This window comes from Copadichromis virginalis, linkage group LG10 (genome assembly GCF_057382275.1).
Source record: "Copadichromis virginalis isolate Kocher_CV1m ecotype Utaka linkage group LG10, C_Virginalis_male_GT1.1, whole genome shotgun sequence".
In the NCBI taxonomy this organism is placed as follows: Eukaryota; Metazoa; Chordata; class Actinopteri; order Cichliformes; family Cichlidae; genus Copadichromis; species Copadichromis virginalis.
Window position 1 is genome coordinate 21,254,473 of NC_140627.1, and position 126,699 is coordinate 21,381,171.

The 126,699-nt window shown below is 41.3% G+C and overlaps 11 protein-coding genes and 1 non-coding gene across 19 annotated transcripts; 6 read left to right on the forward strand and 6 right to left on the reverse strand.

Moving 5' to 3' along the window:
- Positions 1-281: 281 nt before the first annotated feature.
- Positions 282-353, forward strand: trnae-cuc (transfer RNA glutamic acid (anticodon CUC)). Its single transcript has one exon. It is a non-coding gene; the product is annotated as a tRNA-Glu (tRNA).
- Positions 354-773: 420 nt separating this feature from the next.
- On the forward strand, positions 774-4,002 carry LOC146700429 (CAAX prenyl protease 2-like). Its single transcript, XM_085471410.1, has 8 exons — positions 774-883; positions 956-1,058; positions 2,069-2,152; positions 2,710-2,788; positions 2,878-3,045; positions 3,382-3,453; positions 3,600-3,662; positions 3,762-4,002. Exons 1-8 carry the CDS (start codon positions 774-776, stop codon positions 3,980-3,982), a joined length of 900 nt encoding a protein of 299 aa, XP_085327536.1. The 3' UTR covers positions 3,983-4,002.
- A 7,438-nt stretch (positions 4,003-11,440) lies between these two features.
- On the forward strand, positions 11,441-15,506 carry LOC146700430 (uncharacterized). The gene is made up of 2 exons (XM_085470637.1): positions 11,441-12,455; positions 13,570-15,506. The coding sequence occupies exons 1-2, from the start codon at positions 12,023-12,025 to the stop codon at positions 15,294-15,296; spliced, it is 2,160 nt and encodes a 719-aa protein (XP_085326763.1). The 5' UTR covers positions 11,441-12,022; the 3' UTR covers positions 15,297-15,506.
- Positions 15,507-15,821: 315 nt separating this feature from the next.
- On the forward strand, positions 15,822-26,638 carry dpp3 (dipeptidyl-peptidase 3). Of its 2 annotated transcripts, none has more exons than XM_085470638.1 (19): positions 15,822-15,952; positions 18,942-19,091; positions 19,250-19,394; positions 19,513-19,602; positions 19,826-19,963; positions 20,239-20,313; positions 20,444-20,534; positions 20,627-20,757; positions 21,528-21,658; positions 21,891-21,949; positions 22,575-22,769; positions 22,878-22,990; positions 23,091-23,183; positions 23,338-23,400; positions 23,519-23,643; positions 24,267-24,387; positions 24,630-24,809; positions 25,213-25,375; positions 26,352-26,638. In XM_085470638.1, exons 1-19 carry the CDS (start codon positions 15,837-15,839, stop codon positions 26,492-26,494), a joined length of 2,322 nt encoding a protein of 773 aa, XP_085326764.1. In that variant the 5' UTR covers positions 15,822-15,836; the 3' UTR covers positions 26,495-26,638. The 2 variants fall into 2 exon arrangements, with proteins under 2 accessions (XP_085326764.1, XP_085326766.1); XM_085470640.1 differs by lacking the exon at positions 15,822-15,952 and adding an exon at positions 16,006-16,244.
- A 1,916-nt stretch (positions 26,639-28,554) lies between these two features.
- LOC146700432 (uncharacterized) lies at positions 28,555-32,927 on the reverse strand. Its single transcript, XM_085470648.1, has 6 exons — positions 32,740-32,927; positions 31,993-32,184; positions 31,781-31,895; positions 30,444-30,516; positions 30,157-30,248; positions 28,555-29,780 (listed from the first exon to the last, which is right to left on the reverse strand). The coding sequence occupies exons 2-6, from the start codon at positions 32,182-32,184 to the stop codon at positions 28,618-28,620; spliced, it is 1,635 nt and encodes a 544-aa protein (XP_085326774.1). The 5' UTR covers positions 32,740-32,927; the 3' UTR covers positions 28,555-28,617.
- A 6-nt stretch (positions 32,928-32,933) lies between these two features.
- rbm14a (RNA binding motif protein 14a) lies at positions 32,934-41,674 on the forward strand. 4 transcript variants are annotated; one of them, XM_085470647.1, is made up of 9 exons: positions 32,934-33,299; positions 33,955-34,134; positions 36,126-36,310; positions 36,560-36,742; positions 36,826-36,938; positions 37,133-37,414; positions 37,538-37,767; positions 37,921-38,331; positions 41,611-41,674. In XM_085470647.1, the coding sequence occupies exons 2-9, from the start codon at positions 33,974-33,976 to the stop codon at positions 41,612-41,614; spliced, it is 1,569 nt and encodes a 522-aa protein (XP_085326773.1). In that variant the 5' UTR covers positions 32,934-33,299; positions 33,955-33,973; the 3' UTR covers positions 41,615-41,674. The 4 variants fall into 4 exon arrangements, with proteins under 4 accessions (XP_085326773.1, XP_085326770.1, XP_085326772.1 ...); XM_085470644.1 differs by lacking the exon at positions 41,611-41,674 and having other exon boundaries at positions 37,921-39,386; XM_085470646.1 differs by lacking the exon at positions 41,611-41,674 and having other exon boundaries at positions 36,829-36,938; positions 37,921-39,386.
- LOC146700434 (phosphatidylinositol-binding clathrin assembly protein-like) lies at positions 41,199-72,428 on the reverse strand. 3 transcript variants are annotated; one of them, XM_085470642.1, is made up of 19 exons: positions 71,448-72,428; positions 65,305-65,447; positions 61,854-61,929; positions 61,147-61,249; positions 59,953-60,046; positions 59,744-59,855; positions 59,192-59,298; positions 57,736-57,777; positions 55,888-55,973; positions 55,315-55,378; positions 53,802-53,935; positions 53,466-53,563; positions 53,113-53,226; positions 52,971-53,001; positions 52,689-52,830; positions 51,677-51,700; positions 51,247-51,303; positions 50,948-51,067; positions 41,199-47,845 (listed from the first exon to the last, which is right to left on the reverse strand). In XM_085470642.1, the coding sequence occupies exons 1-19, from the start codon at positions 71,575-71,577 to the stop codon at positions 47,831-47,833; spliced, it is 1,692 nt and encodes a 563-aa protein (XP_085326768.1). In that variant the 5' UTR covers positions 71,578-72,428; the 3' UTR covers positions 41,199-47,830. The 3 variants fall into 3 exon arrangements, with proteins under 3 accessions (XP_085326768.1, XP_085326767.1, XP_085326769.1); XM_085470641.1 differs by having other exon boundaries at positions 55,315-55,417; XM_085470643.1 differs by lacking the exon at positions 57,736-57,777 and having other exon boundaries at positions 55,315-55,417.
- Positions 72,429-74,541: 2,113 nt separating this feature from the next.
- Positions 74,542-81,184, reverse strand: rab38c (RAB38c, member of RAS oncogene family). Its single transcript, XM_085470649.1, has 4 exons — positions 80,780-81,184; positions 79,955-80,085; positions 78,274-78,411; positions 74,542-76,579 (listed from the first exon to the last, which is right to left on the reverse strand). Exons 1-4 carry the CDS (start codon positions 80,970-80,972, stop codon positions 76,418-76,420), a joined length of 624 nt encoding a protein of 207 aa, XP_085326775.1. The 5' UTR covers positions 80,973-81,184; the 3' UTR covers positions 74,542-76,417.
- Positions 81,185-82,370: 1,186 nt separating this feature from the next.
- Positions 82,371-87,370, forward strand: LOC146700436 (ras-related protein Rab-39B-like). The gene is made up of 4 exons (XM_085470650.1): positions 82,371-82,746; positions 83,543-83,775; positions 85,658-85,928; positions 86,295-87,370. The coding sequence occupies exons 2-4, from the start codon at positions 83,561-83,563 to the stop codon at positions 86,448-86,450; spliced, it is 642 nt and encodes a 213-aa protein (XP_085326776.1). The 5' UTR covers positions 82,371-82,746; positions 83,543-83,560; the 3' UTR covers positions 86,451-87,370.
- A 5,119-nt stretch (positions 87,371-92,489) lies between these two features.
- Positions 92,490-106,125, reverse strand: slc7a3a (solute carrier family 7 member 3a). The gene is made up of 12 exons (XM_085470651.1): positions 106,017-106,125; positions 98,795-99,425; positions 98,520-98,681; positions 97,862-98,045; positions 97,662-97,777; positions 97,238-97,460; positions 97,012-97,151; positions 96,600-96,702; positions 96,072-96,295; positions 95,439-95,605; positions 95,206-95,314; positions 92,490-95,103 (listed from the first exon to the last, which is right to left on the reverse strand). The coding sequence occupies exons 2-12, from the start codon at positions 99,159-99,161 to the stop codon at positions 94,952-94,954; spliced, it is 1,947 nt and encodes a 648-aa protein (XP_085326777.1). The 5' UTR covers positions 99,162-99,425; positions 106,017-106,125; the 3' UTR covers positions 92,490-94,951.
- Positions 106,126-111,730: 5,605 nt separating this feature from the next.
- Positions 111,731-117,530, reverse strand: LOC146700438 (sorting nexin-12). Of its 2 annotated transcripts, XM_085470653.1 has the most exons (5): positions 117,133-117,530; positions 115,601-115,696; positions 115,193-115,317; positions 114,786-114,876; positions 111,731-114,266 (listed from the first exon to the last, which is right to left on the reverse strand). In XM_085470653.1, exons 1-5 carry the CDS (start codon positions 117,295-117,297, stop codon positions 114,261-114,263), a joined length of 483 nt encoding a protein of 160 aa, XP_085326779.1. In that variant the 5' UTR covers positions 117,298-117,530; the 3' UTR covers positions 111,731-114,260. The 2 variants fall into 2 exon arrangements, with proteins under 2 accessions (XP_085326779.1, XP_085326778.1); XM_085470652.1 differs by lacking the exon at positions 111,731-114,266 and having other exon boundaries at positions 114,438-114,876; positions 117,133-117,529.
- Positions 117,531-118,298: 768 nt separating this feature from the next.
- LOC146700439 (cytokine receptor common subunit gamma-like) lies at positions 118,299-126,434 on the reverse strand. Its single transcript, XM_085470654.1, has 8 exons — positions 126,362-126,434; positions 125,840-125,930; positions 125,066-125,232; positions 124,731-124,873; positions 124,470-124,635; positions 124,082-124,178; positions 122,208-122,268; positions 118,299-121,756 (listed from the first exon to the last, which is right to left on the reverse strand). Exons 1-8 carry the CDS (start codon positions 126,426-126,428, stop codon positions 121,514-121,516), a joined length of 1,035 nt encoding a protein of 344 aa, XP_085326780.1. The 5' UTR covers positions 126,429-126,434; the 3' UTR covers positions 118,299-121,513.
- Between the last annotated feature and the right edge of the window lie 265 nt (positions 126,435-126,699).

Genomic DNA, 126,699 nt, shown 5'->3' on the forward strand with positions numbered 1-126,699 from the left:
CCAAAGATATTGATGAATTAAAATGTGAATATATACACTTAACTATATATTTTTGGCATTGTATAATCTATTTGACGTGTAGACTGATACTGATAAATCAGCTAACAAAAATCAGTTTAATAAAAGAAATTATAAGTCAGAGCCACTGTTTAGTACTACTGCACGAACACAGCAAAGAGCAAATGTAAACTGATGCAGCCCCAAAAGATCTTAATAGAGGCATGAAAATCGTTTTCTGTATGCGATTGGATGTAAGGTGCAGAATAACGATCTCCAGCATGTCCCTGGTGGTCTAGTGGTTAGGATTCGGCGCTCTCACCGCCGCGGCCCGGGTTCGATTCCCGGTCAGGGAACTAGCTTTTTCGTGTTCTATGATGGCTACATGTTTGTTTTCCAATTACACAACTACTTCTACTGGCACGGAGAGGCTAAGCTTCACCTGTTTTTTGTTTTTTTGTTTTTTTTTATCTCTGACCCTAGTATAAAAATATTGAGTCATAACCAAAACTGAATATTTACTGTTATGTATTATGTTTGTTTGCACGTAGTCTTGTTTACACTCGTACCGTTTACCTGAATGAGCTTGTTTTTTGCGTGCAGTTACTCGACTTCATAGAGCATTAGAGCTAATCAGCTAATCACCAGGACTCACTAATCTGAAATAACTGACAGGATCGAGCCGATCCAAAGCGGGGTGAACCTGCACTCCTTTGTTAGCCGCCGCTTAGCTGGAGAACCAGCTGAAGTTGTGATTGCAAACCCTCACGTTTGTCATGCAGGTAGAGAACACCCACCCGAGGTGTTTCCTGGGTTTGCTGAGCTGCCTATTCTTGGCTGGTCTCTACGTTGGCAGTTTGTACGTCTGGAGAAGCAGCTCACCAAGGTATACAGCTCACCAACAGGCATGAGAGAAGTGCTGTTAGGCCAGACAACTAAACTTAAACTGTGCGTGCAGGGATCATCCCAGTGTGATAAAGCGTCGCTGTGCTAGTGTGCTGCTGGTCTCTGTAGTGTCACCTGCAGTTGTGAAGACATGGATACACTGGGCTGATGTCAAGGTGAGTATACTGTAGATAGTAACATTTCCCCTGGAGGATTTACCTTGTGACCCGACAAGTTTCAGCACTATGAGTTTAACTCAACTCTGTGACAATTTAAACTCCACCTATCGTTCAATTCTGAATCTGTTTGTTTATTTGTCCCGATTGTTACCTTTGTAAAGGATCTTTTCCATCAGTAATCTATACCAATCAAATCAAATCTGTGATTACTGCTCATCTAAAATTAAATGTTATGAACAATATTCCCAAAAGTATTTGCTTTTTTTTCTTCAAACTCAACTTGAACTTGAAATATCCGTAAGGTTTAATGTGATGTTGCTATGATGTAGCTATAACAGCTTCAACTTTTCTGGGAAGGCTTTCCACAGAAGAAGTGTTTATGGGAATTTTTGACCATTCTTCCATCCCAAAGGTGTTCCATCAGTTTGAGGTCAGGACTCTGTGTAAGCCAGTTAAGTTTTTCCCCACCAAGCTTGCTCATCCATGTCATTATGGACTTTGCTTTGTGCACTGGTGCGCAGTCCTGTTGGAGCAGGAAGGAGTCACCCTCGTCCCCAAACTCTTCCTATAAAGTTGGGAGCATGAAAATGTCTTGATATGCTGAAGCATTAAGAGTTCCTTTCACTGGAACTAAGGGGCTCAGCCCAACTGAAAAACAACCCCAGACTATAATCCCCCCTTCACCAAACTTTACACTTGGCGCAATGCAGTCAGACAACCACCAAACCCAGACCCATCGGATTGTCCATCATCCACAGAGCACGTCGCTATTGCTCTGGAGTCCAGTGGCGGAGTGCTTAACACCACTGTATATGACACTTTGCATTATTCTTGGTGATGTGAGGCTTGGATGCAGCTGCTCGGCCATGGAAACCCATTCAATGAAACTCTCTCCACACTGTTCTTGAGCTAATCTGAAGGCCACATGAAGTTCGGTGACTCGTTTCACTTCAGTGACTCGTTTAAACGTCATTCTCACGGTTTCTAAAACACATTTTGCCCTTCAGGCGGACGTGTCTGTGTGGGAGTTGATGGGACTTTGCATGGACGGTTTGGTTGCTGCATCCATATTACCTTTATTACTTACTATGGTAAGTCAGGGGATCCCATATCTGCATTCTGCATTCAAAATATTAATATAAATTTTGTTTAGCATACATTTGTAACATTTTGCTTCATTAGAGATGGAAAAGAATAGTACTGATTTCAAATTGCTTAACTGAGGGCACAAATATCTCTGAAGTTTTATATGTAGTGCACATTAAATACTTACAGATGAAAACCCAGGATTTATTTACATTTACATCATTAACATAAGATTTGTCAGAAATGAAGAAAACCATAGTCAATGAGTTTTTCAGTAGCTTCAAACAGTAATCTGTAGATCCCGTTTCTCTCATACAGCAATATATTTATGCTTAGCTGAGGCATGCTTGACATTTCAGAGATTTATTTCCATTCCTGCTAAGCGTGGCCTCAGCTTAGCTTTGCAACTTCCATTAAATGTCTACGTTCTGCAGTAATATCCCCATGGGCGAGTTTAAACCACACACTGACAAATGTACCCTGTAGTTTCCAGTTTAATCTTTTTTTTTTAATTTACATCCTCTAGATTTTATAAACAACTGGTTTTACTCTCCCACGTCAGGTTTTTTATCTCGGCCCACTGGTTCACTCCGCTATAGACAACCCCAAAGGCTTCACCGGGGAAATGCAGTGTGCACTGGGTACGTTTGTCTCTATAATAACTGAATGTTATGTTGGGTTAACTGGAATCAGAGAGCTGCACATGTGTGCTTTCATGCACTTCTCCCAGATGTTCAGTCATGGAGGCGGTGTGCGGGGGACGCAGTGTGGCTCAGAAACCAGGTGGTGGCACCAGTGACAGAGGAGCTGGTGTTCAGAGGGGCCATGCTTCCTATGTTGGTGCCCTGCACGGGACCCACAGGCGCTATCGTCACCGCTCCACTGTTCTTTGGAGTTGGTATGTGAAAAAGTTTTCAAACAGAAAAAAAAAACATATTTGCATATATTTGAACTATTTCAGATTAAATTTTAACACCAAGTTCGAGAGACTTCTTCTTCTCCCAGCAGTTCCTACATCCATGAACGCTCTCTGTGATCTTCCTCTTTTCCTCCTGCCTGGCAGCTCCATATTCACCCTCTTTTGTCCAATCCAGTCGCCACCCTTCCTCTGCACCAAGGAGGAGAGAATAATAAATGTTGCATTTTGTGCCTCATTTTTTCTTCCAAATCTCTGTTTGCAAGTGTTACATTACATTTGGTTTGACTGCCTTTAATGTCAACTGCCTCATTTTAGCTCATTTCCACCATGTCATAGAGGAGCGACGCCTTGGGAAAGAGAGCATGAGTGTCATCCTTCTGGTGGCAGGTCAGTTAGCTGAAAAGGCAAACCATGTTGTCATGATCAGAGCAAGGTGACTCATTTCTTTTAGCTTGATTTTGATCATCTTTATGTGACATGGACTGATAAAACTAAAACTGAGCACTTTGATCGCATCTTTTTTTCTCTCACAGGGATGCAGTTCTTGTACACAACTGTTTTTGGTGCTTTTACTGCCTTTATATTCATGAGAACTGGTAAGATATGTGATCTATACGATAATTTGGTCACTCATTAGCCTACGATAATCAACCCATTTCATCTGAAATCTTTGTTTTGTTTTGTTTTTTTTTAAGGGCATGTTGTCGGTCCAGTTTTGTGCCATTCATTTTGCAACAGTCAGGGCCTGCCTGACATCCGCTCTGCCCTGCAACACCCTCACAGTTCAGCTCTGCTCTTCTCATATCTGATGGGAGGCCTGCTGTTTCTGGTGCTGCTCTTCCCGCTGACAGACCAGTACTTTTATGGTCCCATTCCCATCTGCAGCCTGGCTCCCCCTCCAGGGTCGGTTTGCTGAATGAAATCGAATTAAGTTAAATGCGCTCCAGCTCTCCTTCTTTTACTCTGGATTTCATTTTGTGATGTAAAAAGTTGCTGTTTTTTTTTCTTTTTAACAAAACTAAAAATCTATGCGTGTATATATGTCTATGCGTGGGTGGGTCAGCATGAGAGCAGAATGATTAGAGCAGTTTAGACATTTCCTGCATGGTTAAAAATATTTCCTACTGTATTGAAACTCAATGCCAGTACAACTTTCCCCGGTTAAAAGGGAGAAAAAGAGGTGTGTGTGTGTGTGTGTGTGTGTGTGTGTGTGTGTGTGTGTGTGTGTGTGTGTGTGTGTGTGTGTGCGCGCATGGCTGAGAAAAACAGATGAACTGTGAAAGGGAAGGCAGTAGAAAAAAACACATGCAGACAGAGCGATGGAGACAGACACAAACACAGACGATGTTGCCAGAAAATACACAAAGGGAACCAAAGTGAGAGGCACAAGTAAAACGTGTGCTATTAGGACAAATAAGGCTATGACAGTCAGGCTGTAGCAGTAAATACAGAAAGAAGTGAGGGAAAATGGTTGGAGTGGGCAGAGAAAAGGAAAGAGGAGAAATGTAAAGGAAAAGTGGAGCGGGAAGAAGCTTAAAGTATTTCCCCAGGGAAACTGAAAATGTGAAGTAGCAGAGATGAGGGAGAGGAGGTCATTCAGGGTCTGTGGAAATGGTTAAAGGTTGCATTGGACAATTAAGATTTATGAGTCAGACAGATGTTTACAAATTAAAACAGTGGGGGTAAAGTCACGCGTGTTTCTGCACATGTACTACATGCATATCTTAGCTGTTCTTCAGTCAGTAAACTCTGGTCTTGACTAAAGTTTTTTTTGAATCCCATTTCAACTGGTAAGGTTTTCTTTAAGCCTTTATTAGATGGAAAAGGAGAAAAGTGGGGGAAATGACACGCAGGAGATGGTCTGTGGCAGATATGAACACAAACAGCCTTTGGCATACGGGCTGCCTGTTTAACCACATGTACAGACGCTCCTGCAGCAAAAAAAGATCAGATTTTTGTAGTGTTCCTCTGCACACCACCACAGTGGATTTTAAATCAAACAATCAACATGTGATTGAAGCACAGACTTTCAGCTTTAACTCAAAGGCTTTAACAAACATATTATACTGCCTGTTTAGGAATTACAGTCATTTTTTATGTACAGTTCCCCATTTTCAGAAGCTCAAAATGAATTGGACAGTTGACTCATAAGCAGGTTCGTGCCACACTGAGGCCTGTTTTCATGATAAATGTAGCACACGTAACACTGGAAGTTGTTTCAAACTGTTTAATTTGTAACTTTTGAAGTGGCCAAATCAAAAGTCTGTTACATTTCTAAAAAGAATGAATGCACTGGTTCTCTCAGCAACACCAACAGACCTGAAAGACCACAGAAGATGAAAGTGGATGATGACAGAATTATTTCCATGGTTAAGGAAAACAACTTTACAATATCTAATAATGTAAGAAGATTCTCTGGGAGGTAGAGGTGAAGTCTCTAAAAGAGCCTGCACAGTTCAGAAAAAAAAATATTAGACAGATGAAACAAAGTATAACTTCTACCAGAACGATGGCAAGAGAAATGTTAGTAGAAGGAGAGAAACAGTGTGTCAGGCATGAGGAGGTAATGTTATGATATGATAATATATGGCTTTCAGTGAAACCAGGTAACTAGTGGAGGGTTTTTTTTGATGAAGTGACTCCTGGTAGAAATAGCAGGATTAATACTGAAGCGTTCAAGGCTGTACACTCTGCTCACATTCATCCAAATGCTGCAAAAACTGATTCGACAGCGCTTCATGGTGAAATAGATACTGGCTCAAAGCAACCCAAGAGTTTTTTAAAGAAAAGAAATGGGATATTTTTCAATGGTAACCCAATTACTTTTCAACCCTCTTAAATGGGGGGACGGTAAATGCAATACATTTGTTAAACCGCTTGAATGAAAGCTTTAAAAAATAAAATAAATAAAAATCTGACTTCAATCACATCTATATTGTTTGATTTAAAATCACCTGTGGTGGTGTATAGAGGCAAAACTCCAAAAAAAAATGCATCTCTATCCAAAAACATACTGACTTAAGTATTAAGGCCACGTTTAACTGAGCATTCAAAATGCTTTTGCATCCAAATTCATTCTCAAATTGGCATTAAATCGTGCACATAAGGCAACAGTATACTGCACCTACAATATTAACAGATTTGAACCCTGACTAACGTTTCAGCTGGGCAAGTAACACTGGTTTCAAAGTGCTGCTGGCTAAGATGGGGACTAGGGATCATCTTCAAAATGAAACACAGAAAAGAGATAGAACAAAAATACACCCTACCTTCACTCTTACACATTTTTCCAAACCAAAATCACTTCATAAGTCAATCTCATCCTGTCGCCGATACCACAGCATTGCAGCTTCACCTTTAGTGTTTGGCGCTGGGCAGTTTTGTAGCTTTATCCGACTGCAGCTGTCTGCACCTGAAAATGACACACGGCTCATGATGTATGATATACAAGCATCTCCTTTTCACGTTGTAGCGTCAGCCGCGGGTGTCACGCTTGGATGGATTGAATATTTCAGATTTAAAAGGATTAAAAAAGCTTTTTTTTCCCCAGATCTTTATTTATTCAGGGATAGACTGCTCATTTGTCAGCATGCTCCTTCCCTGCTTCGCTTTCCTACATTTCAACTCAGTGATCCTTGGCATCTTTCCAGCTCAACAAGGTCTACTAAATTTGTGGGACATTGCTGCACTGACTCAAACTTGGCAGCAGGTTTTTGTAAGAAGCTTCTGAAAGAAAAAGGTGGAACCTGCTTCATTGCTGGGAGTATTAAACAAAGACAGCAGAGGGAAAATGCATATTTTTGCATTGTTTTAGGGAGTGATTTACTTTGTTTAGACTTCTTTTTTTCTTATTTACTGTAGAAAAGCTGTTTTTTGGGAGAAAAAGAGTAGGAAAATGAGCCCGGATCAAATGAGGGACGTGGATGTGTGCAAAATGTGAAGTTTCCAGGATATTAAACGGTGCAGAAATGAGTCAGACACATGACCGTTCTACACATCAGACGCCCGTCTGTCTCTTTGTTTCTCCTTTTGTGTCCTCTCCTTTCTTTTCGCAGTTGATGGTTTTGCCATTACAAACACACACACGCGCGCACACACGAATGCTCCCTCCCTGGAGAAATATTACTGTATCGTGAAATGCAGAGCAGAGAAGTGTCGTCCATGTGTGCATGCGTGTGTCTATGGAAAAGCTGAGCCTGTCATCTGGTAAAGAAATAATCTTTCAGGAATTATCCTCTCCCAGTTTTCTGTCCTCCCATTCTGCCTCTCAGCAGTTTTTAAACCTTGACTCGCTGTTTGTCTGAGGTTTGTTTATACATGTGTGATTCTGTACATTCAGCTGACTCCTATTGCAGTTAATAATACATAAATCATTGCCTCCTTATCCTTTGCTACTCATGTTCCTTTTTATTTCGCTATGCTAAGCTTCTTTTTTTTACCTGCAGAGTTTGGTGGAGAATGTTTTATCTTGTTTTTCATGTAAGCAAGTAATGAAGGAACTTTTTAGCATTTTCAGCTTGTAGTTGAGGCGATGTTTGCACTGTGTGATGATTTAACTATTAATACGTAAAGGTTAAAAATCAAATGAGACACCTTCACTGCTTTGACATAGCTTCAATGCTTATTTACTGACTTGCAGCTGTCAAAACCGTCCATACATTTTTAGCCGATGCATCCAGTAATTGAAGACTATAACCAACGGGAATTGATCTCCTCTCGATTTAACAACTGGAGAGCAACCCAGGTCGGTTCAGACGTTTGTGGTATAGATTTGTTGACAGTGTGGGTGTGGATGGAGGGCATCTGTGTCTGCTGTGAAAGATGAAGCATGTGGACGTTGTAGAAGAAGTGGATAAAAGTATCCTCTTTTTCCTCCACTGAAATTACCAGGAATGCCTACAGTCTATTATTTAACCACAAGGCCACTGCTAATTGTTTCAGTGTGTGTGTGTGTGTGTGTGTGTGTGTGTGTGTGTGTGTGTGTGTGTGTGTGTGTGTGTGTGTGTGTGTGTGTGTGTGTGTGTGTGTGTGTGTCTTAAAACACCAGCGGTTGGGAAAAATGAACAACGTGACGTGTCCTGCTCTACTTGATATGGCACAGATGCTGCAACAGGCCTGAGTGGTGCGATTCTGTACTCCCGTGACCCAAGACCATGAGGAAATAACTAAACAGTTTCACTGGCATCAGACGAGCTCAGGAACAGAGGCATAACTAATTTGTTTAGTCCCAAAAAGCCTCTATTAGCATTTAAAGCCTTGCGTTTTTATATATTTCAATTATGTCACAACATAAGAATTAAACGTTTCTATATACAGCACTCTATGTTCCATTTACTGACAGATTCTTGTGCAAAAGCAACCAGTCCTTAAATGTAAAAATCCATGTGGGTGAAGGCATTTCCAGCAGAGCTCTCTTCTGCCAGGAATGCCTTGCTCTCACACTCACACCTGAAAGTTCCTCAGTATAACTGCAGGGTGATCTGTTTGACACTGAGCAGCTCCGCTAAAGCATCTGGGGCTCTTTCAATGTATCTGCCCAGATTTATCCTACTGACTCACTGATCCATCCAACAGCCTTCTGGGAGAACAGACACAGTTTAGTCCAGCGAGTTCAAAATAACACTTTTTGGGCTCGTCCTTTCATCTGAGAGAATATTTCACATTTAAAAAAAGGGGATCCTAGTGAAGGTGAAGTAACTGTTTAATTGTTTTTAAGTGTTTCAAGCCAAACAACTACTGGATTCCATTCCATGATTTAGTGTCCATATATTTATGGTCCCCAGAAGTCTTGGCTTATCCCTGGAAGGTCAAAGTTCACAGGTTCAACCGCATGAACTGTGCTGACTTTGGCAATCCCTTTGTTTGTCGTGAGCTTCACATCTGTGATTTTTAAGTGAAACAAACTCAGACTGGAATGGAATTTGGTGCAGACACTCATGTTCACAAAAGTAAGATTTCTGTCTTTCTTTCATTGTGCTCGTGTGCAAGCATCAACACTGGCACTGCATTTAGCTTCAGCTGGCATTTGCATTTGTTTATTAGGAATTTGGTGAAAATTTTACCTGCTGAGGGGAGATGTGAGCTTCTTGCAGTCTATTAAAATTCATGTCACGTGTTCTTTTCCGTATGGAAAAAAGAGCCCAAAGTGTGTAATACATATAAGACATATAAGGTTTAGTGGACACAGAAGAACATCAGATCAAGAACATCTACCGGGCTGTTAAAAAATGAATTAGTGGTTAAAATGAAATGGAGAGGTTTTGGAGCTGGAAGGTACAGTTCAGCTGCTTGGAATCCAGAATCTGAGAATGTATCAGAGCCAGTAATGATATGTGGCAAGCGGCTCGGAGTCAAGGAGGTAGAAAGTAAGCTGTGACCTAGGGGGCGGCACATATTAAATCAAGAGCTCTGTATGTTCCATTAGACGTCTTGGACACACTGTGTTTAGATTAATGTGAAGAGGGGGGATTGGGAGTGCAGGGCTATGGAAAGGAGAGGTTTTGTCTGTTCTGTCAATTACAATTCTGGAATCTGTCTCTGGGGCGGGGCTATAAGGCCAGGGGGCGGGGCTAATCAGGCTCCATGATTGAATAAACAGAAGTTTGGGGTGAAAACTGGGGTTCTGGAGAAAAGATTGCTGATCTGGTTGCTCAAATAGCTAAACCTGAGGAGAAGAAGGAGAGGGGGGAAAGCAAAAGAATTCAAAGAAAAATAAAGGAGAGACACGGGGAATGAAAGAATAATAAGGAAAGGGAGAAACAGCTGAGTGTTGGGGTAGTCCAAGAAAAGCAGGAGAAGTGGGGAGACAGGAGCAGGATGAGGGATGTTGAAAAGGAGGAAAGGGAGGTGGGGAACAAGATCGAAAGGCTCTTTAGGTTCTCCAGGATCCTGAGGTTTTATGTTTGTTCTCCCCCAAGTTCCAGTGGTTGTTACATAACTGGAAAAGACTGCTGAATAGTAAGATTGTGTATGGTCTGCCTGCCAACACAATCACAGCACAGCCAGCCGACTCATCTGCTGTACACTGGGAAAACACGAGCTTGGATGTGTGGCTTGGATTAGCCACACAATGTGTAGCTAATAAGTTCAACTTTGAATGCAGTGTGACTTTTCCATCCCATCATCCTTTGTTAAGAGGCTACAGAGGTGAAATCATGCTTTCATGTTTAAATTTGTATCAAAAAGCCTTTTTACGCCAGACCAAGAGGAAAGTTGGAGAGTGAAGCAATGACATAAAGCTGCTTGTAATTGACATGTGGCAGGTCAAGCTTCCCACAAAGAAACACGATGAGCATCCATACAGTGTTTTAGCTTTCAGCAGTTCAACAGTCTTGTGCATGGTGGACTTTCAGCTGATAGCTGTTTGTGCCCATCAGCAGCCTTCCCTTCAGTACCTGAATCTTCAAATTGCAGCTGTCGGCTTCATTTAGTGTTCTTTGGCTTTGCTCTTTACATAAACTCATGGAAAAATAGAAAGATCATATTTTTCTTTGGAAAAATTCCATCTCAGTGTTTGACTTTGCTTCCAGACATGCCACTCATCACGTCCAGATCATGTGACGGGAGGTACCCCCTCAAGTCACTCCTGCTCCCCAGTTACTGAGAGGTCAAGCTGATGCACATCTGGCATTTCCTGTTTCCTCTCCTCCATATGCCCCCGAGTGGCAACCACACACACATACACCCGTACATACACACAAAATCACACACACAAGGACACCTACTCATTCTCTTAAACATCTGTGCACATTCAAAGTTATTTTATAACAGCAATGAACCCAACAAACAGTCCAACAGGTAGACCTCTGTTCCACACTCAAATGTTTCCATTGGACTGTAAAGTCTTCCAGCTGGTATGGACTTGGTAGAAAGACGGGGGAAAGACAGGAGGGAGGGAAATGGAAGAAAATGAGAAAAGAGTAAAAAAGAAAATAGAAGCGAAGAGAGAAATGAAAAAGATGATGACAGACTGAGAGGAAGAAAATCTGGCAGGTGGGGGAAAGAGTCAGAAGAAGAGGGACAAATTCTGCATCTCACAATGCTGGAGACACTTTCCATCCTGTGGATGCAGTGCAGGGCTTAAAGGCTGTGTGAGACTGCATACGTGTGTCCAAAGCCATTGGCAAGATGGGGGACAGAATGGTGCCGTATGGTTTTCATAACACACTCTGAGGGTTTTCAATACCAACCCTGCTCCCCACCTCCCAAGCCCCACTAACCCATCATCCCCTCAACTATTCCCTCATAGTCTCACATACTTTACCAGCCCCCTCTGCTTTTTCCTCTACGTAGCCTCTCCGCCTTTACACCCCAACCCCCCACCCCCATCTTTCTCTTCTCCTAAGGTTCTCTCAGAACTTTGCAGAGGCTTGAAAGCCTGAGCAGGATCAGATGCAGTGCAGGATTTCTGTCCCAGAAATTCACCTAAATTCATACAAGGATCAACTTTATCTATTTTGGACTTAGCTCAAGGATAGATGGACCCATTCAATCATTTTTTTTTAAATTCTGGACTCTACTGGTAACTCACTGGACTGTTTTTTGGACTCTACTGGACTAAATTGGACATTCTGGGGTTAATTCTATCGGACTTTCAGTTCAATCTATTTTGTAGTAAGCTCTTATAAAATCTGAGGCAGCAGGATTGGCAGTTTGAATGGATTTATTTTACACTGCAGTTCCTTAATTTTTGAAGAATCTGCCCATCCCAGATAAAATAAGGCAAAGAAAAATAGCTTCAAATAGCTCCTTTAGACCAAATTATGTATTTATTTCTTTTAAAAAAAGTTAAGTCTGGAGTGGAAAGCGGTAATTTGTAAAACTAACAATAGAAGCTCAGTTTGGCTCAGGTGAGTTTCAATAACAGGGCAGAAAAGAAACCAGCTGCATTACTGGAGTATTTATTTTGACAGTAAGGTTGGCTGTCTCATTTAGATGTTGGTGTAGTTTAAACTTCATGTCTTGGAGGATGCAAACAATCATCAGAAGCAGCAGCAGTTGCAGCAGGATGAGTCTTCTGTGCGTGCTGTGGCTGCTGACGGTCTGTCTGGCTCCTGGAAGCCGAGCTCAGAGGCTGAGGGAAGCAGAGAGGGAGAAGCCAGCAGAGAAAGTTCCGCTTATGGAGAGCGATGGAGTCTGTTACCAAGAAGGATGTTACGCTGTCTTCCTCCAGAAGAAGACGTTCAGGGAGGCTGGGCGCAGCTGCCGGGAGCGCGGAGGGACCTTGGCGACGATTTATAACCAAGAAGCTGCGGCTGTCGTCCACGAGCTGCTGTCAGCCATCGAGACACAGGGATCTGAGTCAAAGCTTTACCTCTGGATTGGGTTGCACAGACCTCCACGTCAGTGTTCATCCACCCGACCGCTCAGAGGATTCGTCTGGGTCACAGGCAAAGTCTCATCTTTTTTGAAATTTGAGCTTTCGCTCTTTATAACATTGACATCCATTCACCATTTTAATAGTGTTTGAATAGACTTTGATGTTGATATGTTTAGGTTTTTTTTTAATTATAACCTACAGGTGTCACGCTATATGTTCCTCTATAATCTCTCTGTCAGACTTTGATACCTCGGCCAGTCTGGCTGGACGGTATTTAGATGAACTACTTTTGTTTCACAGACACAGCTGGTGCAGTAGACAATGTGGAATCCATTTTTTTGACCTCACTGCTACCCCTCAGTCTGATTTAGTCATTATGGAAACCTCACCCACTTAAAAAACAAACGCTTTTTATCATCACTCAAAGTGTCTGCTTTGTTCTTCTGTTGCAAATCAAATCCAAAGAGAAATGCAACCGTTTTTATTATTCTTCAGTCATAATTTAAAGGACAAAGCCATGTTTGCTCTCTTTTCCATATAGTGGTAACTAGATACTAAGACTTCACCCCCGTTAAGGTAACTGCAGATGCAGACTTTTCTGCCTAGTTTGTTGCAAACAGTTTATTTACTGTGGAGGAACTGGCCATGAATGTTGTAAATGTACATATGTGTGCACTCAGATGTTTCCATATGATACAGTTAACCTTGGATTCAGTGTTTACGGTTGTGCTAGGTTGTACCACTGCAGCACATTCCTGAGAGAGTAAACAAACTCCTTAAATATATATTGCAGGCATTTCTGCAGCCTGCTTGTTAACAGAACAGCTTAGAGGCAAACCTCCCCATCATTTTGTTGGGCCCACCCCCCACCTCCACTCTTGTGGGGGGTAGAATACAACATTATTTTGCTGTGGCGTTGTTGTTTTTTTAAGTGCCTGTGAGTCAGACTTTGTTTTGACTTTGGCGACTCCTAGGGGCAAATTTAAAACACACAAACACACACACATATACACATTTGAATGCAATTAATGACTGCACAGAACATTTTCCAAATATGACAATATCTTTATTTATGATAAAGGTCATCCTTTAAATGTGTCAAGTAGCTCTCAAAACTCAAATACACAGTAAACTTGCATATTTTATTTTATTTTTTTAATCTTTGTCTTTGTGTTTTACAACAGGAGACCAGAATGTCCAGTTCACCGACTGGCTCAAAGAATACTCCCCATCAACTTGTGGAGTCTATCGCTGCGTTTCCATGATTGTTCACACATCTGAGAGCGGGCGTGAGAGCGAAGAAAACTTCCAGTGGCTTGACGGCTCCTGCTCGGTTCCACTGAATGGCTATGTTTGCCAGTACAACTACAAAGGCATGTGCCCACCTCTTGAAGATGAGGGTAGAGGTCCACCTGTTTACACCACCCCATTTTACCTTGTCAGCAGTCTGCTGACTCATGTGCCATTTGGGTCTGTGGCCACCGTGCAATGCCCTGCAGACGGCGCAAATCCGGATCCTACTGAGATGACCGCTCTGTGCATCCAGAGAGACGACGAAACAGTGGGCTGGTCCACCGATTCTCCACTTTGTCCACCCATTGAGGAACCACAGAGCCAAGACTGGTGTAGCAAGAACCACGGATGTGAGCAGCACTGCCAGAACACAGACACAGATTACTACTGTTACTGCTCTGAGGGCTTCACAGTAGATAAGGATGGATACAGCTGCAAGCCTGACACGCTGAGCCAAACCAACCCACCTGAGCTATCTGACTCTGCAGGTCCCACCGACTTGCCTCACATCAACCCGGCCTGTGTGGAGATGGGGTGTGAGTATAACTGCATGGAGACCCAACGGGGTCTTCGGTGCACATGCCCCCCAGGCTATCAAATGGCTCCAGATGGCCGCAGGTGTTCCGATGTAGATGAATGTCAGCAAGGACCGTGTCCCCAGCTCTGTGTCAACATCCCAGGTACCTTCCACTGCACCTGCCTTTCAGGGTATCAGCCAGACGACGAGGGCGAGTGTGTGGATGTGGATGAATGCCTCGATGATGGCAGCTGTGAGGGTGTGTGTGAAAACACAGTGGGGTCCTTCAGGTGCGTGTGTGGTGCTGGCTATGAGGTGGGCAGCGAAGGAGAGTGTGTAGATATAGATGAGTGTGCAAGGGGGTCGTCCTGCCAACAGCACTGTCTCAACCTCATCGGAGATTACGAGTGTTTCTGCGACAATGGCTACGACCTGCAGTTAGACAGACACACCTGCCAGCCTTCGCTTGAAGACGAAGAGTATTCTACTCTGACCCCCGACCCGGGTAACTCTGTTCATGTAGCCATCTTTGACCATGATATTCCCTGGTCCTCTTCATTCACTCCTGACCCAAACTTTGAAGTTGACACCAACTTTGATGCTGACTGGGTGACAGAGGCCCCTGAAGGACTTCCCCCCGATGGGTCTCACAGGTCAGGAAATCACCTAAACCAGTGGGACACCCTGTCACCCAGGGGATATCAGACATCCCCGTCCCCAACGCAAAAAGGCAACATAGACAATGAAATTAATAATGGCGTGGATGCTGATGCAGGAAGTAGAGACTCTGGTCCAGGTGTGGCAGAGGACACTGCAAATGGTTCAAATTCAGAGGAAGCTAACATGGAAGGTGCAGAAGAAGCTAGCGTCAAAGCTACGGTAGAAGCAGAGTCTGCTGAAGGTCAACGGAAGCATGACAAGAGCTGGCTGCTCGTGGCCCTCCTGGTGCCCCTGTGTGTGTTCCTGGTAGTAATGCTAGCTCTGGGGATTGTTTACTGCACCAGCTGTGCTGTGGACAAGAGCCTTCGCTTTTCAGACTGCTATCGCTGGATACTCCCCACAACACCTCCTGAGAGGAGGGAAGTGAAAACCCAAGCATGAAACCAAAAATAATCAAACACGCACGGATGTCCTTAAAATGCAAATGTCTGTTAAGATTTGTCTAAAACTGCTATCCACTCATCAAGAAAACTTTTCATTTTTGTCCTCTTGCACAGCTTTTGTAAATAATGTAGTCTGCCATCATTTTTTGTTTTGTTTTGTTTTTGTTTGTTTGTTTTTTTTTAGAATTCAATAAAAACCTTTAAAACTGAAAAAACTTTGTGTGCTTTGTGTTGGTTTAAATGAAGATGAAAGGAAAGAATGTGTGGTTGTGGTTTTATAGCTCTGTGTGCTAAGCAGCTGAAAGACTGCTGATTTTTCCTAAGCCAAATTTTCAATATCAGGGCCAGAAATGAGGAGGAGGAGATGGTGTAGGGCTGTCAGGAAGGGCAGGAGGCGCTGTTGAGTGATAGCCCAACGAGTTTGTAGGATTCTGACCCTTCGATGTTCCGGTTGTGCGACTGAATAACTCATGTTTAGCAGCATTAAGGGAGAATGTATCAGGGACGAACAATGTTCAAAATTTTTCGTGCTTGTAAAATGAGACCGACGAGGATGGGATTCGAACCCACGCGTGCAGAGCACAATGGATTAGCAGTCCATCGCCTTAACCACTCGGCCACCTCGTCATGTGCTCTACCTTTTCGAAGACTTTGGTACATATACACACTTATCTGACTGCTATAGTCTCTGTTTCTTGTTAGCATTTCCTGAACCTTCCTGCTGTGGTTAACGGCGGTGTTCTTCAAACTTAATCTTGTTCAAATTCACAATGTGAAACGCGTTAAAAAGCTCGGCATAGCTGCTCAGTGATTGGCTAAAGTTTCCATCGGCCACGATATACAACCTCTGATTGGCTGAGGGCTGATTCTCTCGTTGAATGAATATAGGAAGTGTGCAGCGTGAGACTGCAATTTGACATTCGCTCAGCGCTATAACGGAATCAAGGTAACGAGTTTTTGAGTTGACTTTTACCTTTATTTATATTTATCTCACTTGTGTATCAGTTAGCAGACAGTCATACCGATTAATGACTTGCACATTTTGTGATTAATTATTTTGTTTACAGAAGTCGCCGAGTCTTTATTAAATGCAGCCGTCTTAGCATGCACTCAGGAAGCTAACGTTATTCAGTTAGCTGTAGCCTCTGTATTCATACTTAATTCAGACACGTACTATCGTTGTGTTGGTTTTAAAAGGGACACAATCAGGATTTATTTTCGTGTGTAGACTCTTCATATCAGTTACTGTAGTTTTTTGGGGGGGAAAGTGAAACGGAAAATAAAACAGGCTCGAGTAATATTAACTGATTTTGAATCTGTGCCACGGTCCTGCAAGTCAAGGTTCACTGGACGATCAGCGCCTGTTGTCACAAAAGCTTCTCTCTTTACTGCTTCTCCGAAATATATTTATATGAAATATAACCACACTTCAATTCATGTAATTCCAGTTTCTTTGTACGCTTGTGCTTACAATGTCAATAAAGCTTATCTTATCTTAATTTACTTGCCACTGCACTATGCTCTATTTTAACCACTACAGCTCCCAATTGAAGTATATTAAAAAAAAATATGTAAACAGGGCAATCTATTAAAGAATTAGTGTTAATTTCTAAGAATCATTAAAAACTTATTTGGGAACTAAAATCATTAGGTGAAGTCCTTTTGTGTTTTATTGCAAACTGAAAATCTGAGTATATTAGGGTACCAAGAGAGCAACTATAGTACTAGATAAGAATTCAGGAGTGGCAGACAAGAATGTGAGGGTGGTGAAGGACATGAGGTAAGTGAGGTGTGGTAGGGGTGACAGATGATTTTAAGGTGGGGGTAGAATTACATCAGAGATCTGAGCCCTTTCTTATTTGCAGCATTGATGGACAGGCTGACAGATGAGATCAGATGGGAGTCTCCAGCTTTGGGGGCTGCAGTGAGAATATAGAGCAGGTGGAAGTATGTTCTGGAGACAAGAGTAATGAAAGTCTTTGAAGCAAGACAAGAATACATGTGTGTGTGAATAAGAAGGAAGCACTTTTAACAGTGAAGATGCATGAAGTAGAGGCAGTAAAGATGTTAAAGGGACGAACTGTGCACAAGAGGGGTCAAGAAGCAAGTGCAGGCAGGGTTGAGCTTGGAGTGGTGGAGATGAGTGCCTGGAATAATTTGTGACAAAAGGATAGCAGCAAAACTGAAAGGGAAGATGTGCAAGAGTGAGACCTGGTATTTTTTTTTTTTTTTTTTTTTTTTTTTTTTTTTTTTAAGCCTGTCCAGTCTGGCAGCTTTTGCAATTACATTTATGATCTAAATATACTGTTGTGACAAACATGTTTGCTTGAGGAGCTCTGTAGACTCTCTATAGCAGGGTTGGGGAACTCCAGGCCTCAAGGGCCTGTGTCGTGCTGTGTTAGATAGGACCCTGGGTCAACACACCTGAGTCAAATGATTAGTTCATTACCAGGCCTCTGGAGAACTTCAAGGCATGTTGAGGAGGTAATTTAGCCATTTAAATCAGCTGTGTTGGATCAAGGCCTGGAGTTCCCCCAACCCGGCTCTATAGGCTGCTTGTTCATTTTTCTTCTTCCTTTATCTATTTATTAATTATTATTATTAATACTATTATTTTTCACAGCAGTTCCAAAATATATCAATGTCAGAGCTAACAGGTAGGGGAAAAGACGGAAAGAAAAAAGAGAGGGGGAGAAAATAAGAGAACTAAAGAGGTGACAGAGCACATGTAGAAAAGCACAGTGGGTTGCTCAAATGTGCACGCGTGTCATGATAATGTACTTGATAATGATGGCAAGAAACTGCAATAACGCAACCAACAAGCCAAAGAGAAGTTTTTGGGGGCCTGAAGACCCAAGGCTACAGATCTCAATGGCAACCATGTGCCCTCTGCATTGAAAGAGAAATGTTCGGTGTATGTGTTGGTGTGTGAGCGTATGATGTGTAAAAAGAGGAGTATGAGTGAAAATCAGATGGATATTAAAATGGAAGGGGACACACAGACATCAGTTTTACATAAAGACACACACCCATCCCCTTTGTCTCCCCCCCTTTCCACACCTATCCACCACCCCACCCTCACCTCTCAGGATGGATAAGTTCAGAAATGAGCTAACAGTCACCAGTTAGGAGACAAAGTTAGAGAGACAAGGCTGAGATGTTTTGGACATGCGCAGAGGAGGGATGGTGGATATAATGGACAAAGGATGTTGAATATGGAGCTGCAAAGGGAGGAGAAAAAGAAGACAACAACAGAAGAAGTAAAAGGATTGGTGTGGTAGAGGAGGATGCTAGATATTAGGTGAGATGACCTGGTGACCCCTAAAGGGACCAACCAAAAGAGGAAGGACAAGAAGCTGGCAAACCCAACTCTTAAAAAGACTCTTAAAATAATTATACATAGAAGTCATTCTAGTATCTGTAGGACTGTTGCAAGTAAATATCAGTGTGTTTGTATCGTACACAAGCTGTTCTACACTGCATGTCCTGCCTGACAGAGACAGGTGTGCAAATACCCACGGTTTAAACAAAAAAAAAAAAAAGAAGAAAGTTGTAGGTTCTAACTTGAAGCACCACTTATCTTGCTGTCCCACATTTCCTCCTAACATGTTCCCCACTTTCCTTTCCTGCTATTTTAATACAGCACGAGTGTAACGTTCAGACTCAAGATGGTGGACTCCCAGTACTACCTCCCAAATGACATTGGAATCTCCGCACTCGACTGCAGCGAGGCCTTTCGTTTGCTTTCACCTCAGGAGAAGATGTACGCCCACTACCTGTCACGCGCATCTTGGTATGTTACTAATGCAAAAATGTGAGAATGTCAACACTCTGAAATTACATGTTTCACCTTCTTGAAACAACAAAAGACTTCAGGTTATTTAAAATTTGCCGTCCTGCTGGTTTTAAAAATAACAAATGTAAATACATCTGTTTGAACGTTTGTCTTAGGTATGGCGGTCTGGTAGTACTGCTGCAGACGTCCCCCGAGTCTGCAAACATCTTTGTCTTGCTGCAGAGAATCTTCAGGAAGCAGACGCCTGCACAGCTGGAACAGGTCGCCACAGCAGCTGGGCTCAGCTCTGAGGAGTATCAGGTACACGGCCTCGCCGTCTCTCTGCCGTTTCATTTCTTTCTAAAACAAGCTTTCATCCACAAACGGCTGCAGCCATATAAAAATGTTTCTTCGATGTTTTCTCGTTTATGATATTCAGGCCTTTCTGGTGTATGCAGCAGGTCTGTATGCAAACATGGGCAACTACAAGTCTTTTGGAGACACAAAGTTCATCCCAAATCTGCCTAAGGTAAAACAGGCCTGCAGTAAGAGTTGTCAATCTAGTTTAGATACTTTTTAACCAGATTATAGGTTGAGGACAACTGTAAAAGCAGCTTCGTAGAGTGTAAACACGAAGCTAACAAAATGTAACTTTAGAAACCTGAAAGATATCAGTGGTGTTCAGAACAAGTGTGCCTGATATAGTGTAATCTGATGTGTTTATCTGTCTGCATCTGTGGCATGTACACTAGGACAAGCTGAAAGCGCTGGTTTGGGCCAGCCAGGCCTTTCAGGAGCAGCCGGCTGAGATGGAGGCTCTGTGGGACAGCTGCTCCTGTCTCCTCTACTCGCTGGAAAACAGACAGAAACAGCTGGGGCTGGGCGACAAGGTGGGATCTTTTAATCATTTAAAGCCAAGTGCAGGCTGGCTGGTTAACAATTTTGATTAAATAGCCAGTGGTTTTCATAGATGGGAGAAATGTGACAAATGGTTTTGGCCTCAGCTGCAAAAGTTTCGTTCTCTTTGGTTTTATTTTGACTTCTTCTTCTTTTTCCCCCCCTTAATTCTGAGATTTTATCTGCTTTTTAGGAAAGCAGTAAATATGCTTGTTCCCTGTGAGAGGATGCATGGCTCATTGACTCAATTTGTTTTTGTTTGCTTCAGGGAATTACCACCTATTTCTCAGGAAACTGCTGCCTGGAGGATGCTGAGCTGGCTCAGAAGTTCCTCGACTCAAAAGTAAGCAAATTCACATCTAAAATAAATATTTTATTGTTTCTTTTATCTCTTTTAATCTCCTTCTTATGATAAATGTGTTTTTAATCTGCCTTTGAGTCTTACTCAGTTTATTCTTGTCGCTTGTTTCTAGAAACTGTCTGCCTACAACACGCGTCTGTTTAAGAAGGAAGACGGAGGGAAAGCCTGCTATGAGGTCCGCTTGGCTTCAGCTGTGCAAAAAGGTCAAACTGCAGTTAAAAAAGCCAAAACAAAATGGCATGCAAAAAGTATTTCAATATATATTAATGAAAATAAATAAATAATTGGTTCACAGACTGCGCAGTGGATGGGGAGTGCGAGTCCTGCTGTGGCAGCTTCAGCTTTGAAGACAAAGAGTTCACTGTGAAGAGGGGAGACTATAGCCGTGTCATGGAAAAAGTCTGCTATTATCTTGAAAAAGCACAGGTGAGACGGCTAAGAATGCAGTGGAGCTTACATGAATACCAGTTTTATCATTTAAATCTAAAACATAAAGTTGGGTTAGTAAAATATCAGTAATTGTCTTTACGAGAAGATTGAGTGAACCAAAAAATGTTTCTGTCAGAGTTCTAGTTACAAAATAAGTTTTGTTTCGTTCATCATCATCATCATTTATTTATATAGCACTTTAAAAACACACCTGGTAAACCAAAGTGTTGTACAATACAAATATAAATATAGTAATAAAATAGCAGAAACCAGACGTAGCAATAAAATTAATAAAAATGTCAGTTACCCACAGAGTTAAAAGCCAGGGAATAAAAATAGGTTTTTAATAAGGACTTAAAAACTGGCACTGATGTAGTTGTCTAATATGGAGAGGAAGATTATTCCAAAGCATCGGCGCTGCAACAGAGAACGCTCGGTCTCCTCTAAGTTTCAGCCGTGACTTTGGGACCGAAAGCAACAACTGCTCAGCTGACCGAAGGGAACGAATGGGGACATGGGGCTTCATTAGTCAGACAAATAAACAGGTACCAGACCATTTAGAGATTTAAAAACCAATAAAAGGACTTTAAAACGGATCCTAAATTCAATTAGAAGCCACTGTAGAGAGGCCAAAATCGGAGTGATGTGGTCAAATTTCCTTCTGCCAGTTAAAGGTTGTACCGCAGCATTTTGCACTAGTTGCAAGTGTGACAAAGTGCCCTGCCCAACCCCTGTTAAAAGAGAATTTGTTTGTGAATGTCTTGCAGGCCTATGCTGCCAATGAGAACCAGAGGAAGATGCTTGAAGAGTACACACGCAGCTTCACCTTAGGCTCCATTGACGCACATAAAGAGGGTTCGCGCTACTGGATTAAAGACAAGGGGCCAATTGTGGAGAGGTGAGTCCACTAATCAGCAGCACAGTACGTTTATGAGATCCCGATGAATTTTAGAGAGGGACTATTTTAGCACCGTTTAAATTCTGCTGCTCAGTGAAATTGATTTATTACATTTCCTGCCTATTTACTTCCCCTTAAAACTCATTCTGACCTTTGCACTGTGAATGAATACCGCTCTTCACTCTACTCCTTATTATCCCTTCATTTCCTCCCCGGTCTTGCTTCCTCTCAGTTATATAGGTTTCATCGAGAGCTACAGAGACCCATTTGGCTCCAGAGGAGAGTTTGAAGGTAAGTGCCAAGCTGATGAAGAAGAGCGATACTGTCATGACTATTGCTGTGCAAGCTGTGATCTTATGGGTCTCTTCGGGTTTTATTTCCTGCTGGTTGGCTGAGCTTACTTAAGTAGATGGACTTAGCATCTCCCCTGGATACATTTCTGTGTTTTGCCCCATTAGTAATTGCAGCCTGTGGTCTTTAAATGAACACGCATTGTAAAGGATGTTGTTTAGTACTACTGTTGAAATGCTGGATCTAATTTGGGCAACATATGTCCAAGTGTCCATGAATCCTTATCAGTGTGAGACTGATAAGGATTTTTTTTTCTCTCCCAACCTACTCTTGGCTCTGTGTGATGTCAGTGAGAGTGGCGATCCCTTATATGGTTATTTCAGGCACATGCCGATCAGCAAAAATTTGTGTTAAAGGGAGGGGGAAGGGAGCTAAAAAAGCTTGTTTGAAACGGTGGAAAATCTGAGTGTGTGCACCAAGGGACGGATGAATAACAATTTAAGCTGTGAGTCATGCAAAACTACTCCAGTAGAGTCGAAAAATAAAAATACAGACCTGGAAATGAGCATTAAAAAATTACGTGGTGGATTTGATTTCCTAAGTTTATTGCGTCATGCTGTTTTAGGTTTTGTGGCCGTTGTGAACAAGGCGATGAGTGAGCGTTTCGCCAAACTGGTGAGTTCAGCAGAAGTCTTGCTTCCTGAGTTGCCTTGGCCGCAGGAGTTTGAGAAGGATACGTTCCTTAAACCGGACTTCACCTCACTGGATGTTCTCACCTTCGCTGGGAGTGGAATACCAGCTGGCATCAACATCCCCAACTGTACGTGCGCAGAAATCTCTGACACTGTCAAACAGCTGAGTCCAGCTTGATTACAGCATTGAGCTTGTTTGTTTGTTTGTTTTTGTTTGTTTGTTTGTTTGTATATAGACGATGACATCAGACAGACAGAGGGCTTTAAAAACGTGTCGCTTGGTAACGTGCTGGCTGTAGCCTATGCAACGCAAAAGGAAAAACTGACCTTCCTGGAGGAGGGTGACAAGGTATTTTACACATTTTTCTGATTCTCTTAAACACCATCTCTGTTTTCCATTCACACACCTGTGTAATAATACATTCTCCTGATCCTTCTGTTTTCTCCAGGATTTGTTTATCAAATGGAAGGGCCCGTCGTTCGAAGTGCAGGTTGGACTTCACGAGCTTCTGGGTCACGGGAGCGGAAAGCTGTTTGTCCAGGTCTGTTTACTTCCTGTGGTGTGTTAAGAGCAGCAGATATAGCCCGTTCCTCTTTGTAAAATGTTTCATTTAATGATTTTTTTTTTTTTTTCTGGACAATTTAAAAAAATCAGTGAATAAATCTAGTTTGTGTGTCCTCAATCTCCATCCATAGGATGACATGGGCAAGTTTAACTTTGACCAAAGTAAGGTGATCAACCCAGAGACCGGTGAACCGGTGAGTTTGTTTTTGTGTGCACCTTTCTGTTTGGTTTTAAAATCTAATGGCCGTTTTCATGCTTTAGTTTTCAGTTGCTGAATAAAAGAGAGACTTAATGTGTGAACATGCGTTTCAGGTGTCCAGCTGGTATCGGGGCAGCGAGACCTGGGACAGTAAGTTCTCCACGATTGCTTCTTCTTATGAAGAATGCCGCGCTGAGTGTGTCGGACTCTATTTGTGCCTCAACAAACAAGTGCTCAGGTATGTCCTGCACACTGTATCTTGTAATAAATATGTATTATATATGTTAAACTAACTTACACATCCCACCTTAACCAAAAAGTTTTCTTATTGGCATCTACAGGTAACAATCACTCCCAGCAGTGAAATTCTTAGGCTCAGCATCTCCTCAATATTTCATGTAGAGAAGCAAATATTGCACATAAAGTAAAAATAAAAAGGAGATCAAATAAACTGTATAAATAAGAAAATAAAAGTCACATTTTGGATTCAAAAGTCTCCCTCAAATTTCCATAAACTGACAGATTTTTGCAGCTGGAAAAATATTTGTGGGATCCAAGAATCTTTTGGGAACAAAAACAAAGGCTTTCAATCTATTTAAATATGTAATGAATATTAAAAAAAACAAACTCCAGAGCCAAGTGAAATAGTGCCCACTTTATTTGGATGTTTGGAAACTTTAAGCAGCTCTTCAGTCCACTTTTACAGTTATTTTTCAGTCTTACTCCAGTTTTTGGACATGGATGGGTTTTTTTGTTAAATATATAAAAGTGGGTTGGAGGTAGTGGTCATTATGTATGTCCAAGAGTGTGGCTGATTCTCTGTGGGGTCGGTGCGTTTACATCCATGTGTTTCTCTGCCAGTATTTTTGGCCATGAGGGTCAGGATGCAGATGATGTGGTGTACATAAACTGGCTCAGCATGGTGAGAGCGGGACTGCTGGGCCTGGAGTTCTACACACCTGAGAGCAAGCGCTGGAGACAGGTAATGTGTCTGCTCACTGAGCAGTTTTCCTCTTACTAGTGGCCTCTTTTCACTTCTTCTTCAAAGTTGCAAAGTATTAGCTGAACAGTTTCTACAATCAAGCATACAGAACGTTGACTATGTGTTTCTTACAGCCTCAGCTCGATACGTCTGTGTCATTTTTATAAATAAGTTGATGGTAAATTTCAGTTTGTTTGTTAGACAGTACGTCAACTATATGTGGCGTTATGTGTTTGTGTCAGGCTCACATGCAGGCTCGATTCGTCATCCTACGCGTGCTGCTGGAGGCTGGAGAGGGCCTGGTGGGCCTGGAGGAAGTAACGGGAGAAGATGGCAAGCCCGATGCACAAATTACACTGGACCGAAGCAAGATCCCCACCGTGGGCAAGAACGCCATCCATAGGTTCCTTTGTAAACTGCAGGTAATCAATACTTCTCCAATCAATGGATGCAAAATAGAATAATTCACTAGAATCGATTTGACAGCTACATGCACCACTAAATTAAGCAGCAACAATTTTGATTAGCAGTTGAGTGTTTTATGTTTAAAAATATATATATTAAAACTTAATTGGGTGCACCATGGCAAATGTGAATTTGTGTATTATTTACTTTTGCAGTAACTTATAGTTAGGATTTTAGTTTGAGGGTTGAACAAAACAATGAAATGAGTCAAGCTTTTGTAACCTGTTTTGCAACTAGATTGATCCAAACTTTCCACCTAAGTTTACTCTAAGCCATCATCTAAGCTTTATTGTCGTCTTTCTGTTGATTTCATTCAGTATGCTGTTAAGCTGAATCCACAGTTTGTAAACTGATTTGTAGGTCTTTAAGTCGACGGCAGACGTGGAAGGAGGCAGGGCTTTCTATGACAAGTACTCCACTGTAAGCGACACTGGCGCTCACAACTTTTTGCGCCTGCGCGAGACGGTGCTGCTGAGGAAGGAGGCTCGCAAGATGTTTGTTCAAGCCAACACAAGAATCAGCGGTATGGAAATGACTCTGTTTTAACAGGGTGCTGTCTGATTTATTTATTTATGTTTGATAACCGGTCTAGCTGTTTTCACTTCTATAAAACTATTCATAAGCATGTGATGATTAGGGTTGGGATCGGGGGAAACGAAACGACAATTTGCATGGTAAGGTGTCAATTTTAAAACACTATTGGAATACTGCAAACAAGAGGGCTCAGAATGTGATTCTTTTGGACATTCTGTTACCAATTGCAACTGATCGCAAGGCAATTGCACAGGTTGGCTGATAGAAGGCAAGTGTTCTGCAAACATTCGCAGTCTGACTTGGACTGATTTATCAGACACAGGTTGAATACATTTGGCAGCTTATCTCCCCTTTCAATTACAGACTGATAGATGGTCTTATGGTGACAGAGTCAATCTCATTTTGCAGCAAAAAACTTGTGATATAAACTTATCTGGTTGGATAAAACATATTGACTTGATTGAGTTCAATGTCTACATTATTTTCAGTTGAAAAAAGGAGAAATCATAATGTATGTGATTTTACAGATCCTAAAATGTTAAATCTGATTAATATAGTGTTGTGAGGTAATGAATGGAAAGGATGATTACGCTTCTCTATATCCAAGTTTTATTTGGAAGCTTCCAAAAATACCTTTTTGGAGTTTGCTTAAAGACTACGTGTCAAATCTGTAATGGCACTGCTTCATCCTCGCATAGAAATATTAACAATTGTACAAATATACCTCTCTGACCTGTCTTATGGTCGGAGGGTAAGATGGCGGCGCCATTGCGTGCAATAGGTCGGCAGCCTTATGAAATGTCCCCTTGTGGGACTAATAAAGGTATATCAAATCAAATGGCATTAAAAATATATTAACTGTTCAACTTGTTGTGACAGACAACAGTTATACAAGCATACAAACAAGTGAATTAGCTCTGTTCTGCCAGAGTTAATCATTCAGTCTGTGTGTGTTTGATTTCCAGGGGATAGTGTTGAGCTGGTGGAATACGAAGGCAGCGCAGCAGGTTTGATTCGTTCCTTTACCGAGCGCTTCCAAGACGATGCAGAGCAGCTGGAGTCCGGCCTGCTGGAGCTGAGCAAACAAGACGCTCCCTGCTGGTGTTGATATGTGGAGGGAGGGAGAATCTGCTTTGCAATTTCCAAAAAGTACCAACAGAAATCAGATTTTTCTTCTTTTTTTTCTTTCTTTGCAACTGTATGCAATAGCAGAATGATTCTTTCTTACATCCAATAAAGCCATAGAACCAGAGCAGCCACAACTTTTCAAGCACCAACTGATTCTTAAGCACTCTGGTTCCGTGTCACGTCTGTTTCTGATGACAATTGTCAGACACGGTGTGAGTGAGATGATTATTAATAGCTCATCACTCTTGCAGATGTCTTTGGCAAACACTTTTCTAATGAAGTAAGAACTAAACCAATGTAACCCTGACACTTAAAAACAGTTAAAGCATTGAAAAGATGCTTTTACAAATCTTTATGGTAACTCAAAGTGATTGAAGTGAATACTTTTTTACAGTCAACTCATGGCTACAGATTTTACAGTCTTCACAGCTGGTCCTTTTTAGTTTTATGCCCATTTCGGTGTTAATGACTTGAGAGGTTTAGGACTGTTAACTAGCTCCAGTGACAACTTAATGTTGACTGTAAGGCAAAGTAATACTTCATGGGTTTTTTTTTTGCCCAGTTTGGTATTAAGGCATATTGGATTAGTGTTATTCCTCTTTCTGGTGAGTTGGACTAGTAAGTATTTTTGATGTTGAATCTGAACAAATAAAAAAAAAAAAAAAATCAATTTGATAAGATCTGGGTGGTATTTTTTCTTTCCTTCCAGAATCATAGCAGGTTTCATTTTCATAAACTCACTTTTACTACACGTTAACAATAAAGAGTCACCCTGAAGAAACTACTGGCATTCTGAAGTAATCCCAGGGATTAGTAATTAAAAGGCAGTTTAAGCTGTTTGCTCGTTAGATGCTTTTGTACCATCGCCCTGTTTGTCGGATGTATCAGGAGTAGGGGTGGGTTTTAATAATCAATTCATTGATTAAAATCAATTCTGGTTTGGATAACGTGATATCATTCATTAAAATCCTGAATCGATTTTTTTATATAAATGTATTTTGCCCAAAATTCCAGAATCTCAGGTGAAACCTCACAAAATTTCAACCACCACCAAACATCTAAAACAGTAAATGAGAGCAGGTACACGGCTTCTGTACAAAGACGTAAACACAAAGCGCGGACCCGCCGACGGATCAGAATCGGTGAGATGTCGCCTTTCTCACCGACGGCACGGACACGGTCGAGGCTGAAAGCCGACAGCTCGCTGCTTCTGATGTTTCGGCGGGTCCGCGCTTTGTGTTTACGCCCTTTTTGCGCTGATTCTAAAGCTGTTAGTTTGATCTCTCTCCAAACAATATTGACCGAACCAGCAGCAAAAGAAGATCCAAACTACGCTTTATATAAACATTGTCATGAATTCCCTCTGACTTTTGCTGTTTTGCTTCCACCACGATAAAAATCACACTTCATGCACAGCTCTCTCTCTCTCTCTTTCTCAGTGTACTTCAAGAACAGTTTCCCGTCTATCCCCGAAATCTGTTTTCTGCATTATTCGCTTGCTTGTTACGCACAAGTCTACCGTTGTTTACAGCGCTGTCGGCCGATGTTTTGTTTTTTGTTTTTTCCCCTTTTACTTCCGAAAAGAAAACCTAATTTCTGCCGTTCAATAGGCTTCTGAACAAATTTAAACTTTTTAAAATTATACAAAATGCAAAACGCCGTGTCTCTAATAAAACCGCTGTAACTTTAGAGGTAATGTTCATATGTTGATTAATGGTTTTTTCGTTTTTGATGTACTGTGGAATATTTTTATAAAATCCCAGGCCAGGAAAATCACCTTCATGTTTTTCTGTGTTTTATCTTCAGCTACTTTGACACAAAGGCCTCTGCTGTGACGCTCACACCTTTTGATAAAGTCTGGAAAGTGTCAGCTTCCCTTTTAATAGATACAAAAATATGTCAATGTACTGATCTGAATTATAATATTTCTGACTGTCTGAGGCAAAATTTCCCAGATTCAAATTGAATTGAATCGAATCGTGGATCGAATCGATTCTAAACATCAGTGACGATACCCAGCCCTAATCAGGAGTTTCTGCCGTTTCTTCAGTACTGCAGCTCTCCCTATCGTTTACAGAAGCAGCATTCGTTTGTAACACCAAGTCAACCTTTTCCATCTTTGTGCTGATCTTTGTATTCTCCATCCTTGTTTTCGATCACTTGTGCTTCCTCCTTCTCTTCAGCTTCACTGTCTGATCTCAACTGATCCGGTGTTGAAGGAGTGGAGTATGTATCGCTGGCCAGCTCTATCAACGGAGAGAAGGGTTGGGAGATGAAGGGAGAGAGAGAGTAGGGGACCTTAGGAGAAAGAGCTGGGGACTGATAAGGCGAATGGGAGGGAGAAAGGCTGGGTGAGTCATTAGGGGAGAGAGAAATGTGCATCTTGGGAGATACAGATGGGGACTGATAAGGGGAAAGAGAGGGAGAAGCACTGGGAGAGTCACGAGGAGAGAGGGATTGAAAAATTTTGGGGAAAAGAGGAGGTGGCTTAGACGACAGTGAGGCACAATTGGGGAAACTGATTATTGGACAGGGTTTCATGTAGTCTGAGTCAGCTGGGAGATGCTCCTTTATTGCTGGTGGCTGGGCAGTAGCCTCCTCTTCTTTCACTCCCTCTTTACTTTGGCGTGCTTCCATCTGCTGCTCCTGCATCCCTGGCTGGATCTGAGGAATTGCTGATGAAGGCTGCGGTTGACCACCGCTGGGATCGTTTTGCGTCACTGGCTGGGTATGGCCGTCTTGAGCAGTTTGGCCTTTTCTCAGCTCGAGTGTTTCCTGTCCGCTCTTCTGGGCTTTACACCTCCCCTTGGTTTTTGGCATTAAAGGTGGCGGAGGTGGTGGAGCAAGCGGGGGCGACAGCATGGTCGATGTCTCTGTTGAAACCCGGACTTTGAGGCTGTGCTTGAACATGCGCCGTCTGGATAAAGTGCTCTGAGACTGCAGGAAAAGAGGGTTGATGAAACAGAGAGCGCCCAGCCCAGAGCCACAGTCCAGCTCTAAGGGACTACGCGTGGTGATCGGGCAAAACTCGTGGAACAAGGTGGAATTTAGAGACGATTTCTGGGCGGCAGCATCTGAGTCAGGTGCAGATTTATGCTGGTTGTCTGAGTCTGGCTGTGGAGCTGAGTCAGACGGAGCTGGAGAGCTTGACTGCAGTGCAGACTTAGGCAGGGCGGAGGTTGCAACATCTCGCTTCTTCTCCTTAGCTTTTCGGGGCTTAGGTGTCTCCCGTGGCCCACGGACATTTAGGTGGGAATTCCAAAACTCTACACAACAAAAAAATGTTTTGGTTATTTTAATAAGTTCATCATAACCAAATTTTACTGTGATTCTAATGCGAACAGTGATTTATTGAGTAAAGTTTACATTTTATAAGCTGCATAAATTCAACATCATTGTGACAGTAATTTACTATTGATTTATTTATTTTTTATTAAATTCACATTTCATACATAAAAGAATTAAGTAAGCAGAGGACAGAAAAGATGCACCTACACACAAACTTCCCCCAGTGGCTGCTTGCTAACCTGCGGCTGAGACATAATTAATGATGTGCTTAAATAAATCCTGGAAGATCAAAGTATTTGAAGTTGAGCATGCTTACAAAATCTTCTATTGGGGGAAAAAAATGAAATGACCAACCTATTCCCATGTGTGAGATAGACTCGAGCTCTTTGTGCGATGATGCCCTCGCTATTGCGTCAGGAAGCTCCAGAGGGAATGGTAGCACATCTCTGAAAAGAAACATGCGCCGCAGAGATTAAAAAGATCTGCATTAGTTCTTGCACATAAACAGATATTGGAATGGATTCACGTGGAAAAAGAGGAAGAAGTGATGACAACGTAATAGGACTTGAGCAAGGTTAAAGAATCAAAATTATACCAAAGAACCACTAAGGAAACTGAGAATGAGGAAGGCAACATTTTACCTGCTAACACAGTAAAAGGAAATTAGTCTTGGAAGGTCTGGAAAGCTGATGGCTGAAGTCTCCAGAGACAGAGCTGCGGATGAAGAAAATTCAAATGTCAGGGATGTTTAGTGCGAGGGAACGCTGGCTGGTATTAATAATACAGCTTATCTGAGGAATTATTGAGTAGAATATTGGGTCTTTGGCCTGGAGTTTTACTTTAAAAGAAGACAATGAAAGGCATCTTTGCTTTTATCTGAATTCTAGTATTTATGTGTAAGTACTGTGTAATAGTACAGAAATGATAGTGTGTAGTTGTAGATTTAAAGCTGTCTGATATTTAATTACAGCATCTTCAGAATGAAAAGATTTTAAAGCTAGGTTAAATAAGACTCATAGAATTGCTGACAACACTGCACTCATCATGGTCTGTGTGCGTGTATTTTTTAATTTTTATTTGTTGCAATAAATAATAAAGTAAAAACAAGCAAATGGTGTATATAATACCTAGCCAAAAGAATATAATTAAAGAAAATGCAGATTTACATTTATATCCAGCACACGAGTACGGTGTTGTTGCTTCTCCTTGTTAAATGAGAAATTAACTGTGATTAACCACTTTTTTGTTTTTTTTTTTGCTCAATGTTACAAGCCACTCCCAGGCATGATTACTGCCCGACCTGCTGGATCAGGAAATAAATTAAATCGAACCTGTCTGACAAAGTGATGTGGGCTGAAAGATCTCAAAAAGCAACAGATCATGCCATGATATAAAGACACTCAAGAAAAGCTGAGAAACAAAGTCACTGACTTCTATCAGCGACTTTGTTTGGTGCTTTGAGACTCCACCAAACCACAGTGAGAGCCATTATCCACATATGGAGTAAACAGTGGTGAACCTTCCCAGGAGTGGCCAGCTGACTAAAATTACTCCAAGAGCACATCGACGACTCATCCAAGAGGTCACAAAAGAACAACATCTACAGACCTGCAGGCGTCACTTGCCTCAGTGTTCATGATTCATCAATAAGAAAGTGACTGGGCAAAAATGTCATACGATGGCAGACCATTCAAACTTGAAAACTCTAATATGGCTGAATCCAAACACTTCCTTCCCATCTTTGATGCCTTAATTAATGAAATTATCTAATCAAAAACTGCATTTTGTATTTACTTTGTCTAATATTAACATTTGCTCGATGATCTAACATAAGTATGGCACATATGCAACAAGAATAAAAGAAATAAGGAAGAAGCTAAATAACTTTTTCACAGCACTCTATTAAACGTTAAGATGCTTTCCTAAAATGTGAGTGGACTCTTCCAAAGACTACCAAGTGTTGAGGTAATGCTCTTACTGCCTTGCTCCTCTCTGATACCAAACTGCTGAACAAACGATGGCACGCTGTCATCCGTCAAACGCACACAGAGCACGTTTCTTTGGGACGTGCGAGACTTTCGCACCAGGAACGTCTGCAAGACAACACAAGTGATTACTGAACGCAACTGGGAGTGCATAAGAAAAGGTAGGAGAGGAAATGTGGATGTGTGTTATGTCTGTGTCTCAGACCCCGGGAGGTTCCCTCTGCAGTATGTGCAGTGCTGTGGCTGGGTTGATTGATAGCTGAAGCCAGACGGGCACTGTAAGCAGGAGACGATCCAGTACACTGATGTTTTTCAGGGAACCCTGACCCCTCAGCTTGCGCTCCGATACTTGGGTGGGCTCTGGGAAATCGTACAGGGGTTCTTCTTGCTGTGCCATCTAAACACATATGCATACAACAACATAGTTAATGTGCTCCAAATCTCCATGCAGTCTCATAATGCTACACGTGGTTATGGCATCCTTCTGGATCCCAGTAATGACAGAAAGACGGGTGAGACTGCTGCACACAAACAGAGACACACACTTGTACCATAAATCTGACTGGATTGGACCGGCAAGTCCAGACTTGGTAAAGCACAGCAGCTCAGACAGAGCTTAAATAAAATAGCAACCTATGGTGAAGATCTTTAAATTACAGACACACCGACAGCAAACAAACGTCACAACAGTCATTAGATGTTAAGTAAAAAAGGAGCAAATGTCAAACTGACACACTTATCCTTCTTAATACGAACGCATCAATGGGCTGAATCTGACCGCAGCCTATACATGTCAACTTGTCTGGACCCGCACGAAGTACATTCCTCTAAAACTTGCACATTTCCTCCGCAAACTGCGCTGCACGCAGGCTTCTAGCGCTACAGTCATGTAATTGTGTGTCACAGCACGCTCATCTTATTTTTAAACAACCAACTCAAACTGTTTTACTACCTCTCTGCTCCGATTCTTCTCCTTCCTTTTTCACCTCCGGATCCACTTTATGATGGCATGCTTCGTGTTCTTCCACCAGCTTTTTTTTTTTTTTACTACGATAGGAAGTTTACTTCTCTTTCACTCTGGCCTTTCATGACGCGTGCTCTCCGATCTGAAGATGCCTTCTTTTGCTCCTCCTCCTAACCCACCTGGAGTCAAGTCAAGTCATCATGACGTCAGACTCACGTGTTCTAGATCCACATAAGACTTGAGTTATGTCTTATTTTTCTATTACTTTTTAGTACAGATAATAGTAACAAGTCGTTTTAGAAGAGCAGTTAAACAGGGGTTAATTGGTTTAAAGTCCTGTAGTTACAGAACCCATAGCCTCCGTTCATCCATTTTGTTAGTGCTACAGTCTACTTTAGCACATTAGCGCGAAGATATGCAAGTAAAATAGTGGCTTGCCAGTAAAGTGACCGTCTTGGTGAAACTGCGCCCTCCATGTGTGCAACCCTGCCTCAGGAAACCGGATACGGATGTGAGGTTTGAATACGACAGCTCCAGGACCGCGTTGGGTAAGGCTTCTGTGTACTTTGCTGGCATAATTCAAAATTTTTGTTCAAATATGAAAACTAGACGGGCTTAGTTATTTTTTTACGATAACTGGTAACAGAGACCTGGCTTTAGCTTTGGTAGACGTTTGCTACCACTCAGATAAAACCCTCTACGTTAGCGTTAGCTGGCGTAGCTAACATTAGCTAATGCTCAACAAGATGGCCAGGAGTGTCTGGAGTTTTAGCGTGCTGCTGGTCGTGTAACGGTGCTTATAGTAAGCTATATAAACAGTTACATGTAGCTATTTTTCGTCTTTTGCCATTCTGCGGCTGACCTAGGCATTTTACACACTTTAATCTGGAGGCATTTTCGCCGCCCAACTTAACGGTTTTATTAGCTTAGCTAATAATACCTCCTGGCGTCGCTGCGGCGACTGCCAAGTGGCAATCCGGCGAATACGCAAATAGCTATAAAAAAAAAAACCCCGCCTGGTAATAACGCCAGATTGTGTGTGTGTGTGGGGGGGGGGGATCAATCAGCTTTGATAGGCCTTTCGAGATTTTTTCAAGACAGCAAATTTCCTGTTGAGATCTACTAATCGTCTAGCTAGCCTGTTACCGTTGCTCAAATCACAAATGACCGTATGTTCCCCGCGTCATGTTTGTTCTCTTGCAGATGCCTGGTTTTTACAGAGATGAGCGGTGAGAACGTGAAGTTGTTTGTAGGGAACCTTCCTATAGATGCTACGCACGAAGAACTGAACAAGCTCTTTGGTCCATATGGAGAGATCAACACCTGCTCGTTGCTGAGACAGTATGCTTTCGTTACCCTGAAGGGAGAGGGGGCAGCAGACAGGTATAATTGTTACACTGGCCATCACTGTTATTAGATATAATTAGTGTTTTGCTTTCCTAAATGTTGTTGTACATCTCGGAAATCATGTCAAAAGGAGTCATGTAGTTTACATGAAAACATACATTCTTTTCTCAAAGTATAAGAGCAGACTGAGTTCATTGTATTTAGTCATTTAAAGTAGTCCAGCTTTGTCGTTTTTAAACATGCGTCAGAAATGCAACATTTGTATTAGTGATGTTCAGTATGTGTAGTAAAGTAAAGCTAACCCCCAAAATAATTATGGCTTATCAGCAGACTCTTAAATAGAGTATTGCACAGACATCTGCCATGCATTGCTCTGTGTCTCTTTACTTAACTTTGTTCTGACCAGTTGCACTAATGTGCACAGTGGCCTTCAAAATCCTATTGTGAGTTAGGAACATCATATGATAGATAGAATCTATCTATTCCAAAACCAGAAACGTTCATTTATTTTATCATCAAGGTTGTTATACTTAAGTAAAACTAAACGTTTAAAAAAACAAAAAAAAAAACATGTCATAAACTAGACTTTAGTTAAATAAATTGAAACAAGTTGAAATGTCTTTAGTTTTAATGTTTGAGAGTTTAGTCAGATTTAGTCTACATGACATGTCATTCTCTTTCAGTTTGATTTTTTGGTATTGTAGTACATATTCTGAACCTCTTAAACGATACAGTTGGTAAGCACTATCTGCATTGTAAATAAATGATGTTTTTGTTATAGTGTTAAAACAACTCACAGAAATGAGTCCACTCTGGGAGCTACATATTTGTTACAGTACAACAATCATATCAATGAGTTATACAATATAAATTAAAGGTTAAAAGTAACAAGTATATACATATTTGACCTTTCCAGTGCTTTGACTGTTTAAAAGTAATGACTAATTATAAAAGTAATGACTAATTATAAATCCCAAGATCCATGCATAGAAGCTTAATTTGACCATTTGCTTAGCTTCACTTTCCTGCTTAATACTAGTCTAATACAGTAGAAGCCTAAAACACATGCAATAGTTTACAGTTTGCAGACACCTTAAAAAAAATGTCTGAGTGGAGACAAACAGTTCAGATACAAGAATTGTCTCTTTCATTATTATTAGAAATTGGAAGACCTAGGTCAAACAATAAAAGTAACAAAGTTTCTAAAGGTATGAAAGAAGCAACAGGCTGCAGTATCTGAAAAACTAAGATACTAAAAAGAAAACAGGAACAGGACCATTCTCTCACCAAACACTGTTGTGCTCTGACTAATTACAGTAGCTGTTTACTTCCTATTAAAGTGCAGTTAGTAAAACAAGGAAAGGCTGCAGCAGTATTTGTTATGCTGGTATTTGATCTCTTCCATAAAGAACTCCATTAATTCTTCATGGCATAGATTCAACAGGGTCTCATCAAAGATTTTTGGTTCATATTGATGTGAAATCATCTGGTCATTGCAGATTTGTCCTGCCTGCACACCTATAATGTGAGTCTGCTCTTCCAGCACATCCCAAAGGTGCTATTTTGGGTCAAGATCTAGTGACTGAAGGACATTTAAGTACAGTGAACTGATGGTCACATTCAGAATAAATATTTACCATATGAATGTTGACTTAATCATGAGACCAGGCAGTTGTTGTCCAGTCTTCTATTGTCCAATTTTGGCGAGCCTGTGCAAATTGTAGCACCAGTTTCCTGGTCTTGGATAGCAGGAAGTTGGTGTTCCATATTCAAAGTGAAATTGCCGTTCTTACTCATTCTGATGTTCAGTTTGAACCTCAGCAGGTAGTTTTCACCAAGACTACATATGTAAATGCCTTGAGTTGTTGCCATGTGACTAGCTGATTGGATATTTGCATTAATGAGCCTTTGAATAGGTGTGCTTAGGGAAGTAGGCAGTGACCGTATATTGCAGTTAAATGTTATTACTGATAGTCTCATCTGTGGTTTTGAATGTGTTTATGATTTAGCTGTTCTTACGTTAACAGGGCGATACGACATCTTGATGGCAAAGAGTACCGAGGCAGACCCCTGGTAGTCGAAGAGTCACGAGCACGCCCACCCAACTCCACTAAAGTGTTTGTGGGGAACCTCAGCGCTACATGTTCAGCAGATGACTTGCATGGGCTGTTCTCAACCTTCGGAAGAGTTTTAGACTGTGATAAAGTCAAAGGTAACGTATAAAGCCTTGTAATCTGTAAAGATTGTGTGTGAGAGAAATTTGCATCAGGATTTAATTAACTTGAGCTGGTTTGAATAAGAACAGATTTGGGGACTTTAAACTCTGAGCAAGTGACTTTTCTGGTTTGCATCGTGGTCCAATCTTTCAAGTTGATGTGACATAAAATATGGGATGCACACATTTCATTGTAAAAATCAGCCTCGGACTAATGTTGACCTTTCTCTTTCCTGTAAACTACAGCAAGGTTATGCTCAAATGTCGGCTATGCATTCGTGCATATGGAGAGGAAGGAGGAAGCCTTGGCGGCTATTGAGGCACTCAATGGGACCATGTTCAAGGGGCGTCAGTTGGCTGTAGAGCTGTCCAAAGCCCAACCTCTGATAAACCAGATTATGACAGCTGGAAATTCAGCTAACCCCACAGGTGCTGTAACAGCAGGTGATGATGAAAGGGCAATTTGTTTTCCAAGAAATGAAATGCAGCTTATGTTGTAATCATGTTTTCAGCAGGTGGCAGAGAGGGTCTTCTTCCACGACCGCCTCCGTCACTAGAGCATCATCAGAGTCAAGCAGCTGTGCTTGCTGCAGCTGCAGCTGCTGCAGCTGGATTACCCATACAAGTAAGTATATTCTCCACCAGGATGTCCACTGCCATTTGAAAGCCTTCTGCTCTTTGTTTTTCAAAGTAATGAATATCACAACTTTTTAGGAAACTTTATTGTCAGTCAAGCCTTTTATGAACTTTAATTTGAACTCCCTATATTGCACCATAGAGTTTAGACGGACTAGATTTAAGAATTTTCTTTTGTTGCAGGTTCAACAAAGTGTCCATAACTCTTTCTACAACACCACATCCTTTGACCCCACCTACGCTGCTCTGAAAGGGATCACCAGTTCTAAAGGTGCAGATGGAGTCATATATGGAGCTCTTGCCAGCCAAGTGTATGGATCTGTAGCTGACCAGGTGTTTCATGAGCTGGCAAATCACAATTCTGCAGCGGCCGCAGTTGAGGAAGAGGTGGAGCCCCAGACTGTACCAGATCCAACAACACTTTTCGAAGCAGCGAGAGCCAAGTTCTTTCAGGAGGGACAGAAGGTCTGTTAACTTTGGAGTAAAAATGTCTTGTGTGCTTGTGTGTCTATTATTGTGTTTCAGAAACGGTCATCTTATCTGTGTTGTTTTTTTGTTGTTTTTTTTTTTGTTTTTTTATGACTCAAGGTTCTGGCAGAGCAGCAGGCAGGGAGAAAGGCAGCACCTTCAGATAATGAGCGGGACCGCAGCCCAATACGAGGAAATCGAGCTCCTCTCCTCCCTGACCCTGTTCCGGGTTCATTTGCTCAGATACGCCCCAAACGACGTGCCCTGCTTCCAACACCACCTGGAGCACCTGAAGACCCCGTCGCTGCCACCACCACCACAACTCCTGAAGGAGCGGATCCTGTTGCGAGGTACACATAACATTTAAAGAGCAGATAGTGATAGAAGAAAATTAAGCTTAAACCAGTTTATGATAATATAACATGGTCATATTATTGAGATTTGTGTGCCTTTTTTTTCCTGCTTATTTCTTACCTTTTCTTCAACTCTAATTTTGACTCAAGGTCATATACAGAATACTACCAACAAATGCATCAGTACCAACAGTATCAACAGTACCAGCAACAGTACCAGTACCTCCAGTATGCCTACACCAATCCTCCACCACCACCTCCGCCTCCACCGGCAACCACACAGGCACCTGCTTCCACCACAACCCCTGCACCACCAGGGACATATACAGCACTCCCGACATATGCCGCATCGGATTCCTATGCAGCACCAGGAACGTACGACACTTCGGGAAGTTATGACGCCTCATCGGGGAGCTACGACGCTTCATCCGGGAGCTACGATGCCTCGTCTGGAAGCTACGACGCCTCAGCGGGCTATGACACATCTGGAGGCTACGGGGCACCGGGAGCATATGATTCATCGGGAGCTTACGGAGCGGGAAGCTACTCCACCTCCACACCGTATGAGCAGACACCCGCACACGGGCAACCCATGCCCCCGCGCCACGATTACCCTTACCACACGCCAGAACCCCCTTATCGATAGTCCCACCCCCCTTCCACACGCTCCTTTACACATGGCAGATGTGTGATTGTGTGTGTGCGCGTGTATGTGTTTGTGTGTGTGTACGTCAGCGAGCATACATAAGGGACAGTTTAAAGGCGAAAAACAAGAGAGTGGGCAAGGTTGTGATTCTCCCCTGTTTCTCCATCTTGACCAACTAGTCTCTCAATGGATGATTACTCAGTTAAGTGGATGATTATGAGCTAGCAAGGTCTCTGGAGTAGTGGAGATGAGGGAGGCAGCTGATACTGGAGTGCTGTTAAACATTAATAGTTCCTGTTAGATGTGATATAGAGGCACAGCTGGTTCCTTGTTGAATGTTAAAGCTTAAATTTTGCCTCAAACAAGGTTGGACTCAGAAGGTGGGTTTTTGTCACTTCAGAAGAGCTTTCTGTTCGGTGTCAGGCGAAGCCATTTTATGTACTCTACATAAAAGATTGTTGCTGCATGAAATGTGCAGTCTGGCAACTCATCGTATATTGCAGACAAAAATACAAAGTACAGATAAGTAAATTATAAACCGGTTTTATCCATGGAAACATATCCTGTCCAACTGGGACTGTATGGCTTTGTTATTGTTTTTATAAAACACTAATTTCTCTACAGGCCCATGATGTTCATTCATGACGGCCAACTTTGGGTTGGCTGCAATTTAATGTGCTGTTGAGCTGTATTGCTTTATACTAATTGTTTCTATAATTTTGTCCCCTTTTGTATATCTGTCAGGGTGTTGAAGAAACATCTCTTTGTATAATGTTGTTCAGTTAGACAGCACCTCAAACTGCAGTCTGCTATGAAGAACACAAAGTTGACTCAGCACATCTCCAACAATAACAAAGTACAAACAGTTGTGCTTGCATATTTGTTGTGGCTTTTGTAGAGTATGTAACGAGGCTTAGTCTGAAGTCATTTGTAGCGATGCTTTCGTAACAATAAACCTGTTTTGATCAGACGCACAACCTCTACATGTAATATGGTGTTTGAAGATGGAAAGCAGAGATGAGGTAAAAGGAAGTTTGAGTGGTTAATCAAATTGATTGTTTCATTTACTGAGGAAATTTGATCCCGTACAGATTGAAATTGTGTTGTTAAATTGACCAGATGGCATCTCAAATAATGTATCAGGCTGGTTTCACTTAAGCCCCTTTCAGACATGGGATAGAAAACATCAGTCTTGTAGATTGACAGCACTTGGATTATACATGAATTCTTCTCACGGCTTCGTTCAGGCACACAAACAGCTTTCAATATATCCAAAAGACCTATCTCACTGGTGTCATTGGGCATTGTAAGCATCACTCTGTAGATGTAGTTTCACTTGAGAACATTTGTTCTCTCCTTCATCGTCAGTACCAGCAGGGTTTCTCTGATTTTGAGTGTGTGGGCTGCTGACTGAGCAGCTTCTCCCACACAAGCTCAGAGACATCATCCTGTCTTCTGGACTGAATAAAGCAAACACATACACTTGATTATTGTTTTTGACGCACATGTGACAGCATGCATCCAGACATGCACCATATTAAAAGAAATATGTAAGTCTTACTAGGTAGACCTAGTGAGATTGCTGTGTCTGAAAGGGGTTTTAGCTGACGGTGTAGTCTTAAAAAAATAAAAGAATGGGGGCTGTTCACATGAAAACATTTCCTGAGCTTACTCATTTGCAGGGTGAGAGGAGTGACTTTGAGGTAAATTTCTAGACCATCCTCCTAACATACAAGAGTTGGACTGGTTTTTGATGGATATAAGCAGTGTGTGAATAACCTGCTTGATGTTTCATAGTTTTGCTATTTTGGGCAGTATCGATTAAAGCAGAGTAGACCCACAAGAGTGCATGATTTCAGTTGAGGTAGATGATTATAATTTACCTTACTTTTCTTCCCCTCTTGGCTTTCTGTAAATCTTGAGGTCTGTGCAAACAAAAATATGTTCCAACCTCAGGAACTGAATATGTCCTGTCAGTTTTTGCTTTAAAGGTCGGTTTTGCCTTTAAATGTCAGAACAGTCTTCACGTAATTTAGTAGTTATTCACACTTAGTTCTTGTTTTGTGTTCAATGCATCCACATCTTTCTCTGATTATAAGCAACATTCAGTTGTTCAATAGTTTTGGGGGTTTTTTTTGTTGGTTTTGTATATATGTGAATTTATAAGAGCCAGGAGGAATGTCAGCAAGCGATGCATGGCCAATGGAGCTAATAGAATTTGAGCAATTAAAATTCAACTTTTAATTTTTCTTTCCTCTTTATTTTTTTATTTTTTTATTTTTATTTTTTGACATCTTCCATTAGTTTCCTTTTTTTTTTTTTTTTGGAAGTCTCATCAGCTTCTGTCATACCTTTGGTCTCATGGATAGTTGTGATTTAGACGGAAAGAAAATCTACAATTTGGTACAAATGTAAATATTTAAAAAGATGCCAACCAACATTTGGTAGGAATATTGACTGTTAATAAAAACATAGTGATTGTATTTCTTTCTAAACAGTTGGAGACCTGGTGTAGTTGGACAGTTCAGTTGTACCAGACTCGTAAAAAGAGGCAGCCGTTTGTATGGCAGGGAGGGATTACAGTTGTGCTGTAGCATGTAGTGAGTGATGGTGAGTTGTAGTGGCATTGGCGAGTGAAGTAAAAAGAGAAAGCAACTGTGTGTGTGTGTGTGTGTATCGAAGGGTTTTAAGCTGAGCAGACTTCAGGTGATGTTCTCAGTGCTGATGGTGATGCGAAAGTCGTTTTGGATTTTGTAGAGGCCACTGATTTTTCCCGGGCAGAAGTGAGAAGGCACGAAGACCTTTCCTTTTCTCTTCTGATCTCACCAGAAGCACACACAGGCTTTCTCAGCATCCAAATCACACCTAGACAACTTTCACCTTATAACTGGGTTAGTTCATATAATTTATAACAGACAACACGTGCGATGCAGTGCAAATAATACTAATGCACACCTGATTCTTCTTGCATTTCATGACTCTCAATAGTTGCTCCGATGTGATTGTACCACACATTAGCTACTCGCATTACTTCTCATTCAGCACGTGAACTGATAGTGCTGCGATTATTTTTCAGTGACACATAGCCTCTCTACATTTCCACATTATTCCACCTTCTCCATGTGAACTGTTAGTTGCTTGCCTTGTTGTTGCTGCTGCTCCAGCCACCTTCTTCCTCTTGCTGATTATTGCAGCTAGAGTGGGAGGGAGCCAAACTGAGCCCTTGCCCTGGACGTACGGCACACGCAGCTGTAGCGTGGAATGGGGGAAAAAAGCAGCGTTAGGCCTGAAACTGCTGTGGACGATGGGGGGTCTCCCCACTAAGGTAAACACTCAGACCACACACTCAGACCCCTCCCCGAAACACGCCTACACACTCACCAGCACACACACGCCGTACAGATGCTCCTGTGTCCATACTTCTTACATCTCACTTGCCTTCAGGGATTCAGATTTGTCCGGATTTTGGAATTTTTTTTATTTTTTGAAACAACTCACCCATCTTTTTTCTCTTCTTATTAATGTTTGTTTGGGGTTTTGGGGGTTTTTTTCTTTTCTTTTCTTTTTTTTTTTCTTCTTTTTTTTAAATGGGAGATTTTTATTTATTTTTTATTTTTATTTTCCTGTTCAAATCCTTACATTTCCCCTCCCTCCTCCCCTCAAGTTTTCTCTGCTCATACATTCCTGCTCCTAATGTGACCACTCTCACACAAGTTTTTAAGGACATCTGTGCCCCCTTTAGTCTAAATCTGAACACACTCTGCAGCAGGCATGTTGTTGTAAGTACGTCCTGTTTCAGCCTATCACCGAAGAGCACCACAGCCAGAGTCGGGGACATTTAGATCGATGGGTTGTCTTAGTTTTTCTAAAAGCGCCCCTGCGGCCTCTTCGGGGGTTAAGTGCCTTGCGTAAGAGCACAGTGGTAGGGCCTCCACTTCAGAGTTGAATAACCTGGCTCAGGATCGGTTGCTGGTTCAACGCTCGACTCCCCCCATCTGAAAACGATTTTTGATGCCACATTCAACTTGTATGAATGACGATGAACACGGATGCGACCATGTTGTTTTAAATTACATTTTGTCCTATGTTCTTTCAAATGTTTAATTATCAATAAAATGAATTTCAACTGAATGAAACAATCTCTGTGTGAATATTTGAAGATGCAGAAAGCTTGGTGGGTTTTGCCATTTAAACTTTCAGGGCTCAGCATCAGATGACATTTTATTCAGTTTTTTTCCAAAAACATCAATCTATGCTTTTTCAAATAAAAACCAATACTCTGATAACAATCCAAACCTGATAATTGAGTCGTTTTTAATATACAAAAGAAGTAGTTGAAGGTATCGGACTTCCACCTGCAAACAAGACCTTTTCATGGATACTCACTGAGTTTCATGCCCTCAACAGCAATTAAGTTTACAAATGGACACTACAGTACTGCATGGGTGTAGTGAAAGCAGTATACACTAATATACTGAGGTAACATGAGGAGTAGGCCTGTGTACGTAAATGGGCAAAGGTGGAACAGTGAAGGTGAAACTGCAGAGACATCATGCACCATTCATTGGAATAATGGTATGGATATGCAGCAGTTTCTACTCTGGTAATAAATGCCTCCATCAGCCAGATTAGTTTATGAAGTAGCTTCACTAATGAATACAAACACTTGTTTCCTGTTGAGTGTGCAGTCAGTAAATAATTTAATTGGGGACTTTTCCATTCTGGGCATTGTTAAACATACTCTTTAGAGGTGACCTATAGTGTTTATTTTTCATTTCTGTATATTCATTCTTTTCTAGGGTAGCTTAGCACAATTCACAGTTCAGTTCAAGCCTCTGTCCATCCTGGGTCTAAAACAAACCTTTTTAGCTCATTTCCTTTTAAAGCTGTCTTATTCTGATTGGCTGTCCTTTCCAAACAGATGGTTTGAACAGCAATTTGGCTGTTCCTGCGGTGACCAGATTAACCCTATAATGCCTATTTGATACATGGGTTTTTGTGACTTCTGAATCCGTGTGTTTTGTTTTTTTTTTTCCTGAAAAAGCTGAATGAAATGGCGCAATAAATTGGACAGAAATTATGGACATAGTAGAAATTATACCAACTCAAATGCAAATTGATTTTTAAAAAATTGTCAGAAGGTTCAATAAACATTCCAGTTTCAGAAAAAAAAAAAAAGAATTTTCTTGCAATTATTGCATGGATATTGTCTGTGTGACTATTCCAATCTAAGAGAGGTGGGGGGACTTGGCCACTCACTTCATTTTTATGAAACCCATGTTTAATATAAGCATCCACTTTTGAAACATTGTGTTAACCTTCTACATCCATTGTGCACCATTAGTATAGGTAAATGTGTACACTGAAAGTGGAGGTTCTTTTTATTGTATTGTATGGAAAGGTAAGATGTGACGGCAAATAATTTTCTCCTAAAGCTTTGCCTTTCAAATCTTATTTCATTGGGCTTTAGAAAGTCCCACCACAGATAAAATACTACAATTAGTTTGGCTCAAAGGCTTCATGCTGTGTCCCTTAATCTACCATAGCGAGGTAGAGGGAATGTGAGGAAGAATATAATATTAATGAACTATTCTTAGAAGGGGAAAAAAAGAGACATGACCAAGAGATGTGGGTAATGCTACAGATTCTTAATTTACCCATCTGCACTAACACAGTTGGGCTGAAAATGATGCCATTGATCTCAAATCCCAACCCCCACATCTGTACATTTCTGGTCCTAGTTTTCCAAAATTGTTCAAAACACACTTGAAGCATCTCATGGACTTAAGACTGGCTTAAGAGGAAACCGGTCTGTGCTTTAGGGTATGACTAAGAACTGATAAGTCTAGTTTATGACAACAGACAGGACGAGACTGGGCAAACACATAAAGAACACCACACGATGTGGACCAGACCAAACACGTATTACAGTACTTGGACTTTCAATCACGACCTCTCATGATGCTGCTGGCATAGTATGAAAAAGGAGCAAGCATTCAAACACACTTATTGAAAATAGCAACGCTTTAATAAAGAGCGATTTTACAAGACTGCAATGTCTAGCTAGCTAGGTGATAATCGACATTGACATCCATGATGTTTTACAGAGATGCAGATATGGTAACTGTGTTTGAAGTTTGATGGGTTACTTGCAAGTTGCATTTCTGCATGCGAGGCAGCCTTCAAACAGTTACGGACCCCTACATTGTAAAACAGTTGATTTATGAATGTCAATGAGTGTTCATGTCAAGAGGTAAGTAAAAAATCTCATGGAGAAATTTCCTTAACGTTTTCCAAACACACCGGTAAGTGAGAGTTCACACAATGGTCATGCTTTTACCGGGCACACAAGCCAATAAAAAGACGACACTTAATCATGCAAAAAAAAGACAGTTTCTTTGTCTCTAAAAGTAAAAGAACGAAAAAATTCCTTTGAGTTCTGATATCATCCATCCGTAGTGACTTTGAATAAGAAGAAGCTGCGCTTTGATGATGACTTTGGTGCAAAAAATGTTCCTGTTTTGAAGAGGACAGACCCTGTCCTGTCCACTTCCTTGATGAAGACACTCTTGGTATAGACCAGTTGTGATAGTTTACCCCCATAAACCCCAGCCCTCCCGACCCCACCCTTACTCCTCCAGATGGACACAAACATCACAAACATCAACCCTAACCCACCCCGCCCATCGCTGGATGATGACACCTTCAAAGTACAACCATTCAAACACAGATACAGCAATAAATTGTCCCACGTACAGTACGTCATCCAATGGGGCTTCGATCACTTTACAGAGAGAGAGAGCACGTCTAAAAACACATGAACAGCATTACCTATATACAGAGGACACAGTAACAGTCAGAGGTTGGCCCAGGATGGATCGAGCTCTGTTGGTGGGAGTGAAGTGCACAATGAAAAGCTCATTCATCTGACGGAGAACGACAAATAACTGCAACAAGGAGTAATGGCGCGACATTTTCCCGAAGGAAATACCCAAATCTCAGCTGACCTCTTACATTTATGTTCATTCAAAAGTGAAACCTCAAAGAGAACATCTGCCTGCCCGGTGATTCCTAGCACAAATCTCTCTCTGCTGGTAGTAAAGTTGTAGCTGCGGTGAGACTGGTTTTTACATAGCCAGCAGTTACAGTTGCGATTCTTTTTCTTTCTTTTTTTGTTAGAAATCACCAGCATGTGCACTTCCAGCTCTTTGGAGAAGTTTGCTTCAGACTCACTTTGACTGATTCCACATCTGATGACTCGGGGGTTTCTTTCCCCCCCCCGTTTTTTGCGTTTTGCAGCAGATGAGTGAACCTAGAGCCACCTTAAAATGATGTGATGTTGTACAGACACGGTCACAAAAACACTCATTGCTAAGTTAGTACAAGCTACCAGCTCGATAGAGATGTGTAACCTCTAACCGAGGAACATGACCCTGTTTATCTCTATGGGAAGGCATGTGCACACAAACACACATACAGTACATGTACATAGAACGGACACAACCAATAAAAAAAACGACTTCATACCCAATTGATTATTGCCCCTTTCGACTGTACATCCCAGCAATGATTTTAGGTTTTTGTGCAGCAGAGCATTGTCCCCTCTTTGAAGGTTTGTGCTATATATATTTTTATATATATCATCTGACTGTGAGTCTAACTCGACCTTGGATCTCCTAGAAAATCCACATTAACATTTAATGTCTCATTAGAGCCTCCCTGTCTCTGGCTGTCCGAATTAATCTGCGCGCCGTCGCTGCGGGCTTTGCTCGGGCCGCGATCGACAGACATTACGCTCAGCTGCTTTCCACTGCTGTCGTTCACTTGATGCTCCAGACTGACCTTTAGCTGTCCTGTCCATAAACGTTCCACTCTACATTAATAACTCGCTTCTCAGTGGCTCTCTTTAAATCCTCCCAGTGGAGGTGAGACTTCTACCCTCATCCATTTTTTTTTAAATTTTATTATCTTTTGGGGTGGGTAGGGTGGGGGTGATAAGGACTTGACAGGAGATTAATTTTGGACAGGACAAATGCTCAGGACAGGGAGGATATCATACAGCTGGGAGTTCGACCATTACTGATTGCTAGATTGAAATTCACCTAATGTCAACTCACCTCCTGTGTGGCTCTCAGTGCATTTTTCACAACTTTTAGAGCAGTTCAGTTGTTATCAGAACAGCTTAGAAAACGAGAAAAAAAAATCAACAGTATTTTGTACAGAAATCTCATGTGGACATACAGGAACTCTGACACTACAGCAGAAAAAGGCTTCTAACCGGGCTACAAATGGGTGTATAATGAGATTGCATGATATTGCACGCCTGTAGAAGAGGGCAAAACCCCCCAAAAAACGAAACGAAACACAGTGTGTACATCACGTCCCCAAGTAGCGGAGGTTTGTTTACATCCAAATGTGATGCCTGGGTCTGGCTCAGTGCTTTCATCAGTTAATTCCAGTGCAGTAACATGTTGGTACCTGGCAACACATTAATGACATCAGGTACCAAAAGAGAAACACACGCTGTAGCACACCCTACACAGCTCCACGTCCATCCACAATCACACAAGCGTGCCAATTGTTTTACGCCCGATTCTCTCTGTGAAATTGGCAATTAAGAACAAATGGAGCTCATAAAAAGACTCAAATGGATACGTGGATGCAGCACGCTGAAATGTAGAAAAAGGAACGCACGCACGCACGCGCAGACACACGAACACACACGCACGCATTCAAATCAATAACTTCTGACATCAGGTGACGGATGGATGACACGTTACCGGGAACCAATCGGAACAAGATGCTAAAAATCACCTACACAGAAATACACCCTTGGCAAAGGTCACATAGAGTAAAGTGCCAGCAAACGATCCAATCAGAGAAAGAGACGCGTGTCCTCCAAGTTTGATTCAGCTGAGGGATGGAGAGAGATGCGGGTAAGCCTTTATACAGGAAATTATCAGTATGATGGGGTGAGGGGCGGGGGGGAAATGGCAAAAGAGCTTCTGCACTTCCAACGAGCTGTCAGTCCTCATAGTGTCATCACAGGTCGTAATTGCCATTTGAACTGGCAAATCAAGCAGAGGTTGAATGGGACTAATGCAGAGCCTCTGGTGCCCCAGCACTATAGATTCAAAGACAGAGAGATCAGTAGCCACATGGAGAGAGGAGAGGAGATTAGAGGGTCAGGTGACATGGAAACTGACATCAGCGTTTCATCTTCTATCCATCCTCTGGTCCTCCTCTCTCCTTCGTCCTCTCCCCTCCCCTTTTTCTTCCTCTCTGCCCTCTTCTTTCTTTCCCCTGCGCTGGATTTTGGTTCTGGATTTGCGTTCGCTGCCGACTCTTTCTCTCTGTCTCTTTCCTCTCGCCTTCTCTCTCCCAGCTTTGCTGCCATGGTTACAACATCATCCCCTACATGAAGTGCATCTGCAGAGGACGGGGTGGTGGGGGGGGTGAGAGACATGCAAGAGTAATTTAGTTCAACAAAACAGCTCATCAAGTGTTCAGGCATCTATTGACAAGCGTATTAGCTGCCGCAGTGCCAAGAAAACAGCACCTCGGAGCGGTGATTGTTCAGTAAACAATTATATTACTCTGTTATGTTTTGAATAATTGGTCAAAATATACTTGATTGTTTGTGCTCCTGTGAGTCTTGTAACCTTTGTAGCTGATGATTGCTCGCAGTGAACTTATTTTTTTCTTCTTCACACTTCCTGGTCAATTTTTAAATTACCTGACAACATGACTCATCATTGAGATTCTTGATGGAGCCACTACTTGAACATTGCTAATCACCCCTAGAGAAACAGCTATGAACGAGTGGCCTCTGTTATTCCCGAGGACTTGAAGAGGCACAGATTCAGTGTTTGTACCAAAGCAATATTCTGCCCGTGTTGTTTCTGTGCTGGTACACATCGGTTTAAGATGTGCAATGCAGCCCGTTAATGTGCTCAAATCATTTAAATAGCTCCTATTACTTCCCAGTTTTCTCCTTTATCTGTTTCTGCTTCAATAATCTGCTTTTCTCAGAAGCTACGCACTGAAGACCATAAATGTTAGAGCTGTCCAATATTTGCAGATGATTTAGTTTCGGCAGTTTCTCCATCCACACACCCTCCTTATTACCTACTAAACATTTTGTTTTTTTATTGGTCATGTTTGTAATAGCATTGCTGCTGCTGCTTTAACAAGGCAGTTTTTTCCCCTACTGTATTGTGACTGCTTTCAAAATTGCTCTGCGTGGTGTCAGATTATCTGTAATTGGTCAAGTGTAAGGAGAAAGAAAAATACAAAAAAAGCACCCAGACAAGCTGCATGTTTGATTTATGGTTTACAAAGGAATGCACAGCTTGACAACTGCACTTATTTTCTGACATGTGATTTGCATGTGAACAGAAGTTGGATAGCTTACCTTAGCATTAAGAGCAGAAACAAAAGTAAAAAAGAATACAAACAAAGAAAAAGAAAAACAGCACACCAATAACCCTAAAGAAAATCACTTTTCTCTCTTATTTGATGCCAAGTTGTGGGATTGTGGGGGCATCACTTTATGCCAAGCTAACCAGCGGCCCCAGCCTGCTCGTTTAACTACATCGATGTAGCCACAAAACAGCTGGGATGCTGTGTATATATAGGATATACTTCATTGGTGACTGACTTCACTGTTGAGGAATTTCCCATTTCTTTGCATTGAGAAACTCTTGGGTGGCTCTTGCAGTATGCTATGGATCGTTTGCACTGGGAAGTCAGATCTGCAATCTGAGAGAGTATAGAGAAAGTATAGCTTTGTGCACTTTAGAATTCATACTACTACTTCTATCTGCAGTTACATCATCACTAAACACTAGTGACCTGATTCCATTGGTAGCCAGGCGATCGTGGCTCAAGTGTTGGGAGTTCGCCTTGTAATCGGAAGGTTGCCGGTTCGAGCCCCGGCTTGGATAGTCTCGGTCGTTGTGTCCTTGGGCAAGACACTTCACCCGTTGCCTACTGGTGGTGGTCAGAGGGCCCGGTGGCGCCAGTGTCCGGCAGCCTCGCCTCTGTCAGTGCGCCCCAGGGTGGCTGTGGCTACAATGTAGCTTGCCAGCACCAGTGTGTGAATGGGTGGATGACTGGATATGTAAAGCCCTTAGGGACTAGTAAAGCGCTATATAAATACAGGCCATTTACCATCTCGGTTTCACCTGTCGAAATATTTGTTTCATAACTGTGCAGGCTCTTTTTCTGACACAGTCTAATGCGGCCTTCCTGTTTTTGAGTGTAACCAGTGGTTTGCACCTTTTTGCAAAAACTCTATATTTCCATTCATGAAGCCATCGCTTGATTATAGACCTTGACAGTGATGCACCTATGTCCAACACCTAAGTGTTGTTAACACATTTAGATTCTGAAGTTTTTCTTAACCATGGATATGATTATAATCATTATAATTCTGTCTATAATTCTGTTTACTAATCTTCAATGTTCTTTCGGGTGTTTTGTTGTTGCCAAGCTGGTGAATTCATGGTTTTTAAGAATGTACCAGGTTTTTGCTGGTTGCTTTGCTGGTTGCTGATTGCTGATTGCTTTATTTTTATTTTTTGGGTGGGGGGCGGGGGGGTTGACCCTAATGATGATGTCCCTCACTTGCACTGACATCTCCTTGGGCCTCATATTTAAAGTGCAGTGAAAAATCAACACTTTGAATCATCTTCAGATATCGTGTCTTCAAAGCTTGTCCAAGAACAGAGAAGTAGGCATAACCGGTCATGAAACAGTAAACTGTCCAATTAATGCGAAGCCTCTGAAAATGTGAGAATATCTATAAAACTTGCTGCAATTCCTAAAAAAGTTTGTCAAATTTTTCTGTTAAACCCCTTGAATTAAAGCTGAAAGTCTACACTTCAATCACATCATGATTGTTTGATTTAAAATCCACTGTGGTGGTGTACAGAGGCAAAACTACTAAACTTGTGTCTTTGTACCCGTTCTCACTCCCAAAGCGTAACATTTTACGCTAGGTGACAAATCGTCACCATATTACGTTTTCGGCTACCCACCACGTTCCTAAATGACGACCTCGGAAAAAGAGGAAATAAGAGAACCGAATGGACTGAACCTACACATGTTCGCTCTTTTTCTTCAAATCGCTTAGAAACACGCTATTTAACATCATCATCTGGTTAAGGTCAGGAATAAGGTTATGGTCAGGGCTAGGGATAAGGTTAGGTTTAGGGCTGGAATACAGGGCTGGAACGTCTACTACCGCGGGAGCGTCATTGCACTGGATTCCAGCCATAACCCGCCGCGTACCATAAGAACGCCGAAGGTCTCCTTTCGCGTTCCTCAGGAACGCTGCGGGACGTGACAAAACGTCGACATGTTACGCCTCGGGAGTGAGAACGCTCTGGTCTTTGTGCAACACAACTGCGTACAACCATTGCACTACTTGAGATGATCCCATTAGTGCCCATATGCTATGCTCTTGTCCCCACGCTCTCTGGCATGTTCATTAACATTTCTGCTTGTTTTTGTGAGGGCTGATGTTACCTGTGTTCCTGGGATGGGTCCAAAAGGATTGGTGGGTCTCAGTACAGGCTGGTTATACATGACATGCTGTGGGGGCATCATGGGAACGCCCCCCATCTGATGATTCATCTGAGGAGGGAGCTTCTCAGAGCACAGGTGAGAGCAGGCAGGGAAGGAGAAGAGTATGAGGGAGCGAAACAGGTGGGGAGTAAACAGAGCAACGTGAACCGAGACAAAACAATAAAAATAAACAGTATTTATTGGATAAATTAAAAATCTCTAACTGTAAGACCACGATAAGACTGGAAGTTGTTCTTTACCATTCCATACACAGGCACTTGGGGTGTCGTCATAGGAAAAGCCACTGGTGCTGGAGCCTGTACAGAAAAACAGGGAGGGGCGTAATGCACAATACTTTTTAATAGTGACCAAAAGAAATAAATTAAAATTAACGCTAATTCTGTTAGGGCAATTAATTTCTAATCTGTCAAAGATGTACCTCAAAGAAAGTCATTTTTTGTTTTTTTATGCCAAATAAATATTCCCATTCATTCGGCTTTTACAAGATCTTGTTAAACAAAATCAGCTTTAACGTTTAACAACACTGAATCGAGATGACACCACAAGGGATAAAAGGGCAGTTCTAAGACAGTACAATAAGGAAAATGATTAAGAAAGCAAAGCAGTGCAGTTCTGGAGGATGTCGTGGACAAAACGAGGAGTGAAGGAAAGGGGGCTGAAGAAACTTACATAGCCAGTATAGATCATCCCATTCTGTCGAGTTAAAGGAAAGAGAGAAAAGAAAAACAGTTAAAGACCTCTAAAATAGTTCCGCATTACCACAATCACAGCCATGCCCGTTCTCTTTCTCCAAACAGGCAGAGAAGATAAAGCGGAATTTTTTGCACTTTCCTCATGTTAAAATCATCTACTTTCCATTCAAGGCGTGCCACCATCTTTCCAAACCATTTGCCGAGAAAATGAGCAGTTTGAGTTGAGAGGTCAATCAGTCCAAAATTAAAAGGATGAAACCAGACTGAATTGAAGAGACGTGTAGATAATTGGCATGGAGCACAAAAGGCACAGACACATTTGGGAGCTCCTTCAAAAGTACTGATGCATTGAAAGAGCTGGATACAGCCTCACTGCCAATCTTCTCAGTGGTCACTTGGTCTCTTTCACATGACCACAATTATTAGACATCTATAAAGACTTTTGGGAGAAAAATCCAACTGTGCGCAATGTCAGTTTTTATCATTATCTTAAAAAAGCTGAGGCTTTGGGGTTCCAGTTTTAAAAGCTCAGAAGCGCCTAGAAAAATCTGTTTTGTTTTTATTACCTTATCACATTGTAAAGTCTACCGGCCAGTAGGGAAACACTAATGAGCGATAAAGCAACTGACTAAACAGCATGGAAGCCAGAAACCTTTTCAGTTTCTTGGCCATCGCGCTGGAGCAAACCCATCCATTTAGAAATTCACCTAGGATCCCTCATCCACTTATAGCTAGCTTTGGTTTACAGAAATTTATATGTGAAATTATATTTTAATCCCAAATTAACCAACCATACTAAGTGGAGACTGGAGAAACTGTTAATAAAGCAGAAACCTTCACACCCATACTGTCTTGAGAAGACATCTAATCAAGCAGCAGAAGTGGGGGAAAAAAGTGTCAGAGGAAGTGTAAGTGCAACCAAAGGACCTTGATGACGCAACCACAAACTCTCGCAGGCAATTAAAAAGTAATTGTAGCATTTATTTTACCATTTGAGGAACGGGCATGGGTGCAGGTGCCATGGGATGGGTGGTGTGAGTCCAGTTGGTGCTGGTGCACATGGTCTTCGATTGCCAGCCACTACCACCCGTCGGCTTCTTCTCTACCAGCTGACTCCACTGGAGCTCTGGCCTGATGCACAAAAACACACACGATCTAACACGTGCATTTGCAGGTGCACAGAGGATGCAAAAATCATTGAACAGCGTGAGAGATCCGACAGCAGTCGTCTGCCTGCGGCTCGGCTTTTGATGTAAGGCAAACCCACTCACTTTTTAGCTGGCGTCCCCCCAAACTGCAGGTCTGGGAGAAGAAATAAAACAAAAATAAACATAGCATCAGTTGAAAGGGAGACACAGCAAGACTGGTTAACAGGGAAAATGTGAAGAGAAAATTTGCACATTTTGTACTCACTCCCAACAAGGTTGGCTAAGGATGAGTCCAAATCATTGGGCAGCATCTTCCCAGAGTGCAACGGGGCTCCAGGACTGTGAATTTGAGTGGGTGGGGATGGCTTTAGCAAGTCACCTGATGTCCACAGGTAACCATGGTAACGTGAAAAGAGAAGAAATGAGTCAAAAAGCATGAAGAAGCTAGCTGTCATTGTCAAAGCATAACATGCTTTAAGCGTGTGCTTGTTTGTATGTGTGTGTGTGTGTGTGTGTGTGTGTGTGAGGTAGTGAGTGGGAATTTACTCTCATGCTTCATTGTACGTTAACATGATTATGTGTACATGTGCGTGCGTGCGTGTGCGTGCGTGGTCCTACCTCCCCAGGCGTTGTTGTTGTTGGGCACAGTGTGTGTGGTCTGGATGGGGGTGAAGTTAGGCTGCAGGGTGAACAGCTCACTAGTCAGGTTTGGCACACTGCAGGAAGGAAAATGGAGTGGAAAGCACAGTTTTTTTCCTCACTTTATTCTAAAAATGTAAAGGCTAAAGGCTTTCATCTAAAGACGTAGGGTAACTGGACAAAATATCAGGATAAGATCAAGGAAATAGACTTGTGACATTTAACTAATACAAAAAACACTCTTTTTAGCAGTATAGATAGGAGGCACTTTTTTTCTTTGTAGAAACTATATATAAGCGCAGACAATACACTCACTGGTTGTTGACGGGTACAATAGGTGAGTTAGAGAAGAGATCTGTGGCCCCTCCACTGCTGTTGGCACTGCCCACTGATTGGGTGCTGGGTGACACGTTAGGTGTCTGAATGTCGATCACTTTGTGACCGTCCTCCTAGACAGAATACATCAACACAATGTAGATGATTATGGTTAGTATAATACACACAAGGTTCACTTTGCTAGTACTATGTCAGACTCTTTTTTTGTTTTTGCCTTCAGAGCTTCCTTAATCCTTATTAGCAGCGATTCAACAAGGTGCTGGCGATTTTCCTCAAAGGATTTTGTCTATGTTGACATGGTAGCAGATTTGTCAGCTGCACATCTAGTATTACTTGTTCCACCACATACCAAAGGTGCTCTATTGGATTGAGATCTGGTTACTACGGAGGCCATTTGAGTGCAGTGAACTCATTGTCATGTTCAAGAAGCCAGTTAGAGTTGCTGGTGGGAACAGCCATCAAAAGATGGGTACACTGCAGTCATAAATACTCAGGCAGGCTGTGGTGTTTAAACAATACCCAGTGGTATCAAGGGGTATGCCAAGAAAACATCCCCCACATCCTTACACCACCACCAACCTGAACCATCCATATAGGCAGGATGGATCCATGGTTTTATGAGACCAGATCAGATCATATCTTCTTTTGTCCAAAAGCGATTAAGGTTGTCCTCAAAGCTGGATGTGTTATGCTCTTCTGCATACCATGGTTGTAAGGAGTGTTTTTTTTTTTAAATTACTGTTGTCTTCCTATCAGCTTGAAGCAGTCTGGTCATTCTCTTCTGACATCAACGAAGCATTTTCTCCCAGAGAACTGCATCTTGCTGGATATTTTCTCTGTAACCCTAGAGATGGTTGTGTGGGAAAGTGCCCGTCTGGCACTAACAACCATGCTACATGCAAAGTCTCCTCACCTTTCTTCCCCATTCTGATGCTTGGTTTGAACTTCAGCAGGTTATCTTGACCATGTCTACATTCTTTAACTCATCTAAATGAGTTGCTGCCATATTATTGCCCAGTTTAATAGTTTCATTAATGAGAATTTTATTAGATATAAATAACAAAGCATCCAGTGAGTGTGTATTTCAAGGGTTAATCTTCCTTTAAATTGTTACTATCAAATGAAAGGCCAGGATGGTTTGTTTGAGAATAAACTCCACTGCAGGAGTGCAGTATGTAGACTGAGAGTTCATTTCTATTCTGTGTGCATCTCTGTACACTACAGAGAAACAGCGTATTTCACTGTACTGCAGAATTAATGCACTTGTCTATTCAACTTTAACAACAGTGTGGAGGGCAGAAAGTCTTAAGACACCGAGGTCTACATGGTTCACACACGTGAACGGATTTCAGAGTGTTTCACTAGCATAGAAGACAAAAGAACCTAAAAGCACAGGCAATCATATTGTGGTTGAATCCCTGCAATAGTTCTGGCACGTGGTATGTATGAACTGTGCAAACCTGTCCACATACTGTGGACAGGTTTGACTCACCTTGTGTTGCTGCAGTCGGTTGTCCTCCGTCTTGTCTTCCATGCGGCTGAGAGAGATCCCCGTGCTGGAGAGAGATGACACTGCACTGGACAAGGTGCTGGATCTTAAGGTAAGACACACACCCGCAAACACACACAGGGTTTACAGGTCTCTTTAAATTTCTTTTTCTTTTTGGGGGGGATATTCTTTACTTTACTCTTTGATACTTTTTAACAACACCATGTAAAGCTAAAAAAAAAAACCATTTAGTTATCTGGGCACCATCAGCATGACCCACGGTTGAAATGTTTCAAAGTAGTGATCAGAAACGAACTTTGAGTAAAATTTGATTGTAAGTATCATTTAAGCAACAGCATATGATGCATGTAGGTAAAATGCAAGTTTTATGTTTGCTATAAGAGAAACTGTAAAAATCTGGCAGTAGTAAAATTCATGGTGGCAGATCAGCAGTACACCATGGTTGCTGTAGTGCTAATGCTGGTAGCAGTAAGGGAAAGAACAGCTGTAGCAGAAATAATAGTTTTAAAAGTAGCATTAAGTGAGTGATGCAGCAGGCCAGGTATCTGATCATACCTGCTAGCGGTGGAGAGGTCCTTGAGCTTCCTGCCTTCCAGAGAAGCTAGATGCTGCTCCAGAGCCTCCAGGAGAGAACTGGGAGCCTGAGGGGGGTGGGGTTCAGCAGATTACAACCATGGGCAAGTAGGCAAATTGGGGCACTTAGCTCGCTTTTCCCTCCTCTCCTCACTTCTCATTTCATCTCTCTCTCACACACACAAAGCAGCAGCAAAATTTAGACATCACCCTCAAATTCACTATCTACTCTATGACAGCTCTTTGTTCTGTTTTTTTGTTTTTTTCATTTGGTTTCATCAGGTTTGGTTGGCCAGCATGCACATGTTAGCTTTGGATCATGCAAGCGAGTCCACAGCAGGACTGACAGGTCGGGACAGAGCAGAGCATCATCGCTGCGGGGCTCCAGAGTCGAAACACAACAAACACGTCTGTGAACCATCTAACGAGCCCATGCAGAGGCCAGCAGTGCACAAATGCTCTCGTAAACACACACACTTACACACGCATACACAGAAAGAAAATCACTATCCAAAATTTAAGAGTTAACTTGTGGATTCCACAGTGAGATTCATGTGTTAGTGGTTTGATTGGCTGAGGAAGTAATCACTGGAGCTAAGCACCAAAACTGTGTCCCGCTGGAAGCCAAGGAAGTTAACTCAGTCAAATGTAAACATCTGGTGAAAAAACCAGGTATACACATCGAACAGCTGGCCTGCACTCATTACTGGAAAACAAAAAGGATGGATGGGTTCATTTGGACCACATGTGATACCACAGTTTTCACCCAGAGCTTTACATTTCAGCACCAGAGAACACAAGGCAAACACAACAGGCAAAGAAAAGATTTCTCATATACTTATTTTAAGGGGGAAAGAGAGTAAAATGCGAATTCTGGGCATCCTTCTTCAGAGAAATCTAGAATATGCTAAAAGTTTAAAATTAAAACAGACACATATCTAGAGCTTAGTAAAGGCATGGTTCACTATGTTGTTGAATAAGGGCATATAAGGTCTTCATAAGCACTACAAACACGACATAAATGTAGAAAAGAAAAAGAAAAAACAACTTTTTTCCATTTAAGTTTTTTTTGTCACATTGTTAAAATCCAATGAAAAGCATAAGCTGTATTCAAGGACCATAGCATAGTATGCAGTACTTATGATGGCATTATGTACACCTATCCAAGTCATATTTGCAGAAACCTATTTAACAAAAACCATTCGCTGCTCTCCCCACAGCTAATAATACAAAGGGACATAATCTGTTCAGAAAGTGATGTGAACACTGCTTAGATGGACAAAAGCCTATTTCATAAAGTTGTGCTGACTTTTTTTTGTATGATAAGCCTTTGAGTCAACAGACAAGCTTTGATATTTACACTGGGAAAATGCCTGAAAGACTGCCAGAAAAAATTCTGACATATTATATGCCCCAGTCTAAAATTAATCTGAAAAAAGAGAGAGAGAGAGACTGAAAACTTTTGTGGCTGTGCTGCATAAAAACTGATTTAAAAAAATCTTACCTTAGAGTAAAATTTGTTCTGCAAGGATTCAGATAAGAAAACAGGACTAAAAATTGTCAGGGGGGGGGGGGGGAAATGCTGCTTTCAGGCTAGTTGCATGTGTCCTCTCTATTCTCGATTCAGACAGAAAAGGAGACAAAGTGAAGGAGTTAAGGAGAGTGAAGAAGAGAGGAGGAGAACGGGGCAGCTGCAGTGTGGGCAGGTCTGTAGGGTGAGTAGGGAACGGGAGCGTTTAGAATGAAGCATTATGGGACTGACTTTGACGGATTTAATACACTGGTTGACTGACTGGTTGATTGACTGATTGAGATGAGATGTAGACTGACCTGTGTGAGATCGGGGCTGTCGCCCTGATCTATCCCAACTCGCTGTGTCACAAAAAAAGGAAGGAGGGATAGGGGGAGGGAGGAGGGAGGCAAAATAAAAATAAAACCAAATGTAACAATAAATCAGGGAATAACCAAAAAAAGAAAGAAAGAAAGAAACCCAATAGACCACATAGTAATAAAAAATAAAGGGAAGAGGCGTGTTGAAGGAAGAAGAGGAAGAGGAGGAGGAGGGAGAAAGAAGAATCAAACCCAAGCATTCATTACTTCATGCAGTGGCTGTAAAGGAAAACAAAGAAAAGACAACAGAGGAGGAAGGCGCATGCACACGCATACAAACACCTATATATATGTATATATATATACACGCACACGCACACAGTACATGTACACACACACACTTATAAATACACACACGATGAGATCTGGTTGGAAATGAAAGCTGAGCACAACGACTGTTTAGACAGGCAGGGCACAGAGGGCAGACAACAGGTCATGTGACTGCAAGATAAGAAACATCCAAAAGGAAGACACTCAACTAATGTTGACTTTGAACAGAAAGAAGAAGGGGAGGGGGAGCACAGATGACACACAAACAGACAAACACATTTTGTTAGACAGGTAAAATGAATGGGTCCTTAAAGTCAACGTTAGTCTTTCTTTCTTTTTCCTTTTTTTTCTCTCTTTCTTTGGGATCAAGTGGCTGCATCCCAAACCTTCTTCCAAATGGGAACGAAACCAAGCAGCGAGGCAGCTTTTGAAGATGTACACGATTACTCTGCGCAGTCTACAGATCATAAAACTGTTTATATTTATTGTGAAGCCCAGCAAGAGCTGTTAACGGAGTAACAGCCATTTAAAAATAAAAGAAACTTCTATTTATTAACAAAACAAAAAAAAGAAATAGGGTGGAAATTAAGCTATTAGAACAAGAGAAAGAGATAGTGATAGAAAAAGAGCTTGCTTGGGCATGCAGTGCAGGCATGTGAACAGGCAGCACACGAGGGGTCTCTCAACTGGAAGCTCTACATGAGTGTCTCTCTGATAGCCTATAAGAGTCTGGCGTTAATGACTGCCTTGAAGTAAACCCCTCCCTAGGCCAGGGCAAGAGAGGGACAGAAACAGGAGAAGATCTAGTGCAAAAAAGAGACTTGGAAGATTAAAGAGAAGAAGCTCCCGGAGGCTGATCTGCGGTCAGTTTAGGTCTGAGAAGACTGACCGTAAATCAGTTCCTGGGGTAACAGAAGTCTGGAGCAAATCTCAACAGGTTCAAGTGCGCTTTTCTGCAGATTAAATTTCTCCTGAGTGACAGGACGAAATGAGAAAGGAGCATTTAATATATTTATATAAAATCAGAGAGGAAGGAAGGCCGTTGAGATTCGCTCCAAATAGATATTCCCATCGTCTTTACAGGTGTTTAACTCCATCGAAGAGCGGCAGGACAAACGGACGTTACCTCCGCCACTTTGAGAAACTCGGACAGTTTGGTCATCCTGTTGAGGAAGGTCTTGTAGATCTCCAAAGCTTCTTTGCACTGGTTCTTCTTCATGTCAAAGTATTTCTCTGCGTGCCAGAAGACGAGAAACAGCTCAAAAACAGAATTTACTTTGACCTGCAGCAGTGTATACTGTAAAAAACAACTTTTAAAAATCTATCTGGTACTGATTTTCCCTGTTAGGCCTGTCCAATTCTTGTCCATGCAGGATGAAATTAATTTTCATTAAGACTCCCACTTACAATAAAATCATAGAGTCTGATGGTCTCTTATCAGACCCTCACACCTCACTGCCTTAATAATTAATGGAAGAAAAGAAGTTGACCATTACACAGTGGCCCTTAATTTAACTCTGGAAGACAGTGGGAGGAAAAATTGATTTTCTCTAAAGAAGGATTAAGTGGAGTTGGATGGAGTCACAGTCTTGTGATCTTGACATCAGAGGAAAATTACCACATAAATATAGAACGAACTAAAGATAGATGAACTCAGGATCTGCCGTGTCGTGCGTACCCAACATGTTGATGACGCCTTCGTTATAAGCGGCAAACAACCGTATGGAGTCTTTAAACAGCAACATGAAGGCTGTGTTGATCACTCCGTTCGTCAGCTCGTTGGAGTTTGGCTGGACGATAGGAGGAACGAACGAGAGATGAGATATTGAAGTGACAGCTACAATTGCTTACATTAAAGGGTTTGGAGCGATTAAGGCAGATGTTTACCTGGAAATCCAGCAGTGCATCCAGCTGGTTCTGAATGATGGGCAAAGTCTTAATCAGCTTCTCTGTGTTCATGGTGCGCATCACACCATCAGCCCTAAGAATCACACAGGAGAACACACGCAGAACTCATCAAGCCTGTAGAGGAAGTGATGTACTGAAAATCAAGAGTATGTAACTTCCTCCTCTGTGGTCTTCCTCTTTTTGTCTTACCTGGCCAGCTTCATTTTCAGCATCAAACATATCCACTAGCCCTCCTTTGCACGTGTCAAACAGTCTCTGCCTCGCTTCTCTAACTTTATCTCCGAACTGGTCGTCCTGAGCTGTCTCGCTGATGTATTCATTTCTGATCTGGTCCATTTTGGTCACTCTCAGTGAAAATCTGAGCATCTTCATCTCTGCCTCTGGTCTTTTTGTTAGTGGCATCTCTAAACCATACTTTACAACTGTTCCCTCCTCTTCTTCCTCTTCTCTCTGGAGCATACCTCCACTTCTCCAGGCTCTCTTCCAACTCCTCCCTACTCTCACTACAGGTCACACTATCATCTGCAAACACTATAATCCACTGAAGGTCCTGCCTGACCTCATCTAACCCTGATGTAATCCCACTCTGACCTCCCCACTGAAAAATGTAAAAATGTCCTCACGCATGTCCTAAACCAACCTCACAATCATCCTTTGTTGGTTCAATACTTGTAATTGTTTTCCTTTGTTTGGTCTGTTATGACCACTAGCTTATAATTACAATGTTTTAAGATTGCAGTTATGATATACTGACTCTAATACAGCATTTTAGCATCAAAGGCTGTTCAATTTCTTGCTCAACATTGTTCTAGAATATCACTAACAGCGACTCTAAGCTTTTATTACTCAAAGGCTCAGTTCATCTACTCTCTGTGCCCTTTTAGCTCTGTCTCTTTAAGGTCCTACTGTCTTCTGATTGGCTGCCCATATGCAAACAAAACTGTTGTGTTGCTCATCTCAAACATAGGCACAAAACCACTTGACACAAAAATAGAAACCATTTTGAACACACTGTTTTTACAAGACATGCATTTGCCACTTGGGGCTGCAATGAGTACTTGTTAACATAAATGTACATTTAAGGAAAAATAGAAAATATATTTACTGTTTCTACTATACAGGTAAAGCAGAGGATAAACAACAGGCAAAGTGTTACAAGCAAGAGTATCCTACCCTCTCTTCATTTTTGTGAAGTCCACCGCTGCTAGTCTGTAAGACATGGCTTTTTCATTCAGGTAGCGGCTGTAGCGTCTGATGAAGGTTGACATGTTATACCCTGTAGGGCAGAGAGAGGGTGCTGCAGTTAGAGATTGATCAGCTTGACCAATTTTCACATTAGATTAAGAAGCTACACTTATTTTAATTAAAAATATAGTCGCTTCTTTGCGACCAACCCGCATTTCCAGTGCTCATGCATTACCTTACTTTATTTATTTATCTTGTTTTCCTTTTGTATATATAATTAAAAAGTCACCAAGCATGTTTTTTTAATTTTCAGAATCAGAATCAGAATCAGAATCAGAAAGGGTTTTATTGCCAAATGTTGAGCAGGTTTACAACATTAGGAAATTGCTGCGGTGCTTCAGTGCAAACATACTGTCATAAAAATATAAAAATAAGAATAAGAATTAAAAGTGCTAAGTGGATAGATATATACATGATATATACATGAGTGCAGGTGGTGATCAGTGCCAAACATGGAATGATGCACCCTTTGTAACAAACAAAGGGTACAGTCATCTGTAGGTTTTTCAGATTTGGTCCGTCTGAGCAGCAGCTTATTGATAGCGCTACAGAGGCAGCGAGAGTCCGACATAAAGTCATTTTGTTAGATGTACAGCACTGCTGAGTCTACAAAGAGCCAAATGGCATTAAATCACCTTGTAGTGCAGCCTTATCTAGAAAGTTGTTGAGGTTGAAGAGTGTATTCCTGGAGGCAAGGTACTGCATCAATCTCTGAAGGAAAAAGAACAGAAGAATGAGTTAGTGATTTCTCTCTTTCTGTGGCCTGACAGTTTCAAGTCAAGGCCAAACTGCCACATGGGCAGCCTGTATGTACACAAATGTTGCAGCTTTATCTGCATTTTTCAGAGGGTAATTGTGCTGGCTTGGGTGACGCAGGTAACGTTTGACAAAAAAAGTTCTTCTTTTTGCAAAGTTACATTTAAAAGTAATAAAATGTACCTTCCAGTTGAACTCTGTTTATTGTTTCGGTGCCTTTTTAATGCAGTAGTGTGACAAATAATATTACTGTGCACTGTAATATTATCTGTGCTTTCTGTGTGTTTTCAGTGAATTAAAATCTAGTGTTATTGTATTTATATGTTATCAATAATTAGAATATCTGTGGCATCTTACTGTAAAGATCATAGCATATGTATATATTTGTGTATCTACCCTACCTATAATTATATATGAATGAAACCTTGCACAAACATCGTCACACGTGCAGCGATTTTTAGCATCTATATGTTTTTTTAAAAGATTTATTATAAATCACGATTCTTTTGATTTTCATATTCACCACCTCCCTGCAAATGTGACGTTATATTCTCCATTTGTGTTTGTTTCACATGTCTCAATCCACATACGTTGCTCGTACGTAATTTAAAGGTCACCAAAGTTTGTATCTGTGACAGACTTTTGTTCATGTCACCACGGAAACTCGGAAGAAGAATTTGAAAAAGCACCACAGGCCTGGCATTTTGTGTATGCACAAAATGCCAGGCCTAAGGCCTCAGTCATGCAGGTCTAGGAAAACCGTATTCCCTGAGCAGTTGGCAAGTGGTTTGCAAAGAGGGTAAATGCTAAAAGGACTGGTCCTTATAGAGGGCTTTTCTACTGTACTGGAACACTCCAAGCACTTTATACAATATGCTTTATTCATCCATTAATAAAAGGACTTTTTTTCTGCACCTAAGTGCTTTCTAGCTAACACTGGAGCTGCCAGAGATTGAACCACCAACCTTTCAATTATCTTGTTCTACCTTCTGAGCTACAGCCACCTCGTGGTGCTGCACCAAAAACCTTCTTGTGATTGCTTTGTTTGCTAGCAGGCTTCAACATTTGCCCATATATTTTGCACATATTTTACTGCTATGCTTTAAGGCTTCTCCACCACTCAGTGAGTAATTGTCGAGTGTTTATAGATATAGTGTAAATTGCTGTCAATGCCCAACGCTTGTTGCCCAAAGCGTTCATAACCCCTGTATACCTCTTTGCTCCAAATTTCAACTAACAATCTCCAGCAACTGCTCACCAAATGGTCAGGGATAACACATTTCTCATTAGTAACCAGTGGTTGCTATCAGCAGTGCACTCTCTAACCTGCACATGGCCAAATTCTAAGCTAGTCAGCATTAGCTGCTAACTTAGCAATTGGCGCTTGTTCAAAGTTGCATCTGATCTAAAAAAAAAACACAACATCTGCAACACAAAAGCAGATTTAAGGCTGCAAAAATTACACCACCATTTAATCATCAGTTATTATTCATCTCTGGCTCTCTTCCACAGTGTGTCTTTGTCCTGTCTTCCTCCCCTCACCCCTAACCGGTCGCAGTAGATGGCCGCCTCTCGCTGAGCCTGGTTCTGTCAAGGTTTCTTCCTGTTAAAAGGAAGTTTTTTCTTCCCGCTGTCGCATCATATTATTGTTGGGTTTTTTTTCCTGTTGTCTTTGCATTATTGTAGGGTCTTGACCTTACAATAAAAAATCACCTTGAAGCCACAGTTGTTGTGATTTGGTGCTAGAAATTGAAAACGGCAAACATTAAAGCCAGTGGGTGACATCACTGTGTCTACAACAAAGTCTAATATACAGTCTACGGGTTTGACTAGCATCTTATAGTAGCCAGTGTTACCAAACTTGGGTATATTAGCTATCGCTGTGTAACTCACTTTCTTACTTGTTTCACTGACCGTTTGCCCCGTCTTTATTTGAAAGCTCTTGCCCTACTTTTTTTTTTGCCTTTTACTAATTTCACAGCCAAGAAGGAAACAGTGAAATAATCTTCCTGAAACTGTATGAAACAGACACACTGACATCCTTGAAAACTGTATCAGCATTCATAAACATGTCCAGGCTTGATGTAGTTTGTCTAGGTTGAGTTACCCAGGGGGAAAAGAAGCAGATTAACTTTCCTGTAACAACTGAAAGCAGGCAGACAATTAAGAGCTCAATGGAGAAAAAAGGCAGCCTCTGGAAAAAGCTACATGTATTTGTTTGGTTTATTTGAGTCGTGGTTGCCAGGGTGGATCAGGTCAGTCAGCTCGCTGTGGTGTTTTAACATTAAGAGCTGATTCATACGACTTTTCCTTGATCTAGCGTTCACAATCTGCCCTCACTACCAATACAAAACAACCCCTTCTTTCCTTAACTGATATCCCATTTGCAGAAAAACCCATTCCAGCATCCACTTTTTAAAAGGATCAGATCACGTTAAGCAAGCTTTGATGCCAATTCAGAGGCCTGTAAACACGCAGTCTTTCTGGCCAGGGTGAAAACCAGTGAGGAAAAAGCCAGGCTAAAAACGCCCAATTTAAACAACCCTGACAAATTTTTAAAACATCATGTCACTGCTCATGTCACTGAAAGCTTTGTTGCTCACATGCTCTGAAAGGGTCATCGTCCCCGGAGTAATCATTGCCACGGCACTTCTATCTAGTCTCAGAAGCTCATCATTTAACATGTTTGATGTTTTTTGGTCGCTGCTCTCGCAGGGTGCGCAGTGGAGCGCTGCGATTTGTCATACTGGCCATTGAAATGTCAGCCGAGTATTTCATCTGTCCTTGCTGGACACATGGAAGACACGGTTTCAAAGAATCTCACTGAGGGTGCGTTGGAGAGAAATCTCTACAAAGTATTTAGGATCGATCAAAACACCAGCAAGCTCAGAGTCTCTCTCGTGCTCATTCACAGAGTATTAGACTGTACAGGAAATGGTTTGATCGTCATCTTTTGCTGCCTAGTGACAATTTGTGTAGTTAATTGATAACACACACAGGAGTCACTGGTAATGAGAGGTTATTTGGTGCCTTTTTCTATTGGAAGAGCAATACTGATAAATAGATGAATAAGCTTTTCTACATTTTTATTTAGAGCTTCGGCAGAGTCATTTTGGCCTTTCAAGTCACGTCCCACCACTCAGGAAATGTTGACCTCAAAAAAACAGTGAGACGGATCATTTTAGAAGCACCATAGTGCGTTTTAGATCTCTTTAAAACAAGCGTTTTTTGTCAGGATGACAAATAATTTTCCTGTTGTCACAAGATCAGAGGGGACAGACATCCTCCGAATTTCCCCGGGCATCCATACGTCGATGCGGGTTGACTCACCTCATTGCCGTACATCATGAGGTGGTGTGTGGTGATGAGCGCTTTAAAAACCACAATCCAGCTGTTGCTAGTTGTGCGCTCCAGCAGTGTGTCTGCCAGGTGGGGGATGCTGACGTTCAGCTCATTGGTGCAGTGGATCAGGTCTGGAGGAGACAAAAAAAAGATGACCCATGAAACAATCTGGAGAAAAGTGTGAAAGCAAGGTGAAGGAACACACAAATAAACTCCAACCCCGCCTGTTCACTTACTGTAAGTCATTGTGAATAAAAGCAACAGTTGCTGATGGAGTGAACAATCACACAGACTGAAGTCATATTGACCGGTGCATTTATCTCGCCTCAATGAACAAATGATGGATTAATGATATCGATGAATGATATAGTCTCTATAGATGGATGTATCTCCAAATGCACATCTGAGACTGTAATTCAGCAACGCTGCCAGCCTCCTCTACAAAAATATCAATAAAATATCAACTCAGAAGATGGAAAGGTACATTGCAAGGTCGATTCCATTCCCGCGTAATGAACTTAAGCGACACATATTTTATTTAGGAAAAAAAAACTGTCAGATGAATGGAGTGATGATGAATATTGACTGTGAGTTTTCTTCCCGAGCATCTTTGTTAGCGATGATGGACTAAAACAGATGACCCCCACCCTCCCAACAGTTAACATCCGAGAGTCGCATCTAGAATGTAAATTGGCCGTTTAAAGCAAATGTGGAACACGTTTTAAAAAAGGGGGAAAAACAGCTCGGTGCTGTATGTCAGACTCAAAGGTCTGGCAAACGACAGGTCGAGTGTGTGCTCGCATGTGCGTGTTCACATCTGAGAACTGGCAGGGAAACAGAGGAGTGGGGTTTTTGTTTGTGCTCAGTCTTGTAGATACAACAAAAATAATTAAATAGAGATAAGAAGTGTTGCTGGGATGGGTTGCAGGAATGTTGCCCTACATTCTTTAAGGAACTGGGCTCAGAAGCAAAATGCAAAGTATGTTTGGCATCTGTTGAAGCACAAAGACTTGCAGGCTTCTAGTAAAATGGTGATTCTGAAATGTTCAATTACTGTAAACGAAAGGTTGTTAAAATCTTCAGGGACAGATTTTCTTATCTTGACTTGGGGCATTTCTACAGTAAAAAAACCTTTTTTTATAAACACACTATACAGAGTGCATTCATAATATATAGCTCATGCTATTTGCTCAGTGACATTTATCAGCAAGCTGGAGATTTTTTTCCTGGATAAACAATCTGCATCAAATTCTCAGTGATGCTGTTAAAAGTGAGATTGTGCAGGCTGCTTAAAGGCCAGCTGGTAACAGGGTCTCAGCTAATCCTGGTAAAACACACACTGGGACCAAAAGTGATAAACAGACAGAAGAAATGAATCTAAAATGTTACCAGATGAGATGAGAAGTGTGAAATCAGGACGATCCGCGGTTTCACTTGAATTTGGTAACAAGACACCAGCAACAAAAGTGTGTCGCACAATTATAATGAAAGGAACTAAATTAAAGAGTCCCTTGTGCAATCAGAGAAAACCAGTGTAGTCACAGGCAGACGGGGGAGCATCTGTGTGCTGAGATACTGAGAAAGCTGTTTGGTTTCTGAGATCTGCTTCTTTTTTTCTTTCTTTTTTTTTTGCAGGATCAGAGGTTATCAGTGTTTTGTTTTGAAAGCTTGATGAGGTTTTCTGCAGCCACTGAAACGCTGGATACCAAAGAGTCCCGGTTCGCACCCTGATTAACCATTGACTGCATGTCGAAACACACCCTAAGCAACAGCGACCAGCGGCAGCTGATGTTTCGATCCAACTCAGCTTGATCTTATTTTATTTTAGTTTCGACTGCGAAAGCCTCAGCAGGAACAGCACAGCCAATAATAAGTGTAAAAGTATTGATTATAGGTTGTCACCTCATCCAGCTTGGCCTACAATGAATTACGAACGCAGCCAAGACTGTCAGACTCTCAACTCTGCTGCATTAATGTCATGACATTTGGTCTCCTGCTTTAGGGCCAAATATAAGCCAAAGGTCTGTCCACTCCCTACATCTGAAAGCAGAAAATGTAACATGCACAGGAAGCAATAAAATTGGCACAAGAAACAATTCCCAAACTAACGCATATTGAATAGATATATGTATATATACGCAACAATAAAATCCTCAATTCCTCCTTTAAAATCCTTAATGTGTGCCTCTTGCATTCCATGTCTAAATTAGGACCATTTCTCTGAAACCCTGTATGTTTGCTTTTATGTTCATGGGCTTTTAAACTGCAAGGACTAGAGCTTCTAGTAGTTTTATGTGACACTTGAATAAAAACGATGTAAGATGAGGCAACAGAGTGGAAAAATAACCACATATTTGCCTCATATTTAGAGGTAGCTGAGCTCAAAAGCAGAGCTTGAAGGATGATCCTAGGAAATTCAGAAATAAATAAATATAAAAAAACCCAAACATCTATATCAAGCTGTAACTAAACAGCAGACAAGGTCAAAAGGTGTTCAGTTTTACACTGCCTGTGAGTAACCACTAACTAATTCACTGGAGGTTTAGAGATATTTAACTTTTAGTAGGGTAATTACTACATTTCCATGTCCCAATCTATTTGTTCCTTTGGGTGACAATTCATCAGCTGGGATTTAACCATCGATGTGTGGCTGTGCAAATAGCCAGAGGGATGTGATGATGATGACAATGATGATGATGAAGTATTGATTGCACGATTGCCAGCTGGGATTATCGATAAGCCGAAATCCACACAGGAAAAAAAAATGCAGATAAAGAACACAAAAAGAAGTGAGATTTATGCTGCAAGCGTGCAAAGGTTTGCACGATTACACGACAACACGGCGCTAAATTTAAGACACCTGTAATACTGGTTAGGATCAAATGTAAGAGCAGAGTTTTAAAGTATGCATGACTGAAGGGATTTGAGCTCATAAAGAGAGATTTACTTTAAAATGCAATAAAAACTTTTTTTTCCCTCCCATGTGTTTTAAAGCCTTGCGTGGCGGGGAGGGGGGGGATTCATGTATATTACTCTTCTGTTTGACCGCCTGTGCGGCTGAGCCCCGTCATCCGTTGTATTTTTGCTCATCTGTCGTCACTTCTTCCTCTTTCTCGCTGCTGCCTTTCACTGAATCCAGCCGAGAGGCCAAAAGCGAAGAACATCGGAGCAAAAAAGGCAGATAATTATTCTCGACACAATTAGCTTCTTTTTGAATAAATCTACAACGTGACGCTACAGCATTTCAGCAGTGACGCACAAGCAAAGAAATCATACAGTGAATACCACTGCTGACTGTGCTCTGGGGGCAGAAGGTAATTTTTAGCCTGATTACTCTTCTACTATGTCATTACCCTGTGTTTGTGTGTGTGTCATGCTCATTATTTGCTGTGGGTCATCAAAGATGAACATTTGCCACTGAAGTCACCTACCACAGCGGCAAGGTCATGACCCCGTAAGAGGGGGGGAAAAAAAGGAGGCCTGGGTTTGGTCACTCTGAATAGATTTATTGTGCGTAGCATTTATTCTATGCTGTGCCTGCTGTGGTGGCTCAATAACAACTAGAGTGTATTTTAACTCTGCTTATCAAACTAACCTCAGATTATTTTAACAGATTCTTTCTTTCCAATCTGAACAGTTTCTTCCCGGCAGCTCTGTATTCTTTTAGCCACACCGAGTTTGCTCCACTCGCTCGTGTCCTCCATGCAGAGAGCTTTTATAATAAGCTTTGCATTATCTGAAAATACAAACCAAATGTCCGCCGTTTTCTCATAACCTGAGTTTACCACGCAGGTTCGGTTAGAAAAGAGTCTCAGATGCATTGATGGTTGAACAAAGAGACCTGTGATTGCACGCAGTCCTGTACAGCTGACTCATCAGAAGCTCCTTGAGAGCAGTTGTGTTCACTGCCTTTTCTTTGCATTCTTTATTCACTTCCCCACCAAGGTCCTCTCAGTCAAATTAAGGCTCAGGCCCACTGACCGCCTGATGACAAACACACTTCCTTCCTGGATCGCCTCCTTAACCTTAAAAGTGTGCCCTAATGCGGATGAGAGAGAGTGCTGGATGTTGGCTTAGAGAGGCTCTCTAGCTGGAAATAGAAAGTATTTTATTGCGGCATCTATTAGAACAGCTGCATCTGAATGGCTTCAGTACAAAATTGCTTATTTAACTAAAAAATGTGATTCACACATCCATGAGAGTGAATCAAATCTACAAAGGAGTCGTATCAATGTGGAAAAGGAGAATAAACCACCTTCACCAGAATAAACTGACCGACTCTGAGAGAAACTTCTCTGCCCTTGTGAGTCGTGACAAAAACTGTTTTATAATCCACTTGACAGATGGACATTTGTCATGTAAATGCTCCGGTTCTATTTTAAGATTTTCTGCTCTCACCCTTGAGTTAAGTGACATTTACTAGTTTCTGAGATACACCCACTCGTGGCAGGCGCTGAAGGTGGATGACCTTCTGTCGTTTAATATCTGCAGGAGTCCAATGTTCTCATAAAACTGGGGCGTCTGTGGCGAGCACAATAACAAACGAGCACCGGTGCCAGTCTGTTGATGCACTTGCGGCGATACTGAACGTGGAGCCTACAGTAGGTTTGATTCTCTTCTACTTATTTTTCCAAGGATGTGTGAAACTGTGTATAGCGTAAAACATCAGCCTCTAAAAAACTTAATAATTAACACTGAGCGCCTGCCACCATCGAGGTAAGATTAATATGAAATCAAAGCAGCAGGAATTACTCTAGAGCAGGGGTGGGCAACTCCAGGCCTCGAGGGCCAGTGTCCCTGCAGGTTTTAGATGTGTCCTTGAACCAACACAGCTGATTTAAATGGCTAAATTAGCTCCTCAACATGTCTTGAAGTTCTCCAGAGGCCTGGTAACGAACTAATCGTGTGATTCAGGTGTGCTGACCCAAGGTGAGATCTAAAACCTGCAGGACACCGGCCCTCGAGGCCTGGAATTGCCCACCCCTGCTCTAGAGTCACAAAAGGGCTCCTTCATCGTAAATGCTCAGAGAAACCTGCTTCTGAGCCCCCACTGGGTGTTTCCTGCTTCTTCTTCTTCTTTTTTTTTTTTTTTTTTAGTGAGGCAGCCCTCTTTAGATATATTACACTGAAATGCCTGGTGGCATATCTTGTAAGGGAGCCCAAAATCCACAATGATACCCTCTGCTGTGGACATGACTGACCAATCCACTGCCAAACTTGCCAGGCGACCGACTGACTGGGTGGGTGGGTGTGTAGCTGGATGACTGGCTGTTTGGCCACTTGCCTCATGGTCTCTCTCTGACTGATTTATCCACATTTCCTCCAGATTCGCTGTCTTGCTGTCTGTCTGCCTGCATGTGAGTGTGACTGGCAGTGCCATTGATCACCCATGCTCTCTATTGATCATGTCAAGTAATTATAGTGAGGCAGAAAAGCCACCTAACCTAACAGCCACCTAATAATCACTGATGCAATCCACATGTGAGAAATCCTCTTTATCACTGTGTGCATCATTGCTACTGATTGCATAGACAATTAGCTGGGGAGTGGAAAAAGTGCACTGCTCTTCCTAAAACCTTGACAGGGTCCTCAGCACCTTTAGGACTGACCAGCAGCGCATTTATCAGCGAGAATGCATGGCAGAAAAATGTTGCACAATAACGCACATTCTGTACTGAAGAGTCTCCAGCAGTGCTGCTGCTGCTCCTGATAGTGGCATTAATAATGGATAGGCCTACACTGGTTGCAATATGATTAGCTTATACCAGAGTGGCCTATTTCCCCTGAATGACATGCACAGATAATGCCTGGCTTGCCCCCCTCTCGCCTTATATTAAAAAAAAGAGAGACGAAGAAGATCTCCGCTTGCTCTGATGGTCAGTGGTGGAGCCTGTGTGCGCTCGGCTGCTGCGTAAATCACGTTTTAATCTAATGGAATGTAACGGTGCCTAATTAAAGAAGCTGTGAACATAAGCGGGCCGGATGAGAGAGAGAGAGGTGGTGGGAGGGGGGAGCGTAATGCTGTTTATACAAGCTACCCTTTGTGAGGAAAAAGATGCTGGTCGCTTGATGCATGCATGCAGGCAGGCTGCCTATCTATACAGTAAGCAGTGATGGTATGCTTAACCTACAGTCAAGGTGTTTCTTCTTGGGTCCGCTGACTTCGTGCGTCGTGGCCTTGCAGACGGCTTTGCTGATGGCAGACCCGGTCATGCTGTGCTGTGCGGCGGCGATCCGGTCGGTCAAAGACTGTCCCGACATGTTACGGAGGAGGAGGAGGCGGCGGTGGTGGAGGAGGAGGATGAGGAGGCAGGCGGAGGAGTGATGGTCGAGTCCGGGTGGGGGGAACCGGGGAGGACGATCAAAATGTCTTTAGCGGCAGGGAAGAGGAGGAGGAGGAGGAGGGTAGTGCCCTCTGTGAGAATCGGCCAGAGGAGGGAGAAGAGGAGGAGCAGGTGGTGGTGGTGGAGGACAGCAGCGTACACGGACCAGGATCCGGTGGGAGAATTCATGCGGCGGCCAAATAAAGCGTTAAACGGTCACACATCCAGAGAAGCATCCAAAAATCCAGCGCAGGGCAACAGGGTGGCCCAGCTGCAGAAATAATCAACCTGCTTGTAAAAAAGAAGAAAATCGGTGTAGCCTGTCAGAGCGGCCTGCATCCAAAGCTGGTCAGTGTATTAATATAATCTACAGTATCCCTGAAATAGACGCTGCTGAGGGTGAAATGCCGGCGCAGAGTCCGTGCCAGAGCGCTGAATCACAAAAAAGCAATGTCAGTGATAGAAAGACGGCCGGCGATGATTATGAAATCTATGCGGCATCACCATGACTGAAGACTAATTTTTCAAAGACACGGGCTGTAGCATTGTCCTTTCCCTCCCCTTTTCCTTCTTCTTCACCCGGTATCGCCTCTGAACGTGTGCACAGATCCGACTGCAAGCGCCTCTCTGATTCGCACACAGCACCCCGCGCTGGCTGCATGAAACCTCAGCCGCTGTGATTTTTATCCCCAGTCTTTTTAATCTTCTTTACAAAAGGGTGTATTTCTCTGCTGAGGTTTCCGATAGGCCAATTCTGATTTATTTATTTATTTTGTCAGTCAAACTTGTGTGTAAAATGGCAGCACATGAATCAGGTGACTGAGAAACGAGGGCGATTGGATCACTTCTCGAGTCCGGGGAGGGCATCTTAAAGCAGAAGGCTTTTCAAGGAGAGAAAAGCATCAGCTGGTTTATCACCTTAGTGCATACGGACAGCACAAGAGTGTGATGTGCAAACTCGCGCTGATTATCTGCTGTCCAATGAAATGTAGACACATAGTGAGGAAAAACCACTAATAATAACAACACACAAAAAGATGTTTTATTCCTGTAACACCTCCTATGAAAAGGTGCCTCTGACCCCGTGTGTTTTAGTTTGTGCTTTTAAATCCCAGGAAAACCAGATGGTGACGTTTATTGTAAATAATTCCCCACTAATATTCCACCTCCAGTTTTTAACTTAATACTATGAGGGGGCTTTAAGTAATCGTTTTTGCTTTAATATCTTTTCACCGTTACAGTGAAATGTAGTTCCTGGAATGAAACAGTGTTCTCATAATGGTAAAATAACTCACAGGAGGGTATTACTTAAATAGCTTAAAACATATTTCCTTGTGTTATCCAGAAAGCTTTAGAAGATATGCTCTAGACCACAAAATATTCACACTGCTAAAATTTAAACCCTGCAGGAACCTCTGTCCCTGTTTTGTCAATTTATTTTAATTTCTGTGGATTCAAAAATCATTGGTTCAAACTACTGTACATAAGTAAAAGTTGTTTTTATGTGTCACCATCTCCACTTTGCCAGGATCTGGAAGAAGACACAAACTGTCACCCTCAACCAGGAACTAGCAAGCTTACTGTGAGCTGGAAACTTGTGGAACAGCAGTGCCGCAGTCCACAGTGAAGTGTGTTTTACATCACTGGACTGAGAAGGCACCAAGCAAGGCAAGTGCCTGCTCCAAAATTACACCTTCAAGCTCTATTTGAATTTTCAGCTGCTCACATGGACAAATTAAACGTCCTCTGGAAAAAAGTTTGATGGTCAGAGGAGACCAAGGTTGAGCTATTTGGTCACAATGACAAAGAGGTATGTTTGGAGGAGTAAAGGAGGTGAGGATTTCAAACCTAAGAACAATGCACCAGCTGTCAAGCTGGTGGTGGTAGCATAATTCTCTGGGGCTGCTTAGCTGCCAGTGGTACAGGTACACTGCGCAAAGTGGATGGTTTAATGGAGAAGGGGAGCTACCTCCGAATTTTCCAACATGATCACAATGATCAGCTTCAAATTGAGGACAATGATCCCTTCTTGAATGACTTTCCCAAAGCCCCGACCTCACACCAATAGAAAATCTATGGACCAGTCCTGTGCCAGGAAAACAAGCAATTTAAACGAGGTCTGCAAATTCTGTCAAGAAGAGTGGTCAAATATCTCGCCAGAGTTATGCCAGAAGCTCGTTGACGGCTACCAAAAGTGTCTGGTAGAGGATGCTTGCATAATCATTGTACCATGGACAGAACAGGTCAAAGAAATCATTAAAAGTCCCAAATTACCATGACATTCATGCCCATGATTGCTGAATGTAAACGTTTGACTACAGCCGTACAACAAATACACAATCTTAAAGTTAATCTGCTGCTCAGTTATTTACCTTGGTATAAAAAATGCCTAAAATACTGAAACATATTGATCAACATTTCCTTAAAATGCAAAGTAACAACCTCAAATTTTCCCTGCCAACAAACTAGAACCTAAAGATTATTCATTTCAGAATGACATCAAGAGAACAACTGTAAATCCTCAGAAGCATGCAGCTGTAGGAAGAGAAACGTTGCTTTAAAGTAAAGCTAAATGCATTGTATGAATAGCTACAGAATAATTGGATAATTCTTTCAGTATTATTGTTCATTTGAAGGAGTGTTGATTTAAGTGACATGTAGTTGAGGCAAAAATCCTGAATGATCATCATTTAAAACATATGCAGAAGTACATGTCTATATACACACAGTCTGGTCCACAGAGGGTGCAGACAAATGCCTCTATTCTTAAGGGCTTAAGTGCTATTGCACATCAAAGGCAGTGAAGAAAAATATAAAACAGATGCCTAATTTGAAAACATGGACCTTCAAATAACACACAAGACAAGCTCAACAAAAGCGTCTGTGCAGATGTGGAGGAGCACATACCACATTTTTTTATTGGACTGACAAGAAGTTGATTTTAAAGCTGAAGAAAATGTCCCATTTGAACAACAGAGCCAAGAGTTTATGGTGAAAGTTAAGAGTGAAATACTTCAAAAATGAGATTCTTCACTGAAACCACATTTAAAATACAGACAACACATGTAAATTAGCAGCTGACTGAATATCCGTCAGTATATCAGGAAGAGGCAGAGCACTGGAGGACCCGCAGATGTCTTAATTGTTTTATTCTTACAGCTGTTTCTAATTAATGAATTCAGAAACAGTCTTTAGTATCTTATCAGCTAATTGAATGGTCTTTTTAGTGGCCATATCTGCTAAACTGTCTCCCCTCCAGGGTCCCCGATACTTCTCTGTTTGTTCCTGACTGCAAAGGATTCTTGTTTAGTTTCCTCAGCACTGTGCCAGAACAGATTTTCCACTTCATCAGCTCACGATGCAGTGTAGAAGGAAAATATATTCAACGAGATTGGTGCAAAGCAAAAAAAATCCCACTTAGTGTTATTGTTGGCTAAATTCTTTGTTATGATTGTTATTATTATTATTATTCCTCTAGGCCACCAGTGGGCAATTAATTTTCCCACAGGGGCCACATGATAAACTGCACCCACACCAATAAGATGAGCTGAATTCTGCTCAGTATTAATTTCATATCTCAACAAGCTGATCGGTGTGGCCCTCCATAGCAGTTCCAGCTTCTCATGTGATTCCTGTGGGAAAATTAATTGCCCACCTCTGCTCTGGGCTTATCTCCTCAAATATCTGGGCCTTATCATAGAGGCACTGTTGATGCACCACATCCATTGGCTTGGCAGTGGATATTAGACCAAATGCCCCCATAGGCAATATAAAACATTGAGCTAATTTTGGGGTTGGAAAAATTAAGTCAGTAGGAAAGTATCTTAAACCTGCCTTCTATCTGAAGCCACTAGGTGGCGATAGCTGTTGCAAAGAGATTTCATTCCCATACAGCAGTTATTTCTGAAGCCAAGAGTGTGGCGCTCACATGTGGCCCACCCAATATTAAATGTTCACTCAAATCCATATACAAAAGAGAGTGATGTAGGTTCTTGAAAATCCTATTAAAAAAACATAGCCAACACAGTGTGCTTGCTATAAACTGCTAATGCTACCGAGTCATACGCAAAGAGACTGTATATGACTTCTCGTCCCAGCTGAGTTGAGGTCAGTATTAGTGCTTCAAGCAGCAGAGTTGAACAGTATGAAGCCCCTCCCTGAGTCAGGCTGTTTTCCCAATTCCCAGTCTATATGTTATCCAAAGCTGAGCAGCTGCTTTTATGTATCTCAAGCTCACAATGCAGTATTCATGACGTTGACATTTTTAGTGAGCGGTTAAACACAGATAGAAACGTAGGCCGAGGAAAAGTGCAAATAACGCAAGGAAGATTCATGTTTTCGTGTCTGTGTTCACACTGCAGGCAAAAAAAAAAATCAAAGTTTGGAATTATTTTTCATGTTACATCAGCGTCAGAACGAAAGTGCCACAGAGAGCCGTCAGTTCAAATATCAGTGTCACACTGTCGATTCAAAGCAAGTTAAAGAAGCAAGAAAGTGCCAATAATAAAAACTGCATGTACCAACTTTTTTTTTCTTTTTTTTAGTGTTTTGATTTCTAAGATTGTTAAAGTTTGTGTGGAGGGACAAAAAAAATGGATAAAGAAATAAAGTAATAAAAATCACATTTTGATACCCACAGAACTTCAAAGACTTTAAACACTTTTAAGATGTTTTTAAAATCAAATCTATCACTCTGAGACAGAATTTTTCTTAAAGCGGTCCCTGAGTCAAACATTTCTCGTGGCCTTCCCGTCTTGCTCGCCTGTTGATGTCAGACATTACCATTTTGAACACGAGGAGCAGCCAAGATGCTGCTTTGATGTCGTGGCGCATCCGGACAGGATGAGCGAACCAGGTTCTCGCTCTGTCACTAGACTCTCCTCGTTTCTCAGAATGTGCTCTACCAAGCAGCGGGCTGCCTCCTCAATGTTTGTGTTTTCCTGAGTGAGAAAAAAAATAGAAAAAGTAAGACAGCTGTGATGAAATCTTTACAGCCACACCGGTGCAGCGGACACACACAGATTTTAATATCTCAAGAGAAGCTGAATTGATTGCCATGGACGCACATTCATATTAAACTCAGAATGAGTCCTATAGAAGCTGTAATTTTCCTTACTTTTCATATAGTGACAACACATTCAATTCAGTTTTATTTATATAGCACTAAATCACAACAACAGTTGCTTGCAGGTGTTTTGTATTGTAAGGTCAAGACCCTACAATAATTCAGCACTGCCTCCTCCAATCAGAGACATTATCAGAGGAACAGGTGATCTCTAAAAATTATAGAGAATATAGCAATAAAATGCAACATTGCTGCAAATAAGGCTATCTTTATGTTGTGAATTTACCAGCATCAAAAGCGCACAAAGGGGTAAAATATCTCACTCTATTATATTTATATTACCGCTCTGTGCTGCCGTTCACTTCTAATGTGACGGCAGCACATTAAAGCTCTGAAACACCAGCGGTTATTCAGAGTGATGCAGTCAATTAATTGCATTGGTTTAACAGGTATTCTCAGAAATAAATAGCCAACAAATATAAATGTTTACTATTTTGGGTTCTAGTAGCTGCCATCGCAGCAGTTTAAATCAGACATAGCGGCACATCTACGCCCGAGCGTAAACATTCATTTTCTGCATCACCGACTGAATGCCAGCAAAATCCTGTGAGAATGCGACTCGACTTTACAGCTGGGCCTCATTTAGTGGTGTAAGGTACAACTTATAAACCTTTTTCCTTCAGCCCAGAATCTGTACAACGCCTAAAGCGCACTGGAATCAGTGAAAATGTGACGCTTTCAGCTGATTTTAAACTGAAACGCTGCACATAAATTGCTCCTGGCCAGGTTAAGCATTCTCCATAGGTTACTATAGTGATTTAGCCAAGAAAAAAAATTACTATTACCGCATTAATTTAGAGCAGAGCTAGACTCTTTGGGACTAGGAATGCATGCTTGGCAGGGGACTGATGTCATATTATTTGATTTCTAAGTGTGAGCAGCATGTTTCATTGTAGGATGAAGGCAATCAGGACAGCGTTGTGTTGATTTGTGGACCCAAACGCCCCCCACAGCATAACTTTGTATCAGAGCCCCTCACTGAGGGCTTTAACGGTCCAGGCTTTTCCTTTCATTTGTCACACATCTACAGCTCTCTTTCAAACTGCCCACATGTCAGTCACCCTTTATGTACATGAACCTTTGTGTACAGTAACTACATCGCAGCCTTTACCTCACACTCTTGTGTGTAACTCATTGGAAAGGCATTAAATGAGAAGAAAAAGAAGAGTCTAGTTCACACCAGAGTGCTGGAATTCCTCTGTTTGCCTCCCAAGAGGACGGCAAATAAACTTGTCTGACTTTGAATGAAACATTTTTTGAATCGTTTGTTTTTACAGGAAGCTTCTGTTGAAATAACACTGCTCCAGTTTCCCCCCAAATATGCAAATATAACCCGATTTTGGGCCTTGCTTGTATGGCACAGAGTTATCATTTGGGTAGTCAAAGAAAGACCTCTAAGCTTTAACAATTTGCACAGAAATCTTTGGTGTACTCAACGATCTGTCTAAGAAAATCTACAGCTTGTTGCAGAGATTGCATCAAAAGCCACGTGGGTCTCCTCTCTCACACCTTTGCAGAAGTCTCAAACCATCCGACGAAGCCGTTCTCCCTACAAAAGACGTCGAGTTTGGGCTGCTGGGAAACCAGCTGGTCTGACTTGTTGGCCAAGAGTACAGCTGGAACTGGCCTCCCATGGTTCAGTGTCACCTTTGGACAGAAGAAAGTTGAGCTGGATCACATTATTTTTTAAATAAATTGTTAAATGGCCCTGTCTTACCTTAAAGCACACAAACAGAAAAATATCAGTGTGCCCTGTAGTCTCTCTGTAAAGACATTTTATCACAAAAGCAAACCAATAACAAAGTATTACTGACAACTATACGAGCTGAAGAGACTAGAGTGCTAATTTTCGCTTGTTCTCATCATGGAGTGGTTTTTGTCTGCTTTAAAGTGTCAGGAAGCTTTTTCAGAGGTGCGTGTTCACCCTCTGAAATCCTCTCACATCTTTTATGATGTCTCTGTCCAAAAATGCTCCCCTTTACGCGCTTTTCATGCAACAGTCTGCAAAAAATAAGTTGTACATTTTATTTCCCTTTCAAGTTCTGCTTCTTCATTTTCTGCCATTTCATGCACATCAAAGTGCAAGGTTTTTCAAAAGCCCGTGGCATTAATCTACATTTGAACAATGACTGATAATTTTCCACATATACAAAAGGAGATCATAAATGTGCATGACTACTCCCATAAAAAAAAGCAAAAACCTGATTTAAATTTGCCCAAAATCGTCTTTCAGATCATCTGCTGAGTCGCCTCTGCTCTGCTTTGTTCGCTCCTCTGTTGTATAAAAATGAGGACCCTTCAACCTGAATATCAACCAAGAGCACGATTGTGATCTGTTGGGCTTTTTTTTCCAACTTTCACTGCACTAATGCAACTATAGCTCCCAATGCAAGATCCCAAAAACAACACTAGAAGTGATGCAGGGGTAAAAAGGAGAAAACATGTGGGTAAATGTAGCAACCTGAGGTTTTTGCCTTTTATGGGAAATGCTGCTGGATCCCTGTGAGAAGGAGAAAAAACACTGAAATACTGCAAAGAAAATAACAGAGGTTTTGAGTCAGTGGGGTGCTGTGATAGACTGGCAAGCTGTGCAGGGTGCACTCTGCCCTTCATCCAGTGACAGCTGGGATAGGCTCCAGCCCCTCCGTGACCCCGAACTGCATAAACATTTAAGAAAACAGATGAATGGAGGGGCCAAAAACTCTTTCTCTCTCTTTAGTTGCGATCAGTCACCAACCATCCATCCATCCATTTGCTTCCGCTTATCCTTTTCAGGGTCATGGGGGTGCTAGAGCCTATCCCAGCTGTCATAGGGCGAGAGGCGAGGTACACCCTGGACAGGTCGCCAGTCTGTCGCAGGGCTAACACACAGAGACAAACAACCATTCGCATTCACTCGCACATTCACACCTATGGGCAATTTAGATTTTTCAATTAACCTATCCACACAAAGTGCATGTCTTTGGACTGTGGGCAGAAGCCGGAGTACCCAGAGAGAACCCACGCAAATACAGGGAGAACATGCAAACTCCACACAAAAAGACCCCGACCCGATGGTGGAATTGAACTCAGGCAACAGCACTAACCACCATGCGATCAGTCACGTGTGGGTAAAAAAAAAAAGACAGAGAGAATGACGGTGAAGCCAGAAAAGCCCAGCTTTATGCTTCTGCAGGTTCAGCCATCTGACCTTGGAGTCTAGGTCATCCTTCCACTTCAGCACGGCGTCGAACGTGGAGGCCCTCGTCACGTCAAACACCACCAGTGCTCCCACCGCCTCCCGGTAATAGACACGAGTCATGTTCCCATACCGCTCCTGTCCTGGGATGAGACACCATCAATCAGACACACGCACATACAAAGACTGCTTTCAAGTCCATCAAATTAAATCAAGTCACGTCATGGTTTATGAGTGCCAGTTATGGAGCTCTGTGTGTGTGTTTAGTCTCCAGCAACTGCCATCATGTGCCTGATATTATGAGCATGGGATCTACATTCCTCAACCAGGCACCAAACGGCAGGGAGTGACCCAGGCATGCAACACACACACACACACACACACACACACACACACACACACACACACACACACACACACACACACACACTTACTGGGTGGAAAATCTGCTTTTCTTTTCTTTGTTTTTCTTCTGCCTTTCACTTCTTAAATAAAAAAAGTGCTATCCTCTTATTTATGACACTACAAAAAGACTTGAGTTAGATTAAGATGAAGATATTTATGTTCTAACTCTCCTCTAAATATCCTCTCAAGTGAATTTGCAAAGCGCCTTTCCTTCCAGAAGCAGCTTTCACGGCTGCTGATGGTGAAACAAATGGTTCTTGTTCCCAAAAACCCCAACACACACACACACACACACACACACACACACACACACACACACACACACACACACACACACACACACACACACACACACTCACTCACTCACAAACACCGTTGTATCACCTGATATATATAAGCCTTAAACCAGTGGGTCGTTAAAGTTTGACAGACCTGCAATATCCCACAGCTGTAGCCGGATCACAGTGTTACTGTCCCACTGCAACACCTTCAGGGCGAAGTCCACCCCAATGGTGGCTCGGTAGTGCTGGGAGAAGATCTGATGCACATACCGCTTGATTATGGACGTCTTCCCTACTCCTAAGTCTCCGATGACCAGGACTTTGAAAAGAAGCTCCTGCTGCATGGCTGCAGGCTCGGTGATATTATGAAAACTTTCCGAAGGATGCTGAGACACATCAAAACCACAGAGCAGCTACAGTAAAGGCATTTCCTTCCGTCCTGCTGCGAACCGAAATATTATCACGTGATCTTCTATCGTCGAGAAGCGGTCGCACTCGTCTGCAATCACCGGAGTCCAACAGTCTAAATAAAATAAGGACAGCGTGAGTTCGCTTACTTCAGAGCAAACTGCAAACTTCAGCAGAAAACTCATGGTGCGTTCACACACTCCTCGTAAACATAAGCTTCATTTTAAATTCCATCTGATGTCTTTAAAATATTCGAATAAAGCGACTCTGCAAATAACAAATTAATATCTGTCATTTAAATGTCAGAAAGTTGTGTAAAATGGATCGATGACGTCTTTGGATGTTTTCAATTAGAAAAAAATGATCGATTTAAGCTGAAGTTCGCAAATATTAGATTGTTTTACTATTTAAAAAGCAGCAATAAATGTTTTCATGACTAAATCATTTCTGTAGCCCTACATCGTGATTGCACGGAGTGTCCATCATGGCTAAAGTCAGACAGCACCGTTATTGTAATGGACCCGAAAACCAAATGCAAATCAAAGAATCCAAACTTGATTTCAGGCTAATGTGTTGGACTTTACTTCTGAACTGAATGGAGTTTTCAATATCAATGAATAAGATCAAATAAAACGTGCAAATGCGCTTTAGTCTTTACCTAAGAACGATCAGTGCTCCATGCTGAGAAAGAGCACTGCAGGTGCCATTTTTGTTTTGTGAGTGTTGATATGAGAAGTACAGAAGGAGTTGGAATGTGGTACTTCATGATGAAGTCAGGGATAACAGAGGTATGTGAGGGTGGTGCAGGTCATGTATGAGGAGAGTGGTGGTGGACTGGTGGGAAAGTCAGATGGGTTCAGGGTGGGGGTGGACTATGATGTTTTGCAGACAACATTGTAATCTGTAGTGAGAGTAGGAAGAGGGTGGAAGCGAGGCTGGAGAGGTGGAGGTGTGCTCTGGAGAGAAGAGGAGGCAAAGTTAAAGAGGCAATTTTTGGATAGTGGTTATACTGCATATACTTATTTTTAGTGTACTGAAATGCAGTTTAACAAAAGAAAATACATTTTCTTTATAGAAGTACATAGTAGGTTAAAATGAAAATACTCCAGCAAATATTGTACTTATAGTACAAGAGCAAATAGAATAAGTTTAGTTGTTTTCCACTGGCTGATCATTCGCTGTCACCCTGGAGGTCTAGGGGGAAAAAATTATAAATATATTTTTGTAAGTACTAAGTACTGATATGAAATAATCGCATGTGTGTTCGTTTCTTATTTACCGTTTTTTTCTTCCGTTTAGCACGTGAATGCATCGCCCCGGGAATCTGCTGCTGCGCTGCTGTGCGCGCCATTACGGTAATGGTACTGATGAGGGCGAGGAAGAGACGTGAGTGCGATGCTGCTGCTGTGTTCTGCTGCCATTTCATCAGCGGATCATCGCGGAAATATCAACAGCCCCGCTGTAATGAGCCAGCAGATCGGATCACCTGTCGGGCCAAACACCGCTCACCCCGTTTTCACCCTTTAAACCGGCTCACAAAGCGATGCTGCACCGGAGGCCCTGCTAATGCTCTGTATGTTACCGCCTGGGGTTTTCTGTAAGCAACAACAGAACCAGTGCTAGATTAGGGGTCATTTTTTTCTTCTTTTTTGGAAACATAATCATCAATATGGGGTTTCTTTTTTTCAAGTACTGAGCTCTGAAATTGAGGTAGGTCACACTTTATTAGTTGTTTAATTTAATTGTTGTCCAGAAAAATAATTAACTAAGTAGAGAATGCTCATTGAGCTAAGAGGGTTGGGCCTTGTGATCAAAACAAAAAAAATTAAATAAAGAACCATATAGTTTGTTGCATCATTAGTAGCACAGGACGCCTTCTTCCTATCTATGGTGATTTTTAAGCAACTATATTAAACCTGAATTCTGGCTTTATTCAAGGCCTCATTGTGTGTTATTGCTCTATAACAACCACTCTGCTATCCACATGGGGGCTGACTACGCCACTGTTTATTGAGTTGGAGAGGAGTGGCCTCCCCCTCCCTCTTTCAAATTAGATCACCCATCTGTAAATCACATGGCCACTGCTGAGACGCTATGAGCCTATTATTCCCATGTTTAGAGGAAAGCCATAATCCCAAAAAATATCCTTCTAGTCAGCACAATCTCTGGATTAAATGTAATGTTTGATCTGTTTAAACTCATTTAAGCAGATCTTCTTTTTCTGAAAAAGACGGAGGGGCTTGTGGAAGCTTTAAAGTCTGATGTTTAATCTACAGCTGTTTCCATCCCCTTTGAAGGATCCAAATTTGAAGACATGAACAGCAGGATTTTAATTGATGTTTTCGATTTTATATTTACAAAAATCCTTCCATTAGATGATGTAAAATATTTGGTTTTGTGAGGAGAGGATTCTCATTTCATCTTTTTAAGAGTCTCGTTTTAGTCTCAGTATTGGGCTTACTGTGGGTGACCCTGACTAAGTGAGTGGGGTTTTTTTGTCTTGCAGAACTTATTTCAATGAGAAATGGAGACTATATGGCTTTACCAGTTTCGTCTGATAGTCATCGGAGACTCCACAGTCGGCAAGTCATGCCTGATCCGGAGGTTCACTGAGGGCCGCTTCGCACAGGTGTCAGACCCGACCGTTGGGGTGGACTTCTTCTCCCGTCTTGTGGAGATCGAGCCGGGGAAAAGAATCAAACTTCAGATCTGGGACACGGCAGGACAGGAGAGGTTCAGGTAAAGACAGACTCCTGATTTCTTTCTCATGTGTCCACAAAAACTAGATTTTGGACTATAAACAAGACTCTCCTCATACTTCAAAAGCACACACTACACATGCTTCCGTCAGATGGGCATTAAAGCTCAGTTAGGCCACGTTAAGATGACATGTTTTGACATTTTCCTTCATTAACATTACTGCATGAGTTCTCTGTCCATCTGCTGTTAACACTAAACTAAAAGTTTGTTAGGTGAAAACTATCTCAACCAGATGGGTAATTAAGCTGTTTAACCTCATTTGAAAATTAAAGTTTATATTTGTGATCATTTTAATATCTTAATAAGAGTCAGAGAGAGGATAGGGAAGCCACAAACTTTGCTCTTTTGGTTGGATTGGATCACAGTGGGGGGGTGGGGGGAGACTTTCAGCTGCTCCTTTATTTCCCAAAGGGGTCGCCGCAGCAGATGGATCCGCATGTTTTATTTGGCACAAATCTTATGCCGGTTGCCCCTCCTGATGCAACACTTCCATTAATCCAGCTCAGGACTGGCACAGGCAGTACACCAGCTTGTGTTTCCCTGAGGCTGGTTTGGGTCTTTTGCTGGTCTCAAAATAAAAATAATCTACTTTTGGCAGCTCCCTTATTCAAAAAGTGGTCGCCACAGCGGGTAGCTCTGCATGTTTGGAAAGAAAAATAATAATTAAAAAACAAACAAACAAACAAACAAACAAACAAAAACCAAACAAACCAAAAACCCAGAATATCTCCAGTCTAATCCTTTACTGGGTTCAGAATTCACATTTTTAATGATTTGGCAATCATGGGGAAAAAAACAATTCATGAAGTCATGACTATGTTTTTTTTTAAAGGGGTCACTTTTAAATATGTAAATTAAATGATATAAAATATTAAAACTTGCAGCCAAATGAAAACAGTCCACAAAATACAAATAAAATATTAAAAAGTAGATTTTTTTCAACCTGATGCTAATCACATGTTGAAGAAGCTGGAAAGAGTTGTATATAACAGTATGGCCTACCTTCCCAGCTGCCAGCTTTTTGATTCATGCTGATATTGTGTAAACATGGAAATCAGAGTGTATTTTTAAAAGAAAACATTAAAAAAAAAATGGGGGAAATAATTAGTTGATCCCCTGCTGAATTTGTGAGTTTTTTCACTTACAAAGAAATGAACAGTCTCTAATTTTTATTGTAGTTTTTAATGTCGAGACACAGAATATCAATACAAAATCCAGATAAAACACATTCAATGAATGTTATATAATTGGTTTGCATGTCGCTGAACTGTGTCATGATGGACTGACCTTTTGCAGCCTCACAAAAATTTGCTTTAGAAGTCACGTTTACAGGCCCGTGCTAAGTTTGCCGGTGAACAAATGATTGAGAGAAGGCTTAGGAGAAAGTGATGTGATCAGGTGGTCTTTGGCATCAACGTTACCCTTCGTGTTTGGATGAAGAGAGATGTTGAGTATGATTCAAAGAATACCATCCCCACTAGCAAGCACAGAGGTGGAAACATTTTTCTGCTAAGGGTACAGGACAACGTCACTGATTTAAAGACCAGAATCTTGGATGAGAACCTCCTTCTCTCAGCCAAAACACCAAAGATGGGTCATGGATGGGTCTTCCGCCATGACAGTGACCAAATGTGTCAGAAATAAGGACGGACAGAGGTTCACCTGTATTCATCTGCAAAAGAAAGAAAAGAACAAAAAATCGGTACAAATTGTATAACGGTAGTTTTTTTTTTTTTTTTTAGCAAAAACTACTCAAACAGATGCAACTTGTTCATTTGTAGGGGACCCTTTTTTTCCACTGTGGGTGTGGTCTTCTGCCAGTTATTCACGTCTGCATTCCTGCACACCTCTTTCTGTGCAGGTCAATCACCAGAGCCTACTACCGCAACTCAGTGGGTGGCCTCTTGCTCTTTGACATCACAAACCGCCGCTCCTTTCAAAACGTCCACAACTGGCTGGAGGAGGCGCAGAGCCACGTCCAGCCGCACAGCATCATCTTCCTGCTGGTCGGCCACAAGTGTGACCTGGAAGCCCAGCGTCAGGTGACTCAGCAGGAGGCGGAGAAGCTGGCGGGGGCCTACGGGATGCGCTATGTGGAGACCTCTGCACGGGAGGCCATCAATGTGGAGAAGGTGTAGTTTTTGTTTGTTTTTATTCCATATGTAGTTCATCTTTTTTTATAATTGAAAAAGTGGGATATTATAAGAAAGGTTCTGCTTTGCAACAATAATATGGGTGGTATAAATAACTACAGGAGCACGAAGAAGACTGTCTCTCTCTGCCGTCTGCATGCAGGGTGTCTAAAACAAAAAGAGGTACTTTTATTAAAAGTAAGCAGTGACTCCTCATGAAAATGTTGGTTCTCTTAGACTTAAAGATGCATAATCCTAATATGCTATAAGCAGCATATATTGACATTTTTGCAGTTATTTTAAGAATTAATGATCAGAATAAAACATAATCTCTGTTGCTGAGCCTGCTCGTGATTCCTCCTCCAGGCGTTTGTGGATCTGACGAAGGACATCTTTGAGCTGGTGCGCAACGGGGACATCAAGATCCAGGACGGCTGGGAGGGCGTCAAGAGCGGATTTGTTCCCAACACCGTCCACTCCTCTGAGGAGGTCACCAAGAGCAGCCGGCAGTGCTACTGCTGATTCGGCTGCAGCACGTTAGGGTGAGAGGTGGTAATACTTCAGTGGACTCCATATGTACAAGATCTTTTTTGCCATGGCTGCTCTCAGGCCAGTTTTAGGGGACTTTAATGTTTCCCCTGCTCAGTTACATACTTATTCATATAGACGTTATTTTAACATTCAATTGCCTGTTTAAGGCTCAAACTTGGGGCACTTTGTTGATGTTCCCAACAGGTGTAGAAGCACAAGAAGCATCCTGCCACTTCATCTTTCTGTGTGCATGCGTGTAACTCTAGTCATCCTGCTGTCTTTGCAGCTGCTACTGACACTTAAGCTTTACTCCACCTTTGGCCTTTCCTGATGTGTACAGTTATACTCCAGTGGCCAGTTCCGTTTCTCTAGCTGCACATGTATAAAAGACTATCAGTGTAGTGTATTTATACTCTTGTGTGACTTTAATTTGATGAATCAGCGATGCCACGACTGAGCCACGCCTCTTCCTTTTTTCTGGAAATGCCTCTGAATATACCGCAGCCCGTTGTGGACTATATTCGGCTGGAGAGAGGAGGCAGAAAGAGGCAGCAGCCTCGCCGACTGATTGTACGCCTGCACTACAAATCTGAGTGGCTTAACGCATAAAGAAGGTGGAGGTCGGTGAACTCCAAGCGAACCAAAGTTTCAGATGTCTCGTTTGTTCACCTGAACGCGGAGGAACGAGTTTGCACTGTGAAAATGATTAATGGTACATTTGTTCTTTGCTGGAAGAAAAACGTTACTGTAGCTGCTTATTTTAGCCTTGACGACTTGATCGATATGGCAAGTTCTCAGTTCACGTTTACTGCTCCGTGTTGGGTTACTGGTGAGAACAGGTGAGAAACTGTCCAAAAGCCTTTTGTATAGATCCCCATAGTGTTCAATTTGAAATAAATATAAAGTCACAGTAAAAAGAAAGTGAAGCTTCCTTTCATTTCTAAGGTTTTGTGTGTCAGGATGTTACTAAAAAATCAACTGGTCCCTTAAAGCCCCTAAAATGAGGCTAAAACTAACAAAAAAATCAACCTCAGGTAATCCAAAAACATTTATTTATCAGCAAACATTAAACAAAAATGCAGACGCAGTGTGTGGAAAAGCAAAGTACACATTTACTGCTTCCACAGGAATTAACAAGGTAAGTAGCAGCAAGGAGTTCTCATTAAAATGCCCTGATTAATTGGTCATCAGCTGGTATAAGCACCACTATTAAAGCACATGTTTTGATAGTTTGCAGATCTGGAGCATTCAGGTACAAGGTAATACAATGCCAAGGACAAAAAGCATCAGCAATGAACTTATAAAATCACTTGTTGCTGCCCTGGAAAGAGTTATAAGATCACTCCAATTCAATTTCATTGATATAGCACCAAATCACAACAACAGTTGCCTCAAGGTGCTTTATTTTATAAGGTAAGGACAATAATACAGAGAAAACAGAGAAAAGTCCAACAATCAGATGGCCTCCTTGTGAGCATTACAAACAATTTGAAGTCTGTCATCCCACCTGAATGTTTTCACAAGTGCAAAACATTTAGGTGAATGGAGACCACAGCAAATCTACCCCAGGGTCAGACTGTACAATGCTCAGAGAAAAAATCAATGTTAAAATTCATGAAAGTAAGCTTAGAAAAAGACTGAACAAGTATAGTTTGTTTGGAAGGGTTTCCAGCAGAAAGCTTCGTCTCACTATAAACAACATGGCAGCACAGCTTCAGTTTGCAAAGCTGCACCCGAACAAACCACAAGACTTCTGGGACAATGTCCTTTACAGGCGAGACCAAAGTGGTGATGTTTGGCCATAATACACAGCTCCACATTTTGAGCAAACCAACCACAGCATGTGAGCACAAACAACTCTTAGCAGCTGTGAAGCACGGTGGTGGAGGGGTGATGATCTGTGCTTCTTTCTTTTTTTGAAGCTGCAGGACCAGGCGCCTTGCAGTCTTTGAGACGACTATGCACTCCTCTGTTACCCAAATGTTCAAGAGACAAACGTGAGGCCATCTGTCAGACAGCTAAAGCTTAACAGAAATTGGTTCCTGTGACAGAAAAATGACACCAAACACTTTGAGTGATGGGACCTTAAAATCCAATTTATCTAAGTTTATCCCACATTAGATTTTATTTCACGGCGTCTCTGTAGCTTTCACAGCATCCCTCTTAAACAAACGCCCAGAGGTTTGTGCTGTGAATAAACACAGGAAACAGACTAGCCCACAGCCTGTGCGGCTCACCTCACTGTGTGACTCGCGTGTATTAGAATACAGTGGAAAAAAACAAGCAACCATCTGGATGGAAAAAAACCAGACCATTGAGCCGTGTCTGTTTCATCATGCATGCAGCGTGTACATCCGTGAGTAATGAAAAGGGATATTATTGGGAAAAAATCAGTGTAATGAGATAATGAACATACATTTGAAATGGATAAAGTAACATTTATAGTTATTTTATTTTTAGATTCCTTCAATATTATTGTTTGACACATACATTTAACACTATTTCTTCCTATGAACTGCTTCTTAATTCATTCAGTACTTACTCAGTACGAGTCTTTGGAGTCTGTTTAAAATTCATTTATACACTCAGTCCATTTAATTGAAAATTTCCAAAGACAGAAAGGGCTTTTTCCTTTTAATCTTTGATATATTGTAGGTAACTGTTTCACTGTAGGAGCAGAATGGATGAGAGATGTGAAAAATAAAACAAAACTGCATGTGAAACACAGCACAAAGGAAAAAAACTGACAGATTTAACTTTTTTGGTGGCATTAACCATCGAACAGGCTTTCATATACATTCAGCTGTGTGTTATTCCTTTGAGCTCTGACGTCTGAAGTGTAAGGTGGCGGGAAACACATTTATATCACATTACACTAAACGTGTGAATAATTTATTTGTAACCAAATCCTGACAAGGTTGGTCGTTTGATGTTGTTGTGGCATTATATACACCTCGATCGTCATTGGAAATAAATGCCTGGAAGTGAAAAGGTTTTTCTTTGGAGATCCGCTGTTGTGCAGGTTTTCAAGCTTACACACAGCTTTGCCACAGTGGTTCATAGCTGTACTGTTTCCAGATTGGCACATTGCAGTGTGCGACCACTAGAGCGCAGCCTTAGTGTGTCGAGAAGAGAGGAGGGAGCAGCTCTTATGCATTTTTATAGTGTAGAGATTTTAAAAAAAGACTCTTCCTTCGCCAAAATGTGTTCCTTTTTCTTTCTTTTTCAGCCTGTTACCGAAGGTGAGACAAACAAAGAAGTTAAAATCCACATTTTTGTTGTGATTTTCAAATTCAGTCGTATGGAAAATGTAAGTGCAACCCTACATCTATCACAACTTCAAAGCAATAAAACGAAACATTCCTCCCGGGGAGTAAAAGATGGAAAATGTCGCATTTAAATCTCTTAAAGTAAGGACGACTCACTGGAAACTTTATTAAGTACACCTGTTCTTGTTGCTTGATAACAATCGCCCAATCATGTGGCAGCAACTTGCACGTAGACATGCTCAAGGCAACCCGCTGAAGTTGAAACTGAACACCAGAATGGGGAAGAAAGACAGGCTGGTGTTTCAGAATCTCCTAGTTTGCTGGGATTTTCCATTTCTAGGGTTTACAGAGAATGATCCAAAGAAAAGGAAATGTCCAGTAAGTGGTAGCTCTCTGGGAGAGCATGCCTTTTTAAGTAGCAAAGGTCAGAGGAGAACGGCCAGAGAGCTATTAAAGCTGGTAGGATGGCAACAGTATCACAAATAACCGCTCATGTCAACCATGGACCCTTTTCTGGAGAAATGTGATCAACAGATCAGAAATGATCGGTGCTGAACAGTTGATTGCTTTTTTAAACAGAAAGGAATCAGAGAGCTGAATGATCTGCTGATTAGTTGTCTTTTAGTGTTATTAGATTTGAGTGCTGCGTTTGACACTGTGGATCGCTGTATTTCTCTGAAGCATCTCAAATTTCTGGTTCAATATTAAGGTGGATTTATTCTTATTCACAGGAAAGGTCTTTTACTGTAGTCACTTGGACGTGATGTCACCATCAATGGAAGTTAAGTGTGGGGTACCTCAGGGGTCTGTCCTCAGGCATCTTTCTTTGTACATGTTACCCTTGGTTTCAAATTCAAAATTCAAATTCAAATTTTTATTTGTCACGTACACAGTCATACACAGTACGATATGCAGTGAAATGCTTGGACAACTGCTCATGACCTAAAGAAAACAAAAAAGGAAAAGGCTATGAATAAGATAGGAAATAAATATGAAAAATTAAAAAGGGTAAATTTTACTAGGAAGGAATAAAATATAAATTAAGGTTAAAAATGAAATAACTGTACAACACAAATTAGAATGAAGGGTAAATTTAACTGGGAAAGAATAAGATAAAATATATAAATTAAAGTTGAAAATAAAATAACTGTACAACAAAATACACAATATAGAACTATATAAGAATGTATGAAGAAATATAAATAAATATATACACAATAACAGCAGCGTGATTTAAGTAATGAAGTGAAAACAATGTCCAGAAAGTCCAGTGTGTGTGTAAGAACTGTATGTGTGGGTCAGGACTGTGTGGTGGTGTGATTGAGAGACCGTATCGCCTGCGGGAAGAAGCTTGGTATATGTCATCCGCGGGCATAGCACAGCATTTTCACTCATACATTTCTTTTAACCACAGTAAAAATCTTAAAGTCAGTGCACTGAATGACTGTATCCAAGACATTAAATTCAGCATGGCACAGAGCTTCCTGCACCTAAATATGGATAAAACAGAATTAATGGTTATTAATTCCCATTTTAGCTTCTCTTCATTGGTTATCTGTTAATGTTAATTTTAGAATTTAATTAAATATTTTATAGTTGACTCTTAAAGTGTATTTCGAGTCATAAGCTCAGCTGAGGCTCTGCTGGCCATCCCACAGTCTTAACTGAGAACCAAGGGTGACCATTCTTAGGTACATGGACTGCTTCTTTACTCTGAGCACTCAAAGCTTATCCAGTTTTTACTACAAGCCTCGTTCACCCATTTCTATACCCAAGCACGTCGTACACACACACTCACACAGATGGATTAGAGTTCATACTTTGAAATGCAGATGGGAGTAGCGGGGTATCACATATACAGAGCCCACTTCCTGACCTACAGCCAACCCAATCTCACTATTGAGGTGATGAGCTCACTGTCATACATCATTCTTACAAATCCTTCTTAAAGACATATTTTTATGAGCCTTTTCTGTCTCATTTCACTGTTGTCCTTTATAAGCATCTTTTCCTGGTGTTCATTTTTAGATGTATCTAACTAGTTTGAATTTATTCTACATTTTATTTATTCCTCGCTTTTCTTGTCAGAATTATCATACCTAATATTTCAGTTTTCTCTGATGTTTGCAAGGCAACAATACTGCGTAAGTATTTATTGGCGTCTGATGGCTACAAAGCACCACGTAGTAAAGCTCAGACCATCTCAAATTGGTTTTGGTAATGCAAATTGTCTTTGAAGTGCGGTGAGAACAAGGAAGCTCCTCACAGAAACACCCCAGAGAGGTGGTGGATTTGAATCCAGGACCTTCTTTCTGTGAGACAACAGTGCTCACCACCTGCTGAATCCATGTCATGAATACTTATGACAGTGCTGAAGGTAAAAGGGGATCTAACCTGATACTAGTGAGGTGTATCTATTAAAGTGTCCAGTTAATGTCTTATTGTCAATTCTTTTGGTTGCAGTGATTATCTAATGATGCAACGAGGTAATTCTTACCGAACCGTCTAAACTTTTTGAGCCGAAAGTGAGAATTTAACAGAGTAAGAATTTAATTGGCTAAAGTTACCAAGCTGGTCAAACTGCCTAAAAAGGGTTGGCACCTGGCATAACTCATAAAGACTGCATTGTTGACATAGTTACGCGAGTCACCGATGACTCATGGAAAAAAACAAAAATGTGCTTCAGTTGCCTCCAACACAGCCAACTCACACGGACATCTTTCTACGAAAACCAAGAAGTGCACAAGACAGAGACGTTAAATCAGGTGTGATCATCAATCACTTTTATTTTTTTAAAAAAGAAAACAAACAAACACTGAAAATACAGCTACATTTATACATGGCAGCGATATGTACAGGATATAAAAGAAATATTTTGCTGCTGTTAATGATCCAGCAGTGAGAGAGGGGATGATTGTTTTTCCTTTTGTGAAAGGCACAGGAGCTGGCTGTAAAGAACAGAGTGACACGAGGCACGGCCGCGTCACAAAATACTCCCGGTAATGAATTTCCGGCAAGCAGCATTAAAATGTAGAGCGGGGTTTACACTGAAAGTACTGACTCTCTTAGCAGCCGCAGCGCCTTCCACAGGCTGACAGATGGGTTTTTATTTTTCCAGGCACCAGTTTATACTTCAATAACATCTAAAAATCCAAATCTACTCCCCTCTCCACTAATTTTCAAGTTCTGTCATGTCTTATGGGAAAGCGTCTGCTGGGACCATCTTATCTGAAGAAAGTAGGGATTTTTTTCCCCTCCATGTGGCTTCCAGCAGCACAAGCATCAAATGTTCGTAAAATGCCTTCAAGTGTCATTCCAAACCCTCACCGTATCAAATTATAATTGGTCATATTTTAGAGAAACAATTCATATAATTTACAGCATTATACAAATAAAGATACAGTTTTAAACAAATACTGTACACTCTACAGTAAAGCACTTTACTAGGACCCCCCCCCCCCAAAAAAAACAACAACAAACAAATACTTTTGACAATAAGTTACTGACTATTGACATGGGAAAAGATAGGTTTGAAAAATAATTTATAGACCAGCTTTAAGGGGTCACTCCTTGCTTCTGGAAATCTAGATCATTTGGTCGGCAAGTACAATTAAAATCATGTGACGATTGACGACATTTTTTCAACAAAGACAAACAAAAAAACCCAACCAAACAAAATAAAACAAAGCCCCCAGGGAACGGCACTCTAAACTGTACATGTAATGATTAAAATACGTTAACATCTAAAAAGCAGACTGACTGATTAAAGTTTATATGAAAAGGGAAAAAAAAAGAGAAAGCAAACAATACTAGAAACATTTAAATATTAACATTTTATACCAAGGAAGAAAAAAAATGCAGTAAAATTAAAGTTTAAAATAATAAATGTGATGAGTACTCAACAGACAAAGCTGCCAAGAACAAGTTTCAATTGAAACTAAACAAGAACCTTTGTGAAAAAAAGGAAACAAGAATACTTATTTTTCACAAGGAAGTAGAAAGCAAAAGAAAGGTGACAAAATAAAAAAAATAAAAAAATGTGTTATAGTAGTGATTGGATATGGGTCCTTTATCAGAAAACAACCCCAGCTCCCAGACACCAAAATACTCGCAGTATCCGTCCATCACAGGATCGGACGACGAAGGTAAGAGGCACACAGGTGCAGTTCTGTCAGGAAGTCTACGCGGATCATTTAAAATTCATAGAGAGCTTTCCATGGCATTGGAAAAAGCTCTTGGGTGGGAAAATAGACATTTGTAACCAAACAGATAGATGATGGGGTATCCTCCTCTAAATACCAGAAAACAGAAGGAAAGACAAAACAAAAATCTCACAACTCCTGCTTTCCTTTGTTATCTTGACTTTACTTTCTTTGTTTACAACCTGTATTTACCAGGTTCAAATCAAAGGCCTCAAAATGTGCAAAAATGCAGTCTACATGCAACCGCCCCCCCCAAAATTTCTAAAATAACATAAAACGGGCGCATTTAACCGATTCCACAATGATTTCGTGTACACATGCTGTAAGGTGGGTCTCTGGGAGTTGGGGTTGGAGCAAACAAGGGCGGTAGTGTCTTTACAAACTCCTTAAAGCTGCACAGTGAGTAAGATGGCATCCGTCGCGTGCTGCTGACCTAAATGCACCGATGCAAACAAGCAGGGAAGGTGAACTCTACAGAAAGATGGTTAACGGACAGATGCGTCTGCACCTTCTGCTTATTTTTTCTTTCTAAAAAGGGAAAAAAAAAGGAAAAGAAAACGTGAAGTGTAGCTGACAGTTGTAAACTGACTGGCTTAAGTCATAGTGATTTACACTGTGGTTCTTTGTGGCCGGATGGGAGGGTTGGAGTAACGGAAAAGGAAGCAAACATGAGAAGTGTAACATTCTTCCAGTTTACAGCTTCTGATAACTGAAAACATGAACTCATAGATGTTTGTTGGGTCCATTCGAAGCATTTTCTCATAGGCAGCGAAATGTCTCCAGAGGGCTATGGCTAAGGAGAAATGGGTTAGAACGGGCACGTAGTGAGAAGTCTAACCATCAAGTTAAATCAGCCTCTAAAAATCAGAGGTAAGATGTGTGTCGCATTTTCTTGCCTCTCCTCCTTCAAACCCAGGGCAGCGTTCCAAGCCGCCTACACTGCAACATTTGGCGGTAACCACATGGCCAAACATGAGTGTGGAAGTTCTGCAACGCTCCCCCAGGTCTGTGCCAGTCTGCATCAAGGGCTGCTGCCTGCTTCCACGTCACTGTTGGGGGCACCCTTGTAAATTGGGGCATTGTTCTCCACGGGGAGCTCGTATTTGCGTGGGAGTGGCTTGTTGCCGCTTTCGTTGCTGTTTGTAATGCCATAGAAGAAGTAAATGGCAAAACCTGAAGGGGGAAGAAGAAGAAGAGGCGGATGGAAGTTATAAAACGGGCACATTAATGTGAGGCAACAGAAGGAAGGACAGGATGTGTAGCGCTCGAACGTACCCAAAGCCATCCAGACGGTGAAGCGGCACCATGTACCCAAGTCCAGCTGCATCATGAGGTAGATGTTGACGAAAACACTGAACAGGGGCAACCAGGGAAGAAGAGGAACCTTAAAGAGACAGAGGCCAAACTTAAGACACTTTCTCAGATAACATCGTAACAACATGTGCCCAAGGTGTCCAGTCAGTCTCAGAAACAACAACGTCCTGTGCTTCAAAAAAATGGAAAGTTACCTTGAAGGTGAGCGCCTCTTTGCTCTCCGGCTGCCTCCAGATGATGATCACGCAGACGGCACAGAGCACAACTAAAATAACGCACGGCACCACCACACCCGAATATCCAGCGAGCAGCTCCGGCAAACAGTTGGCCAGGATGACGCACAGGACAGTCATCAAAATCGCTGCAGGGAGAGCAGAAGATGAAGTTACTTACACCGGTTACTTCACCTAGTTTATTCTGATCTAAATCAGATGAGTTTGTAAGCTTGTAGCTTTCCCATGCGATTTAGTTTGTTTTCACACAGAGGAATTCTCAGCAAACTCCAAGCGAACCAAAATGCATCACTACAAACCACGTGAGTGTTCAGACAGCTCATTGCGTCCGTGCTCCGGACTATGAGACAACATGGAGAACTTTATGTTCATTTCACAGCTAGCTGCTAGACCGCACAGACTTTTAGATATCTGTAGCACCTTCCCGCATTGAGAATACAAAGCATATGTGGCTATGGGGCGTTCTGTTAGGTAGTAGGTTTGGATCACATTAATGGACTGAACACAGCAGGTGTGAAACCACCCTAAAACTCCAAAGGAAAGCATATATTTCATCACACTTTATTGTTTTAGCCTTCTCGCTCACACACTTACAGATGACAGCAGTTGTAGCGTAGACAATGTTCCCAGACAGGACTGTGGGGATCTTTCCACTTGGGCAGAAGAGCAGCTTGAAGCTGAATGTCTCTTTTAGTGGCCTCTGATCCATCTCCATGTCATATTCATCGCCACTCTCCCCTCCACTCACAGGCATCTTCTCCGATTCCTCCATAAGCTTCTCCAGCTGGCTGGGTGAATTTAGGGTACCTGGCTGATACCTAGAAGCATGAATGAGAGACTTAACATAGACGTCACACACAACTGCTTCTGTTACTTTAAATATATTGCTTCCTGTTTATTGCTACTATGAAAATGAGCCCACAGCCAAGTGAGAGCCAGTAAAGCTTCCTTGCCTTCACCCTTGTTCTTTGGATCGACACGGATTATGATATAACTGTGCTTTTAAACTTATGGGTGCTTGCCAATGGCATTAGTGCATCAGCTGCTACAGAGTATTTAACACATGATTACCACTTCACAAGCCTCTGTGTGAATTTGATGGTGGAGAATAAAGGTGCTTACCTGAGAATGAGGACGCAGATGGCCACTAAAGAGTACGCCAAAAGGGTTCCAATGGACATGAGGTCCACCAGAGCTGCCAGGTCGAACAGAAAGGCCATCAGAGCTGGAAGGAGAAGTAAGACCAGATCTTAGACAGCTGCAAGCACCAAAAATATCAGTATTTGCAAAACTAGTATTGATCTTGACATGTCAGCCTGTGAGATAGGCTGCTAGACAGAGCTGAGGCAGCAGGAAGCTCTGTGAACTTGGAAAACTAGCAACAGATACTACTGGTAACAGGAGATTGATACCAGCAGTATCTGTACATTGATACAGCAAACAAAGAAACAAAACAAACAAATCTGCGTGTCCAAAACATGAAGAGAAATATGCCCAAACATAAATGTCTCTGAAAGTTGTATCTTTATCTTACCTGCAATAATACCAGAAACAATGGTAGCCAGGACAGGGGTCTTTGTGCGAGCGCTCATCTTAGACAGAAATCGGAACAGCAGCCCATCCTCTGCCATGGCGTAAATAACACGGGGCATAGGGAACATGGAGCCCAAGAGGCTGGGGGAGGATTGGAAGTTTGCATTAACATTTTACAGTCATGTGAACATAAACATGTTAGATGTTTTGGGTTATGCCTTCCTCACCTGGTGGACAGAGCACAGAGAGAACCGACAGCCACGATGTATCGAGCAGGACCCCAGCCGACATAGCTGAAGGCCTCGGGCAGAGGACTCTGAGTGTTCAGCTGGTAGTACGGCATCATCATGGTGAGAGCGGCAGACACGCCGAAGTAGGCGAAAAAGCAGATGAGCAGCGAGGCCACGATGCCAATAGGTATGGAGCGCATGGGGTTCTTTGCCTCTTCGCCTGAGGGAACACAAAGCAAGAGAAAGATGAGCGGGATCCCACTGGCGCGCCTAAATAACCCTTGAACGTCTTGACAAAAGCTGATTATGTTAGCGTGTACTATCCAAGGGCGGGGTTTTCCCCACACACCAGAGTTCCTGGCCTTACAAAGGAAAAGTTTTATGTAACGCAACACTCTTCATAACCATCAAAACTACTTACTTGTTGTGGCAATGCAGTCAAAGCCCACAAAGGCATAGAAGCACGTGGCTGCACCGGACAAAACTCCGCTAAGTCCAAATGGGGCAAACCCACCAGTGCCGTATTGCTCCTTCAACCTGGGAGGCAGATGAGGAGAAACATGAAGTTAAACAATAAAAGAGGATTGGATCAGAGAAGTAAATCAGCCATCAAACACTCACTTCAGCTCCCTGCTGCCATTGGTGCTGTTTATGAATTCCCTGTAGTCGTTCTCTGTGAGGTGCCAGTTATTAGTGTCCCCTTTAACGAACCCGGAGATAATAACGAACCCCAAAACCACCAGATTGATCCCAGTGAAGATTTTGTTCACGAGAGCCGACTCACTCACACCAAAGGCCAGAAGTCCTGAGGGCAGGAAGTAGACGGAGACAAGAGAGAGAAGCTTCAACAACACATCCTGCTACGTGGGTGGACATTTTCATACTTCACTTCCAACAAACCATCAGTCAGCGACACCAATTCATTCTAACACTGCTACTGGCAGGCCACACTAGCTGTGATGTTAGTGTGAAAACTGTTGTCTGTTGTGCAATGATTTGGATGCAATGATCGCAATCGGCTACTTCCTAATTTTAAATGAGAAAAGTACTCGATATTGGAGGTTTCAGTGGGTCATCTTTGGAAGAACAAACACACTTGTATGCATTAAAATGCTACTAACAGTAAGGGTCTGATGCTCAAACAGCTTCATGAGTTTAAAGCAGTTAAAATGAAGGCGGATAGCCCGTTATTGGACTGCTCAAGTTTTTTTATATCCCAAAAATGTCCTTATTATTGAGCAAGTTATCCCCTCATAGCACTAAGAATAAGCAGACTCACCAGTGAGCAGCAGCACCAGGATGAGGGCGAACAGGTCCGGGTACTCTGCCAGCACCTTGCCTGGCACCGTCATTGCCATGGAGGCTTTAAAGAAGCCCGAGATCTTTTGTTCCACCAGGTTGTCAAAGGTTGAACTCCAAGCCCGGGCCACACTGGCTGTACCTAAAAGAAGGAAAAAAAAATACCAGAGATTATTTAAGAATATGGTGACAAGATATGACTCCTAATGTGTGGATTTCTACGGCACATCTCAGTCTAGTGAAACTGAGGCTCACCTATGACATAAGACAAGATGAGATTCCATCCTGTTATGAAGGCCCAGATTTCTCCGACTGTCACGTAGCTGTACAGGTATGCGGAGCCCGTCTTAGGGACACGGGCGCCAAATTCGGCGTAGCACAGGCCGGCCAGCATGGAGGACAGAGCGGCGATGAGGAAGCAGAGCACGATGGCGGGTCCCGCCTTCTCTCGCGCGACCTCACCGGCGAGGACGTAGACACCAGCACCCAGCGTGGAGCCCACTCCCAAGGCAATGAGGTCCAGGGTGGACAAGCAGCGGGCGAACTGGGTCTCTACACTTGACAAGTCTAGTTTCCTGCGACGCAGCAGGATTTTGCCAAAGGTGGACAGATGGCTGGCCATGTTTGCTGTGACTGTGTGTGGGCGCAGAAGCAGGCTATGCGTTTGAAATCCTTCTAGTGTGAGTGCGTGTGTGTGTGATTGACACAGCTTAAACAGAACACGTGTGACCGGCAGGTACGGGAGAAGTTTGGACAGATGGATGGGTAAGTTACTCGTCAAGTATTGCTCCCTTTGTGTTCGTATCAGCCAGGCCACAGTCGCTTCAACACAGAGATCAGGAAGTAGCAAAGGCTGTGGTCACAGAATTTAGCAGCAGCAGATTACCTGTGAGGAAACACAAGAAAACAAGAGCTCAAAACAGGGCGCTATTCAGTACGAGCCAGAGCTTACGCTTCTTACAGCTTCTTGTGCTTGGCATGGTGCAGAGGGATTATGAAAACCTCGCTTTTTCCAAGTAGCAAAGTTGTTTTGTTTTTTTTCCAGGAAAGTGTTCAAACTGGCGGAGAATATATCAAATCTTGCAACACAATCGCGCCCAGCTGGGCTACAAAAATAAATTGTATCATATGCAATGTCTCGGCAGGTTTTTAGGTGTGTTTCAAGTGAACCGAGGTAGCCCCGGAGATGTTGCAAACTGCACTGGAATACTACCACCTTTTAAAGCACAGTTACACATCACGAGACACAGTGGGACGCAAAGGAACCATGAAGACAAAAGAAATCCGAGCGTTATACTGTTAGGCTTTAATCAAATCTCAAGTTTGCCTGGACAAATAAACCTTCCATGGTGCACACCCCAAAAAATAATAAATTCTTTTGATACAACACCTAACCTTATTCCTCACCACTCCCTTACTGCGAGAAAATACCAGGAGTCAACTAGCAGCTAGAGCTAGACGGGGAAACGCCTGGGAAAGTGTGTGCAGTGGTGATGGGGGTTGGTCAAACGGAGGACTACAACTACATAGGTTCCAACACAACCTCGTGACAGTGCCGTTTCACTAATCAGAATGTAATACACTGTTTTCACTGTTACATGCATTATCAGTGATCTGATTGAGAAAAATAACACAATGAACCACCCCGAAGGACAGCAGCAACACATTTTGTGCCAGTTGTGGGTTGGTTTGCCAAGATCTCACAGGGTGAAAGATAACCATTACACTAGTTTCTTTGACACACAAAAGCAGCTTCATAACACGCCAAGGACACTTTATGCAACATGTAACCTAAACAGACACTGTTTTTCTGTTTGTCTGAGGGGGACTGGACACGTTTTTATTGGCAGAAGCAGGAATGACGTCAATAACTGAGTGAATGTAACTAAAAATCTGGGGTTACTGACACGTGTACATGTCAAAAAAGTGAGTGATGGTTGAGGCCTGCAGTTCAACAACCTTTTGGTCGGTACATACACTGTGTGTACAAGCAACACCCTGAACACTCCCACAAAATGTTGCTTGACCACCTTCAGTCTTATTTAGATTATTCAGAGTTCTCATACTGCCGTTTGAGTCTGAAGTCTTGCTTTGTAAAAGTAGTTGTATTAGTAGTAGCAGCAGTAGTAGTAGTAATTTGATTATCTAAATAAGATGTCTTTTACTCCAAATGGAAAGCAGAAGAGAGAGAAATCCATGTGCTTAAAAACTGGTTAGACTGGTTTTGGCTTTACGCAGCACTAACAAAATGCTAAATGTCAGTCTTGCAGCTCTTGCTGAGATTAAAAACAAAATAAAACTGATCGCCAGCAGCCAGGACTCACTGTCGTGCTGCTAACTCATGCAAGCTTTTCAGAAGTAAAGTGTCACTTTGTGGGGTTAAAGCTGTCAGATGTCCACAGAAAAGCTACACGGAGACCAGAGATTTGCAAATCGAGAAGGGTGTGCGACAGAACGACAGAGTGTGACTTGCAGGAAGTAGCAATCACACATTTGTCTTGTCTAAAATGGCTCAATGCATCATGTCGTCGTGTTGTTTTTACACCCTTTTTTTTCCCCTTGGACCTGGTTTCTGCAGCGTCACTGAGATTACAGAGAAATATTAAACTTTACATGTTAGATGTACTCACTCTCTGTTATTTACAGTAAACAGTCTTGTACGCACATGCAGGTCCACGAGGCAAAAACATGCTCAGAGCAATAAGAACGCTGTAAACTTTTATCTTATCAACAAAATACTATACTTGTATGGTTAATCATTAACATTTCAACAAAATAATATACTGGACCAAGGTGAAGGATATTGCATCATGAGGCATATCTACTTATCCAAAAGAACAGAAAATACAAAAACATTGAGCTTCTTGGTGATTAAAAGCTCACACAACTCATTAGGGCAGGGTTTGACAAATTTAAGTCCAACACTGGGCCCACAGGCCGCACCTTTAAACTATAAGATTTGACAAACAATAATCAAGAATAAATAATAAAGAACAATCAATGAAACATTCTTTCTTGGTGTGCAACTGATCTGCAGGTTCTCCAAGAGAAGGGCTGAAGTCAGGATTTTGAGGGCGGAGCAGCGTTAAAAGCTACGCGTCTGAGGCTATTACTGCAACGACACCCGATTCTTTCCCATGTCAGGCCTTTCAGTTACTTCACAGATCAGTCTGTAAAGAGGAGGAGGAGATGTGAAATCCTAACCCATCGGCAAAGATCGGACTGAATCAGCGGCACAGCGAGGACGGCCACATCAAAAACGCCCTTTAATGCCTATTAAGTGTGTAAAAAACTGAAGACGGAGGGCCACACAGTACCATTTTGAGCAGTGCTGTTTAAGTGTTTTTGTCCTCCACCGTCTGTCCAATGAGCTTCAGGGATAAAATACATTTATAAAAATAGGAAAAAGGTCCCCTGCTCACATCATGAATGTATTAAAATCTCTACTGCTTAGGGTGAAGTTCTCAGAGTGAAATTGAATCCATGCTTAGAACGTGACCACTAGAAACTAAAAGAAAAGAAAAAAAGAAAACAAAACCCAGACATCAATGGGAAGCTTCTGAAAAACTGCAGATGCTCAAAAGAAAAAAATCAAAAATATGACTCGAGAAAAAAAGAGAATCGAGAACTACGGCATGTACAGTGGACTTTTGAGGCTTGTGCTTCTTTATCTTTCTGCCTTGAGAACTTATTTCAGGTGTACAATTTCATAAAAATGAAAGCAATGTACATTCAGCTGTGGCGGCATTATGATCCAATTTTAGTCTTTTTCCTTTTCCCCAGCTCCCACGATGTTTCAGCACAATGACAATATTCTATTAATACTGCAAAAACAACAGAAACGGACTATCAAAGCATTTCTAGGCTTACTATTTCAAAAGAGAATATCCTGTCTGGTACAGTTAAGTGTTGGGAGAAAAAACTCAAAACACTGTCAAACAATGAAATAAAAACAACACAGAGAGCACCTGATGACTGCCATAATAAACACTCTCCCCTCTGAAGACTGATGGGAAACTGGTACATGGTGGAAATGCTCCCGCTCCCCACTTGGTGTGACATTCCAGCAACATTTTCCACTCGCACACCAGGAACTGAGATCTAAGGTGCTCGGTGTCCTGTCAATAAACATTTATTACCAAACTACTGTGCCCGACCGGCCTTAGATCTCCTCGGGGGTTCACCCAACGCTACACGGGACCCTTCGGTGGGGACAACGGCAACCGTGCAAAAGGGAATGATTTTTTTTCTTTTTAGGACACACATACACATGCGCTCTTACTGTTTGAGCATAATTAAGGGTGGTCTTATTAAAGCAAGCCACCATAGCCCCGGATGCCACCTCTGTCACGTCAGCTTGTTGCTAATCTTTCCCTTGTGGTTTTCACGAGGGTGCCCGTTTGTGCAAGTGGGGCAGGTTGTGTGGAGGTGTGGCTCACAAATGTACCCTCTGCATGTTCCACTAGCCCACACACGCCTGTATGAAAGACTAACGTTATAACCAGCAGGGGTTTTTTTCCTCCCTTCCCCCCCCCCCATGCTCCTGCTATTAAAGTGAAAACACAAGCATTTCCCTGGAAAGCCAAAGATGATGCGTGAATCTTGTTGCCAAGATCACTTCTGTGTTTGTTATCGCTTTTTTAAAACTAAGCTTGAGCACGGTTGTTGTTTTTTGAGGACCAAACTAAAAGGCTCTTTATGCTGGGGGACTATGACCAGCAGCAGCTCTGGCCAACAACGGTCCGGTTACAACAGGCTTCAGGGATAATAGTCCTGTTACTTGACTTAGCATTGGCGCAAGTGCTTCCAAGGACTAAGAGGATTATTTGAAGTAGTAACAAACCTGCTAACCTCATTACAACCTGTTGCTGCTCCTTATTCTATCCTCATGAGCAACACATGGCTTTGTTTTGACTGCCACTGTTGACAAATAACCACTGCTGCTGATAGTGATACCGAGTCAAGCTGTGTCTTCACTCTATGCTGCTCACTAGTTTGTGAAATCCACTGCTGGATTTATATAGCAAAATATTGCCAAAATAATCCACATCACTCCTTAAATATCAACTTCAGTTAATCTGTGGAGTGCAGCAGTTGAACAAACACCAAGTTCAGCTCCCTGCAAAGTGGGGCCGGATCTATTTGGAGTGTACACTGCATCGCGGCTTGCTCTACATCCTCTCAAACACGACACAGTGTTTTTATTTCCCGGCTGTTTGAAGACAGGAACAGTACATTTAGACTCAGGGACAATAAGGATGATATGAGGTGCACAGCGGGTTAACAAAAAGGCCGAGTGAAGAAAGAAACCATGGAGACTGAACTGAACAACCCCACAGATCACCTGGCGGGGAGACCACCCCTCTTGCCAAAAACCGGACTCGCTGTGAAATGGAATGTGACAAACCGAGAGCCTGCCCGCTTTCCCACGACCACTGCCAACACCATTAACATCATCAGATATGACAAGAGCAGGACAAAACTACCAATTTGTCACACACTCACGCCGAAATGTGCCGCATTGTAGCACGACAGACGTGCAATCTTTCTTGAGTTTGGCAGCATTTGCACCCCCCTTCCCCTGTTATTGAATGTTTTTATTTAACCATAATCAAAATGTTCCCAGAACATGTCACACGAAGACCCTTTGATGTGGACTAGCACACACCCTTCCTGCAATGACACACACGTGCACACAAAATTTGTGCTTCACTTCAATTTATGAGCATTTCATTCAAACAACCAATAATGAGCGAAATCATTCACTCTGACTATTACAGCTTCACACTGCTGCAGTTTATCGAGTACACCCTGCTGTAAATCACAGCTCTGATGGGTTTTGTTGACTCTGAGAGATATTAGTAATATTTAGTTTGATGCAAATGGCGTGAACAAAACAAACAGAAGGAAGCGTCCCACAGAAACTGGACGGATACCTCTGAAAAAACAACATTGAATTGAATAGTAACACAAATCTTACAGCTCAATTTCTTTATTGTCCCACAAGGGGAAATTAGTTTAGCAGCAGGATAAAAAAAATAATGTGTTGTTATGAGTTGCTATGTGTTGTTATTATATTATTATACTAAAAAATGGCGACTTTATTGTGTTTTTTCAAAACCGAATTTCCGCGATCTCCGTGGTCTCCTGATTTTTTTTTTGCCCCTAAAGTAACGTGGCATTCTGGTACAAGGTTATACAACCTGACCCCTTGAAACCACAATAACGCAGTCAAGCAGGTGTGAATACTCTCGACACACACTCTTATCCGTGTCTACACCCTTGTCTCCAATACAATTAATGCAGTTGATCATTAGTTACTCCAGCTAAAGCTTGGCTTTCAACTGGCTGATGCAACACAAATGGCACACCTTCCCGAGATGACATTGCCACTCGCGCACGAGGTTACCAGAAAATAAATAAATAAAATCACGAGTTTAAAATTGTTTTACCCACGAGCAGTGCCGACGTTGTTCAGCTGTCCATATGGATAAAATACCCCATCTGTCAAGCGACCGAAACACCACTGACCTATCTACGTGGCTGGGAAGCTCTCGTGTGGTGCCAGTGTTGCTTTCAACAATATAGGAAGTGCAGCAATTGGCTTTAATACATTTCATACCTGACGCAAGAAAGCGGGAAATGGCGGTGGTTTTAACGTTGGTGATCTTTTTAAGTGCGGCGTTAGGGCTCAGGCTTGGATTTAACAATCTTCTGGATAACGTTTGCACATAAAAGTAAATGTTGCATTGGTATTCAGTGATTAGGCTTTACAAAAAAAATCTTACAAATCGAGTTCTTGCAGTGGCTCTGGTTGGGTGCGCTCAGTTTAAATATGCACGTGAACTAGCCAAGTTGTTATTATTATTTTTAAAGATTAGTGTTCTTTGAGAATAATGCATGCGATTCTCAAAAATTCGGCGCTACGGGGGTCTTTAAAAGCACCATTTACGGTCATTCCACGTCTCTGTAGCACGCTAGTAGCAGGGCGTGCTAGCCCACCACGACCAAAACAATGAATGAAAACCACGATTAATAACACGGATAAGCGTCCGAGTGTGCTGAAAAGAAGATGGAAACCAATTAAACACATTTTCCACAATGGTCGCCTTACATTAAGTTTCTTGTTTCTGCTCGGTTTTCCGGGTAACGTTTCGGGCAGACAGCTGACTCCCCGCTCAAATGACAAATTAAAGCGGAAAGTACAGTGAATAACCGAGACACGTTTTTCACGCTCGGTTAGAGAAAAAACACATTGAAATATTTGACTTTAAAACATAATAAAGCTGCTCAAGAACAGTGTCGTCCTGGTCTTGTTCAACATTGCGCCAATTACATCCGACAACACACGAGGAGGATTGCATCAGTTTACTATATCGTAAGTACAAGCTCGATTTTAGATAGAAAAATGTCACTACAGTACATCTTAGATTAAAAACGGGTTTCTGTTGTGTTAAACAAAAGCCGACGTCGTTACCTTTAATGTCTTCTGGTGGTTTTAAAGTGAGTGGAGAGAGGAAGAAAGACGACAGATAGGAGCGCTGGTGTCGGAGCAGATGACGAAACAACCCGCTCGCTAGTGCGGTTTTTACCAGTCGCGAGAGGATGTGTACAGTGACGTCATCACAAGGTGGAGCTTTCCACTCATGAATGGAAGTTAGATGTCTGTACTTTCTGAAAACACAGTAGTGAAGTAATCTTTACATATTAATGTATATTGTATACTTTTATATACTTTATGTCGCCTACAAGTGCTTTACAGACCAAATATCGGGATAAACAGAGAGACTGTATATGAGCGCATGCTGTAGTAGCGATGCCCATATTTGGACGCCCCTCGTGGAAAGCTATGTATAGGCTGTGACTCCGACCGTGCACTATATCCGCTGCTGCTTTGTTTCACAGATTAAAAGAAAAAGGGGGGAAATATAAACAATTTCTTTCATGTGTATGTGCACTTGGTGACCTGCACATTCTTGAAGGTCAATGGTGTCAAATAAAGTAATTTTAGCTCGAGCTGCTCTTATGATACACACTTATTTAGGTTTAATTATGCAATAATAATAATAAAAAATGTCATCTCACATGTGGCCTGATGAAATTCAGATAATGTTCGCTGCCTCTTTGCAGTGTGTGTGTTCAGATAATCAAATTATGTTTCTCTGATAGTCTGTTCGCTGCCTCTTTGCAGCGTGTGTGTGTGTGTGTGCACTGCAGTTTACAGTGTGTAGCTGCATGGATGAGTGCTGGTCTGTGTGGCATCATCTGTGACGTCTGATGCAACGTGAAGACCGAGTGGCATCAGAATTAAAGAAATGCCTCGCAGAGTGAACAAAATTTCTCAGTGGTAGCTTTGAAAAAGCATAGAAGATAGCTCAGTATTGCATCAGGCGGACTTTACAGTATAATGCTGATCTTAGGAATGGCACATAAGCAAAATATTTCCACTGCTGTGACACGTGTTTACATCCTAACCCTCTTCTTGGACATGAATGTCATGGTAACTTGGGGCTTTTAAGTATTTTTTTTTTAAATTTGTTTTGTTTTCTTGTTAATTGTTCTTTTTTCACAGTGGAATGATTGTACAATATACAAATTTTAAAAATAGGAACTTTGTCTTTTAACTTGACGATGGCAAAGCCTGTTCTCATTGGTGAGGAAAGACTTTGTCAGTGGATTCTAAACAACTCAAGGATCATCAGTTCAAACAAATCTAAGTGTGAGATATTTGGATGTGTCACCACTTTGTTAAGATCTGGAAGAAAACCCAAACAGTCACCCTCAGATGAGAGGAAATCGATTAGGATGTTCAGAAACAACCCAAGAACCACCAAGGCTCAAGCCTGCCATTATCTGGAAACTGTTGGAACAGAAGCATCACTGTTCACAGTGAAGTGAATTTTGTAACACCAGGGGCTGAGAGGGTGCCGACCAATAAGAAGACTCATTCCAAAATTAGAATTTTCAACTTCAAGTGAAATTTCTGTCTGACCGCATGAACAAGCCAAATGTCCTCTGGAGAAAAGTTTTATGGTCAAATGAGACAAAGATTGAGCTGTTCACAATGAAAAGAAGTATGTTTGGAGGAGTAAAGGTAAGGCTTTCAAACCTAAGAACACTGTACAAACTGTGAAGAACGTTGGTGGTAGCATCATGTGCCTGTGTTGCTGCCAGAGGTACTGGTACACTGCGCAAAGTGGATGGAATAATGAAGAAGGAGGACAACCTCCAAATTCTTTCCTTAATGTCATATCAACAGCTAGATGCTTGAAACTTAGACACAACTGGATGTTCCAACAGGACAGTTTTTTTTGAATGGATAAAACAGGCTAATATTAAGCTTCTGTAATGGCCTTCCCAAAAGCCTCAGCCTCCACCCTGTGGCTTAAAAGCCGAGTCAGTGCCAAAAAAACAGCCGATTTAAATGAACTTAAAATTAACCAATGTTGCAAAGAAAACCTGTCAAACATCGAGCCGGAATTATGTCAGAAGCTTGTTGATGGCTCCCAAAAACATCTGGTCGAGGTGCAACTTGCTAAGGGACATTTAAACAAACATTAGAAGAGGTGTATGTACATATCTGAGCCTGTATGTATACATTTGATCTGAAGTGAATCAGAGAAAATCCAAAATAAATTCAAACTTGTGTCCTCAATTATTGTTTTGTAAAGTCATTCATAGATCCACTGTACAATCGTTCCACTCTGGAAAAAGAACAATTCAAAAAAATAAATGGAGCCCCAAATTACCATGACATTCATACTTCATACAAGTGTACGTAAACTTTTGACTACAGCTGTATATAATGGGAAAGATATTCCAGGAATGGGTCTTTATTTAAATATTTCCTGATCTCTGACTTGGACATATAATGTTAATGTCAAATGTTCAGGAATCTAGTCAGTGCAGCATTTTGGCATTGCTCCTCTACAACTTTGATATAAAGGACTAGCAATAAAAAAGGGCCCACCTGTAAGGTTTTAAACTTTTGGTTATGTTATGATTTTCTGTTGACATTTATAGCACCACCGCCACAAACCAAATGAACTGAAAAGGTGTCTTTGGGGCTCCTGTTGCTGTAAATGTTTGTTTTTGTTATACTGGACACAACAGGAAAGAGTCTATGTACAGAGCTACCTCTTGCAGTTTCTTCCTGTGCACCCATTGCTCTCGCTGTCCGATGGCACTATAGTAGCCACTCGTCTCACCTATTGTCCTTACCCAGCCATTGTGCTTTGAGTTGCTCTTTCAATTTACTTCCACTTTATCAGGCTAACCCAACTGGGTGTCTCAGCAAATACAACAAGCGTCATGGCTACAAACTGGGCTCCACAGTTAAAACGACTAACCAAACACCACCTAATCTCTGCTTTGGCCCTGCGTGCCCATCCTGTCTGCACACTATCATTACTCAGGACAAGGCCAACACTTCAAAGCTCACGTCTTCTATAGGTCACTGTGCTCACAGATGAGGAAGGTCATGGCCGCTGCATGCATGTCATTGTTCAGGCACATTCTTTAGTTCACTAAAAGATTCTAATTTTGGAACAATTTTAACATCTATTGTGAATCTTTTGGTGAGTGAGTGCTGTAATGTTACAATTAGTGTAACAGGTATAGAACAGCACGCGTGTCACACTTAAAGAGGGATTTTGTATAATTTACAAATAGCAGACCCTCTAAAAACTAATTTAAGAACGCAAAACTCTGCACTGTTAATCAAACACTGGCAGTGTTCTTTTACCAGCCTTGTGTAGCACACAGGCTGTGCTCTCTATGAACCTACTGGACTTATTTTTATTCATGTGGAAACAGTTGTGTCTAATTACAGTCATGCCTACTTTGGATCACCTGCAGCTCACAAGATTCTGGGACAACGTTAATCCACCTGTGGCGAGAATTTCCCTACGCCGTTTAATCCCGGCATTTCCTGAAGACCAACCTCAGCAAGAAAACGATTAGAGGACTTAAAAAACCGTCTTAGGTAAAACCTAAAACGACTTGTATGCATACATGCACACACACTTACATGCTGTTTTTTCTCTGCTTAAATTTTGTTTGTTTGTATCAACATTGTGGCAGCTTTGTGTGGTCATGTGTGTCACAGATAAAAACAAGCTTTTAGGTCACTGTTGCTTATGCTAATGAGAATTACAAACACCCTGACAAACCTTTGCTGAAAGTAGTCTGGCAGTTTGAGTTCCAGTTTTCTCCAAACCTGCAGTGTAAACTGACTACAACTAAACGTTATACACTCCTTGGCCACTTCATTAGGTACAAACTTAACTGCTGATACAAGGCAGGATGGATCCATGCTTTCGTGTTGTTTAAGGCCATTTTTTTGTTTACGCCAAATGGTTATCCTACCATCAGAATGCAGCAGAAATCAAGACTTAGGCAATCTTCTCTTGTCTAATTTTGGTGAAAACTGTAGGCTCAGTTTCCTGTTCTTAGCTGACAGAAGTAACACCCAGCGTGGCTGTAGTCCATCTGTTTACTTTTTGATATCTTGTGCATTCAGACATGCTCATCTGTATATCTTGGTTGTAAAGAGTTGTCATTTTCCCATTTGCATTACTTTTGCATTCCTATCAGCTCGAAGCAGTCTGCCCATTCTCCTCTGACATCAAGAAGATACTTTCATCCAGAGAATTACCACTTGCAAAAGTCTTTTGAGCCACCCTTAATTTCTTTATATTTTACTAGGAAAACAGGAGTTCTATCAAGCTTAAAAGTCAATACTTGGTGTGACCACTTTATTCTTCAACACAGCCTGAACTCTCTTAGCCAAGCTTCGTTCTAACTTCTTTATGCGGCCTTCTGGACAAGTTTGGTAGTCTTCGGGCTTCTTAAAGGCATTTAAAGTTCTTCCTTGGATGTTTCTCCCTTTTGTAGCATTCTCTGTCAAGATGATCCCACAATACTTCGATAAGGAGGATATCTGGGCTCTGAACCTGCTTTTTTGTGGTTTTCTATCTATGCTTTTACAACATTAGCAGTGTGTCTGGGATCACTGACATGGGGAAAAACAAAGTGGATGCAAACCTGAAACTTTCCAGATGGTATTGCATGGTGGATCAAAATCACCTTGAACCATAGCTTTTACCGTGTTTTACAGATGGCTGCAGTCACTGTTGTACCTTTTCCTGACAATATGTACAGAGGACGTCATATTGATCATCTCCTTTAAAACCAGAAATCTTTTGTATAATATGGCATAACAAATTACCTGCCTTTTCTCCCCATTTCCTTTTCTTAAGAATGGCCTCTTGACGGCCACCCTTTCACTAAGACATGACGAGGCCGCAGCGAACAGTAGATCGAGCAACTGAAGCGTCAGATGTATCTCTCAGGTCCTATGTCAGGTCTTTGCTGGATTTCTTATGGAAATTACTTTCACAAATTCATTTCTGCTTGTAGTTTTTTTTTTAAACTGCCACCGTTTTTTCTCCTCATTTTTTAAGGACACACTGCATGCCATAATATATGCCAAGTTTTCAGCTAATAGCTGTTTGTGAATCACCTTGATGCAAAAGTGCAATTTCATGATTGTCAGTTTGTTTTCATACTTAACAAAAAATTGGGAACAAATGTTTTTTTTGTGCCAGGTTGCTGGTAACAAATTGGCTTTCATGTGTAAACAACACTAGCTCATTGGGTTAGGTGCCTTTTTATGCTTGAATTAATCATAGCTCAGTGTTAAGTAGTTCAAAAACAAAAAGAAACTCCATCCATCCATTCGCTTCCGCTTATCCTTTTCAGGGTCGCGGGGGGCGCTGGAGCCTATCCCAGCTGTCATAGGGCGAGAGGCAGGGTACACCCTGGACAGGTCGCCAGTTTGTCGCAGGGCTAACACACAGGGACAGACAACCATTCACACTTACATTCACTCGCACATTCACACCTAGTGGCAATTTGGATTATCCAATTAACCTATCCCCACAAAAAGAAACTATTCCCCGTAAATGCAACCAATATCCTGGTCTTTCAGAAATCCTGAACAACTAATCCTCAAGTCCACTTTTAAAAAAAATGACAAGAACAAATCTAAAGATATAAAGAATAACTTAAGACCTGCCAGCCTACAATCATTTAATCTCCTCTGACTTACTCTTGCTCACTGACCTGACTTTTTTTTCCCCTGACTTTTGCTCCCATTTCTCTGCTGTAAAAGTCAAAAGAGACAGCACACAGCAGGCAGCAGGAAATTTAATTAGTGGACAGAATTAACAATGAAGTTCCTGCAATGATGGCAACGTATTAATACACTTCACGATAATGCTGAGAGAAAGAAGAATACAGGTGAAAAGAAAAGAAAAAAAATCAAGCCTCATTTTATAGCTCAATAAACCAGATGCTGTTACTGCCTTTAAACAATGAATGTCTGTTCATATAACAAATCTCTTATCACAGTGCTTAGACATGGTTATTTGCCCAACTCAACAAGTATTTGTGAAACAATCCTGTGTAAGAGCATGTCCAGAAATATCAAACTCAGGGGAGAAAACAGCGACTGGAGTGACTGGAGTCGCCATCATTTTTATGATGCTACATGTTGCTTGACTTTGGGAGGTCATCATCAAAATCACATCTCAGCTAGCAAAAGAAAACAAGAGCAAGAAATTACTTTCTTTTTAAAGTAATCGAATGGAAAAAAAAAAAAGAAGACATTCCAAAAACAATCATTGTAAACAAAAACAAACAAACAAAAAATGGCTAAAAAGATATATGGTTTTCCTCACTGATTATTAGATCAAAAATAGTGTACATACAGTAAGTGGAATGACTGAATGAAGATACAACATCAAACAATTTATACATTGGATCTCTTAAGTTTCATTCCAGGAACAGAAAGCTGTGTTTTCTCTACATCGTTGACACTTATGAGGTCTGACATCAGCTTTATGACGTGATGTAGAAATAAATGTACACGGGGCAGGTGCAGCAGACTGTACCGTCTTTGCAGTGAGAGAGAAAGGGAGAGATTAAAAAAAAAAAAAAACATGAGAAATGATACACCAACGTGCAATCGACAGTGTTCTTTGACTGACACTCTTTTAAATAGAGCCTAACGATGCACGCTGACTAATGTGATTATCTGCAGAAAGCATCACATGATGACCAGATGAGGCTGGGTCCATACAGTATGACAGCTCCTGTTCTTTTGCATCATTTTTCACCAACTAAGCTTTTCTCAGATCATCATTACTTTCATTCATCATTACATTTTAAACGTTTATTTACACAGGTAGTCCCGTTGAGACTCAACGTCTCACTTACAAGACAGACCCGTTTAATCTGTACCATGCAGTTTTTAGAGTTGCTTGAGCTTTACAGCCAAACAGTAAAAACAAAAAACAAAACACTGAAGAGAAGTGCAACACTGGGGTGTCTGTCATTTAATAGTAGTATAGATATATAAGGCAATAATAAGGAATTACCCTGGACGTGCAAACTTCTACTCTTTACTTGCATCGGGAGATCAGGAGAACCATTTCTACTCTAAAACCTTTCTGGACTGAAAGATAAGTGACTCTTATTCAATCAGTCAGGCAGGTAAAGAAGTTGTGATTGCAAATCTAATACAAGCTTAACATGGTACATTACAGAGGAGTTCATGCAGTTTCCATAAGCGAAGTGCTTTCCTGAGCTTCTGTGCAGCACATGCCACCAACAAGCATCATGCAACGTAGTTTTTTTTTTTTTTTTTTTTGGGGGGGGGCGCAAAATATGCCATGATGCTGTCCGTTTTAAGACTTATGTGACCAATAAGCAGCTTTTTTTTTTGCTGCCATATGTATGGACAATAACTTCAACTGATTTAGTTCATTAGTCATAAACTTTGTCTAATGAACTGCACATGTAAACATTTGATTGGTACACAAAATGCAGGACATATTGTGTCAAGGTTTACATGATGGTACAATTGGCCGATTTGTTTTTCAGACGTAGATATTTCTGTACAAATGTACAGTATCCAAGTCTGAAAAGAAAAACAAAAAACATCTTAACAAAAAAAGGAAAAGAAAAAAAAAAATAGATCAGAATCAACAGGTATAGCAACATAACTGTGATCAGAGTCTTGTAAGAGTTTGATCAGCGAGGCTAACACAAATGTACTGCAAAGAAAGCGTGCAAGTGTGCCATGCAGCCAGGGATTAGTGTGATTGATAATGACAGTGTATCTGAATTAGTTTGACAAGAAATGTCTTAAAAGAGCTGAGGTTGTAGGTGATGTACAGTATTTAATCCCTATTAAACAATAGTTCACATAACTCATATACTAGTGGTGGTTTGTCTTTCCACTGGCCTGATATTTGTGGAATGAGAAACATCTGCAAGCCAGTTTAGAAGAAACACTTTAACTTCAGCACTCTTATTAAACCCCATTTACATTAGTGGTTACTGTTAGAAAAGAAACGCTTGAAAACTGGCTTGCAGAGTACCGTCACCTTTGCAACACACCACAATCACATTATCCTTTTTTTTTTGGGGGGGGGGGGAATAACATGTTTTTATAATGCACCAGAGACCACGTCTGGCTGTACTTACAAAGTGAAATGACAGATTGCAGTCAGATCTCTGTTAACATGTGGTATTAAGTTTTGTTTTACTGAAGTATTTGTGAACTATCGCCTTTGGTCTTGTTAGTGCCCATGCAACCACCTTTAATTCCAGAAAGCTCTTAGAGACAGAATAAAATAAAGCAAACTTACTTCATTCATACCTAAAAAATAAAACAAAAACAAAGAACAAAACAGGATCAGAATTCTCATTTACAGTCTGCATGCATCCTTATGGTACACATTAGCTCCAGCACACATATTTAGACGTTATTCTACTTTATTCACATTATATTACAATCATGAATATATGACACTCATCTGTGGAAAGTTTCCATTCCTGCAAATTACTATTTAGTGCCAAATATTAATGATATTATGAATGCTACTGACAGGTGCTTTTCTTAATATACAGTTATAAAATAAACGCACACGGAAGAGAGGAGTCAAAGTTGTCTGAAACATCGTCAACATGTTCTATGTGTTGCCAAAGTTCATGCTCTAACTCCAAGATAAAGACGATATGACTTTGCAATAATATCCACAGAGTGAAAGAAAGAGACAGACAAAGAGAGAGATTAAGAGAAGTTAGGAGGGAAGAGAAGGCAAGAGGCAGTCCGTTCTACAGCCCCAACAGTTTAACCCCCAACTGCCCGTATCCCTCAATAACCCTAGTGTCGTACTTTTCCAGGAATGTAGTTACGGTCAATGGTTTCCTCTTGAAGAAACATGTGAAGACAGCGCTCGTTCTGGGCCAAGGGGTGACCTGCAATTCTATACAGAAACACAGAAACAAACATTGTAAACTCACTCTCTGCTCATTTTAAAATGCTTTTCAGGAACGCTGTGGAAAAGCAGCCATGGATTTGTTGCTTGGTTCTCCTTTCCCAGGCACAGATTAGATTAAGCCTTGTGTTGGGCTACACAATTTTGACAACAAACAGCTCACTAAAGTGGATAGAAAAACTTAAAGAAACGACAGCAATGGCTTTGATACAAGTTCAGCGATAGAAAAAACACAATGAAGTCTTGCTCGCGTCTCCCTCCACCCAAGACTCCCGCCTATAATGTAATTTTGTGACTAACTGACCTGTTGATAAACTGCTCCAGGCCCGATCTTCGCTCCTCAATGAATGACTCGTCAAAAAGACCCTCATCACTGCGAAAGGGCAACTGTCTCTTCAGGGCCTTGCCCGGCAGAGGTGGTACAACAATCTGAAGGAGGCAGGGGTCGACACAAAGAACAGAAAAAAAAAAAAGAAAAAAGAAGGAGAAAAAAGTCCACACTCAACATGAAACAAAGTCAACACCGTAGACATTTCCACCGCCAAATTTGGGCCCTCATAACAATTTCATGTAGAATAGCCGTGCAAGCGCATGTAAACATTTTAATCACCATATTTTTGTTTCAGAAAATAATAATCAGATTACTTATTTTATATGGTCAAGTCACACAATGCAATCTCTGCACTTACATTGTTAATTATTATTCACTCACCTTACTGTCTCTTTCCAGCTCATTCTTTAACCACTCAAAGTCGCTGTATCTTCTCCTCACACAGGAGTCCTTTAATTTGAAAATGGGAAGGTTCGTCTACAAAGAGAAGGCAAAAAACAAAACATGTTGGTTAATTTGAAATTCAATCATCTGCATGAGATGGCAACTGATATGTAAGGAAAGGACCTGCACTACAATTCCAACTATTATCAGTTTTCTTCCCCTATTTCACTAAAAGCTTTAACTCATCTTTTATCTGGCTACAAATCAGATCTGCTAATAACTGGCAAAGGTTTGTTCTGTACAGAAAAAAAATTTATCTATACTTTGTTTATTTGAAAAGCAATTAAAGCCACTTGTAAAAGCACAGATTATGACTGCAGCGACCCTCTGCTTTCCACTATTGATCCCAGTGAGGGTTAATTGGACTGATATGGCTTTTTGGTAATTATTAGTTAACCACAGGCCCCTGACCCAATCTTCCCTACCATGGTCTATTACAATTTTCAAGCACTGAGAACAGTAAGTTGTTCATATTGTGCAAGGCAGACTCTCCACAGTGCCACAAAATGATGATTTGCAGGAAAGGCAGGCACGTTAACATTCAATTACACAATTATAGTGCGTCTGTGTTGTGTCACTGAATCAGCTTCCTGAAACGTCCTTAGAATTAGCTGCGTTAGTGATTTCCCACGTCTCACATTCTTTTAAGCTTAGCCGTCTTTCTAGTGAACAAGTTAGTTAAAACTTGTGACTGTTACATTAAATTTGACTTACACAATTTCACAACAGTCAAATAAAAGCCACTTTACAGAGAACCGTAAACTTCCTTGCAACACTATAGAAAAAACCCAACATTTAACTCGACCTCTTCATATTTCAATAATCACAAAACACTTTTATGCGTTTTGCTCTACGGTTTTTAGAAAAACACCAACACTGTTAGCCTTTTTCATTCAGCTTTTCTCTGAATATCAATATGAAACTGTCGAAGAATATGTACGAATAACGTTTGGTTACTCCTTCATATATCCAGATACTATCCACTGATGTATTTAGCTCTAGAAATCCAGACAGACAAACAATGTAACATTAAATCAGTCTTAATTTACTTTACAGCGCATTATCACATATAGCTAGCAGTTAGCTTCCCGGAGTCTGCTGGAAATTCCTGGTTTTGTTTTAATGTTTTATTTAGTTTCCTTTTACTTAACGCAGACTAGCTCACAAACAATACTGTAAGCTGAGGAAAAACTACGGTACTGACTTTGAACTAGTGACACTGCTTACATTCCCGTAATTGCACCTTAGCATACCTTCAAGAAACTTCTACATGTTAGCTAGGCCGCTGACAGTCCCAGCTGCTCGATTTTTACTCGCGCCCCACCTCGAGCTACTCTACGACGAATAGCGACAACGTAACGGCACGGTGACCGTGGCTAACTGGCTAGCATCGGTACTGTAATTAAGAGTTAGCTTAGCGCCAAAAGCTAATGCTGCAAGGTGTTTGAGGTTTACGCCTCGATACCTACCCTCATGCGAACTTCGTAAGTTGTGTAACGGCCCCGTCCGACTCCAACGATTTGTGGATCATAAACGTCTATCTCCAGGAAATTGCTGGGGGGACCGTAAGCATCAGTCAGGTCCTGGGGCTTGGAATTCAACCGGCGAGTGTCGGCCACCACAGGATCTGACATTTTGTCGGGTTGTGATTTTCAGACGACCAACGGAGAATTAGCGTCAAACCAACTAAATACACAGTGAAGTCTTAAATGTCATCTGAAGACATCAACTGCTTTCGATAGCTGACCGCTTCAGCTGGGGAAGTAGCCGACTTGTGTAGCTCTCTTTGCGGGGGCCAGCCGCCTTGCGCCCTACCCTACCCTTCTTGAATCAGAAAAATGCGTTGACTCAGTTCCGTACTGTGCGGGACACTCCGCACTCCCTCTAATGGACACACAGATATTGCTGATTGTACTGGGTTTCTTTTATACCCATCGCTACAGTAGAGCAATTCACAGGACTAAAGTTTTGATGAAAAAACACAAAACAAAACACAGTATTTGTATTTATTTATTTATGTAAAAAAGAAAAAAGAAAAAACAGAAGTAGAGACGTACAAGGACCAGAGAGAGGTAATGTGCAAGCTAGCAAAAAATATATATGACACAAAAATAAAGGTAACAAAAACATTAAGGCAAAGAAAAAGTACAACAAAATTGTTTTAAATAGATATCATTGAAGTTATATTTGTATACAGGTAGAGGAAATTATTGTTTTCTCAATGTTTTGAGAAAGAACATAGCAGTTACACATGTTTATAAAAATGATAAAACGATTTTTTTAAATCAACAAAATGATAATTTGGTTGTTAACTAATGACAAAGTGTGATATTAGAAGAGTATGAATGATGGCAAAACACATCTATTTGTTTGTCTGTTACAAAACATTTTCGGCATAAGTTTTACAATAACACTGTTATTGTAAAATTAAATTGTATCATTGTATCATTAAATGATATAGAATAGAATAGAATAGAATAGCCTTTATTGTCACTGTACAGAGTACAACGAAATTGGAGTGCCACTCCCTTATATACTGTAACAGTAACAGTAAGATGTTTGGTTAAAATGCTAAGGCTCCACACTTACACGGGTATTTTTCAAAACGGAGATTTTCCGTTTGTGTTTTTTAAAAAAAAAAAATCCTGACCACACCTAAACGCAAAATTGAAGGAAAACGCTGCTACGAACATGCCAAAGCAACAGGTGGCGACATATTCCTAACCTTGTAGAAATGTTGGCCAATCATAAGTAATGGCCTGTATTTGTATAGCGCTTTACTAGTCCCTAAGGACCCCAAAGCACCAGTGTGTGAATCCACTCATTCACACACTGGTGATGGCAACTGCATTGTAGCCACAGCCACCCTGGGGTGCACTGACAGAGGCGAGGCTGCCGGACACTGGCGCCACCGGGCCCTCTGACCACCACCAGTAGGCGGTAGGTGAAGTGTCTTGCCCAAGGACACAACGACCGAGACTATCCAAGCCGGGACTCTAACCGGCAACTTTCCGATTACAAGGTGAACTCCCAACTCTTGAGCCAGATCGCCTATAAAGTCTAGAAGCCTGGACGGGAAAGAGTAAACAAAGATGGCGCATAGAAGCAGAACTGAGTCCTATGTGTGGAGGGACAGTAACTGTGTGTGTATATGTAAGCATTTAAACACTGCAGAGAGTACAAGTAACAGTATTTTGTGTAAGTCTGCCATTGTAGAAATTCATTTCACCGAAACAATAACGTGGCGCACAGTGTGACGTCAAAAAAGGCGCACACCTTTGACGCTGCGTTTTCTCCGTTTTCCTCGTCCACAGTAAATGCAAAAACGGACTTTTCGAAAATATCCACCCTGGCAGGCGTTTTTAAAAATCTCAGTTTTCAGTGACCGAAACGCCGTTTACGTGTGGATGAAAGGTGCAAACGCATAGAAAAATCTGCATTTTCAAAAATACTCGGTACGTGTGGACGTAGCCTAAGATATCATGTTTTCAAATTGTCCAAATCTGCAGGCAATATTTGCTCTTCCCTACTTATTCTACAGTTTTAACAGTTTACATATGACAAAAAAAGATTATTGAGCAAAGTATACATATGTAAGTTTATATTTCTACACTTTTTTCAGTAAGCTCAAAATGTGAATATTTATCAAAAATATAATAATATTTCCAAGGTCAGTTTTCAGAGTAGAATAAAAAAGCTATTGTAAGCTGCCCTGAAGCACAAAGACCTTTACTTATTTTTATTGTGGGTTTTCCTCCTGGTCATAGCTGCACTGCTTAACAATGTTCCCTCTAATTTTTCACATGTCTGAGCGAACGCACAAACTCCCTGAGCGATCCCTTGGACCACTGTGAGCGACATCAGACGTGTGCACTGTGGTCACGCCGGCATCAAATCCATCCAAGTTTCATGGTTTATTAAAATAATCAAATTACAGCGTTTACATTTATGTTAGACTACTTTTAATTAACTGCTTTAGCCCATTTACAATGGAAATGTAAAAAAATCTTGTTCATGACCTGTGTAGTATGTTAACACTTGGAAGTAAAAATAACTTGAACTCCAATTTCGAAAACACAACTTTCTTTCTTTTTTTAATTTTTTTTTAATTTTTATAAAGCTCTTACTTGTATTATGAGTCTGTGGTCTGGGAGAGAGTCCTGTAACTCTGTCTCCAAAATACAATATATAAAGACCAATGCTGGGCAATTAATTATATAGTTACTTCTTCAAAAAAGTAACTCAGTTTGGCAAACAACGACGTTTTTGCAGCTATTTTTTAAATGCAGCCAAGGCGTTTTTAAATAAACATTTCAAACTATTTACAGAACAATCAGCTGTTCTGCATCAAATCTGATGCCACAAAAATTATTTGTGTCACTCCAAAAAATTATTTCTGTCCACTATGAGATAAAGGAGAACAACAGCCTGATACCTGCAGGCCTGATAACAGGAGATGTATCACTGCTGTAACACCTGTAACATTCAGCAGTCGCCTCATTGTTCTGACACACACAACAAAACTACTGACTACACTACACACTAACGACACAAGATTTGCGCTAAACGTTGCAAATCTCTCACATCTCAAAACACCGCCATCACTCCTAAAACTTCCCCCTTTCTTAACAACTAGATGCCACGTTGCCATATCATTTTTGATTGGTTGACATGGTACTTTTTTGGACGAATAGGAAAGGCAGAGGGGAGTGGGGTTTGTTTTTGCTCACAGGTGGAGAGTGCTTTCGAGCCTTTTTTCTTATAAAACGCCGATTTAACCGTTTCTTCCTGCAGTAAATATAAACAATGACAGTATTCAGGAAGAAAACCAAACATTTCATATATTTTTTATCACAACCCTGGTTTTATGTGGCCTATCAACACAATTTAAAAACTGCTATAAAGTCCCCAATTTTTCCGTCAATTGTTCCGTCTGTCCTGCTCACATCTCCAATGGTTGTACACCTTGTCATTAACGTGGCTTCTCTCCACATCAGCCACGCCCCTTTGCTAGCTAAAACACCGGTGTCGGCACATAAGGACGCTGTCATAGCCTGTCAACCACGTTGATTGGCTGCGCATATACGCATTATTGGCTGGACTATGGGATAAGGTGGCATCGTTCCCATATCGTTCCCAGTCACTTACTGACTAACACTGCGAAACAGAATTGTTAAAGTATTAATTTTAATTTCAATTCAGGTTAGATTTCTTTTGTGCCCAACGCAGAATTTCTGTGCGCAGAGACCGTGCCAGCAGTGCGCAATTGCGCATGTGCGCAGCTTAGAGGGAACATTGCTGCTCAAGTTAAACTCCTTGCTTTTTTCTGAGTAAAGTTGGGCTTGTATGTATTAATATGTAATTACTTTCAGCCCAGCTTACAGGATACAATACTGCGTCTCTCCAAATTAACACTTTAACAATCGTTCTTGCTTTAAAAAGAAAACAAAAATTTAAAAAAAGATAAAAAAAAACCCATTTGAGGGATTGGATATGAGAACAGTTCCTGGTGCTCATTTCGGAAGTCAACAAAGGATTATACGTACGTCAAAGCCTCAATTAGTCAAATATTTAGAGTCTAAACAATGTTTTCAAGAGTAACCATAAATTACACAAGGATTTTAGAAACATATTAAAGTCTTTATGAACTTTATTAACTTCTAAAATTTTAATCGGATGCTTTGGTTTTACCTGTATAATAGGCATTGTTCAAATTAAATTCCTGAACCAATTATTGGGGTTATTCTGATAGTAACTATTGGGCTACCATTTATTTGGTCAAATTAAGGTATCTCTTGCAATCAGGCAGGAGGTTTGTTGATTCATGTTTGTGAAATCCAAACATGGCTCCTAAACAGAAGCCTTTTGCACCTCCTCAGATGAAACTGGGTTAGAGGGAAAGGGGGCGGACAGGTCTTCTGGATCGTGTTCGATGGAGCAGTCGGTTTGGTCGGTGGTGACAGAGCAGGTGGAGCCGTCGGAGCTCACCACATCAGACTGGGAGACATAGTTGTACTCACGCACAGGGCAGGCACGCTCGTTGTAGTCCGGTTTAAAATTGTCTTTCAGGCCTTTGGAGAACTGAAACCAATCCTTAAAAAAGAGAGAAAAAAAACCTCACTTGTAACGAATAATTGCTTCCCCAGATTTTGATGACCAAAATCACTCAAACACAAGAGTATTTCTATTTTTAGCCATTAAGTGGCACTATTGTCAGGCTTTTCGTCCAACTCTTGATCCAGAGATATTAAAATCTGTTAAACTGATTGCCTGAACATCTACAGACATTCAAGGTATCCAGAAGATGTAAACCAAGCTGTTCTTTAGTCCAATCAATGACATAAATCAACAGCTACTGAACTAATTGTCATGAATCTTGATGCAAGTGTTAACATTAAAGCTACTAAAATCCATGTAGAAGCTCATTTGCCATTTAATTCTTCCAGTAACTTCAATAGCTTTCCAAATTCATATTAACAACTATATAAAACCCTTGTAAGACTGGGAATTTCAGGGAGTGGACAGAACTCTGGATGCCACTGACCTCGATGTTATGCAGGAATGGAGATGGCTTGGGAACCACAGGGACGAGGATGATTCTGAGCCTGTATGGGAGGTAAGGAAATCTTTAGCATTCACATTATCATCAAACAGCAACAACTGCATTAGACTTTGTTGGTTTCAGAACTCCAACTGAGCGTGGCTGGCAGACAGCTTTTGACATTAAGGTCAGGATCATCCGATATAAAGGTGCAAAATGCTCCAGATCCAGTCCCCCCCATAGATGGATGATAACTGTGATCTTTAGAAATAAAATATTTATATCCCATAACACATACATAGCTTTTGATTAATTAACAATGCAATCTGTCTCTCCAACCATTGTTAAAAATAATTAATGGTAGTCATGTGGAAGCTAATAATCCCCCATATTCACAAGTAATCGCCACAGCAGGGAGCTCTATGTGTTTGGCACATTTTTACACTGTGTCCTTACTGATGTAATGATATTCTGATGTTCTGACAGGCCTAAACAACAGAGTGGCCTCAGATCTAGTCAAATTGCTGATCTAAAATATTCTTTGAGTCTGCCGCTGTCCGTGTCACATATACTTCGGGAACTTTATGAATGAATGAAGTCAATTTGGAAAAGTTTCCAAAATGCACAGCGTGTAACACATTGCGTTATCTGTAAAGTCTGTTCTTTGATTGCTTTGCTGGTTAATTTGTTTCAGTGTTTCTGGAAGGAAACTTTGTAGGCTTAGCTTATTTCACAGGTGTGTTTAACGTCAAGCATTTTCCTTTTCGTATTATTTGAAGGTTATTTAAGGTCAGACTTTTATAGATCAAATAACTAATGTGTAATTTTGAAGAAAGTAAGAGTTTCAAAGCTAGACCTTGGTTATCAGCATCCATATTATAAAATTTAGCCACAGTAAAGTTCCCTGTGTTTGCATTTATTGTTATAGGTATATATTGTTGTTAATTTGTTTAGAGAAGCAGTCATAGAGTTATAAAATACATCCAAATGATCTATGAGCTGATCCTAATACATCGTGGGATAACCAGGGGCGTGATGAAGGTGATTCAGGGTAGCAATTTATGATGAATGTATAGTGAATAATGTGTAATGGTTTGATGAACTGAGAAAAATCTGGGTTACCATCAGCAATGGTAACAGTAATTAAAAAAGGAATGTTTGTAACTTTGCATGATTGCAGATAATTTAGAAGGGATCTTTGGTCAAAACACATCTTCCTGTACCAGAATTTAATCTTGTAGGCGTCTCTGTGTACTGTGGTCTTCTGCCTTCAGAAATGTTGTGTGTTTCCTGGGTTGTGTGAGATCTGTCAGATGTTGTGCAATGGAAACTTTCCACAAGACAACAAGCCTTTGATACCATCTAAAAACGATCTTTAATCTTTTCTTTGGGTCACTCGTTTGCACTCGTTTTGGACAAGTGATCTGCATTTGTGTTTGGTTGATGGTTTTTTTGCAGCCTAGATTTTATACACTAGTGCACAGTGGATATATTAATTGTTAATTATTTGTTTACATTTGCTGTACTGATACAGTAAGTCCGGGGTGTCAAACCTAAGGCTTGAGTGCCCGAATCGGCCAGGCAAAGGCTCCAATATGGCCCACTGGATGATTTTGAAAAATGTGAAGAAGGGCATACATTTTTGACTTTTAACTGTGTTTTCACAAGTTCAAAACAGATAAAAGATAAATATTTAAATGACAGAAAAGTAAGTATAAAAGTGCGTAGGTATATATAAAAGTATACAAGTTAACAACAACTTTATGTGCTATTGTACACTGCAATTATAGTCTGTGGCTGTCACAAAATCACATGGTACACCACCTGGATCTGTGATCTGATCATAGAGCAATCATTTGAGTTATGGAAAAACTCACCTTTCATGGTGCATTAATAGCATGGCCAGCAGGACGAAACTGATTACACCCACCAGATATATCACGGGCGTCCACGGAGACATCAAATCTTTAGAGTCTTTGAAGAAGAAAAAAGAAGGAAGTTATTTGTATGAATGCTTAATTCTAATGTTTTGTGCAGTGTGGAAGCAACATTAGAGCCACTTAAGTTTTAATAATTGTTTGAATCCCAGTTTGAAAGTTGTTGAATAAGAAACAAAATCTACCTATGATTTCTTTGCAGTGTTCAAACATTTTAACTGATCATTATTATTAGTGTTTTGTTGCAGAGCTAATTGTCCCCCCAAGATGACTCACTGGCAGACATCGTTTCACCATGCCACTAAGAATATCTATGAAGTAGTTTTACATGTGCTGTTGTTGGATCCCCAGACCACAGGCTCACTCCAGTCACTCCAGAATATGGACTCTCCACAGGAATCATCTATTCTGTTCCGCACTTGCAGCTCATATCGGGAACTGCTTGAGGGCAAGTTGATGCAGTATTTCTGTATCCCGGCGCTAACTTTAGAGAACTGGAAAATCAGACGGAGTTGAGAAAACATTAGACTGGGAGAGAACAAAGAGAGATGAAAAAATAAAGGAATTAAAAAGGATGAAAGAAACCTACATCCCAGTTATTGTTGTTTGTCCTGAAGCGGACCTCACCCTCCACACAGTGTAAGGGAGCAGGAGAAGTGTGGTTCCAGTAAAACCACAGATTAAAGTCCGACCCATTCAGGACAGTCAGGTTGGTTGGTGGGTTTAACTTGACTGGAGAAGTATACAAATAGGCAATAACATGAGGAGGCATGCCAATTTACTTTTATGACAGAACACTAACAGCAATTTTCCTTTAAGTTACTGTGTAAAGTGTAAAAAACGTCCCATTAATTCTAATAATGATCCCTTCATTAATTGATTTATTGTTTTAAACTCAAAGTTAATACCAGGTTATATGCATACCTTGTTTTTTAAGCTCGTGACCCTTCTCAAAATTTTCGCTCCCATTTGTCAGTCGAGTTCGAAATGTTTTGAATCTATCTCCCGAATCTACCTGCTGGTTACATCCAATGTTCACGTTGTTCTCTGTCAAATAGTGGTTGCATATTTTCCATTGGTCATTGCCCAACCTGTAGATGAATCAAAAACATAACTATTCCAACAAAGAAAAGCATGCAGACGTATCATATTTAGATACAATCAATATGATCTTAAATATGATGTAATCTCAAGTTGAATACTTTATTAGTTCTAGTTCTAATTGCTCAACAGTCCAAACTATTTGCCATATTTCTCATTTCATGATGTTCTAAATGTTTTCAGTTGTTGAAAGGTCTGGACTGCAGGCAGGCCGCTTCAACACCCGGACTCTTCTTTCATGCTTAATAAATATTCCAGGTCTGTTACCCAAGTAGTTGATATTTTTCTTAATAATTTCTTAATATTTTCTTAAAATGAAACTTTTTTCTCAGTTTTTTCTATGGTCTATTGTGAATAAAATATAGTGCTTATGAGACCACTCTATTCTGTTTTTCTTTTCATGTCACATAGCATCCCAACATTTTTGGAATTGGGGCTGTAGTTCAGAAAAGGTAGAAAATGTCTTTTACTGTTAATGCTGAGAGTAAAATAGATTTTCATCACATCTTTCACTCAAGTACAACATTTAATTATAGTCTGATTAATTTTAGAAGACATTACAAAGATGTGTTGGTGCTATTATCAACAACTACGCACTTGCTGTAGAAGGTGTAGTTGACCTCAGGAGTCCCGGTCTTATTCCATTTGCAGGAAACATAATCTAGATTCACCACCAAGCAATCCACATCTGTTAAAAAACATGATAGATTTGAGATCAATGAAAGATAAAACCTAAAACGATGAATGATGGTTAGGCATATATATGAAACCTACACAAAGGGCAACAGACTGATAGTAGTACAGTCATACACTCAAAGACAAGGAAGTAAGAGCCCCGTGCTCTGGAGGGGAAATTCTCACAAAACGTGCTTAATAAAGGAAGGCTCTGCATTAACCTGAATTTAATATAGATAGTGTTCATTCATATCTCAAGGTACAAATAACTTCTCAAATATACATTGAATGATAGTGTTTGGGATATAAGTTAATGTAATATAACAAAAGTAGAGCGATCGACTTTCAAAGATGTCGACACAGGTTTACGACGCTTCCTACCGATGTTGCGAATGTCTTGTATTTTTTTAAAAAACGTATTCGATCATCTTCATATGCTCTTACCTTGTGATTTTTTGGCAAATACGTGTCCAGTCAGATAAAGAAGTAGAAGTAATCTTGTCGACATCATGGCGAATAGAAACAGGATGTAAGCCCGCATCGACACTGAAATATCACCGTGTCTTGTGGGGGTTTTTTTTCTTCTCTTCCTGTCAATGTATTGGTGCCTGTAGCACGGCTATGTCACTATATGGCAGATACACAGTCTTCATACTTTCATAGTTCATAAAGTTAATAGTTAATAAACTCTAGTTAAGAGGTTAAATCAAGTTTTTGGATGTCATGATTACTTAATGTATATAAGCTGTCTTAATCATTTTAGCAGGAGAAAGACAAAGTAG

What these genes read in the sequence shown, in the direction of transcription:
- LOC146700429 (XM_085471410.1), top strand. Translation starts at nt 774, where the DNA reads ATGCAGGTAGAGAACACCCACCCGAGGTGTTTCCTGGGTTTGCTGAGC. An exon ending in TACACTGGGCTGATGTCAAG is followed by an intron (nt 1,059 to 2,068) that starts GTGAGTATACTG and finishes TTTGCCCTTCAG; the next exon opens with GCGGACGTGTCTGTGTGGGA. An exon ending in TGTCATCCTTCTGGTGGCAG is followed by an intron (nt 3,454 to 3,599) that starts GTCAGTTAGCTG and finishes TTTCTCTCACAG; the next exon opens with GGATGCAGTTCTTGTACACA.
- LOC146700430 (XM_085470637.1), top strand. Translation starts at nt 12,023, where the DNA reads ATGTCTTGGAGGATGCAAACAATCATCAGAAGCAGCAGCAGTTGCAGC. An exon ending in AGGATTCGTCTGGGTCACAG is followed by an intron (nt 12,456 to 13,569) that starts GCAAAGTCTCAT and finishes GTTTTACAACAG; the next exon opens with GAGACCAGAATGTCCAGTTC.
- dpp3 (XM_085470638.1), top strand. Translation starts at nt 15,837, where the DNA reads ATGAGACCGACGAGGATGGGATTCGAACCCACGCGTGCAGAGCACAAT. An exon ending in GCGGAAAGCTGTTTGTCCAG is followed by an intron (nt 23,184 to 23,337) that starts GTCTGTTTACTT and finishes CTCCATCCATAG; the next exon opens with GATGACATGGGCAAGTTTAA. An exon ending in ACCCAGAGACCGGTGAACCG is followed by an intron (nt 23,401 to 23,518) that starts GTGAGTTTGTTT and finishes CATGCGTTTCAG; the next exon opens with GTGTCCAGCTGGTATCGGGG.
- LOC146700432 (XM_085470648.1), bottom strand. Translation starts at nt 32,184, where the DNA reads ATGGCACAGCAAGAAGAACCCCTGTACGATTTCCCAGAGCCCACCCAA. An exon ending in TATCAGAGAGGAGCAAGGCA is followed by an intron (nt 30,517 to 31,780) that starts GTAAGAGCATTA and finishes CTTCATCCGCAG; the next exon opens with CTCTGTCTCTGGAGACTTCA. An exon ending in TATCTCACACATGGGAATAG is followed by an intron (nt 29,781 to 30,156) that starts GTTGGTCATTTC and finishes TTTGTTGTGTAG; the next exon opens with AGTTTTGGAATTCCCACCTA.
- rbm14a (XM_085470644.1), top strand. Translation starts at nt 33,974, where the DNA reads ATGAGCGGTGAGAACGTGAAGTTGTTTGTAGGGAACCTTCCTATAGAT. An exon ending in AAATTCAGCTAACCCCACAG is followed by an intron (nt 36,743 to 36,825) that starts GTGCTGTAACAG and finishes TCATGTTTTCAG; the next exon opens with CAGGTGGCAGAGAGGGTCTT. An exon ending in TCTTTCAGGAGGGACAGAAG is followed by an intron (nt 37,415 to 37,537) that starts GTCTGTTAACTT and finishes TTATGACTCAAG; the next exon opens with GTTCTGGCAGAGCAGCAGGC.
- LOC146700434 (XM_085470641.1), bottom strand. Translation starts at nt 71,577, where the DNA reads ATGTCGGGACAGTCTTTGACCGACCGGATCGCCGCCGCACAGCACAGC. An exon ending in AGATAAGGCTGCACTACAAG is followed by an intron (nt 61,250 to 61,853) that starts GTGATTTAATGC and finishes TCTGCCCTACAG; the next exon opens with GGTATAACATGTCAACCTTC. An exon ending in CCATGCCCGTTCCTCAAATG is followed by an intron (nt 51,701 to 52,688) that starts GTAAAATAAATG and finishes TTAACTCGACAG; the next exon opens with AATGGGATGATCTATACTGG.
- rab38c (XM_085470649.1), bottom strand. Translation starts at nt 80,972, where the DNA reads ATGCAGCAGGAGCTTCTTTTCAAAGTCCTGGTCATCGGAGACTTAGGA. An exon ending in ACAGCTGTGGGATATTGCAG is followed by an intron (nt 80,086 to 80,779) that starts GTCTGTCAAACT and finishes GTCTCATCCCAG; the next exon opens with GACAGGAGCGGTATGGGAAC. An exon ending in GGTTTGAGACTTCTGCAAAG is followed by an intron (nt 76,580 to 78,273) that starts GTGTGAGAGAGG and finishes TTTCTCACTCAG; the next exon opens with GAAAACACAAACATTGAGGA.
- LOC146700436 (XM_085470650.1), top strand. Translation starts at nt 83,561, where the DNA reads ATGGAGACTATATGGCTTTACCAGTTTCGTCTGATAGTCATCGGAGAC. An exon ending in GCAGGACAGGAGAGGTTCAG is followed by an intron (nt 83,776 to 85,657) that starts GTAAAGACAGAC and finishes CTTTCTGTGCAG; the next exon opens with GTCAATCACCAGAGCCTACT. An exon ending in AGGCCATCAATGTGGAGAAG is followed by an intron (nt 85,929 to 86,294) that starts GTGTAGTTTTTG and finishes TTCCTCCTCCAG; the next exon opens with GCGTTTGTGGATCTGACGAA.
- slc7a3a (XM_085470651.1), bottom strand. Translation starts at nt 99,161, where the DNA reads ATGGCCAGCCATCTGTCCACCTTTGGCAAAATCCTGCTGCGTCGCAGG. An exon ending in CATCTTGTCTTATGTCATAG is followed by an intron (nt 98,682 to 98,794) that starts GTGAGCCTCAGT and finishes TCCTTCTTTTAG; the next exon opens with GTACAGCCAGTGTGGCCCGG. An exon ending in AATGGCAGCAGGGAGCTGAA is followed by an intron (nt 97,778 to 97,861) that starts GTGAGTGTTTGA and finishes TCTGCCTCCCAG; the next exon opens with GTTGAAGGAGCAATACGGCA.
- LOC146700438 (XM_085470652.1), bottom strand. Translation starts at nt 117,297, where the DNA reads ATGTCAGATCCTGTGGTGGCCGACACTCGCCGGTTGAATTCCAAGCCC. An exon ending in CTTACGAAGTTCGCATGAGG is followed by an intron (nt 115,697 to 117,132) that starts GTAGGTATCGAG and finishes TTCTCTTTGTAG; the next exon opens with ACGAACCTTCCCATTTTCAA. An exon ending in AGCTGGAAAGAGACAGTAAG is followed by an intron (nt 115,318 to 115,600) that starts GTGAGTGAATAA and finishes TGCCTCCTTCAG; the next exon opens with ATTGTTGTACCACCTCTGCC.
- LOC146700439 (XM_085470654.1), bottom strand. Translation starts at nt 126,428, where the DNA reads ATGATGTCGACAAGATTACTTCTACTTCTTTATCTGACTGGACACGTA. An exon ending in ATTTGCCAAAAAATCACAAG is followed by an intron (nt 125,931 to 126,361) that starts GTAAGAGCATAT and finishes GTTTTTTAACAG; the next exon opens with ATGTGGATTGCTTGGTGGTG. An exon ending in TCACGAGCTTAAAAAACAAG is followed by an intron (nt 124,874 to 125,065) that starts GTATGCATATAA and finishes ATACTTCTCCAG; the next exon opens with TCAAGTTAAACCCACCAACC.